Raw genomic sequence first — 123400 nt, forward strand, 5'->3', positions numbered from 1 at the left:
GCTGTCAAATAAGAGAAGGATAGAATTTGGCTGCTGAAGAATCAGCAGCACCCCCTGCTGATCACCAATCACGGCTGGACACGTGTCCAAGTTGTGATTAAAAAATCAACAACTTGGACATGTGTCCAGCCGTGATTGGTGATCAGTAGGGGGTGCTGCTGATTCTTCAGCAGCCAAGTCCCGTTCATAAGAGAAACAGAAGATGGAGCTGTTCCTGTGGGGACTATTGGTCTATTGGTCAGCCCTTGGTTTTCTTTCTGTAAGGACGCAGAAGTTCTGTTGGTTTTGCAAATGTTTGTTGTAACATAATCGCGGTGAGTGATGATGCGAACCGGTTTGGTGTTACTTTTAGGAGACATGGGGAAATTTGAGTTTAGATGGTAGTGAGAGGTGAGTTAGGGGCAAGGAACGTGATGAGAGAGATACTAACGAGAGAATACATCCCCCGGTGATTTGCCTAGCTAGGGTCATCGCCACTGCCACCGCCATCGTCATTGTCATCGTCATCATGGAACCTGTTGCAGGCGTGGTATTGCAAACTTTAATATAGCCGTAAGCATGGCATGGATTTGGCTTGATCTTTGACTTCAGTAGGCTAGAGCTTGACATGGACTTTGGAATGCTTTGGTTTTTGTATGCAATCATAATAGAATTATATTATTTTTTGCTATGCTTCTTGAACTTCACTTTAATCTCACTTTGATCCAAGAACTCATTTTTCGTTTCACTTTGCCTAATTCTGTTAATTCCGTCAAAAAAAAAAATTGTTGCCTGCTGACATGGCATAAGTGAGGCCCATTTATTGCCGTTTTGATGTTGTATCATTGCCATGTGTAAAAAAAAAATATTTACAAGAACGTAAAAACTTAAGATAAAAAAAAAATAAAAAAAAGGGAAACCAAACTCAGGGTGAATATGTGGCACACATTTATCAAAGTAAGTGGGCTTCACTAATGCCATGTAAGAAATTTAACATTTTTATTGGCGGAACTAACAGAAATAATTAAAGTGAGGCGAAAATTGAGTTCTTGAACGCAAATTAAGTTTTCGGAGTCAAATGAGATTAAAGTGAAGTTTCAGCAGGGAGTATAGCAAAAGAGGCTTAAGAGTATGTAATCCAACTTATTACTTAATTGTTCATAAGAAACTTGTAGCTTAACCGCTTAAGAGGCTTGAGAATATTTAGTTGGGGTGTGCTATCTACACACATTTTTTTACTTCTCCCACATCCCTTGTTAATTTATGTCCTTTGATCTTCTTTAATTCATCCAATCCGACGGCTGAAAATTAAAAGGGTGTGAGAGAAGTAAAAAAGGGTATGTGGATATCACACCCCTATTTAGTTATGCACTCAAGATTTTATTTTTGAACACCCCGCCCCTGGTACGTCAATATACTTAGGATGAATTGAAGAAGATCAATGGCAAGAAATTAAGAAGATCAATGGCAAGATTTTACTTCTCACACACCCTTTTAAATTTTCAGCCGTCGGATCGGATGAATTGAAGAAGATCAATGGCAAGAAATTAAGAAGTGATGTGTGAGAAGTAAAAAAATGTGTGTGAATAGCACATCCCTATACTTATGTCTTATGAAATGCGGGGTCTAATTTAGTTTGACTGTTTTATTAGGGCTTGGTTCGTAAGATCAAACTTGCAATATAATCAGATTGGGGTTTCGAAAATGAGCTTGCCCAATTTAAGGATTGCAATATAATCATTATTTTTTATCTTTATTTAAAAAAAAACATTCGATTTAGAGTTGTTTAGTTATTCATATGAGTTAAAGAAATTGTCGGTATATCGTGAAATGTTATTGTTATTACAACAGTTAATTTGCTTGGCACATATGCATGTCTAAACAATTTCAAAATCAAATGATTTTTTCTCAGTTTATGTAGGATGAGGAAAACTTGTCCATCTTATTCTAGTCTTAGGGAATTTTGCGCATAAGGTCATCTTCAATCAAGTGCTATGTATCACTTTTAGTTCGAGTTGAAGAAAACTCGACTGACATGTGCATCTCAAGTCAAAATAGAGAAATTAGCCCGATATGATTTGAAATGAAATTTTTTAGCCCTACCGTTTTTTTTTAAATATTAGTTTTTGTAAAGGTAAAACATAACTAAAAGCTTCGATTAGCCTTTTATAACTAAAGATACCTAAAAACTGCTATAAAGTGACCCACTGGTCCTCCACCACCTCCACCTCCACCTTCACCTTCACCTTCACCTTCATCTTCCACCGATATGAGCAATTGTAGTCTACGCGCTGCCCACGGTCCAATCGGTCATGAAATTGGGAACTCCACTTCCAGCTCAGCTGCTTTACGACTGGATAATGCCACAATGGCGACTCTACAACGCATACCACGCAAACCCAAATTCCATGCACCTTCCAAAGTCAACAACGATTTTTTATTTTAAATTTTGTATTCATAAGGATATAACGCGATTTGATCATTTCAGACGCACCATGTTATATTCAATGTCAACATTCAATTAACACAACTAATTTTGTATTAATCAAATTATAACTAGATAGATACGCGATACGAATCAAATACATAAATTCAAAGACAACTTATTACCTATAATACAGGTGAGCGGATACCATATTTTCGCTTTTAAAACAACAAGAAACATTGTTCCAAAAATAAAAAAATAAAACAAGAAACAATAATTATACTTTTTTGAATTAAAAGCTTGGATATATAGGACAAGCAAAGCCGCCCACGAACCAATCTGACTTTCCCTCCATTTGCCCACAAGAGTTTGGGACCTTGACGTTTTCCTTTATGCCTAGATCATGCCCAAAAAAAATTATTATTTTTTATATGGGAAATGTTAAGGAGACTCTCAGTTAAAAAAATGACGGAAAATCTATGAAAAGTTCAATTTTTAAACAAGTCTCTTTAGCATTTCTCTTTTTATAAATACAAACAATATCTTTCAATAATTTACGTTAAACTTGGTAATTTCTTGTATGACTTGTTAACCCGATATGAAACAACACAAAAATAATAGATTTCGGATCAACTTGTTAACGAGTTAAGTCTTTATCGGATCAACTGTTAAAAATTCATTAACGTTTCGGGTCATTATTTAGTCACACATTAAGAATCCGTTAAAATAATGAGTATGACACGTAAAAAACACGAACATGACCCGTTTGCCAAGTCTAGACATTAAGCATAACAATTTTTTGCAAACCCATTAACCCAACACGAAACAACCCTCTAACAAGTCGGTTCGTTATAGGGTCACATGTTAGGAACTCCTAAAGATAACGAGTATGACATGAAAGCAACATGAATACAACAAACATAACTCGTTTTGCCAAGTCTAATTTACACTAAAAGAAAAATAAAGTTTGAATTTAGACGCAATAAATTAAAAAAAAATATCTCATGCCTTAACCACGAGAGTAGTCCATCACTTATAAAAAAAATAGCTAAATGCATTCTCTCGCTCATTGGATTAAACTAAAATTGACAGTCTAAGTATTGTCCTAGATAGAACCTTTGGTTAATCATATTCTGATGTGCATGTGATGTACGTAGCCTTCACTGTAGAATTTCCAACAGCGTTTTGACTAATCCCGGCATCTGAATTGTTTTGACATGTTAATCTAAAGAATTTGAGAGAAAGTCCTCTCACCATTAATTCTATGCCAAACGTAAAAAACAAAACAAAATGTATTTAATATGTTTTTATATATTAGTGTCTTCATTTGCTCAATTTCCTAGGTGTTATCACTCTCAAACTTTCAAGCAATAGGCTACATCCCAAACGAGCTTTTAATTTTATGATGGTGCTATTCATGCACATTTTCATACTTTTTACATGCTCACCTTAATTTCTGACCGTCAGATCGATTGACTTGAAAAAAATCAAATGACATAAATTAATAAAAAATATGTGGAAAGTAAAAATAAATGTGTGGAAAGTAAAAATAAATATGTGGATAGCACTTATCTGATTTTATTATGTATATCCTATTTTGTTAAGCCATCATATTCATTATTTACCGTCACTTTTTATTTGGTTTAGTCTAACGACCGTTTGATAAATATCGTTTTTAGTTTTCATTTTCACTGGTTTTCAACTTAAAATCATTAAACATTGTTATTATAGTCTAAAGATCAATGACAAATCCATACTTATAACGGAACACGTCTAGATCCCAATCTTATAGCCAGACCACAATTAATTTTTGTGATAGCTAATTAACCACATAATTTTCATATTTGCTACCCCAATGCTTACATAATTACAAAAATATTTAAAAAAAATGTTGCAGTCCGTTGACATCAAATAAAAGAAAAGAATAGGAAAACTAATGAAAATGGCTTGAAAACTTTGAGTTTTAACGATAAGGACAAAATAAAGGGTAAAGTGAATAGTACCAGGTTTGACTTTTTAGTATAAAAATGTGGTTTTTCGTTAAAGTGAACAGTACTGCGGGCTTTTTATTAAAACTCCCAAGAATAGGAAAACTAATGAAAAGGTGCGTAACAAAAAATAAGAAATACAATTAGCCATAAAAGAATATATATTGTTTTTTTTTTTTAAATGAATCAACTGGTGGCTTTGTCGCGACATTCCATCTTTTTGTGAGTCGGTTAAGACTTAAGACTCACGAAGGCATTTCAGTCTCCCATAATTATTATCGTGTGATTCATTGGCAACACGGATTGAACCCAGGAAATGCTATTTTTTAACATAGCAAAAACTTCTGGTATATTCTCGTGCATGCATGCAATTGCAAGACATGGAGAATAAATCCACTTTTGAACATAGCAAAAAGGAACATTCTCATTTCCAAATATTTCCAAAATTAAAGGAAAAAATTTGGGATCAAAACAAATTAGTTAACTTAATTAAAAAGAGAAAAATAGAATAATTGAGATGAAGAAATTAATTGCTCAAACTTTGGGTACGTGCATGCATGCATGGACCATATGGTTCATATACACCTCGTGCTAACTTGATATGATTTAACATTTGCATGCAACAAAACCACGAAAAATAAGGACTAGGATTTTCTCTCATTCTCTTTCCATCTTCTTCCATTCTCTCTCCTCACATTTTCTATTTGGTCTTTCTTTTTCTATAAAAAATTAATATAAGATGTTGACATGTTTTAACCATGATCGTTCAAACTAGAGGGGATGGAATGGGAGGGAAAAAAAGAGAGGAGATAATCCTACTTCAAAAATAAAGCTGAACTTGTGATAGAAAAATGGGTTAGTAAATTATGTGATGTAAAAATTAAACGAGTTTATATTTTCAACAAATTGTAGAGGTCGAGAAGCTCCCGCATGATCCCTGGAAATTAGGGCATTTGGAATAGGACAAAAGCAAAAAGGTTCACTCTTTATCTATATCCAATGACTTTAGTTTTGCTGTCTGATCAACAGCCTTCTCTTTTCGTCACCCTAATGTGGATATAAAAAGAAGAATAATAATATATAAAGCTTAACGAAATTGGCTGTAGATTCAAGGGTTACAGCTTGAGAAAATAGACTCCAGCCTCCAGCTAATCATTTTCTCATGAACCAAAAGAACCTTTGAAAGGGTACAATGTGCGAAGTCATTGTCATTTTGATCAAACAATAAGAGAGAGAGAGAAAATAACTTTGTTGCAGTTTTAATTATGGAGTAATTAGGTTTTCATCCTTATTTTTACTACTCTATTGATTAAAACCTTATTACTTTTCAATTTTTGATCAAGGTCCTTTGTATTAATAATATCATTAATTATTTCAATAATAAAATATTTTTTATTTCTAAATATATTCATTTAATATTAAAAATGTTACAATTAGTATATTTATATTTATGGCTAAATTTTTTATCATGTATTTTTATTTTTAGTTTGTACCCATTTTTAATTTGCAACCCTTTTTTAATTTGTACCAATTTTCCTTTCAATTTTAATTTGTACCCATATATTAATTTCTTTTTGTGCCCATATTTTTTACAGTTTTATTTGTATTGTACCCATATTTTTTTATTTATTTGTACCCATTTTTATTTTTGCTAAATGTACCCATTTTGAAGAATGTACCCATGTTTTGATACAATCATTTTTTGGTTATTTTTTATGAATGTACCCATGTTTACACACACACACAATAGTATATTTATATTTTAATATTTTTAATCCCACAAATTATGTTTTTTATTTAAAATCTCATTACTATAAACAACTATAAATTTTAATTTTTAATTTAAAAAATATAGTAACGTACATAGAAATAAATTATCAATTAATTTTAGGGACTTGGATCAAAAATTGAAAACCAACAAAGTTTCAGTCAAAGATTGTTCATAACTAGGGACCGCATCCAAAGTCTCCCTTTAATTATTTAGTAAAGTTGGTACATATCCAGAAACATAGATGTCTGCCTAATTTTTTTTTTTTTTAAATACAACCACGTTTTACTGATTTTTGTGTTATAAGACGAGTGAATGATGATCTTTAAAAAATATTTAATCATACCGGACACTTAAAGGCATAAAAAACACTAAGAAATAAACCAAAAGAAAACTACTCACATCATAACATTTAAAGCAAGACCCAAAACCAAACCCATATATATACCTACAATAACAAAAACCCTAATTTAACCCACAACCCTATACCTAATTGAAGCCGTGCCGCCATCGATTTCTTTGCTTATCGCCATAAAGAACTCAAACTTGGTCTGGAATGATCTAGTTACACATAAAGCCAAACAATAGTCTTCATTCACTCGTATTATATAACACATAAATCAATAAAACGTAGTCACATTTAAGAAAAAGAAAATTTGGCATGCATGACATCTATATATCTACACGAGTAGATCGCAGCAAAGTTGTTCAAATCCCATGATGCATCGCAGTTTAGTAAAAAAAAGATATTAGAGAGAGGATAACATGAGTGGACTTAGCATGAAGACGAAAAAGTCGTCATGGGAAATTCAGATATGGGAATAGCTCAGACCAAATCAGTACACAAGAGGATATTATTCACCCGAGTAAAGACATAAAGAAAAGGAAAAAAAATAAAATTAGATGGATGGGAGGGGAGAAAGAATAGGCACTCTACCTCCTCTCCTTAATGGCTAGGGTTTTTTTTTTTACCAGATCGAGAAGGAGAAGAATGATCAAAAGTGAATGATGATCTTATATATAAAAGAATAGTGTTAATTTATAACATGTACGAATTAGTAAAAACACATTCCAGAAAATGACGTCAAAAAATAACTTATCAGGATGTGGATTTGAACTTGAGATTTTAAGTGGAAGAGCAGCGGTTGTTTGTAAGTTTGATACTTCGATATTTAGTTGTGACACATTGTGGCTTGTTTGTGAAAAAATAAAAACAAAAACTTCACTAACAGTCTAATATTAGTGTTATGTGTGGAAAACCCCTACATTACGTAGCTGGGATCCGTTTTCACTCATCCCACGTACATTGAAATATTAATTGAATCCTTCTAATTTGTACGGCCCTTGTAAAAATTGGTCTGTGTTATGATATTCTGAGTGCATATTATGTGAGAGAATATGAAGGTAAAAGAATCTTGTTGATGCACAAAACTGGAGGTTTTGGAACAACGTAAATCCGACCGTGAATCTGCAAGAAATGTAAATAACACAAGATGTATCGTGGTTCATCCCAAGGTTTGGGCTACGTCCACACTGATTATGTATTTATATGAGAGGTGAGGGAGAGAACCTCTGAATATGAGAGGGGATGTGAGAGGGGTGAGGCTTAAGAAATGGCATCTCCTAATTGTGAGGGTGAGGGGTCATTTTATAGAATAAGGACTCCTCACTTATTACATATTTGCCCATTCATTTATCACATAATTACATTTAAGTTCCCCGAACATTTGTACGAGATCTAAATACGAGACCCTAAATATGGTATAAACAAATCTCACATCTATGAAATAAGGGAAAAATCTTGCGAGGGTTTATAAGAGATTGAGTTACTTCTCATATTACCAATTGATTTTATAGTGGAACCTTAACTTTCTTTAAGAGTAAGTTGGTGCACGTTTGAAGCTCAACGGCCACGTGTGTTCCATGTCCGCCCCAATTTGTGTTGTCCAATGTGTGGTATCAGAGTAGGTTGGCACACGTGTGAATCCCAACAACCACACATATTCTACGTCATCCAATTTATGTTGTCCACTTGTAAACTTGAAAACTCGTCACACATAAAAAGACGTATGAGGACGTGAAGATATAAAAATCTTACATCATTAAAAGAAGAAACCATGTACTCTTCCATTGTTCTCGGGGCCATGCTCAAAGCTTGTTATTTTTAATAGAGGAGCTAACAAATCACTTGGGTTTGTTTATTTTCGAGCTATGAGCTTTGAATTTAACTGGTCAACTACGTTTTCAAGATATAATATTACAAAGGTTGTACTTTGTTAATTACCTTTGAAGATTTATTCTTAATTTATATTGGGAAAAAATTCATACATTACTTTATTCTTTTCCAAATATTGTGACACTTACAATACGTAGCCTAGCTAGCCTTGTGCTCTTTGCTGTAAGACTCATAAATCTGAATATAAAAGTGAATTTTGTTCAACTAAATTTGATTTATTTGTTATTTTCCATTGTAGAGGGCATGCGTATATACGTGTGTGCGTGCGCGCATTTATGTATATGTATAGTTTATATATAATATATGTACTATTAACACATATATAATGGAGATTGGTTTATAATTGAATGGTGGAGATTGTCTAGTTGATGAAAACTACCAAAAGAATTGTTAAAGATTGTATAGTTAGTTTTTTTTTATAGGAAAATATAAATTGTAAACCCTCTCTCATTTCTATAATCTGTTCAACTTAAAAGATATCAATTCAAGCTTCCATTTCTTTTTAAGACCTCCAACTTTTTCTTCTCTGTTTCACTGTGAGTTGGATAGTTTTCATATCTTTTTCAATGTAGTTAATAACTTGAATTTTATATGGGATTATGTATCTATCAATATATATATATAGAAGTTACTAAATATAATAATTCAAGGAAATAATTCAATTTATCTTCAAGCACAACAAAAAGCCAAAAAAATAAAATAAAAATCTATGTGTTCAACATACTAGGGCTCATTCCTCCCTAAAATATAGCAAGCTTTATTGTCATATGGCCCGCAAATACAATATCTCCCTCCAAAAAACATGAGGTTGTTGAAGAATTAGGGTTGTGAATAAAAGATATGATAAAAAAAAAAGAACAAAGATGATGTCACATCTTCGCCTGGACCCCCACCACATCCCGGGCTCAACTCCGCCGTAGCACGATATTATCCGCTTTGGACCCCGACCACGCCCTCACGATTTTGTTTATGGGAACTCACACGATAACTTCCCAGTGGTCACCCATCATGGGATTGCTTTTGCGCGAACTCGTTACAGGATCCACTCCCCTGGGCGATGTGGGATGTTATAATCCACCCCCTTAGTGGCCCGACGTCCTTGTCAGCACACTTCCGACTAGGGATTGGCTCTGATACCAAATTGTCACATCCCCGCCCAGACCCCCACCACATCTCCCCTAGGCGATGTGGGATGTTATAATCCACCCCCTTAGGGGCTCGACGTCCTTGTCAGCACACTTCCGACTAGGGATTGGCTCTGATACCAAATTGTCACATCCCGGCCCAGACCCCCACCACATCCCCGGCTCGACTCCGCTATAGCACAATATTGTCCGCTTTGGGCCCTGACCACGCCCTCACGGTTTTGTTTCTAGGAACTCACTCGAGAACTTCTCAATGGTCATCCATAATGAGATTGCTCTTGTGCGAACTCGCTTAACTTTGGAGTTCTGATGGAACCCGAAGCCAGTGAGCTCTCAAAAGGCCTCGTGCTAGGTAGAGATGAGAATATACATATAAGGCTTACATGATCCACTCCCCTGGACGATGTGAGATGTTATAGATGAGGTTGCGGGTTGAATTTCGTAAGATAATTATTTAGAGAAAATATTTTATGGGAGAAAAAAAATACACGAAATAATTTCGAACACTGAAAAAATTCAGTTGAACAAGTAGCACAATGGAATTTCCACAACAACAAAACAAAATATCAAATGAGAGCTCATTATGTGAAATTTACATATTTTTTGTTTTTATACGTATCTGAAACTATAAATACAACATGAACAAAAGCCCGCATGTTTATTAATTTGTAATTAGAATTAAAAATTAAGAAGTTATATTCGTTTATTTACATGCTTACTAGGACAAGTGATACCTTTACAAAAATAAGAAATTCAAATTTTCTTTTAAGTTTATACAAGCAATATTAAGGGAGAGGAATCGAATTTGGTACCTTGTGGTGCAAAGGTGAATCATTTAACTCTTAATTTTGAAGGAATTAGAATCTTTAGGAGAGATATTATTAGAATATGGATAATACTTGTATCCCCTTGTGCAGGGATGCACATATCTCTCATTTACGAATACTCTTGACCGGATAAAATCAACGATCATAACCGTTCAACTTATTTCCGATTGAAATGATTTTTTGTAGAGGTGATCTTCAAATAAAAATTAAGAAATAAAACGGTTCCAATTTTAAAATTTGTACGATCAAGATACATTCTCAATGGGAATGTGCTCATCCCCCTAAGGAGGGAATGCAAGGATAGAGTTCATTATTTTGTAGGAAATTATTTTTGCACACTCATTTTCTCCTTGTGCACATCGTCTTTGTTTTTTTCCCTTAGTTCTCCTTTAATTTATGCAACAAAAAATAAACATGCACGGGATAAAAAATGATGTGAAAAAATCACTTCAATTTTTTGCTTATTATGCATCAACTTTATTTCTCAAATTTCAATTAGCATATAAAATAATTTATCAAGAACAACGTCATTTTAGTAATCAAATTGATTTTCATTTTGATTGAAGTGAATTAGTAAATAACTTATAGTATAATGTTAGAGAAACTAAATTTGCAAAGCAAATGATGTGTCATTAATAGGAAATAAACACGTTAATCAATATTTAAGTAATAATCCAATCATCAACATCTACATCATTTGATTCACAAAATTTGGTTTCCCTAGTTTTTGATAAAATCAAGGGAATTATTATTGATACTTCAAAATTCTCATTTTTTTTAAGTGCTAATAACAGTTATCATAATCAATTTGATACTTTCTAATATGCATGAAGAGAGATCCATTCCATCCGACGTGGCAATGCTAATGTTTATTCGAGCCAAATTAGTATGCAATTTCAAAGAGAATTTGGTGAACTCAATCTCCTAAATTAAAATTATACAAACATGTCATTTAATAATGTTTATCCCCAAGTCTGCAGTTAGGAACTTGGGAGTTGGGAGTGGATTTTTCTTACTTGCGGTTCAAGTGAGTTTTGTCCTTTAGCTCCAAAAGTGACGTTTAATCATAACGGACAGGACCTTTATTTTGCTCGGAATAGCAAATACTTAGAACTTGTCCAAACTTTTTCTCACTTACAGTTTAACTTTTTTATGTATTTATTATTATTATTTTTTTATCATACTTGAAGTTTAACTTTACCATACATCTTCCAACTCATGCCAATTCATTTCCCACCACCACCCCTTAGATTTTTGGTACTTCCAATTTCCCAACAGAATGACTGAATAAGTGAACCAGTTTATACACAAATATATGTATATATAGAGAGAGAAAGAGGAGAAAGAGGAGAGAGAGGAGAGAGCAACTGGATGTGTTTGTGTTTCCCACCAATTTAACCTTTTTATTTTATGCGACTGAATAATCCTTGAAAAGCTTCTTCCTCTCTTTCTCTTTCTCTATCTCTTACTTTCTCTCCCCTCTCCTCTCCTCTCCTCAATTGGGTCATTCTCTTCGAGGTCTTACTCTCCCACTTGCTGGTCTTTGCTGTCTTCTGCCTCTGCTACCTGCTCCCCTTTCTTTCTCTTTTATTTTTCTTTCTCTCCCCTCTCCTCTCCATACCAATACCAATACCAATACCAATACCAATACCCTGCTCTCCCTTCTCTATGCTTTTTTTTTTTCCGTTTCTGAATACAGAAGAAGAAGATCCATTTCTCCCAGCTGGGAGTTTCTGCTTTCTGAAAAGTTTTGCTTCTTGGAGGAGGTAACATGGATGGATCAAAGTTTTGATATTTGATTGATACAATCCTGTTGTGTTTTGCTGTTTTGGGTATTTGTTTCTGGGGTGAACTTGGTATCCAATACTGGGGTTTTGTTTCTCTGAGGAAAAGCACTTTCAATTGGAAAGCACTTTCAATCTAGGCATCTGGGGTTTTCCTGATATTGGTAAAGGTTGAAACTTTACTGGGTATTGCTTGGAATGGCGGTTTCTGGATTTTAGATATGATTGGGGGGGTTTTGACCCTTTGAAGGGCTCTGTTAAGTGCTTCTGCAAAAAGAGCTTTTTGGATTGCTTTTCGGCTTGTGGTGATTTAGTGCTTAGGATTTCATGCTTGGTCCAAGACAATGGAGATGCTTATGGCCAGATTTTTATTTCTTTGGCATTCGATTTTGTTGTGACTTATGAAAACAATATGAAGAACCTTATTAAGAAACTGCATAACATGTCCAACCAATCAAAAGATTCAGAAGGGTCTGCAGCTTCATCAAGGGGCAGTAAGTCCATTAGCAAGTCGTCCTCTGAAAAGGAAAGGCTTTTGCACTCAAGGTCCCATCAGGGTTCTGAGCATAAACCCTTTTCGGGGATTTCGGGTTGGTTGAATTCAGTTGGCAATAGGCATACCCCTAGTCCCCCATCATCTTCAAATGTCAATAGGGCCGAGAGAATGGAGCAGCCACCTGATGCAGCTGTTAGTGGGAGTGGTTTAGATGTTGTTTCCGATACAGGTAAGCGCGACTCGGGGTCTAGTACCTCAAGGGATGCTGATATAACAGAAGAGTATCAGATTCAATTGGCTTTGGAGTTGAGTGCTAGGGAAGATCCAGAGGCAGTTCAGATTGAGGCTGTTAAGCAGATTAGCTTGGGGTCTAGTGCTCCTGATAATACTCCAGCTGAAGTTATAGCATACCGCTATTGGGTACGTTTCTTTTCGTGTACTTTCTGATTGAATTTCGGTTGACTTACTGTTCGTTATCTTCAAATACAATCAAACTAGACCGAACGGTGATCAACATCCTTTCATTTAATTTAAACTTGGAATTTGTTTGCTTTGTCAACTTTCCGCTTATAGTATGTTAATGATATGGCAGCTTGAAACTAAACGAAAGTTAAGTTGTCTTATGTACTTAGATGATAGTATTCTAAGTACTAGGCTTTAGTTATCTTCGTTGCCAAAAGTGTAAAAAAAAAAATTTTGCGGAAAGATATTGGTGACAACATTATTGCTCCTGTGATCCTTGCCTCATCAATACCTGTGATGAATGAGACACCGGACACCTTTTATTGATAAGCTGCTGGCAGTTTAAACAATGTTGTTGAAAGTCATCATCAACGGTGCTGTGTATCATCTGCAACTACTTGTGTCAAAGCACGAGTAGTGAATATACAAAATCTATACCTGCACAAAAATTGGGAAGGGAAGTTGGTGAAGGGTGGGTGGGACTTCTACATTTTGAGAAGGAATAAATAGTTTCCTAGCGTCAGGAACAACCGCCAAAAACTGGAGTATTTCTGTCCTGCTGCTCATCAACATGGCTATGAAAATTTAACCCTTCAACCTAGAAGCTCACGTCTGTGTTCTATGTTATGTTTTCACTAGCAGCATGTAGTGATTCTTAAATTTAATTTGTCTCTTCAGTTTTTTAAAGTTTAATTTTTTTCTTTTTCTAACCTGTCTCATATCGTTGATTTATCCCTTCTCACAGAATTACAATGCTCTTAGCTATGATGACAAGGTCGTGGATGGGTTCTATGATCTGTATGGAATATTGACGGAGTCAACCTCAGAAAGAATGCCTTCCCTTGTTGATCTGCAAGGAGCACCCTTGTCAGATAGTGTCACCTGGGAAGCAATTTTGGTCAATCGAGCTGCCGATGCAAATTTGTTGAAACTTGAACAGGTGGCCCTAGAAATGGCTGTAAAGTCAAGTTCAGATCCTCGGGTTTTTCTAAACAGCAATCTGGTGCAAAAACTTGCTCTTTTAGTTGCTGACTACATGGGTGGACCAGTTGTGAATCCTGAAAACATGTTGAGAGAATGGCAAAATCTTAGTTACATTTTGAAAGCAAACAATGGTAGCATGGTTTTGCCACTGGGTTCTCTGAGGATTGGATTAGCTCGACATCGTGCATTGTTGTTCAAGGTACTTGCTCTCTACAGTGGCATGTATGCTTTGTTCCATCATATTATTTATACCATGGTCTTCCATTACTGGTTGCTTATCACTCACCTTTTATGTTGGTAACTAGGTTTTGGCTGATAGTGTGAGCATCCCATGCCGGTTGGTGAAAGGACAACAATACACGGGGTCCAGTGATGTTGCAATGAACTTTGTAAAAATTTATGATAGGTAACTCTTTCTTACAAGTTTTTTACCTTTAATGAAGAGACTTGATTACATGGTGTTTTTGCTTTTTGTTTTCCATGCCTTAAGCAATGATTCTACACGCATATATAAGGTATTTTGGACGTGTTAATTGTCAAATATTGCCGCAAATGCTCTCAGGCCATTAAAGTGTGTATCTTTATGTTTTTCTCATTTGAAGTTCCACAATCGTATTCTGTTTTTAAGATATGTACAATGTGAATTTCAGGGAGTATATTGTTGATCTGATGGCAGACCCCGGCACACTTATTCCATCTGATGCAGCTGGATCACATATAGAATATGACGAATCTTACTTTTCCGCCAATCCTTTTTCTAGAGACATTGATTCCTCTCATGTTGCTTCTTCCAGTAGTGGAGTTGGGAGTTCGTATGAAGAACATTCGGACTTTGGAAAATTAGAGAAGAAATCCAGGTTAAGAAATTTTGCTTCTTCCACAAGGGATTCCGAAGAGAGAGAAAAACCAATATCTCATGCAAATTTACCCAGACCAACTGAATGCGAGGAACAACCCAAGATGCCTTCAGATGAATTTAGATATGCCTCTGACGTAGAAAAGATGCTGGTGCAGGAACTTCCAGGAAAGCCAAATTATCCTTTTGCGCATGCAAGATCCCCTTCATGGACTGAAGGTGTTAGCTCTCCAGCCGTTCATAAAAAGAAGGTTAAGGACGTTTCCAAATACATGATTGTGGCTGCCAAGGAGAATCCAAATCTAGCTCAAAAGCTTCATGATGTTTTACTTGAAAGTGGAGTTGTTGCTCCCCCGAACCTGTTTAGGGAAATATATCCAGAGGAGTTAGATGTGTCAACAGTTGAGACCAAGCGCCAGGCAGAAGATAAGAGCGAACATAAAGAAAGGTTTGGAACACAAAAAGCTAAAAGTCAAGATGATAAAAGGCCAGCTCACTCTCTGCCTCCTTTGCCTCAGCAAAGGGTGAATCTTAAAACTAGTACTTCTTGTCAACCGGAGATTCTTAAGCCTGTGGAAGGTTTAGGGGTCAGCCTTCCACTTGATACGAGGGAAGTAACTGGCCAGAATATCTCATCACAGTCTGAAGCATCTCCAGTTAAACATACAAAGAATGTCCCTGTTGCTGCAGCAGCAGCGGCCGCAGCAGCTGTTGTTGCATCGTCTATGGTAGTAGCTGCAGCAAAGTCAAGTACCGACCCAACTCTTGAACTTCCTGTGGCAGCTGCTGCCACTGCTACTGCTGCAGCTGTGGTTGCAACAACTGCAGCTGTCAATAAGCAATGCGATCAGGGTATGAGAAGTGATGGAGATGCAGAAAGTGGTGGTTTTGAACCAAGGGGCAGTGGTGGCCGTGAACATGATGCTTTGGGAGTTAGTTCAGAAGGCGAGCGAACATCAGATCGATCAGCAGGTAATGAAAGCACTAGATCTGACGTCACAATTGATGATGTTGCAGACTGCGAGATTCCTTTTGAGGATATCACCTTGGGTGAACGTATTGGACTTGGTACTGACCTCTGCATTATGCTATAAATGTTCTACCTCTCATATCTAAAAAAAACTAGTCTAAATGGTGTTGCGTCTCAATACTCAAATTCTAATTTCACATGTTCATACACCCTGTATACTGCAGGATCGTATGGGGAGGTCTATCATGGAGACTGGCATGGGACTGTAAGTTTTAAGATGCTATTCCTAAAAGTTGAGCCATTGTATTGTCTGCACGCATTGTGGCATTTTGAGTATTTTTCGTTATTTGGTTTTACAGGAGGTTGCTGTGAAGAGGTTTCTAGACCAAAACTTTTTGGGCGAATCACTTGATGAATTCAGAAGTGAGGTACAAGCTTCGACCTTCACCCATTTCATGAACTTTTTCATGTTCAATCATTTTATGGCATGAATGCATGCTATCTCCTTACTAGCTGGGGAGGACGGGAAGTATTCTGCCAAGGGGGTGGCATTGAAGGAAAAACATTGTTTGAGAGGGCGAGGGGCGAGTACACTACTAAACCTAAGAATTATTTGCACCATTTATATAAATGTAGTTAAAACTTTGCAGGGACCACCATGGTTCAGTTCGCTTTAGGTTTTCTAGATTCGTGTAGTTACAGTGAATGAAGTAAGGAGTTCTCTCTCTCCCTAGAGTAACATTGTATCCTTCTATGTACTTAGGCAGCGTTTGGTTGCTGGAGTAAACATTAGAACGGAATGGGAATGGAATCGATGTTTAGGAAGTTAGAGGGTAAAGTAGAAATATTTTCCATGTTTAATGTGCTTTCCAGAATATTTCCTTCAAATATTGAAGTTAATCTTTTATTCGTAAAATTTGAAGGTTCGGATAATGAAAAGACTCAGGCATCCTAATGTTGTTCTCTTCATGGGTGCAATAACTCGCCCTCCAAATCTTTCCATTGTTACAGAATTTCTTCCAAGGTATTCCAGAAATTTCATTCTCTTTTTATGAAGCAGTTACTTTCGAGTGTCTTTTATGGAATTCAACTTGTTTCATAGATATTGTCGTAACTAATAGTTCTTGATTCTTAATTCTACACAAGTACAAGGAGCTTCTTTGCCTTAAGAACACAACCATTTTGTCTCCTTCAAAACGCAAGTACCATTCACAAGGATTGGATTTTATTGTACTTTATTTTTAACTATTACCCTCAGTTTCTTAGAAATAGATAATATTGATCTTCATTTGGCGTCGTAGTCTGGCTGAAACAAAACACAGCACTGATTTTGTGTTTTTTGAATTATCGAATTTCGTTGTTTTGACCTTGGTCTATATATTTATGTAGATAAGAAGTTAAGAACTGCATTGTGTTGATTTGGTTAATTATATTCATGCGTTATTAATATGTCATATTTTGCAGAGGTAGTTTATACAGGTTATTACACCGGCCTAACAATCAATTAGATGAGCGAAGGCGCTTGAGGATGGCTCTTGATGCGGTAATATTCTCTCTTTCTTTCCATTATTCCAGTATGAGCCAACAATCATGTATTGTAATTGATATCTTCATCTAGCTTAACTTTGTTTTTTCAATGATCAAATCTTCAGGCTCGGGGAATGAATTACTTGCATAACTGCACTCCAGTAATTGTACACCGTGATTTGAAGTCTCCAAATCTTCTTGTCGACAAGAATTGGGTTGTGAAGGTGTGTTTCTCATCTCTTTGGCGATATTCCTGTACACATATAATGGACGGGTAGGATGTGAAGTTTTCTGCTTGTTATTAGGTCTGCGATTTTGGGTTATCACGAATGAAGAACAGCACATTTCTCTCATCAAGGTCGACTGCAGGGACGGTAAAGCCCTACTTGATAACTTCTCTTTCTCAAATGCTGCATATATTTGATTTATTAAATCTTGAAAGCTATATCTTCAGGCTGAATGGATGGCTCCGGAAGTGCTACGAAATGAACCTTCCGATGAAAAGTATGTGTACTCCCCACCAAATGTTGTATTATATGTAACTTTTGTTTCCGTGGTTGGAGTTTTACTGATATATAAAATTTGGTTGACTGTGCAGATGCGATGTTTATAGCTACGGGGTCATATTATGGGAGCTCTCTACGATGCAACAGCCATGGGGGGGAATGAACCCAATGCAAGTTGTTGGTGCAGTTGGATTTCAACATCGCCGTCTTGATATTCCAGATAATATAGATCCTGCAGTTGCAGATCTCATTAGAAAATGCTGGCAAACGTAAGTATGCTTTCGTTATCTATTTTTCTTGTTTTATTTTCGTAATTACAGTCTTATCATTTGTATATCAATTCAAATGTGTATTTAGGCAGATGAACAAACCTTACATTTGACCTAATTAACATTGCAGAGATCCAAAATTGAGACCATCTTTTGCTGAGATCATGGCTACTCTGAAACCGTTGCAGAAGCCGATGAGCAGAAGTGCACAGACCTAGTGCACAAGTAGGCAGTGGCCATCGGAAGGTTCAGCCATCCTGCGCTGGAGAATCCCCAGCTGGCTGGCTGAAACAGTGAATATCGGCTTGTTTGACAGCCAAAATATGGATGAAGGCAAGTTGTACATTTGATTGGAACAACTTCTGAGAAAGAGATTGAAGATCATGACCTAACATATACTCCAATTTGAAAATTTTCATTTTCCTTTATTATTTTTCGGTTTCCTCCTCATTTCTGTTTTCCCAACAGTGCGGCCATTTGCAAGGTTGTGTATTTGTTTGTAAAGAATTCATTGGCAATTGTTGTAATCGATGTTTTGATTTCCGGTGTCCGTTGGTCGGAAGAGTATCATGTTGCTTGAACCTTAAGGTGAAAAGGCAATAGTTCTTAATGCAAATGGAGTACTATTGACAGTTTGACATACAGAATCCGATATACAAAATAATAATGTCATTTCTACTACATTTAGCGGCCACGTTGCTTATTCCTCTTTAATAAAGATGAACCGCACTTGTGTTTATAGGATTCACCTGTATTATAGAGGCGGTCAACAATGTCAAGGACCCAAAAAAGGGTAGGCTTGTGGGCCAATAGAAGGAAGAGCAACCCACCATTTTAATTTTCCATCATATACATGGATAAGGTAGGACCTACTTAAAGGAAGAAAGTTTCTGGTTCCCCATTTTTCACTTGGCAGCTCAATCAACATTTTTATCTTCTTAGAAATGGCCTCCTTCTCTGGTTCTTCACCATTTATCTCCCACTCTCTAACAAGACCAAACCACTTCTCTGCTTCTTCATCACAAACGCCGCCACCTCCGCCCCAAAATCTGCCTTCACAACCGCCTCATTCTCCGACACCAATTCAGCAGCTCAGCACAAGTTCATCCGAGCAGCCGCCGACGCCGGTAAAAGCGGAGCAGCAAAAGCCTTCCAAGACCAAAACCAAGGCAGACTCCACAGACTGGATAGCTTCCACCTTGACAAGGAGGTTTGGGATTGGTGCTGGCCTTGCTTGGGCTGCCTTTCTCACGGTTGGTGTTGTCTCTGAGCAAATTAAGACCCGCCTTGAGGTCTCCCAACAAGAGTCAAACACAAGGTTGTAAATATATGTATATACATATATTATACATAATAGTCCAAATTATATAATTTCATGTTGTGTTTTTGCAGAAATGTTGAGAAAGAAGAAGAGGTGGTGTTACCTAATGGGATAAGGTACATTTCTCTCTCCCTACATAAATACTGTAGCTATCACAGCGACTGACATGCACGTAATCACATCAGAACTTATATCTAGGTGAGAACGGTACTGGCCGAGTAGGGTGGGTAACGTCCTCGGATGTACTCATGTTACCTTTCCTTTTTGAAGAGCCAAAAACGATTACGACAATGTTTGGCAGAAATATTCAAAAGCTTTCATTCATTCAGGAATCACTTTTCAAGTGTTTTTTCAAGAAGTACTCAGTTTAACAAAGTGTTTCCAATACACACTGTTAGAATGACTTATGAGCATAAATTCGTTTTACGTGAGTAATTTCAAACGAACCCTAATTAAACACATGCATTTTTAAGTGCAGATACTGCGAGTTAAGAGTCGGCGGCGGGGCTACACCGAGGCCGGGGGACTTGGTGGTGATCGACCTCAAGGGCAAAGTAGAAGGCAGCGGACTGGTGTTTGTGGACACATATGAGAGGGAGAAGAAGCCGTTGGCTCTGGTGGTGGGGTCAAAGCAGCCTTACAGCAAGGGAGTGTGTGAAGGGATAGAATATGTGATGAGATCCATGAAGGCAGGAGGCAAAAGGAGAGTGGTGGTTCCTCCAAGCTTGGGGTTTGGAGAAAATGGTGCAGATTTAGGCCCTGGTCTGCAAATTCCTCCTTTTGCAACCCTAGATTATATTATTGAGGTTGACAGAGTCTCAATTGCACCCGCATGAGGATCATTCATTCTTTGTCTTTGTTAATTGTATATTTTTGATATTGATAAAAGAATGTGGAATAAATCATTTGCGTGTGGAATAAATCATTTGCGTTTGGTTACATATAGGGTGTAACTTAGATAGGAAAAATCGATTCCGACCAACTCCGAATTGAGAATTTCTAATTTTGACGCATCCGAATTCGAAAAATTGAATAGGTATCGGATAGTAATTACTTTAATGCCTACTTAGTTACAAGGTTACGCTACCAAAGTCAACAATTAAGGCCATTTCCAACTAAAGGAGGGCCAAAGGGATCCTTTTAGCCCTATATAGCCCTGCAGGAAATTATATTTTAATGAATCCGAAAAATTGAATAGGTATCGGATGATAATCACTTTAATGCCTACTTAGTTACAAGGTTACGTTATCAAAGTTAACATAAGGCCATCTCCAACTAAAGGAGGGCTAAATGGATCCTTTTAGCCCTATATAGCCTTGCAGGAAATTATATTTTAATGAGCTGGAGGGCTGACAAAATGTCAAGCTTGACATTCTGGCACTGGAGGGCTGAAAATGACCAACCCGTTGGCCCGATTTGGGGTATTGGCCTTGTGGGGCCCACAAACTCTTTGGACTAACCCTCGGTTGGCAAATGGTTTTTATGTCATTTCAAATTATTTTTAACCTTATGACCCTTTAACCGGATCCATTAGAGATGACCTAAAATACTTAATGTAAACCCTTTTAAATTTTATCAATTTTATAATAGGTCTCCGATGTGGGACAACATGATGACTCTATTGTCGAGTTGTGCTTGTTTGCTAAAAAAGGGGATGCTATCCACACACCTTATTTTACTCTTCTCACATCCTTTGATAATTTCTGTCTGTTGATCTTCTTCAATTCATTCGATTCGACAGCTGAAAATTAAAAAAGTATGTGAGAAGTAAAATGAGATGTGTGGATAACATTTCCCGCTTTGAGAGAGAGAGAGAGAGAGAGAGAGAGAGAGAGAGAGAGAGAGAGAGAGAGAGCAATGGTGTTAAAACTGCAGCCAGAGACTTTTTCCTATTGTTTTGAATTTTCGAAGAGCTTCCTTTCCACTTTTTGATATCTCAGCAGCTGCAAGCAAAAGCATAGAGCTTTTTATTCAGGAGCAAAAACCCAGAACAATTTCCATGGGAAGAGTCTTGGATTCCAATTTCTTAGCTCTCACTGCCATTGTCACTGTAACCTCTCTCTCTCTCTCTCTCTCTAAAAGCTTTCTGCTTTCTGTTTTGTATATCTTTTTTCCTATTGGGTTGAATTTTCTCTCTAGAATATCTGCAATATGGTTTTTTTGTTGATTAAGGTGGGGTATCAGTTGTTGTTCTTCATAGTCACTGCTCTTCTCAAGTTCGACAAAGTCACTGACTTTGCTGGTAATTCTTCTCTCTGAACTGAATTTATTTCCTGAGAATTTGATAGTTAATTAACTTAATTTCCTGCTTATCAATACTAATTAGAAACTGATTGGGTTGTTTGGTTGCCAAGAAAATGCTCAGATTTGTTTTTGATATAATTATGACATGTTTTTTGTCTGTGATTAAATTTATTTTCACAGGAAGTACCAATTTTGTTATACTTGCTATTCTGACTTTGGTTGTCAAAGGTTCATGGCATTTTAGACAGGTATTGTATTATTATCTCCCGAAAGGTGTTTAATTTGCTCGCAGTTCGTGTTGATAACGGATAAAGCAAATCTTCGGGGTTTTTTTTTTTTTTCTTCAGGTAGTGTTGAGTTTGCTTGTGATAATATGGGGTCTTCGCCTCGGGTTTTTTCTACTGATGAGGTATTTTGATGCTTTTGTGTCATTCTATTAATCTGGCATACTTGCAGCATTGTCGAGTATCGAGTACAACATTACCTATATCGAAATCCAATCACAATTTTAATTCTCAAAACGTTTCCTCATCAGGATTTTGCAATGGGGAGAGGATCGGCGTTTTGATGAAATACGTGGTAATCTAGGGAAGTTAGCAGTTTTCTGGATATTTCAGGTTCTCTTGCTTTCCCTGTTTTTGGTTTTATCATTGCGTTGTGCTTGTTCTCTGAAGGATAAAGTTGATATGATTCTTAGAAGCAACCTGATTTTTCTGCAGGCTATGTGGGTATGGACTGTGAGTTTACCTGTAACAGTTGCTAATGCAAGCAACAGAATGCCATTGATCCAAGCTGCAGACATAATTGGATGGATTATGTGGTTTGTCGGTTTTTCAGTTGAAGCTGCAGCTGATCAGCAAAAGTTAACTTTCAAAAGTTCTCCACAAAATAGAGGAAAATGGTGCAATGTCGGACTATGGAAATACACTCGTCATCCAAACTATTTTGGTGAGGTTAGTATCTTCACATGCTTGCATTGTTTGCCTCACATACTTACAAGTAATAACGTAACGAGACTCACAGATAAGTGGAAATATCATTCATCCAAGAAATTTCGACATGTTAGTATCTTTGCGTTAATTCTATCAAATTCAAATGGAACTTTTATAAATGTTGTTGCTCAGATATTCCTTTGGTGGGGAGTATTTGTGGCATCCACACCCGTATTGGAAGGTGCAGAGTGGCTGGTGATTCTTGGACCAATCTTTCTCACGCTGTTGCTTCTTTTCATCAGTGGCATCCCGTTGCTTGAGGTTTTGCTTCTTTCCCTTTCTTATTGCCAAAATTCGTCGCACTTGAAAAGTTGCTAATGATTTGTGGTTGGACAATAACAGAAATCTGCAGATAAGAAGTTTGGAAACATAGACGAATATAGGCTGTATAAAAGATCGACTAGGTAAACTTCAGCTTTTCTTTTGGCACAAGTTTCATTCGAGTATGAATTGCAGTATCTGTGACCAACCTCTATTCATTCTTTTGCAGCCCTCTGATACCGCTACCTCCAGTTATATACAAGAACTTGCCGTTGTGGTTCAAAACAACTTTTCTCTTTGAGTTTCCTCTCTACAGCCGTAATCTTCCTCGAGAAAAGCCAAACTGGTAAGGCTACAATCTGTTCGAAATTATATTTTTTCCTCCTGAAGGCATAACTCTCAACTTATCATGTGCTGCTGTTGAGTTCATATATGTGCGTATCTGCAATAATAAGATGAGTCTTCCACACATGGAAAACGCTTAAACAAGAAGCAATTTAAACACACAATCAGTGCGTGCGCATATTCTGAGTGCGAAAGAAGTCTGGAAATCGACAGTCTAGGGTATCCATAGGAAGAAACATTTTGAAAAATCAGGGGTTTAAACTGTAAACTAGATCTCCAAGGTAAAGTAGGAGCATCCGGAATTAGGAATTGCCGTAATGAGAGAAAAACGGTTTAGGTGGTTTGGGCATGTGAACCGAAAACCTATAGGTGCTAGAATATGTGATTATGAGATAGAGGAACACCTAGGAAGACTTGGAAAGAGACTAAGAAAAGACATGGAGTACTTGGAGCTAACGGAAGACTTGGTGCAAAAACAAGCGTAGTAGCGTTCTAGGATTCATACAGCTAACCTCGCTTAGTAGGATAAGGCTTCTTCTTGTTAAAACTGTAAACTTAGGAGGTTCTGGTTCGATCATTCAATAGTGCATATATTTCATTTGCTAGGTTTATGTTTTGACATGCCGAACTGTTTGTTCAAACTTGTAAGACGTTGCCATCTGTGGAAGGTGTAGAACAAGCTGGGTAGAACGAAGAAGCGACGGATTGAAGATCGGCTAGCTTCCGATTCTTTTGTAATACTTCGAATTTTAACGATTGTATGCATTTATTCGTTCCTCAACGAAGTATAATACTACAGTTGAATGAAATGTGGACTTGTTTCTCTTCTTTGCAAGAAGGAATATCCTAATCTTTATTTTTGATAAAACGGTATATTTTGTTAGATTAGATGTTAGATTAGCCATCAACGGAGTTCGAATTCACACCGTCATGCAAGAGTTCAGCTCCTTTCCACTATTGTGTTAAATGGCCACTTGCAGGAGTTTGAACTCACGCCGTCATGCAATGGCTCAACTCATTTCTATTATTATGGTAAAGGGTCACTTGCAGCAATATCCTAATTTTATCTAAACTAATTTGATAGAATTCAAACTCGGCTATAGAGGTGCACTCGTTATCCTAGCCAAACTTTTTTTTTTAATTTTTTTGGGTGAGTTCCTGCCCTAACCAAACTTGAGTACCCCTATATTCATGGAAAACAACTGTGATCGAATGAGAGCGAGCATTGAATTCAGGCTGAAGCTTGAAAACACTTAATATCATGTTTATAATATTCATGTAATTGTCGATATTTTCGTCAAAATATTCGAAAAATCAATGATCAACATGGAAAGGGGCGGTGAAATATAAATTTCATCCGATATCAACGAGATACAAGAAAATCAATGAATATCAACGACATTTATTGATATTTTGCCAGAACCTACTACGGATTTTGAACTTTTAATATTTTTGTAAGAAATTTTCTCTTATTTCAACTAAATTTAAATGAATTGATACACTCACCCTGTTGCAAATTTTCTTAATTTCTATTCAAGCAACCAATTTTGACATCAACATATCCTTTGATATTTCTATAAATTTGCATACCAACATTTCCACTTATATTGATATTTTATACACTGCAAAGTATCAAGCTGTGTACTGATTTATATTTATTAATTCCGAAATAACAATACATCCCTACCGTTCAGATAATTCACTGCTTTATTAGTCATTTGGGGAAAACTGCACAAATTACACCCCTACTAATTGACGGAGGTGGATGTATGCCCTCCCATTTCCATACTCTTCCCATCCCCTCATGTTTGTGTGGTCACGGTTAAGCCGCGTCAACTTTTATATTGATTTGTTTATAAAAATAATAAAACAAAAAGTAATAGGAATATAAAATATCGACGTGACTTAACCGCACACAAAACAGGAGGAGATGGGAAGAGTGTGGAAATGGGAGGGCAGACAATCCACCTCCCTAATTGAGACCTCCTAAAAATTGAGGAATAAACAAAAAAAAAAAAAAAAACAAAGAAATTATAGTAAACTATACACCAGCAGTGTTGTTAATGTTTTCCAAGGATATGACAGCCCCGGATTTCATCTCATTTGAAGCCTGAGAACGGGACATTAGAATGTAAATAACCCACAAATGAAGGCACACGAAGTACATCGCGGCCCATATTTTCGCAGTCGGATTCCTCCTCAAAAACACTACTCCGGCCAAGAATATAGACTCCAATTGCTGAAGTGCTGAACCCAGGTGCTTCCTGCCTGACCGGATTCTGTCCTCGAATAAAGGTCTGCCCGATTCTATGTCCCTTGACGAGGCAGCGGAAAATTCAGTCAATGACTTGCTTTCGTCTAGTGACCTCGAGACAGCCTGCATGATGCATAAATTTAGTACTGTCCCTCGGATAGATCATCTTGCGCATTAAAGTTTCGTCACAAAAGAGTTATCTGTATAATCAACATACCTCAATTCTGAACAGAAGAGTTGCCTTCTCGGAGGAGAGAGCTTCAACCTGGTTCAAGTGGAATCATAAAAAATAGCCTTTCAAAAAGAAAAAAAAACCACATCTAATATTTGAGAATCTAGGCTACACGAATTCCGTAATTAGTACGTAAGGGGTTAAAGGAAGCATCGATCCTGTTGTTCTTAAATATGAATGCAGAGTCGATTGTCAAAAGAAATTTTTTTTTTAAAATGTGCATCTTAGTTACTTTCACTTAACGGATCTCATCTCTATTGAAGCTTAAAGGTGTCTCAGCAGTATAAAACTTGACCATCAAGTGGAATATCATTCTATTCAGAAAATGTTCAAAGCTTTTAGTTCCATTTTGTTGTTCGTTTTTCAAGTCTGGTGCATCTCTGAGTTATTTGCTACGTTCCTTTCTTAATTATATTCTGTTTATTTTTTCAATAAACATACAAGTCGGTGATAAAGGCACACCCAGATGTTTTTTAATGGTCTTATTTAGGTAACCAGACAAATCCTCTCACTTGAATGACCAAGGGAATTAAGAACGGTGTTGGAATGACAAACCTGGGCTTGTTTATGAATCAAATGGTCAGTCATCTGAGCAAGCCTTCGCTTGAGCTCAATTTCTACTTCTGTTGGATCCTCTATCTCTTTCCTTGTCATTTCAATGTTTGCTTCCAGCTTCTGTGCCTGAAATGTAACACGTAATTTTTCTTGTAAATGATTACGGAATATCACAAAATGTGAGCAATGCATGAATCATCGCACAGTTCTATCAGGAAACACCATTTAATCAATGCTGTCAAAAGCTTCAGTTTTAGTGTTCATAGTCTTGATGAAATGTTGATTACTTTGTGGCCTAACATCCTTCAATGGATCTATTCACTTCCAAAAACGGAAAGATGACAGTCAGATGAATCTAGCTTCGAGGGTGTCACTTAGAGAGATTGTTTGATCTGATCATAGAAGTGAACGTATTCAAGAGATGGAAATCCACAATTCCTGGAGGCGTTGCACTAAAAACCTGACAAATAAAACCCAAGCTATTCACAACTTTTAACAGCACTGGACCAGTTTCTTTAGCCGTATGCAAACCACATGAATTCACCATCAAGCTTTAACTTTTCACAATATTCTATAAAGTAGTTTCCCATGCCCAAGTAAAATATTAACACAAAAAGAGAGAAAGGGAGGAAAGACATTAATGGATCAGCAGTTAAAAACTCTCACAGCTTTTGAATATTATAATGAAATCCTCTAACCTTATCTTGCAATCGCACAAATTTATCGGTAACAAAGGCATACTCTGCCTCCAAAATTTCTCGTTCAAGTTCAATTCCTTTTGACGCTGCTACTTTCTTTAGAGATAATTTTGTTTGATGAGTGTCGGAGATCTTCCTCCTGAGCTCTACAAGAAGAAAAAGAGTTCCAAGGGATGATACACCAAACATGATATTGATTTCAACATAACATTGAAAATTTCCTTGCATTGTGAAATTATTCACTGCTTTACAATATAAAGTCAATATGAGGCCAAAAAAAAGTCAGTCTCTATTCTCAATCTACTATAATCAGAACTTTTGTTTATACTCAAATCCTTTAGCCCTCGAGAGGAAATTTATATTTCAAAATGAAAATAAAAAATAAATAAAGAGGACTTTTCTAGTTTCCACACCCAATTCATTAGTTTACGATTCTAAAGAACTTACCTTCCTGGTTCACTTCTTTTAACTCAATTTGCTGTCGGAGTTCTGCTACCTGATTAGCCTGGACTCCCGAAAGAGTAAAAGAAGAAAAAGGGAAACATGTCAGCAGGAGTAAAAAAACAAAAACAATAGTATTGATAATGCAAAGCAACCAAAACACATGAGAAGCGTTTCGAATCCCCAATAATTGAAATGATAGACAAGAAGGAATGACTTTAAGCAAAGGAATGAATTTTAAAGTATTATTTCTCCACCATAATTGAACCACCAAAACAATTTAACCAACTGGACAATTATCTATTGCTCAGAACATCAATTCAGAAGATTATAAAATGTCCATTGGACCACATCAATCATCTGAATCAGGATATAATCGTACCTCTACTTGTAGATTCCATTGCACATTGGCTAGGGATTTTGCAAGATCTGCATTTGAAGTCTGCAACCAATTTTAACCTTTAGTAATAACAAAATTCCTAAATATGAGCACGGACTAAAAAGTTCGACAAAAGGGGAAATTCATACTTCTAGACATAACTCAGAATGAAACAGAATTGTTTTTCTAATACACATAAGAAACAGATTGGAAAAGGTTGTAGTACCTCCAGTTTAGCCAACCGTGCAAAGGCTTCCATTCTAGTGTTATTATGTTTCTGCTTTTCTAAATCAGCCGCTTCCATGGTTTCCATCATAGTCATTTGCAGCTTTGAAGCCTGAAGTGTGAACAAAGGTAAATTCAAGTAATAACGTTTTACGCAAGATGATAAAGACATTCAATTTCATTAGATAAAACAAAAAATGGACAAAGAGGATTAATGCAGCCAACCTAGGAAGAATGATAAGAACAACAAAATCCTAATAATCTTATTGTTACCTCTTGTGCTTGTTGCTTCACTTGCTCTTCAAGTATTTTTTCCAAGCTCTGCTTCTCACCCTCCAATCTGGCAACCATATTTTCCCTCTCTTTGATGGCCTCCACAGCTTTAGCTGCTGCTTTCTCTGCCAGAATCCTCTCCCTCTTCTTTCTCCTTTCCTCCTTCTCACGCTCACTCTCAGAATCAGAACTTGAACCTGTGTCTGTGTCCGACTCAGAGCTCCCATCACTTACCGAAGTAAAACCTCTCTTTAAATCCTCAGAGGTAGAACTTCTGGACGCTTCAATAGACTCATGCTTCCTCAACCGATCACCCACATTCTCCCCTCCTAACTTCTTATTAGAACCCACATCGTCCTTCTTCACCGACTGTAAAGAAACCTCAGCAGAAAGTTCCTTAGAATCAAAACGCCCACCATTTTCTTCATTTCCCTTATCTTTTGTTTCCTCCAAAGTGTTCAATCCCACATCTCTATAATCCAACTCTCGTCCTTCCAAAATCTTACCATCACTCTTCAACTCAACACTTGAAGCCCTCTCCGGTGAATTTGAAACCGAATAGCCAGACTCCCCCCCATCACTCACTTTCCCATTCAACTTACTTCCTTCCCCAACACTTGCCCTCCGCGCCGACTTCACAACATTATTACCGCCACTCTTTTGATTCTTCTTAGCCTCCAAAACCGACAAACCCGAAGTGGAACTGGCACTCCCCGGCCTCCTACCATCCTTCCTCAAACCCCGAACCCCGGGGAAACCATTGCCGCGATTCGCAGCAGAAGTAGCTCCCCGATTCGGTGTGCTACTAAGGAGTTGAGTCCAGTCACCGTCAGTAAGAGTCTTCCTAGGTTTCAGAACTCCACCAATATCTCTCTCCCTATTACTATTATTACCATCATCATTAACGTTAATGTTATTACTAACGATGTTTAAGCTCGGATCACTGGTTAATTTTCCGCGATAATCACTAATTTGATTTTCTAGGGTTTTCTTCTTCAACTGATCCTTCAAAGGCACACTGCCCCCCGCTCTCGTCGGCGTGTCCAAGCTCAATTCGTCGGCGATCTGCTTCTCGTTCTTCCGCAGCGACTCCGCAGCTTGCTGATCGATCTGAACCGTCCATTTCACAATCACACGGATTTTACATTACTACTCCAAACAGATCGAACTCAAAAATCAAAAAATTAAAAATTGCAGATTGACTAGTTAATTCAATTAAGATTAATTCTAATTAAATTTTTGTTTAATTTTATAGTTTTCTGGATTGGGAGGAGATGGAGGAGAAGAATTGAACCTGTTGGAGGATAGTTTCGGCGGCTCTGAGCTTGGAGGAGATCCAGTTCGCCATGGTCGCGCTAGTTCAGCGAAACGCAACGTTTAGTATTTCTGGAGAGAATCGAAGTGCATTGTTGGCGAAACACAGCGTTTAGTACTTGCAGAGGATGAAGGAAGAGGCGGAGGAGGAGGAAGAAGAAGCTTGGGGATATGGGTTGTAATGATGTGAATGGGGAGGGAGGTGGGTGAAAATGCTCCAGTGACGGGCGGGTGACGGTGTGAGTAATTCGGCCGTTAGATTTCGGGTGACCGTTTTGTGGTTGGTTTGATTTATGTCATTTTTAGACGTGGATGCCTAGGGCTTTTATCACAAATAGTTCCTGAAATTAATATACCCAATTAAGATGGTCTTTAAAATTGAAAATCAATTAATGTAGTCCCCGAATATTATTGCTGAAAATCAATGTGGTTATTCTTTTAAATTTCCATCAAAACTTCTGTTAATGGTTGATATGGCACATGTGGGACCCAATATAATTAAACATTCCCAGCTACTCTAGTTGGTTCTCGCCGAACCACGTCCACCATTGCGAGGTCTGATTCCTCCCTTCGTCTGCAGTGCAGCTGCTGCCATGTCCACGACATCGAGCCCAGTTGTGGTGTTGTTAGGGTCGCGCCAAGATTGAGTGAGCACCCTACTCTACTGCACCCTTCCTTCCTCCTTGCAAATCCAAATTCCTGCACCCTTCCTCCCTCCCTGCAAATCCAAACCACCACCATCCAAATTCCTACAAATCCAAACAACCACCATCTTTTAAATAAATTTGAAAATGAAAAAAAGAACAAAGGAGATCGAACGATCTGCTTCCCCCTCTGACCCAATCCGGTAATCCCTTCCACACACCACCTTGCTCTCCTGATTACTCCCTCTGATTACTCCTACGTTTTTTTGTCTTTGGAAGAACCAAAACATGTAAGAAACCATCCCATGATTTCGACCTCTCTCTCTTTCCCTCCTCTTAGTCTCTCAAAGATTGTGTGTTTTTGCAAAATATGGTGGGGAAGATGGTGGCTTGGTGCTTGGGTTAGGTGCTCACAGGTCAGAGCCTCTTGGGTGCTCACATGGCAGCAGCTGCGCTGCAGATGGAGGGAGGAATCAGACCTCGCAATGGTGGACGTGGTTCGACGAGAATCAACTGGAGTAGTTGAGAATATTTAATTATATTGGGTCCCACATGTGCCATGTATGTCATTAATAGAAGTTTTGATGGAAATTTAACTGAATGAACACATTAATTTTCAGCAATAATATTCAGAGACTACATTGATCGATTTTCAATTTTAAATACCATCTTGATTGGGTGTGTCAATTTCAGGGACTATTTGTGATAAAAACGCTTGATTATATTTTAGTTTTTTAAAAGTTTTTATTTTGGAAATTGTTATTAACACTCCAAAAATCTCATTCTGCACTTCAAATTTTCTATATTTGGAAAGAAAAATACACTTGTGAAGAGTGTAGAATGAGATTTTTTGAAGTGCCAATAACATTTCCCATTTATTTTATCATTTAGTACTACGGTTTAGTGATATTTTTTTTTATTTGTAAAAAAATAGATATTATATTCGATTATTGCCAAATGCGAATTTGAACCACATTATTGCTAGCCGATTATAAAGCTAAACTCACTCCATCTCCCTTAATATAGATAATATCGATTATTTAAAAAAAATTATTTTAAAATTTAACTAGTATATACTATGCGGGACTATATTTTATTTCTTTTTATATTTTAGGGCTAAATATAATCTATTGAGGCTACATGTTGCATGACGTGGGCCAAACTTAATTGACCATTTTAGCCAGATTTCCTTTTAGCTTTTGGTTGGAGACTAATTTTGTCAATTTTAGAGTCTAAGGGGACGTTTGTTTGACCGGATTAAGGGGGACAAGACTAGACTAGACTATAGTCCCTTGTTTGGTCTGGACAAGGATTAAGTTTAATGGGACTAAAGGGGACTCGCCCCGACTGAACGGTTCGCTAAACGTTCTTAAGGAGACCCCTCAATTTCAAGCGGACTGGTAGTCCCGTTCTCTCCCCCGCCGCTGATCCCTCATCGTCTCCCTTCGCCTTCGCCCTCTCCCTTCTGATTCGCACATTCGCCCACTCCATTGGGCCTTTACTATCCCACCCAAACGCCTACACCCAGAAAAACAATCCACTGATTCCCTTCATTTCTTCTTCGTTCAATTCACTCTCTTTCTCAGCAAAATCGTCATGGTTGCAACCACCAGACGACCATCACCAGAACCTCGCCGTCGATCTCCGCGTTCGTGCGCGACCCAGATGCAAGTCGGGACTGAAAGCGTACCAAATGCCCAAGTACCAGTTGGGGTTTTCGTTTATGGTGGGGAAGAAGCTGAGAAACTTGTGAAATTTAGTAGAAATTTGTGAAATTTGGTATTTGAATTTTGTGATCTGTGAGAAACTTGTAAAATTTGGGCCTTATGTTTTGTGATTCATGAGAAGCAGAGGTGGGGTTTGACGGGAAAAGAGGTAGATGGAGAAGGAAGAGAGGTTTGACGGGATGGAGAAGTGGGGTGAAAAATGGTTACAGACATTGTAGAAGTAAGAAGAAGAGAATTCTAAAAAAAAATTGGAAAAAGATAAAGTAATAGTAATATATAATAAAATTTTAATTATATATATATATATATATATTAATTTAATATAAAATAATATAATATTGCAGTCCTGCTTCTTAGTCCGACGCTGCACCAAACACTTCACTAAATCAGTCCAGCTTAGTCTAGGCTAAGCCAGTCTATCTTAGTCCCTGCAGCTAGTGCAGTCCAAGACAGTTCGGTGCAACAAACGCACCCTAAGTGTGGCCTGTATCCCTTGGCCGAAGAAAAGCGAGATGAAGACTTAACGCGCTATTTGCAAAAATGCTCTTTAAGATATATATATATATATATATTTTTTTTTTTTTAATTTTAAATCGATATTATCTACACTAAATAATAGTGGGGTGAATTTAGTCTCACTTTGGACTAGCAATAATGTGGTTCAAATTCACCTTTAGTGAGAATTGAATTTAAGACATCTCACTTACAAATGAAAAGAAATATTACTAGACCGTAATATTAAGTGGTGCTCTTTAAGATATTAGAATTAGAATGACCTAAACAAACGTATGTCTGGGGCCATATCATCCATTACATATCATTCATTCATTAATTAAAAGTGTTTAATTTCACTTTTGCTTAATTTTCTTCACGTTTTATTCATCATTGTCTCATCAGTTCCAGCATTTGGTTTCATCATTTTTCCTTGATCTTGACTTCTAAAATCTTTAGGTTATGCCTTGTCGTATGAGCATGTTCGTTGCCATCGTACTTGTCGTCATCATCACCTTATTTTTATTTATCATCGTCTCTTCATATTTATGTGAATTGGATGACAGCGAACCCTAAGTTTCTTCCTCCAATCTTCGATGCAAAGGTGTATTTGGTTTCATCATTTTCCCTTGCTTTTAGACTTTAAGATCTCAAGTTGTTTCTGCGATCTCTTTTTTCTTTTGGTTCAAAGGAGATGGTGAATCACGATTATCCACTATTTTCAAATTCGGAAGAACCTAGTTAGGAATTGCACCATATCTAAGGCCATGATAAGCAGATTCACAGTTTATAAAATACCGAACTCATGACTTCTAAATGCTTTTAAGTTTATTTGAATAGGAATTTTTTTTAAAATTTTGTTTCAACAATTAAATCCCATTATTTAAAAAAAAAAATCAGTTACTCTTTCTGGGACCAGAAAGACTCAAAAAGCATTTTCAATCTCTCTTGATCACCACATCTTGTGATTCACAATGCGAGGAGTCAAACCTATGACGTGTTCTATGAAATACTGACTTGGAATTCGTCCCTAATTATTAGCCAACCCGTGGTGGCTACAGTGAAATCCCATTTTGAATAAATATTTGTTGTCTCTATAAATGCATATTCAAACATATATTTGACGTTGGCACACAAAAAGTTACACCAGCTAATTTGAGCAACAATAACTAGATTGCTTAGTAGCCGTAACTTCATGATCATCACCACCAATATGGATGGTTTCCTTCGCACCACCGAGACTTTTACTCGCAACACTCGTTTCTTCCACTTTTGCTTCCAAACTTCTCTGCCTCGTAATGTCATGAATCTTAGAAATCATAACCAAAAATACTTGCTCCACGTTCACATTCTCTAACGCAGAAGTTTCCATGAAGCACAACCCTTCTGCCTCTGCAAAACTTTTGCCTTCTTCCTCGTCGACCTCTCGAGACTGGCTCAAATCCGACTTGTTTCCGACGAGGACAATGACCATGTCCAAATTACCAAACTCGCGAAGCTCCCGCAACCAGTTTCTCACGTTTTCGAAGGATTGTCTCCGGGAAATGTCGTACACCAGAATGGCGCCAAGCGCCCCACGGTAGTATGAGCTCGTGATTGCTCTAAATCTGCATTAATAAACCAAAGTATAATTAACCACCACTACTCAATACGCATAAGCATAAATATATTTTTCTAAATTAGTACTTCCAACAAAAACGTTAACCATCGCAAAAATGTCTCTGTGTAGGAAATAATTCTGTTTATAAGTGCTTTTATAAGAAGTGATTTCATTACAGACACTCCAAATGCTTCTTAAAAATGCATCATGAAGAAGCACCTAATAGATGCTTGTCCAAAAAATATTCTTGTAGTCCATAAACACTTACAAGTTTTTCAATGTAGTCAAATTGGCATATTTCTTTTACGAGCATTATTAGTGGAAGGCAAATCGAATCAAGGATTTCATGTGTAAAAGATAAATATTCTTAATCACTTGAACTACAAATCCGTTACTACAAAAAATGTTTTTAACCCTTAAAAAACAGTCTCAAAACAAATCCTGAATTCCACTAAATCACGGAGTGTGGATCACACTCATGATGTCTTGTATAATAACTTTACTTTTTTTCTTTTCTGAACAATAATCACATTACATATTAAATAGTTGTTGTGCGATGAAAGGAACTTTTCTCTACCACCTCAAGAATCCAAGATTAAGAAAGTTCACTGAAGAAGGTGAAAAGCAGAAAACTAGGGCAAAAATCACTTCACCTTAATTAGCGGCCACCTAATGGTTAGTCACTTACGCTCACCAGTAGCAACAACGATAAAGACAAAAGAAATTCAGAAAAGCAAATAAAAGGAACTCCAAACTTTGAGCTCTATCCTAGTGCTACTTTAAAAAAAAATGCAAAGTGGAATAGCGAGGAGATTCTCTTAACATATAATTTTTATGATTAATTTATGTTTTTGGTATATATTTTATAATGCTGATACAAAAGTTAATGTTAAACTAGTAGGTGACAAAGAGTCTATGAAGACTCTCACAAAGTCAGATTCTTCATAAGAGAAATGCTAAAAAAGCTCTCTCAAAGTGAGACTGTCCATCACCTTATGTTTTTTGCACAATGTTTTATAATGGTACGAGAATTGTGCAAAAAACATGAGGCGGTGACAAGTTCATGAAGAATCTCATTTTTAAAAAAGTCTCCTTAATATTTCTTCGTAGACTTTCTCCTTTAACGTCAATTTCCGCTAACATTATAAAACATTTTATCAAAACCATGAGCCGGTATAAAAGTCTACTTTGGAGAGTTTCTTTTTAACATTTATCAATATAAATTTTAGGTTAAAGGGCCCCACCAGCGCGGATTATTAAACTAGGGGTATAATTACAACTTTTGACGTTAATAGGACCAAATCATGAAGGGGAAGGCACGGTTGAACAGTTGTGTTCATATCCATAATTCAGTTGCTTCAAAAGATCGGCAAACGTAAAAGCATCCTTAAACCAAAAGGAAAAAAAATAAGAGAAAAGCTAGGGCAATTTTGGGAAAACTGATCGCATTGAAAAATAACATTCAACTTACATAAATATTCTACGTAATCAGCGCAAAGGATGTCGTTTGATCTATAACACAAGAAAAATAAAACATGGTAACAGACAAAGGGGAGAATGACTAACGTATGCATTCAGAATGACGCATACGTTCTAAACTAATAATACAACACGGGCTTGTTTTGCAGTATTTTCAAAATGGCTGAAGAAAAATTCTTAATTAAAATACAAGTAAATTATGGAAAAAAAACACTCTGAAGTGTTTTTATAACTCAAAATATATTTTCTAAAAGTTCTTTCAATTATCTTAGAAGTACTTTCAAACGAACCGTAGAATTGCCCAGTAAGAGGAGGTGGGTTTTCTAGTTATTCAGTTATAAGCATATGCATGTTCTTCAAATATATTCCAAAGACTGATCAAGTGAAACAAAATCAAAATTAAGAAGATGAAGTGAGGGAGGGAGGCGTACCTTTCTTGGCCGGCAGTGTCCCAAATTTGAGCCTTGACGATCCTATCGGCAACCTTGATATTCCGGTAAGCGAACTCGACGCCGATGGTGGGCTTGGAATCCAACCGGAATTCGTCTTTGGAAAACCTGGATAGCAAATTCGATTTGCCAACTCCGGAGTCTCCGATCAAAACTGCCTTAAACAAGTAATCACACTCTTCATCAATCGAATCACCCATCAACATGTATGGTAATTACTTGATGATCCAATTAATTACAACTCTTAAAACACTAATTAATCATAAACATAAAGACAAGCTAAGAAAACTTGAAGCAATTTGGGAAGAGGCAGAGCAAATGAAAGGTGGAGGAAGAGACCAATATGTTGGACATATATATATATATATATATAATGTGTGTGAACAAGTCCAAATCAGTAGAGCATGAGGAAATGAATTGAAATTGTTCATTTGCTTTTGGAGGGTAGTGAGTCCTTTACATGTGATAACATTGAAAAAGACATGATGACTGCTCCCTTTAGCACAAATTAAGCAAACTTTATTTAAGACGTACACTGGGTGGAGGTCAACCTCACAATGAATTAGCCATAAAAATTTATTTCGTATTCGCATTTGGCAAGGTGAGAATCGAACCTAAATCGTCTCACTTATAAACTAATCAAACGTAATCTCGAATTCACCTCAATTCTTTTCTTTTGCACAAATGAATTTAGTCCTCACGACAACTTATAATTGATAATGTTAGCGAGATACAAAAATCTCATTTACATTGAAATAAGTGTTTGACTAGTATAAAAAATTTATGTTTTTAATGAAGAGTCGTTTGTTGTCACTCCCGATTTATTGAAAGTGTCTTGTAAATTCAAGATTTGGACAGTAGATAGAATAAACCGAACTCATCCAGCGATAAACAAAGGACGGTGAGCATGACCACTGTTTAAAGTGGTGAGCTAATATAACTCCAAATTTGAATGCTGAGAGCATCATGTGACAGTCTTTTTGTGTGACATGACACGTGATTAGATTTGGATATAATTGGTACTGGACTTCATATTTCCCGTGAAACAACAGTGTCCAGCCACATTGACCAGGCCTGTCCTTACCGCAGAAACAGATTGGGCCTTATGATGAAGCCCATTCAGTTTTTTGGGCTTCAAAACTTATCTGAATTGTTTACTTTTCTCATCCGCAACTACCCAAAACAAATTATTCGGACGTACGAACTAACATATTTTTTTCTTTTCAAAACCTCACCTACATGTAATCCTAACACATCTCTAATTAAAAAAAACTTCCCACACTTTATATGTGTGCTCATATGCTAATTATATTAGAGAGTATCAACGAGTGCGTCAGATACTAAATAATCGGTTAACAGATGAGTGAGGTTTGCGTCTGAAATAGCATCAGCGGTTACTTATTTAATTAAATCAAACAATGGCAGCCTGGCAGGTGTCGTGATGTCCAAAACTTTGTGGAGGCACATCCAAATTTATGACCACGTTAGCCTCAATCCTATTCATATTTAAACCAGTGATGGTATGAGTCCGAGAGACAATTTGGTAGTATTATCTTGTTATCTTCTCGGAAGAAATAAATTGTAGATGCTAAAAATACTTTTTTCTAGAGAAAGAGGACCACATTCATTCACAATGGTCCTCCTGTTATTTTGTTCAAAGATGGTTTAGGGTTACTCAATTTTTTCTTTTCAAAAATAATTTCTTAAAAAAGTTGGGACTTCTATTGTAATTGATAAGTTAAATCTAGGGAACTTTAACAAAAACTCGTGGTACTGTTTACTTTAACAAAAAATCATATTTTTACACTAAAAATTCAACTTTGGTACTATTCATTATACCCTTTATTTTATTCTTATCATTAAAACTCAAAGTTTTCTAGCATTTTTCATTAGCTTCCTTTAAAACTAAACTAAGGAAAACTAATGAAAAGGGCTTGGAAACTTTGAGTTTTAATGATAAGGACAAAATAAAGGGTAAAGTGAATAGTACCAGGATTGACATTTTAGTGTAAAAATGTGGTTTTTCGTTAAAGTGAACAGTACCGGGTGCTTTTCGTTAAAGTTCCCTACTAAAACTATTGGTCCAAAACAACTCTACACATGCTTCTCAAAAAGTACTTTTATCATTGGAAGTAGGTGAACAATACCAATGAATGAAACTTTCATATTGACAGTCAACCCAATCATTTGTTTTTTTTTTTTTTGACACTATAGTTTGACCAAATACTTACTCTTTTTTTACAACTGCTTATTTTCATATCATAACATAAGCAATTTCAAAGGAAAAAATAATAACCCCAAATTAACAATTAAATGAATCACAAGCTGGTAATCCAGTGATAAATGATGAATTATGAGACTTCCTTAAAATTAAAAAGTGGAGGTCTCGGGTTCGAAACCCGCTGCTGTCGTGGAAGCCAGACTTGTGGCTAGAAGGAGTGCCTTATGTCTTCCCGAGCTTCAAAATAGATGGATAACTGTGACTTGCCATCAGTTGTCTCCCTTTCAAAATTCCGCCTCTTCAACTCGACCTTCCCCATTCTCTCTCTTTCTAAAATGGGTTCGAGCAGCAGTCAACTGGGCTCGCGCCCATCTCGACCCCGAGTCAATCGCACCGCCGGTAGTTCCAAACTCCCCTATTTCGTCTGCCATGGCTCCTCTGCACCTGCTACTCACGAGTAAACCTGGCATTTTGGACCCGACCCGTTAACCCGACCCAACCTAACCCTGACCCTTTAATATTAGTATTTGGGTGGATACTTAACAGGTCGGATCGTTAACGGGTGAACCCGTTAACAACCCGTTAAATAACGGGTCACTTTAGGTCAACCCTTTAACACCCGTTAGTTGATGATGTTTTAGTAATTTTAATAAAGTCTTGACAACAAAACATAAACTCTATGAAAATAATAATAATAATAATAATAATTGTTAACGTGTGTTAACTCGTTAGCTTAACGGGTCAGATTCAGATGACCCGTTAGCTTAACGGGTTAGGTTCGGATGACCCGTTAACTTAACGGGTCGGATTGAACCCAATGCAAACCCAATAAATCCGACTCGTTTACAAGTCTACTCATGAGATACCCTCCCTTTTCTTCTTCTTCATCACCAACCGTCAATAAGCACTAATCTAACTGCCAAGAATAATCTAACGGCCAAGAATCCTGATGTACCCTATAATTCAATCCGTGCTATACAAACCTAAAAGAGCAGTTTCCTAATTCCTAAAGTTTCGGCAACCTCGCAGCCCAACCATGTTTGGACTTTATTGACCGCGTGTCGCACGGTTGCACCCACCACCAATCACCATCAGATCTCTGATGGTTGACCCGTCAACGCGCCTTCTCATTGCGCCCATTAACGCCTTCTCCTCCCCCACCACCAGGCCCACCACTATTACACATGCTCCGCCGCCGCTTTTCACCTCCTTCCGCCGCCAATAACTAACTTATTTCTTACCATAGTTTTTACGAAAATATTCTCAAAAAGCAAATTAAAAGGAAAATTAATATCGCAATAACATTCATTAAGCCAAAGTGACCAAGGGGGATAGAGAATTTTCTCGAGAAACAAACAGAAAATAGAGGGAAATGCGATGCGATTTCGAGCAACTTCACCCAAATATAATCACAAATACTATACTTATTGAAGTGGAGGACGTGATCAGATCCTATTTTTTCCACGTACACATCCATTTGATGATCTAATAGTATATAATTTCCCTAAATTTCAAAAGTTAAACCCTAACAGATGGAGATTCGGATCTAAATTCAGCACCTGGATTGAGATAGATGACTACCGTGTGCGGCACTAGGCGGCAGGGTTGGCGGCATTGGTGCCGTCGGAGGAGGCTTTGTGTCCCATCATCTTCTTGAACTCCTCGAAATTCACATTCCCGTCGCCGTCGGCATCGACGGTCTTGATCATCCGATGGCAGTCCTCGATCGTGCAGGCCATGTTGAGGCGGTTGAGCACCAGGTGGAGCTCGTTGGCGGAGATGAGGCCGTTCCGATCCTGGTCGTAGAGATCGAAGGCGTCTTTGAGCTCGGTGACGCCGCCGTCCTTGGGGCCGGCGACCCAGAAGGCGTTGAACTCGTCGAGGCAAATGAAGCCGTCGTTGTCGGTGTCGAGATCGACCATGAAGCGCTTGAGCTCGTCTTCGGAGACGGTGGAGCCGAGGGCCGTGAGGACGTTGCCGAGCTCGTTGACGGAGATCTTCCCATCGCCGTTGGAGTCGAAGCTTTTGAAGACCTTCCGGACCTCGTCGGTGACGGCGGGTTTGGGGTCGGTGGAGGCTGGAGCACAGTTGGTTGCCATGGTGGTTGTGGTTTTTTGGTAAATTGGTATTCCCAGAGTCTGCAGATTTGAAGAGGGAAAGGGGGAAGTCTTTGGGTATTTATACAGAAATGGGGAAGTCAGGAGGGAAGGAGGATTTTTGGGGCCACCAAGAAAAGCGGGGAAAATTATAGAGAGAAAAAGAAAGCAGGACAAAAATTAGAAATTAAAATTGGAAATTTTATTATTGACCCTTGAATTATAGCCGTGTTCCACTTTAGTCCTTTGAACTTTCAATTTGATTTTGAGCTCATTGGAAATAACATTCAGTTAAGCGCTTTTAGTAAAAGTATATTGAAAATTTTAAGAAAAATACAAGTTATTTCTGAATGAAGCATCTGACACGTATTTATTACATAAAGTACTTATTTTGTCACATACAGTCAAAAACGTTTTTTGAGTTATATTAAAAGAACTTCAAAATGTTTTCTTGTAACTCAACTACCATAATTCCAAGCATTTGTTAGTTTTTCTTTCATATACAATATTTTGCTGACTTAGATATTCTTAAAGGTGGTCATGTATATTGCACGTGATGAAATTGAAAAAAGATTGTGATGGAATCTGAAATTTAGAGAGCTCAAAACCAAATGCGAAGGTAAACTAAGCAATGGAATCTGATTCCTTTGGATAATTGTTGGTGCGTGGGATCAAATTTCAAAGCGATAACGCGGTGTGGGAGCTTTCCTATTCCACTTTCGAGTTTGGGGAAGATGGAAGCTCGGAAGAAAGCGGGGATTGGAATGGGATGGGATTGATGGCGATTCAATACTCTCACCTTCCTTCATTTCCCAAATACCTTATGTAGGCTAGACATACAAATTCATTTTCGATCCATTGCACACCTTAAATTATCGCTTTGAATAAAGTAGATTTTGTATCAAACTCGTTATTCAAAAAATTAAATTAAGGACCTCTCCATGTTAGCAAAACATATTATACTGTTTTTAAATTGTAATACCAGTAACGACACACGACGTAGTCAAATGCATGGATAACTCAATACTCGAATTATAGTTTTATTTCAAGGTTTTTTTACATATAATTGTCCCCTTAAAATTGCCATTTAGTCTCATTTTTACCTCCTAAAACAAAATTTGTCCAACTTTGTACTCTAAAACTCCCAAAATTGAGTCATTTTCATCCTATTTTCATAAATTATGTCTCGTGGTCGTTAAACGAAAGAGCAATATGAACATTTCATATCATGCCGATAGAGATGAGCTGTTAATTATTTTGGTTGGTGAAGCCTTAAACCTCTAAAACTGCCAAATCTCAGCCAGCGTGGACGAAAACGGGGTTAAATGGCTCGATTCTGACAATCGAGGGTGCAAAACGAAAACAAAACTTTTATGAGGCAAATTAAAAAAATAACCCTAGAAATATTTTTAAATTTGCGATCGAGACTAAAACTTTTGGTGTAGAAACAAAAGAATAAATAAAGACGTGACACGTAATCTTAAAAAAATAAAAAATAAAAAATAAAAGAAGAATCTCAAAGTTGAAGTGTTGAGTGTCACGTCACATGTCACATGGGAAGATCGTTTAGCTCACTCACTCCAGTAGGTATATTATTTTCCCGCGTCTACGCCACCGCGTGGACGTCGCAGCGGCAGCCACACTCGGTTTGCACACGGTTTCAGTCCTACAATATCTATACTAATATTAAAAGAACCTTTCTTGTCAAAATTTTGCTTCCTTTTTTTCTATTTTACTTTCACTTTTGATATACAAGAGGGTAAAATAGTAATTTTGTATCTTTGAAAAGTAACAATCCTATCCATATTTTCTTATTTTACTCTCATTTTTTATCCACAATATTTACATAAAGAGGGCAAAATAGTAATTATGTAATATTAAGATAAAATATGCACTTATTAAGAGAAATTGTCCCACTATTATTTTTTCATACTCTTTTTATAACTTTAAAAACTAATGAAACTCCTTAAGAAAAAAACAAAAAATAAAATGAAATTGTTCACACACACATAATGTGTGCTCATCGGTTAGTGCAAAAAGAAAATAGGATCCAATCGTCAGGGCAATCAACACGTAGTGTTTTCTTTTATGGACAATGATTGTCTGTCCTTCCACTTTTGATGCCCTTTCTTGCCCTTTGTTTGTGTGGTCACGGTTAAATTAAATCAACATTTTATATTACTATTTATTTTTATCTTATTATCTTTATAAAAAAATAATATAAAATATTGACGTGACTTAACAGTGATCACACAAAATAAGAAAGCATGGGAGAGCATCAGAAGTGAGAGAACAGACAATCCTTGTCCTTCTTTTATAGCTTTCGGCCTTCGAAATGGGCCCCAATGTACATTGTTGATGTTGATAGAGAAATCATTTGGTACGAAAAGTGGTAAATGTTGTTGTTTGTTTGTTTGTTAGTTTTTTTTTTAATTTTTTTTAATTGTAGCAATAATTGCTTAATTTTAATTCAATTGGAGTAATGGTTTATCAACTAAAAAATTCATGATCATTAGTCCCTTAACCCATCAATTGTCATTTTCATTAACTCCGTCAAAATAAGTTATGTTAGAATGACCATTGCTGCAATTAGACTAGAGTTGAGGGACTGTTGCTACAATTGGGTTAAAGTTGTGGACTATTTCTTCAGTTGGGTTAAAGCTGATTGACTATTACTACAATTTTGAGAGACCATTGCTACAATTTTTCTCATTTGATTTTCCATATTTGCCCCTCGATTCGGTCTCATGTGTCTGACACGTGACTCGTTTTAGTGGAAGTACAAATGGAATTGAAGAAAATGATCATAGCTGCACGTTTTAAGGAGTTAAGGAATCAATAGTTATAAATTTTTAGTTGAGGACATTGCTACAATTTCTTCTTTTTTTTTTTCCTTTTTTTTTTTGTCGAAAGTAGATGTTGGTCCTTAAAGGAAAAGTGTTGGTGCTTTGAGTGGAGTGGCAGTTGTTTTGGAGTGCACTGCACTGCACGTATTGAAGATAGACGGGAGGAGTGGGACTCAAGATTTTCTTTTTCTTTCCTTTTTCGGGTTCAAGCGAAACATACCTCCTCCTGGTCTGGCCATTTTTTCTTACAATATGACTATTTTTGCAGTGGTGGTGCTTAATAAAGTTGAAGAATCAAGCCTAACCTGGAGCACTTTCATGAGGAGCGAACGATGGCGGCCTTAGGTTCCCCGGTTTTGAGCTCCTGTACTCGTAAATATACACGATTGCACCCTCATTTACAAGAGCAGAATCCAAAAACATGATCATGCTGACTGCGAGATACCTGTGTGAATTCGGAGTTTGTAATTCGATTACACTCTTGTATGAATCTCTGTACACCGTTCAATCAATCAGAACTCATATCCATCGCTCTAATTTGTATACATACATGATACATGTGCTTTACGAAGACTAACCTCCACGTTAAATTCCTTCATCGAATTGGAAACTTCGGAGTTTATTGCAACATGATTTTTATGTCAATCCTTCAGACTAAGATACTTTGTCAATAAACAAGTATGCGCCAATTTACCTTATCCATTGGGCAATCGACCATCCTTTCTCTCTTTCAACTCTGTTTGGAGTTCAGTTATTGTCTCTTCTTTGTCCATGCTCTCTTGTTTCCGATTCGCTCCACTCAAACACACATTTTCTTGCTCATCTACCCCTGTGGCCCATTTATTGATTGAAAATTCGAAACCTCATCACAAGATTGTTTTCTGCCACCCTGCAACTTGTCAAGAATCCTCCATGTTACAGAATCTGGAGCCAGTCCGTTTCTTTTCATCTCTCTTACAACTTCATACGCTTCCTTCCTCAATCCTGATTTGCAAGCAGCGTCAATCACAATGTTATAACTGTATATATTCGGAGAGACCCCAGCATCTACTAGTTCATAAAGGAAATGGCACGCTTCTTCAAACCTCCCAGAACGACAAATCCCTTTGATAAGGGCAGCATACACAAAATTATCGTGGATCTTTGATGGCCAAATAACCTCATCCCAAAACTTCTTAGCTTCTTCTATTTGATCTGATTCGCATAACCCGTCAATTATTATAGTATAAGTAGTACTGTCAGCAGCCACGCCATCGTTTGCCATGCCATTGAACAAATCCATTGCTTCTCTTGCTTGCCTATGCTTGAATAAACCACGAAGTACAGCATTGTACGTCACAACATTAGCTCTGAAACCTTTCTCGGGCATTACATGGTGCAACATAACAAGAGCTTCTTGAGTTCTTCCCACATTTATTAAACCACTGATGATCGTTGTGAAGGTCACCACGTCTGGTGCACAAAACTTGCCACTCATCATGTCATCAAGTACCTTTAGCGCTTCCTCGATTCTTTCCATCTTGCAGAACCCATTAAGAACTGTGTTTAGGGTGATCACATCAGGCTGACACTGGCTCTGGAGCATCGAAACAAGTCCATTCAAAAGCTCAGTCATGTTATTCACAAGACACAACGCTCTCAAATATATGTTATAAATCCTAGTTCTGTCCACTCCTTCCTTCTTTAGCATATATTCAAGAACCTCCCTTGCCTTCTTGACGTCCGATTCTAGGCACAGACCTTCCAATAGGACCTTGTAAGTGTACTCCGACGGAAAGTAACCAAAGTTCACTCCTTCCTCCAGCAACTGATAAGCCCTCATGCAACCTCCCTCTCCCTCCTTGCTCAGTCCATGTAAAATGGAATTATATGACGTTAGCTTTGGAACAAACCCTTGACTCCTCATAATATAAACAATCCTGGATGCCCCATGATGCCTTCTGGCTTTACAAAGCGAATCTATCATTTGTCCATAAGCAAAATCCTCTGTCACAGTCTTCCCCTGTGGCATATCTTCCGCAATGTCAAACACTTCATTAAAAAACCCTTCTCTACACATAGAATCAACGAGATTCCCAAAAGCCGCACTCTTTACAGTCTCATCGTCTTCACCTTTCATGATCTCCCAGAGCTTTCCCATCAATTCTTTTGCACGCCCAAAATCCCTCTGCCGAAGAACACCACGAATCATCACGCTATGCGTCAGGGAATTTGGCGCCACTCCCCTTTCACTCATTTCATCGAACACCTTCTGGGCATCACCCAACGCACCAATCAAACAATACCCATTTATCAATGTAGTGTAAGAAACAGCATTCGGACAATGCCCTCTACTAATCATATCAAACAACACTCTATGACCGTCACTGGGTCGTAAGATCGAGCAAAATTGGTCGATCAAACGGTTGTAATTAACCAAAGACGCCACGAAATCGGGCTTAAAATTTGTCAAACAGCGCAGAACACGCAATGTGGCATGTGGGGTTTTTGAATCCAGCAACCGGGCAACAATAACATTGCAAGTGCGCTCGTCGGGGGCGCAGTCGGAAGCTACATAGTGGCCAAAGCGGTGGTGGGCTTCATCGAAGCGGTTGGAGTCGCAGAGAGCGTGGACGATGCTGCTGAGGTTGAGGGAGTCGGGACGGTAGCCTTGAAGGCGGAGGCGGTCGAGGAGGCGGAGGGCTTCGTCGACATCGCGGTGGGTGGCGCAGAGGGTGTGGATTTTTTTGGTGAAGTATGATCTGTTGTCTTCTATGCTGATTGCTTGGTCTTGGTGGAGGTGTTGCGGTGGTTGTTGATCGGAAGGTGGTGAGGTTGTGGAGAGGAATGCGAGAGGTAGGGTTAGGGTTTTTGGGGTGATGAGGGTTTTAGACGATGGAATGCTTGTGAGGAACATGGTGCGTTTGCATGCTTGTGCAATCATATGTTGTTGAGATCTTCTCGGTTGGAAAGCATGCAAGAAGGGGGACAATAAGAATACAAATTGCTGGGTGACCCGCTCATCTCATCGTATTTAAGTGATTTGGGCCAAAGGAACTGTGGATTGTTTCTCTTGGAAAATAAAGTCCGAAGCCTCTAGACATTGGGTTTGTACTAGATTTTGTTAACCACCTATCTAATACACGAGAGGGTCTTCTATACGACACTCGGAATTCGGTGTTTGGAAGAAGTGAATGTTTTTGTGTCTGCGGCCGCACTGACACGTGCTTCGGTTATTGGATCCCAAAATTTCTCGTAATGCAATGAGTCTCACCTATGTAAATGGAGTCCGCCTCCTCTATTAGAGAAGTGGTTAGTAAATGTAATCCACATAACATTATTCTTTTCTAGATCAAAGCATAACATACACAATAATCCTTAGCCGTTGTAATTTAACTATTGAATCTTTAACCGCACTTTCAATCTTTAATTTACCTATTTCGTATTATGAGTAGGTCTACTTTAGAATTTGGAAAAGAAAGAGGAGATGTGTGTCTGTTTGTGTGGTGGAATCCATCCATGCTTGGAGCACTGTAAGTAGTCTGGATGATTGAGTCCAATGTGATTTGTTTTATAGGACGGTTCGTGTCAGTATTTTAAAACTATTGTTCTCGGAACTTTGCAGGAATCGGGATATAATGTTTTGTTTGATAATTATAAGCTCCCAATTTAAAAGAAAACACTGCTTTGTCAAAAATGTCAGAATGCAAGTATTTAAAAAAAAAAATTGCATCTAATTTGAAGACAAAAATGCAACTTTTACCACATATTTATATTATCATTTGTAGATTTTAGATTCTTTGGATCTTAGTGTTTGGAACTTAAGGGCCAAGAAATCCAAACTCTTAGTTTGTGCAAAAGAAAAACTGAAGTTTTTGGTTTGTGTAAAGTGATTCTACAAAATAAGTTAATAAGAACTATCGGATTTAATTAATTTGAATGTTCAAAACTACCTTGTTCTTGAGCTCCGGAATCCGGACGGTAAAATTTAAAGTAAATCTCTGTCCCATTAGTTGCTAGCCAATCGTTTATTTAATAAGTAATACAATTTTTTTGAGACATGACAAATAAATATTAAACGGCAACCCTACTAAAACGGATAAGAAAGTTTCTACCCCAAATGTTCTTACGTCTGCAGATGTTACCATAATTTGACGATCTACAATTAATTATGTTCGAGCAACCACGTGAAATTATGGAAGATGGAACAGTTCATGAATGAAGGAATCAATGGGGAACATGGGACCAGGAAGAGTAAACACGAACAGTAGTAGTAAAAAGCAAGATTGATAGATTGATGGCCCCAAAGCTCAAAGGGAAGACCAATAATGCCGAATCTCTTCCATCAAAATTATTGGATTAAGTAATTCGGATTTTTAAAATTTCATCAAACCGGTCCATCCGGTTCATCGGTTTTGATTTTTTAAAAGATCGGGATCATTTGATTCGATGGTCTTAGTGAAAGAGATTCGGAGAGAATGCTGGTGCACGAACAGTAGTAACGAGGGCAGACAAATGCTCCTGAATTAGGGAGGGCAAACAAACGGTCCGGAATTTTTTACACTAAAATCTAGATCTGCCATTGGATTGGGTGTGTGGATCGGAGGTGATTGAGAAAATCTGTAACCGTCTGCAGACAATTGGACCGGCACACACTTTTCAGTTCACAGTCATAGAGAACTGAGATTACTCATTTTATGAAAATACCCCTCACTTTCCATTTAATCACATCCATACATTACAATATAGCAGAAATACAGATACCCCTAGACCCTGCAACTAAACCACAACCATAAACTGAAGGTTAACAGAACATTAACTCAGTATTACGGTATTAATTAACCCATAATTTAACCTGCTATGGATTAACTTGATTCACTGCTAGGTAATAATAATTAATTAAGGTGGAAGAGATGAGATCAACGGTGGTGAGGGCAGAAGGTGACCAAGTAGTTTCCGCGAGTGCAGGTGGCGATGCTGGTGGGGTCGTCGTAAGCGTACGAGTAAGCCTTGGGGCACGCTGCCTTGAAGATCTTGGAGTACGCCGTCGGCTTGCACGACTGAGGGCTGCCGAAGCTGCCGGTGCAGCAGTACCTCGGCGAGTTGAAAGCGGAGCAAGCGCTCTTGCACGCCACCACTCTGCGGTTGTCGTGGGAGCGGACTTGGAGGCCTACAGGGCACATCATGTTCAAGTCGCTGACGCAGCCGGCGTAGCTGCACTTTCCGGAGCCCTTAAAGGGGGTGATGGAGATGGCGAGGTTGTAGCCGTCGACGAGGCTTACGTCGTAGAAGTCTTGGTCGTTTCCGAGGGTGATTTCGGCTAGGGTGGCGGGTGGGGTGCCGCCGAGGCCGCTGCAGAAGAGGTTTCCGCCGCAGTCTCCGGTGGCGCAACGGCCTCGGCCGGAGGCGTCGAAGGCGCAGCCGTGGCGGCCCCAGAAGCGTCCGGACCAGAGTCGAGGGAGGTGGAGGGTGTAGGCTTTGTTGGGTGGGAGGGTGAAGCCGCCCCGAGCGAGGAGGGGCTGGCCGGCGCTCGGCTGGATGCCTGGCCACACTGGGTGGTTGCACTTGTTGTGCATTGTCAGTGTTGTGGCGGAGGAGACCGATACTGCATTTAGGTCACACAGGAAAGATCATCAAGCTAGAAGATTAACTTGGTCTATGCAAAAATCAAATGTAAAAGAAACGAAGCCACATTTTGTTTCAGAGAGAGAATATATAGAATATAGTATGATTTCCGCACGCACATTTTCTCAACGACGAGTAACAAATAAGAGTGTGCAGAGAGATGAGTGTGTGCGGAAATTATTTTCCTAAACCATACACTCCGTATACATAGATGGATTTGTATGCATACCAAGAACGTGGAGAAATAGGAGGGTGGAGAGCATGATGGGGAGGCTAGTCTTCAGCAATGCGGCCATAGCTGAGGCTTGAGAGATTAGGACAGAAGAAAACAGGGTTGCTCTGCTTATGCAAAGCAATCTCTGTAAATGGATGGAGATAGGGAGGGGTTTTATAGAGAGAAAAGAAAAGGGGTAAAAGTCAAGAAAAGCAGAAAGGAAATGGTAGGGTAACTAGTAATTACAAGAGTGAATGGTGGTGGGTAACTTTATTTTGAAATGTGGAACAAATGAAGATGGTGGAAATGTCTGTACCAAAATAAATAAATAAATGGTTGGAATGTGGGCCTATACTTTGATGAGTAGGGAAATTTAGAAGGAGCATACTACCCACCCTTCTTTTTATTTTCTATACATTTTTTTTTAATTTTCGATCATCAAATTAAATGAATTGAAGAAGGTTAAAAGACAAAAATTAATAAGAGATATGTAGAAAGTAAAAATGGATATGTGGATAGCACCGACAAGTTAGAAAAGACTTGTTTTGGGAAAACGGGAAGAGGAGAGAGAGATGAATGGGTAATGCAATGCAATGCAAAAGAAATTTTGTGATGTAATTGAAGAAACGAATCGTTACATCATGTGTCAGTGTTACAATTTAAGTAGAGTGATGCTCAAAAATATTTATCTTCACTTATATTATAACATATATTATATTGGCTTTGAGCGAATTTAGATCATTTGAGGATCAGGAAATACGAGCCCTTAGTTTGTGTGAAAGAGAAATCGGAGCTCTTGATTTGTGTAAGATGAGCTAGCGAAATGAGTTAAAATAGACCGTTGAATTCAATTTAAATAGTCTACATGGTCTTTAGATTCCGAACAATAAGATCTGAAGTCGATCTCTGTAAGCCCCAAGCATATAGAAAAAAATATGGCAATGCAGAATGCAATTGAGATGATTCTCTTTTCTCTTCTAATCTCTCTCATTCCCTTCTCCCCTATCTGAACGGCTGCGACAAACAACAAACAACAAAGTATGAGAGGAATGGAAGATAGAGAGAAACCGAGTCTGAGTGCAATTGCGAGGTGAGTGAGTGGTGACTGACAAACTACTCAAATTTGAAGAATATTGTCAGAGGGTAAGTGGGGGAGGGTTTGTCTGTGACACAGAAAAAAAAAAAAAGCCTAAATAGTGCGGCACTTTTACACATTCACATGGGAGTAGGAGAATCAAAGTGGTACTCTATGTGGCTTTTGGAAGCAGAAAAAGATAAGTGGTGGTACTATTGGTACAAACAATGCCACCCAATGACTATATAGTATATACCTGATGTAGCGTAAGTTATAAAGAGATTAAAAACGGTCATCTTTGAATGAGTTTTCGGAACGCCAGAAGTTTGTTTTGCAACTAATGATACCAAAAGATGGTTAAATTATAACCCTAGAAGTTGTTTACATGGTCTTCAATCGTAGTTGCAAGGGAAAAATAAAATACGAAATTAACAAATTTTCTAAACAAAACTTCAAAACCTAAAGTTGTATTTGATCTTCTAAACATCATTAAAACACTACAATTTATATATCTTATATCATGGAAAACTTTGACACGTAACAGAGTATAACTAGCTTCAAATATTACGACAGTATCATGAAATGGTTCGAACTTGGACGAATGATTTTACTGCGTTCGCCAATTGACCTACTCAAGTTTGCAAGTTTGCAAAATGTTATGGCGTTTTTGTGGTTGGTACTCATTATTAAAGACGTCACGTGGATCTCATATCTTTGTTCAAGCCTGCAACAAAATTAAAGGAAAGTAGATATTATTGAGTGCAGGGCAGATGTTCATTGGGACTAAGGGCGGATGTCCATTCGACATGTGTTTGATATCAGTTGTCATATGCACATGAAAGACGAGTATAAATCCATCAAGCGTTTGAAGAAATGCCTCAGTAAAAACATTGAATTTTTCTTGAATTTTTAAAACTGATACTCTAAAATTCAAATCCTGAATGCGTCATTGATTGAATGTGTGTGTATATATATAGAAAGCATTGGCTCCAGGTGCTGGTCTACATAATTTTGTGTCCCTCGTCAACTCATACCTCCATGGGCATTTGAAAATATCAACGGCTGAAATGTGTATCAGCTGCATGGCATCCTTGGTGGTCCTGCACAAACGCAGGTTTTTATTTTTATTTATATATATTAACACCAAATAAAAATAAGAAAATAAAAAGGTGTAAAGCCAAACCCAATCCTAGGCTAAATGCTATTTTTTAGGTTTTATTCATTCTCCAAACCCAACCCAACTCATGCTAAATGTATGAGCTAAAAGCTAAAAGCCAGGATTTAGCCTAGAAAATGGTGTGGGCACCACCAGCAGGATCCCACCCACATGGGCAAGTCTTTTAGGATTTATTGAATTCAACGGCTAAGATAGAATATAATCAAATCAACGGTAAAAAAAAATCTAACGGCCCAAATTTAAATCCAACAGCTAAAATAATTAAAAAAATAATTTAACTCAAAATTCACCCAAATTTAGTGATTTTTCAATATTTATCGGAATTTAAATATTTTTAAGTTAAAATGTTCATAAAATTAAATTATGATAGTGTACATAATTTTTTTTAAATTACTTTAAAAAAAAAAGTAGCCTAAATTTATTCTTTAATAATCTCAGGCTAAAAAATTTAGGCCATAAGGGTTGAAGCAAAAAAATTGTTTCTGGTCTAAAACCTAAATTTTTGTACTAAAATTTTTAGGGCATGTTTGGTATCCTACCCAAAAATTTTGGTTGTTCCTAAAAATAATTTTTAAATAACATCACTTAAAAACAATATTCTTTTAAGTCTCAAAATTTTAAAAATCTGTTTGGTTGAATTTTTAAAAATAATATTTTTAGTTTGAATTCAAACTTCCTTGAACAAAAATTGGAGGAGAGAAAGAATTGGGAAAGAGAAAGGAGAAAGGAAATAGTTGGTGAGGAGAGAGAGACAGGGAGAGGACGAGGAGGATAGGGAGAGCAAAAAATTACAGTGAGAAGGTGAGAAATGAGAATAAAAAGAGTGTAATGAGAGAGAGACAAGACAAAGGGTGAGGAGAGAGAAAAGACAAGGTGTGACGTGAGGAGAGAAGAAAGAGAGGGTTGCGAGAGAAAAAAGAGAGGGTTACAAAGGAGCAAAAGAAGATGTTGAGGAGAGAGTAGAAAAACTCTAAAAACTTACTTTTAGTTAAGAAATAGCTTATGTTTTTAAGTTAGTTTTGAAACCAATTTTTAAAAAGAGTTCTACCAAACAAGAATTCAAAATCTAAAACTCAAAAAGTGTTTTTGAGTTAAAAAAGTTGAACTCAAATAAGATACCAAATAAGCCCTTATATTTTAGCCCAGAAGTTGGAAATTGTCTAAGCCTCTGAGACCACACCACCTCAAAGCTCTCATCGGCCAAATAGATTCTGTTAGAATTGTTGTCGTTTAATGAACTCTGTAGAGATTTAATCTAGGTTGATTACTGTACATTTTTTACACGATTAATTAATTAATCTTCTCTAATTACCTTTTATTATTATTATTTTTTAACATAAAAAGTATCCTACCACACATCAATACACAAATTAGTCTCCTTCCTCGTACAGTGCTAGCATCACATGAGACCAGTAACATACTTTTGGTCTTCAGATCAAACGGTATGCTGAGGCAAAGTCAGCAAAGTCGGTAACGTGTTCACGTAAACGTAATTTTGCATTTTAGTCCATGAAAACGTGCTCAGATTCAATCATGTGATTCCGGGCCCAGTCTTTGTGATGGATCCACCAAATAACTGACTTGTTATGGAAATGGGCCCAAAACTGTGAACTAGATATGTTGGGTGGGTTAGGTCTGTTCTGTGGGCTTGGTCTATACCAGGCCTGGAGGGCTGATCTAGGGTAGCATTTCCGTTGCATGGCAAAATTTTGGGTAAGATCGACTTGACCAGCTAGCTAGTCCGACCATTATGAGTTAACATAACCAGATAGTGTAACTTAAATTTTCTCACATTTTAGAATTGATTTGAGATACGAAGTTGACAAGGGTTAACCTAATTCAATATTTATAAGCTCAAGTTTGAGCACTAACATGCGATTGTAAATATGTTTATACGTAATAGATAAATTCTTTCACACTTACGGAGAATCAAATAAGGTAAAAACTTCATTTTCGGAAAAGAATCACATGAAAAAATATATTTAACCAAAGGAGGTAAAGACTTCTGGTCTCACTGTCCCTCCCACACACACACACACACTCTAGGTATTGTCAATATCTCCTCTTGCAGCTACCTAGCCTTCTTGCTGATTTCTTACCAATAATTACCAGCCTCAGTCAATTCTCTGCTTCCTCATCTTTACCTGGCTACCTACATTTTATTCTTTTTTCTTCAACCTCCACATGGTAAATATTTATACAACAAGATGCTAGCTTTATCTCTCATTCTTTGATGGGAGAAGGGGGAGTAATATCTATTAAGGATAAAAATGTAATTACACCTTCAAGGGATAATACTTAGAGGCTAAGGAATGTTTAGTTTGTTAGTTTAGTTATTCTTTTTTGTTAGTTGTGATGACAACTGTGATGGTTGTAATAGCTTTGTATAAATACTCAAAGTGTAAAAGTTATGCATTGAATTAATGAGAATATTTCTCCTAATATGGTATCACTCGCCCTTTGTCTCACGACGTCTCTTTTTCGATCCTCTTTTCCTGCTTCTCTTTGCACCGCTTCATCTTCTTCGATCCATTGATCGTGTTCTTGATCTTGATCGTGATTTGTTGTTCTCGATCATGCTTTGTTCTCTTCGATCGTGATTTCTCTCTCGATCCAGCTATGGTGACTGCTACATCTTCTTCCTTTGAGTCCACCGATCCACCTCCTAACCCTAATTCTGCGATTTCTTCCTCCATTACAATCCAAAATATTGGTTCTCTGGTTCCGATCAAGCTTACAACCACAAATTACCTGACCTGGAGTGCCTTATTTGCTCCAATTCTTCGTCGCTACAATCTTACTGGTCTTATTGATGGAACCACGGTGGCGCCGCCTTGATATCTTCTTGATTCGTCTGGCAATCGCACAGCGACTCTCAATCCTGCTTATGTTACTTGGTTTGAGAATGATCAAAACATTCTCATCTGGATCAATTCCACTCTGTCTGAATTTTTTATTCCTTACATAGTTGGCGTAACTTCTGCTCGCGAACTTTAGGCGAAATTGGAATTGCGTCTCGCCACTGCTTCTCAGTCTCACATCCATGAGCTTCGCTCTCGTCTTCGCAGTCTTGTTAAGGGTGAATTGACTGCTGCTCAATATCTCCAGCAAATTGAAGAAATTGCAGATGCCCTCGCAAGTGCTGGTGCTCCTGTTGAAGATTCAGATCTCATCTCAGTCACACTTCATGGCTTGCCTCCTGAATTTGACTCTTTTGTGGATGCTATTAAGTTTCGTCTTGGTTCCACGACTATTGATGAATTACACGGCTTACTTCTCAGTAAGGAGATTCAACTCAACAATCGGAAGAAATCTGTCTCAACTGCACCATTTCAGGCTTATAATTCCTCCGCTGGTATTCTTCCCTTGCCTGCTAACTCTACCCCTCAAGCATTTGCTGCCCAGCATCTTTCTCAGTTTTCCAATCAAGGCCGAAATGTGGACAGTAATTCTCCAGGACCAAATCGGGGCAACTTTCAGAATCGTGGAAATTCCAGATTCAACAATGGCAGAAATAACTACTCTCGTCATAATCAAAGATTCAATCGTGGATCTCGCAATACCTACTCTTCCAATCGAAAGTTTTTCTGTCAGATTTGTCGACAACTAGACCATGAGGCTTGTGATTGTCCTCATCGCATGGATCAAAACTACAATGGCAAATCTTCTCATTCTGCAATGGTTGCTGGTACCTCCACTTCTAATCCTACCTGGATTGTTGACTCTGGTGCTAGTTCCCATATGACAAACTCGTATGCCAATATTCAGAATCCAGAAGCCTACACTGGTCCTGAGCAAGTGTATATTGGAGTTGGCAAAGGTTTGCCTATTCTCCATTCTGGCTCATCCTCTTTACATACTTCTACTGAATCTTTTGCTTTGAAGCATGTCTTACATGTTCCTAATTTAAAGCACAATCTTCTCTCTGCTAATCAATTTCTCATTGACAATTCTTGTTCTATGCATCTTTATCCTTTTCACTTCACTGTGAAGGATCTTTCTTCGGGGAGAATGCTTTTTAAAGGACCAGTTCAACATGGATTCTATCATTTTCCCTCATCATTCTCTCCTGCTCATTCTCATCAAGCTTTCGCTGCCTCTGTCAAAGCTCCAAAACATCTTTGGCATCAAAGATTGGGCCACCCTTCTGTAAAGATCATGAATAAGTTGGCCTCTCAATCATGTATTTCTGTTCTTGATGCTTCAAATAAAGCTTTTTGCTCAACTTGTGCACTAGGAAAATGTTCTAAACTTCATTTTTCTAGTACTACTTGTACAACCAGAAAGCCTTTAGAACTTATCCATACGGATGTTTGGGGACCCTCACCCATACTGTCTCATCATGGTTTTCGGTATTATGTCATTTTCATAGATGACTATACCAGATATTGTTGGTTCTATCATTTAAAGTGTAAATCTGATGTCCTCTCCACCTTTATGAAATGGAAATTACTTGTTGAGAATTCTCTGTGTACAAAAGTTATTACATTACGTTCTAATTCTGGTGGTGAATTTGTTAGCACTGCATTCTCTCAGTTCTTAGCTAGCCATGGCATTCATCATCAGCTCACTTGTCCTCATACCCCCGAGCAAAATGGGTGTGCCGAACGTAAGCATCGGCATATTGTCGAGACCTCTCGAACTCTCTTGGCAGCATCTAAAGTGCCTCATGCTTATTGGGTTGAGGCTTTTGCAACCTCTGTCTATCTCATAAACAGGTTACCCACTATATCTCGATCCTCTCCTTGGCAGTCTATTTTCCAGAAAGAACCTGACTATAAATCTCTCAAGGTTTTTGGTTGTAGCTGTTTCCCTTGGTTGAAACCATACACATCCTCAAAACTAGATCCTAAAAGCACGCCCTGTGTCTTCTTGGGATATAGCTTAAATCACAAGGGCTATCTGTGTCTACATCCATCTACTCACCGGTTGTATATTTCACGGCATGTCCTCTTTGATGAGTCCACTTTTCCATTTCATACCTTCCAATCTTCTCCATCCCGACCTGTCTCCTCCTCTCCCTTATACCTATCATCTATTCCCTCATCGCTCACATTTCACTCTATCTCTACACCACATACCATCTCTCCCAATCCAACCTCCCACCATACACCCTCTGCCACTTCTCCAAACCAGATTCCCACCTTTGCAGCTTCTTCAAACCAGCTCCAACCCTCTGTAGCTTCCCCCAATTCCCGTTCCCAGCCTATATTACCCATCAACACCCACCAAATGCAAACTCGATCCAAATCTGGCATATTCAAACCCAAAGCACTAGCTGCAACCAAGCATCCTATTCTTTCCCATCTTGTAGTTGAATATGTTCCTACAACCTACCTCCAAGCTTCTAAACACTCTCATTGGCGCACGGCTATGCAAGAGGAGTTCAATGCACTTGTAACAACTGGTACATGGTCCCTTGTACCACCTTCTTCATCTCATAATCTTGTGGGATGTAAGTGGGTGTTTCGGATCAAAAGGAAACCCGATGGTTCTATTCACAGGTACAAAGCCCGCTTGGTTGCTAAAGGATTCCACCAACAAGAGGGTCTTGACTACACTGAAACCTTTAGTCCCGTGGCCAAACCAGTGACTATTCGTCTCATTCTCACTCTTGCTGCTCAATTTGATTGGTTCCTCAATCAATTAGATGTCAGTAATGCATTTCTCCATGGCACCCTTACTGAATCAGTGTTTATGCAACAGCCACCTGGCTTTGAAGATCCAACCAAACCGCATCATGTTTGTCATCTTCACATATCACTTTATGGTTTGAAACAGGCTTCTCGTGCTTGGTATGACAAGCTTCATAATCCTCTGCATTCTCTTGGTTTTCAAGGCTCTCAAAGTGATCATTCTCTGTTTATCAAGAGTTCTCCTACTCCGGTATTCATTCTAGTCTATGTCGATGACATCTTAGTCACCGGACCCTCATCTGCAGCCTGTCAACAAGTCATCACTCAACTCAGTGCTCTTTTTCCCATCAAGGATCTTGGTGCTCTTCATTACTTTCTTGGTATTGAAGTTAAAAGATCATCTTCTGGTCTTTTCATCTCTCAAACCAAGTATATTTTGGATCTATTGGCAAAAGCAAAAATGGAAGGTGCCAAGCCCTGCAGCACCCCTCTCAGTACTTAACCTGGACTCGCCCTGATCTTAGTTTTGCTGTTAATTTGGTATGTTAGTTTATGCATAGTCCAAGACTTTCGCATCTGCAAGCAGTAAAATGTATTCTCCGATATCTTAAAGGTTCTCTTGATCTTGGATTATGGTTCTCCAAGTCCTCTCCAGTTCCTTCTATTCAAGCCTTTTCAGATGCCGATTGGGCGGGTTGTTCTTTGGACAGAAGATCCACAGGCGGCTATTGTGTATATTTTGGCAACTCTCTCATTAGTTGGAGTGCCAAGAAGCAACCTACTGTTGCTCGTTCCTCCACTGAAGCTGAGTATCGGTCTCTTGCAAATACAGCTGTCGAAATCACATGGATCTGTAAACTGCTTGCTGACATTTCTTATTCTCTGCCTCGTTCTCCCAAGATCTGGTGTGACAATCTCTCTGCCATTTCCTTAGCTAAAAACCCTATTTTTCATGCTCGAACAAAGCATGTCGAGATTGATTACCATTATATTCGTGAAAAGGTTCTAGCCAATCAAGTTTCTGTGCAGTTTATCTGTACACAGGATCAGGTGGCAGATATATGCACCAAATCTCTGTCACAACCTCGGTTCATCCTTCTTGGTGACAAACTCCAACTGAGAATACCCCAGTCTCATTTGCGGGGGGATATTAAGGATAAAAATGTAATTACACCTTCAAGGGATAATACTTAGAGGCTAAGGAATGTTTAGTTTGTTAGTTTAGTTATTCTTTTTTGTTAGTTGTGATGACAACTGTGATGGTTGTAATAGCTTTGTATAAATACTCAAAGTGTAAAAGTTATGCATTGAATTAATGAGAATATTTCTCCTAATAATATCTTGCTTAACCAACTAATCATATATTACAACGTATTATTAGTCTGAAATAGGAGAAAAACTTGTGTAGTGATATTTGGACCACATCATTCTTAGGAGATCTTTTATAAGAACATGAAATCTTTTTGTGTTTTGGTTATGCCCAAGTTAATTTGGTTGTAAATTATTTGTGAACGAGATGACCTAATCAGGCAGCACTACCGAGTATCTAATTTTACTCTCTCAAATGAGATACTAAGTGGAATGACACACGCACAAAAACGTACATATATGATTGTGACTTAATATGGATGGTGAGAATATGTATTTACGCGCATACCCTACACCCGTGTGAATATATAGGGGACCATTTAGCTAGGGCAAAGCTTTGCCTGCATATAATGCCAAACATCAAGGACAATCTTTTGTGTCGATAGCTACGAATGCATTTGGTGGCGAATTGTGCAGGGAAAGGTCCGGAAGGAGAGTTAACCTCAAACAGTTTGGTGTCGGCACAATATGTACTGACAAAGAGCCTTCTATAATACACACACACACATATATTATACATTGTCTTATATATTCGATGAATGCACCTCGTGTATAGGTTTGTCCTACTGTATGTACGTCTAGGTAAAATTGAGTAAATGAATGGTGTACATGTTTTTTTTTTCAAAAAGGGATTAGCCGGTGGCGGCCACGACAGTCCATCTTTCTAAATTTTTTTGGGGGTCAAGAAGACTCATAGAGGTATTTTAGCCTCTATGGTCACTAGTGCCACGAGTTGAACCCGAGATGTACAGTGTGGAATACGAGTCTAGAATTTGTCCCCAACCTCTTACCCATCCCTTAGTGGTTGAATCTTGGACATGTTTGGTCCATATATATGCAGTATAATACAAACAAACAAAATGTCACTACAAGATTACGTGCTAAACGAACTAGTCATAATTAGGTATAGACGTTTTAACTTAGTAGAGACTATATATATATAATTTCTAACATATATCTTGAATTTCTAAGTTTATTAATTATATTAAAACTATAGATTGGTTTTCTTATAAGAGTTTCTCTCTCTTTCTCTCTGGATAGAGACATATTTAAGAGAGAGAGGGAGAGTACTACTGTAACTGGCGGATGACCTATACTGCACATAAAATTGACCGACTTTTTAGACAATGTTAAGCTGCATTTGCGTTTGGCTAACACTGAACTGTGAAAACTGAAAAGGGGCATCATTATATACTCCTAATTTCAAGGTATGAGAGAAAAAGGAAGCAGATCATTGCATGCACGAAAGAGAGAACCTGAAATGCATGTAAATATATGTGTGAGAAATCTCATTTCTCTGCAAATGGTTAAGCGATGAGACGCAGAGACTGGAAAGTACCAACACAGGTTGTCAAATATATTTACAAGGGAGCTAAATGGTGATCAAGAAATAAAACAAAAAGGACGACGCTTATTGCCGAGGAGTAACCATAGTTACCATAGTTTATTAGTATATATGTTCAGCAGTGCATATGTAGGTATATCTCCTATCTCATCCATCTTTCAAATATTCTTTTTGACATTAATTTCAATATTAATATAAAATATTGGTAAGCCCTACCTTGGAGACTATGACGGCAATCTGATAATATTTTTACATATATTAATGAAACAAAATATCACGATTTTGTTATAAATGGACAAAAATGAGAGAGATAATATTTGCTATAGATAGAAGTGGAAATGGTACAATGTATCATACTGTTTATTTTTGTAAATGTATAACATAAAGGATGCAAGTAAAAAGAGGGGATGGTATTGTTATTATTACTTCTCTCTTGATCTTGTGTGTTGTAATGGTATAAAATATCGATGATATCGGAAATATCGGTAGTCCAAAAACATGGAAATTTAGATGGAAATATTGGGATATTATTGATATCAATAAAAATTGAATAAAAATCACGGAAATTGTAAGAAAAACTTGGAAATTTTTATTGAAACTTTGAAGAATGTTTATTTAGTCAATTATCTATTAGTTTATAAAAAAAATAGAAGGAAATGCATTACATGATGGATTTAACTGATTTAAGTTGATTATACAGCGAGCTGGCAAACATTGTGAGTGTAGAAAATATGTAGTAATTAATGAAAAAAAGATTAAACACACCATAATCATTTATATATAATGATTTACTACAATATTTTACACTTTATACATTGCATGGTAAGATACATGAGTGATTTAGTACCACATAAAGTTCCTATGAGGTTCAAAATTTTCACTATCTTCATCATCTCTATGTGTAGAATAAGTTTATTGTGAAGAGTATTCATCAAATGATAAATCCCCAAAATAGTTTTGCATGTAATTGTTAACATGCCACTCATATAAATATAAATATTTTAGCATATAGTCACTAAAACATAAGTGATATATGGTGGTTACGGTGTTGGAGGAGTAAAATGGGAGGGGTTCAAATCGCCTTTGTGTTTTTTTTCCTCCCTTTTTTCCCTTTTTTTTCTTTTTTTCTTTCCCTTCCTTTACATCGATATTTTAGCAATATTACACCGATATTTTGACAAAATATTGCTGAAGTGTGAGTGAAATTACCAACATCGATATTTTTCGATATTATCGTCGATATTGTCGATATTTGTATGATATGTACATGAATATGTTCCGAAATATCCGTGATTCGAAAAAACCGAAATATCCTCGATATTTCGTCGATATTATCGATATTTCAGACTATGGTTATAATAAGGTTACAAACATATCTCTATATACAAAAGGTTTTGATGCGACACAACCTTACATGCGTGAAGAATTTTTTTACCTCCTTAAGACTTTTTCACCTAAGACTTGTAAATGTTGCTACCAAAATCTATTTTAATTTGCTTCCTCATATAATCACATGTGTGGTATCCACACTAAATTTCACAACAAATTTCAACATAGATAAATCCTTCTCCCCAGAATATATGCATGCCATTCTCTTTGTCAAGCAAAAGCATACCGATGAGATATACGTACTACGTACTACTACTGCTATAGACTACTACACCCGTTCAAAATTTCTAATTTCTAAAGCTAACAAGTCGCGGTTTTGTCCCCTCTTTTTCTTTTTTTCTCTCTTCTGCACCTCTCTCTCTAGATCTCTACGCTTTCTTGTCATAAGATACCAACAAAACTCAAAAGGTACGTACCATATAATTGGATCCCTCCATACAGAATACGAGCCTAGCTCACCCCTTAATACTCTTTGTCCCTCTTAGTTAAATAATTAATTATATTTAATTAGATGATCTTTCTCTAATTTTAGTTATGATGATTAATTATCTTGCCAGAGTTTGGAGGTGCTGACTGCTGAGTAATGGTCTATTAAAAGAAGAATGCAGTTTTTTATTTTATTTTTCAAATAAAAAAACTTTCAATCGTTTAATTTAGACACTGAAAACGGGTCCAAATAGTACAATATACCACCTATATACACAAGCAAATTGATAGCAACTTCCATCTCTATCTATGAATTACTCAGTCAAAAAATTTCATTGTTGGTCAAATATTATTGGAAAAGTTGGGTTGTAATTTGGTTTAATTTACGATTAGTGGATATTTATTTATTTATTTTTACATATTACAGGTTTTTTAGTCCTATTGGTATAAAGATTAGAATTAACCACCACGGGATGACCAGTGGTTGGAGACAGATTCTAGATCCGTATTTCACATGGCACGTCATGGTTCGATTTTTTATGCTCGTGAATCACACGATGGTGGCCGTGGGGAGGCTGAAATGCCTCTGTGGATCTTCTCGACCCCTGAAAGGGTGGACTGCCGTGATGAAACTACTAGTTAGTTCATTTAAAAAAGAATATAAGGATTATACTTGTTTGTTGCATATTTATGTTAACTTGAAGGTAGGTTGTGAATGTTACATTAAATCCAGATAGAAGGCAACATTTTAGCCAAACAATTATTTCCACTTGATTTAAGCTGTGAAGGTTAATTTCTCACAGTCACACATTAATACAAAGCACTTGGAGTTTTTAACCTGCTTTGGATTTTTCAATGGATTCCCTCAGCTGCTACTGTTTTTTCTTTTGGGTTTTTGGGGTGGAGGAGGGCAGAGTAAAGAACTGCACCGCCGCAGCTGCTGTTGTTGGTCGTCGCAAATGCTTGAAAGCCGTGATTGATTAAGTTGACACGTCCTTTTTCGAAAGTTGCTCGATGTTTACCCCCATCCCCAGGACGTAAGCTTTTACAGTTTTATTTAGGGTTTTTTCACGACCACACAGTACGTACGTCCGTTGACCATGAACGAGCAAATCTCAATGGTTGATCTCTATATTTTATGTTAATCTAAATTTTTGAACCTACACAAGCCCCGAGAGAGAACCAATAATACAACACTACGTTTACATACATGTTTCTGCCCTCATTAGGTTGGAGCTGGAGGGAACAACATTCCCAAAATCTCCATGATCATCAGAAGAAACCTGACCTCTTGAGTCCTTAGACCTATCGGGGTAAGTTTTTATGTTCCATATATACGTAGATAACTGAAAAGAAAATCCCATCCATCCATCTATCATGATGATAGATGAAACAAACCATAACTAACAGACTTTGTTTTTAAAATGAAAGCATGAAAATTTAAGTTTAGTCAAGTTAGCCAAAGTAATTTAATTAATTTTTGTTGCACACTTTACGCTTGAGTTTAAATTTGTATTCCCTTAATTTAATTGAATTTATGTCTTTTTTGGAAAAAGAAAGAAAGCATATGGCTCTAAACAGTGACTTAGTGAGTTTGGTTATACAACTTTACCAAATATATATATATCAGTTGCTATTACACCATATTTTTGCATTCCATTAGGAGGCCAATAATGAAAGCAGACTCTTAACTGGTAAATTGCACCCTCAATTCCACTTAAAACCAAACAATCAATCAAACAAGTAGGCACATTAATTGTTTAAGATTGTTTTATATACGTCTGCTCGTAATAATTTCTCTAGACGGTTTCATAAAAAAAAATTAGTGGGGAACAACACTCGGAGACTGACTAGTGAGTACTCACTAAGTACTCTATATATTTTTATTTTGACTCAATGATATTTTAACATATATTTATTGTTTTAAAAAACAATAGACATGTTAATTTTTTATTTTTTTTGGACTTTAAAAGACAAGGAACACTTTGACATCTTTTAATTGGGTCAAATCAGAAAATGAGTACATAAAATATTTACTAGTGAGTATCTAAGTATTATCCATTAGTGGGAAGAAAATTAAAACAAACATTACTTTCTAAAGATTCAGAATTTTGACCACTTTATTTCATTCAAACTAGCATTTCCCTACACACTTTGTGTGTATGAACACATTTTTATAGAAAATGAGAAGGAGAGGGAGAGAGAGAGAGAGTGTGGGGGAGTGGGAGATTTTTGTTTTTGGTTTTTTTATTTTTTTATTTTTTGGTTTTTTTATAAATATTGGAGGTATTTTAACATCACATGTAAGTGAGGCTTCAATAAAAAACAGTAAAATTTGGACATGTGAAATTACATTATTGCCCATCATTTTTTTTTGTGTGATAGGAGACTAATTTGTTTTTTCACCCTCTTTTGGTTGACAAAGAAGATTTTATTAATTAGTAGAGATACTAGCTTAGCTATATGAGGGATTATGAACACTCTTTTGTTTGCAATACTCTTCCAAATTAAATCCATTTACTATTTATCTCTTAATTATTTCATGCGTGATTTGTTTGCTTTTTATATATATATGGACTCATTGTTATGAATAAATTAGACAGAAAAAAAAATGAATAAATTGTGTTTGTAAACTTTGAAGGTTTTGGTTTGAAAAGCAATTGGGTTTTTCTTCTAACATTTTGTTTGTTCTTTTTCTTTTCTAAAAAAAGTTTTATTTACTTTTGGTCTGGGGATTTAAAATGCTGGATTCGTTTTCAATATAGTGGGCAAGTATTAATTGTATGGAATGTGGATCACATCATTACCATATCATTTGCTAAATTTGTAACAAAAGAACAAAACTACTCCCCAACCTATATTCTTGGTCACTTCAACATCAAGCTCTTTTACTCTCATCTAAAATTAATTAATTCCATCTCTGATTCCTCATATCAACGTCAAACTCTCTCCCATGCATCCATCATCCAATTTTTTTTAATCCCTTCAGTTGAGGACCCATCTCTCTCTCTCTCTTAATGCATATACAATCACATGTAAATATTCATCGCATGACACTAATACACATTTAGTACAACGTATCGTGCTAATGATAAAACATTTGAAAAAAAGTTTACATGTAATATTATTAATAATACATGATGCCCCGATACCGATACATTCACAATACCAAAGCATCCCTAGAATGTAAGTCATTCTCAATCACATGACGCATCCACAGTCATTACTTAAACAAGGCCTGTGTGTGGATGGACATTAAACCTCTGTAATGTGCTTTAATGCTAATTTGCATTGATTCAACCAACATGGTCCAACCTTCTTCGATATCCACATACATTCATACAATGGCGCATTACACAACTCCCATGAAATGTAACATCAACAACAACAGCTTCTTAATTACTAAATTAACAGTCCTCCATTTTCCAACTAAATAACAAAATCTAAACACCTCCCAATAACGGTACCATCATTTTACATCATATATAGCAAATAATTAAGTGGTTATTACATAATAATTAGTTCTTTAATGGAAGGAACTCAAAAAAGGGGTAAGGATGAGCACTGAAGCTAGCGGATAGCTCCGTATGATCCTTATCGTTAACGCTTAACTCGTTGGCATTGGCACTGGCCTTGACATGACCGCTTCTAAGAGGAAAGAGTTGAAGGGTTTGAGATTCCTCACATCCATGATCTTGCTCAGTGTTGAAACCAGTTTCTGATGTGTAGGGTGCTATGAAGATGCTGAGATCATGAGACTTAAAGAGCCTTTGGTCCGTTCTTCTTACTGTAGCTGCTGCCCTAGATCTGGCTGTCGTACTATCACAAGTCGGAGGGGTGTTTATGAGGTGGGTGGGAGGGTGAGGGTGAGGGTGAGAAGGACAAGACAACTGCATCATCTGCCACGTGGCATTCCTTTCTACAAAGTTTCTTCTTTGCTCCAATTCTTCTTCGTCGAATTGGATCCATCCATCCGTCCTGCACTCTGCTGCCGCTGCTTTTGCTGTCCTTTGTATTGAAACAGATTCCTGTTGATCAATAGATAAACCCATTTTAAAATTATATTTATTAATATAGACATTAAAGGCATAGCATGCATGAAAACTCATGTTCTGAAACCCCCATTGAAACCAAAATAAAAGCAAGTCAATGTTGATGTCCTTAGTTTCGAAAATTCCACAATTTCATACATCCGTATATTGGACAGACTGCAGTTGCATAGTTGAATTTTAATAACTTTCATCTAGCCGTTCAAACACCGATGTGGTTACGATTTATTCTATCTTTGGCCAAATAATTTGAGATAGGGTTATCATTGTCATTTTAGAACCAGCTTGGTGCTCATTTAGTCATTTCCATAGAATCAGTGTGCTCTGTGACCAAATGAAATGAATAAGCAAAGCACAAGGCCCAAAACCCTAGCTAATTAAGTTTCATAACAGCAGCCCCGACAGAAAGGAAGGAATGCAGCTTTTAGACCCTTTTATTTTCCCAATAAACAAAGCTTTTGGTATTACTAGCTTGCTTGCTTGCTTCCTTACGATAATTTACACATATATTTTTCTTATTTGTTAGTACCATGATATACGCATATTGCTTTGAAATAATCATGAATATTCCATAAATAATCATTATGCAATAGTTCTGCCCTAATTGCATATTAGTAATTAATCATTATAAGACTACTTTTTAGAGGCTTTTGATTTGAGGAATCCTAACTAGTAGATAAAGGAGACCATATATATAGCTACCTAGCTAGTTTAACCTAAATATAGATTGATAAAAGCAAGTTATGAAGATTGTGAGAGCAAAGAGGAATTGAAATAGACCTCAACAAATGTAGCAGTACTGCAATTTGTAGAGGGTGCCCAGTTTTTGGTCTCTGCGACTTCAAAGCCTGTCCTACTTGCCCCTATAATATGTAGACATAAAGAAAAACAAAAAGAATACGACTTTACAACCTGCATCGATACATATCTTTCAATTCTGAAACCACAAACAAAGTGGAATATTACATATATATATATATATATATATATATATTGGCAATAAATTAATTGAAAAAGAACATCCCTAGTAAACAAAAAGTTAAGAACAAACTGGACTGACTGTTATTTTCACTCCCATGCTGTCATTTGCACTCCTTTCTAATGGAAAAAATTAACGAAGAGATGAATGCAAATGACTATTTTAGAGTGCTAATAGCAATTGAATTAAGTGGAAAGGCCAAGCAAAACTTTTCAAAGTTTAAACGAACATATATCTCTAACTAATTAATTACTTTCTTTCTCAAAAAAGAAACAAAACAAGAACATTAATAAAGGGATAGAGTAGTGAATTAACAGTAGTATTATTTTATGTAAGTTGGGTTCATGATTGATGATGAGTACCTAATAATTCTTCTTTCTTTTGATTATCTGTAGACGTCATTGATATTTGCAGTTGCTGGTCGTGTTCTGCAGAGAGGGCAGATGATTCCATTTGACGGCGACGTTTCTGCCTTTCTCTGGCCTTGTGGTTTTGGAACCAATAGAAGACATTCTTCCCTTCTATCTTTCCATATTTTCGAAGCTGTGCCGTGATGTGCTGAATCTGCTCTGCCGACGGCGTTCGAGTCCCTCGTCTGTATAATTCTTCAAGAGCCCTCAGCTGCTCCGGCGTAGGGTTCCATCTTGAGCTCACCACAACCTGTGGCGTGTTGAGAAATTCCGATCTCTTGTTTCGTTCAGCCATAGCTGTATGTACACAAAAACACACGATAAATGGAAATTAAAAGACAGATAGATCAAAAAGAAAGATAAGATAGCAAGGTAGCTAGTATTTTTATATGTAAATAGAAGATAATTATGTAAGTTTAGCTCCTCAATAACCGTCAATGTTGACTACTACTTCCGGTAGCAAGGTAGCTAGTTTATATATAATACCGGCGAGTTGGTGATACTGCGTAAGGAAATCGTGAGAGCCATAAATTGCTGATCGGTTTAGACAAGGAGGAGTTGTGATGGTCGAAGAAGTGTTGTTTACAGAGGGAAGCGACCTCGGAATGAGAGTGCGGAGCTTCCGTCCATTGAAAGAATCCGGCATGTTGAAATCGCCATGGCCACCGTCATTATAACCCATCGTCCACATTTTGATCAAGCTAGGGTTTCTGTGTGACTATCCCTCTTTCTCTCACTAGCCCAAGGTAATGGCCTAAAGGTTTGCAATAATTACAAAAACAAGAACAAGAGGAGTAGTATTTGTAAGAAGTGAATTTTTGCCATTTGAGGTAATGTGAGTTGTGGAATATGATGGTGGTAGTGGACTTGGAAAAATGGGAATGTAGTGGAAGAGCATGCAAGGGAGATTGGAATGGTGAAAGTAGTGTTGGGGGGCATGGAGGAGATGGGGGTTAAGATAGGGTGCTGCCTAGCTACCTCATATAGGTAGAGTAGAACGGGTTTTCTTTAGTATATGGTGAAAGCTCTATATTAGAGAGAGAGAGAGAGAGAGAGAGAGTTTTGTAGCAAATGGGTTACTTGAGCTGAAATAGTAGTGATGTAATATTTGAGTTTCAGACATTCAGTGATGGGGATTGATCACTAGCTATATATCACACTATTGTATGGAATTCAAAAAGGAAGAGAGAGAGAGAGAGAGAGGGAGAGAGAGAGAGAGAGAGAGAATAGTATTATAGTGTTGGTTGAACACAGAGCAAGAAAGTGAGGCAAGGCATGAGGTTGACTAGGCGCCCTTTGCACAATACATTATTGGTATTTTAATTTAGAATGACAGAAAGAATATTGAAGGAAAACAACTTATATATATCGAATGAGTTCACTTTACATTGTAATGTTTTGATCTAATACCAAAGTATTATGTGAAGAAAAACTTACACATAAAATTTTATTATTAAACTGAAATATTACACAATAATAAATTCGTTTGAAGACTTGTACGTCTTGTAGGTATGAGGAAAGAGAGTCCCGTGGAGAAGGAAGGGGACAAAGGAAAAAAGAAAACAAAAGCAGAGAGAGAGAAGAGAGAGAGAAGAGAGGGAGCAGGAGGGCAGTAGTGTGGAAGGAAGAAGAGGGAAAGGGAAGCGTGGAATTCTGGGAGGGACATCGGGAGTAGGAAATGAAAAACGACGTGACGATCATGAGGGTTATCATAAGCCTCATCACCCTTCTTTCTTTACCCTCTCTCTCTCTCTCTCTCTCTCTCATTTACTGTTCTCTTCACGACTCGTGCCTTTCACACTTATTCTCAATCCGAACTGCCTGCCTGCCTGCCTGCCTTGCCTGCCCCCTCTCTCTGCCTGCCCCTTAATTAATCTTACCCCTTTCTCTTGTCTATATTACATATTATAAGGTAAAATGTATACAATGAATTTGAACTTATTTTATTACTATTATATCAGGATATTTTCAGATAAAACTCTAACTTGATGTGCCAATAACTGGTTAAATGCAAGTTAAGAATAGGAAAAATTAGTATCCGGTCCCTAGTTCTTACTGTTTATTAACTAAGACCTTATTAGTTATCAAATTTTGATTCAAGTTCCTAGCATTAATGTGATAATGAATTTACATGTTTATTATAAAAAATTTTAATATAAAAATTAGTAATTAATTTAGGGTTTAATACTCACACCTCTATTAAACTTCTAATTAATTTTCAATTCAAACATTTCCAAAATAATAAAAAATTAAATTAAATTAAATTTGTACCTATTAGTTTTTTTATATATATAAAAAGATTCTTAATTAGTATGATTACTAGTAGTAAGTTGTTGGTTTGTCTTTCTGAAATCTCGACATGAGATCAAAGCATGCTGAAATTGTGACACATCCAGACTTCCACACTACATCATGTTGAATAATATAAGAATTTTACGTTGAAAGCTTGACAAAATAAAATATATATACGAAGAAATATTTACTACTAATTGTATCAAAATATTTTGAGGCAAAACCCTAACCTGATGTGCTAATAAGCGGTTAAATGTTAGTTGAAAACAATATTTGATTAGTCATAGTGTGTCACTCTTTTGTCACTTTAAAATCTCAACAATAAAATCAAATCTTGCTTAAATAGTATGTTGACACATCCATGCTTCCACCCACACCCATACTGCATGCAACACCATTCCGCATGCCATGCCACGCTTAGATATATTCTTTACTTACCAGTTACCACAAATACAAACAACATATTGCATGTCTCTCTCCCTTCTGCAGAATTAATGTACGGATGTTTAAATCTTGCATTCTTGTTTTTTAACCTAATGTTTCACTTGCCCGCCCAACAGATTTGACCCAATCTGCATCTACTCTCCACTGTCCAATCATCTTGCAAAATTTTCATTCTGTTCTATGTGATGTGATATTCATGCATACATATTCCATATATAACCAAATATGTGTGTTTGAATAATTTGTCCTTTTAGACTGTCTGCGATATAATATTTGTAAATATATATACAAAATATATTATGGTATACAGAATGAGATTTGCACCTTGACATGTTACCAAAGTTACTGTATGTCTCTCATTTGTCATCTTCCTTCCATTCAGTTTTTCCTGGGTCCATTTCTGCTGCCATTGGAAAAAAAGAATGCATGCAGGTGCGCAGCAGAGTTTCTCTCTCCCTGTATTTATCTTCAAGATATATGCCACAGCCCTACAGCCCTCCCTGAAACCTCATTATTATGATGGAATGACTCAATTCTCGAGTGCACGTCCTAATGTCCCAGATATACATACGGCACCTCTTTCAGCCCCTTCTGCGTTGATCAAACTCATAATTGTTTCATTATTATTCTTTTTTATCTTTTTGTTCGTTTCAAACCTACGGCCTTCCTTCTCTAATTCTGTATATATATATACATGCTACATGCTACATGCTACATGCATAGGATTATAAAATCAAAATTGTATGCTTTAACATGCTAAATTCTTCTGTACTAAAACTCAGCTAAAATACTGTTCATTAACAGTATTTGAACTGAAATGCCCCTCAGCTGCAACTTATTCTCAGCTCTGTTTTTTTGTTGCACAGTAAATTTAAAATTTTATCCCTGATATACGCGTGTCGATCATCGTAGAAGGGGAAGGGGACGGGTGGCATTCTTCTTTCTTCTTCTTCTCAAGCTTTCTTTCTGAAAAACTAAAACAACACCACTCCCAAGTCAAAAGTTTTAAATTTTACCCCTGGTATACGCGTGTCGGTCATCGTAGAAAGGGAAGGGGACGGGTGGCATTCTTCTTTCTTCTTCTTCTTCTCAAGCTTTCTTTTTCAAAAACTAAAACAACGCCGCTCCCAAGTCAAAAGAGCTTATTGATCATGTCTCTGAAGAGGGTGAATACTCTTTTGCGAATCGATATTTTGGATACAGTTAGTAGTAATAATACCTTGATTAATGTGGCACTGATATATAATTTGTACACCTATTTGGGTGAAAATTTTCAGGTATGACTTTTGAATAAGAACCTATGCAAAAAATGAAGTGGTCGGATCATGAGGTTCCATTATTGTAGAGTAGAAGACGATTAGGGATTAATAACATGACTCGAAGAACTTTGGAGTTTCTAATGGATGTTTTGGGGCATTTTAATTCCTCAGTATTATTTTGAGCATGTTTACCAACAAAAATAAAAAGGAACATGTTGACAATTCGTGGTTAGGGCAAATGGTTAAGCCAAGTTAATTGCCTACGTACAAGCTCAAATTATTTGGTAAATCTCATAACTTGAACCGTTCACTTTAGAGTTCTTACTAGAATCCATGCAAATTTGGCTCAAGTCGGAAATCTTTTATACATTTGATTGTGGTTGTGAATATATGCATTGTTTATCGTAAATGTTGCGTTCAATTGGTTATTTGATGATAAAAAATAGACGTTTGGATCTTGAGATACATTATTAAGTGGTCATAAACGAGTTATTTGGGCAAGTTAGATAGAGCAAGAGTTAGCGTTTGAGCTCTAATTTATTTATATATCACTCTAGCATGTATCTCCAAGTGCAATTTCTTCTTTCTTTTTTCAAAGGGAGAAGTACAATGTAATTTTTCTGAACTTTTCGCAGAACAAAATTTTTAAAAAAGAGATGAAGGACAAGGAGCCTAGCCCTACTACAATGGATTTGACCAAAATATGTTGTAGGAGGCCCATTTGGTCACATGCGATAAAGCCCAAACCCTAGTGCTGATTAAGTCAAAGTCAAAGTCAACGTCAAAGGTGCTTATGAACATGAAACAACAGCAACGCAATTCTAGGTGACAATGTGATGGAAATTATGAACAATTATCCACAAAGAAAAGCATAAAATTTGTCGTCCTAAAATAAGAAAAATTAGATCAATCGATAGTGGTACATATTTTCACTTAGTTAGAGAAGAATTGAATACATGAATAGCAAAGCATAGAAAAATTATATGCATTTATAATGAGTTTAATTATTTAGGATGATTAGATTGTTATGACGTAATTTTTCTGATATTTGTAAATGTATTGTAAAATATTTTGTAAAAATTAGAAAAATGATGTATAAATAAAAACAAATATTGCATGGCTGTTGAAAGAAGAGTAGCAAGTCTCGTTAAAAAACAAACTAAAAATAAACATATGTCCATTTATAATTAGAAACATGTAAATTTCAACAAGACTTGCCGCTCTTCTTTCTTCGGCCAAACATTATTCAATAAAAACATGGCCCTGTTAAGCCGGCGATACTGATTGAATCACCCACACATGGCAACTATTCACGTCCCATAAATAACCACCCACCCCCACTACCTCTCATCGGACGGACACTCTCAACCGTCCATATCAGACTGCCAACTCTTCATCACCCATCTCCCCACCGCTAGATCATCTTCCCTCCCTCCGTATAAATACCCCCTACCCTTCCCTCCAAAATAATAGCCCTTCCTTTCAAGAAAACAGTTACCGGCAGTTTTATACATATATATTTTTACGGATCTTCACCGTTTTAACCCCACAGATTGGCGGAAATGAGAGAGATTCTGCACATCCAGGGAGGGCAATGTGGGAACCAAATAGGAGCAAAGTTCTGGGAGGTTGTGTGCGACGAGCACGGCATAGACCCCACCGGGCAGTACACCGGTAACACCGACATTCAGTTGGAGAGGGTGAATGTTTATTACAACGAGGCCAGCGGCGGCCGTTACGTGCCTCGCGCGGTGCTCATGGACCTCGAGCCAGGCACTATGGACAGCATCCGCGCAGGGCCTTACGGCCAGATTTTCCGACCGGATAACTTTGTTTTTGGCCAGTCCGGGGCCGGAAACAATTGGGCTAAAGGGCATTACACGGAAGGCGCTGAGCTCATTGATTCGGTGCTCGATGTTGTTAGGAAAGAGGCTGAGAATTGTGATTGCTTGCAAGGTAAGAATGTGTAGTTTTTATTTATTTATCTAATTTTCTTTCATCATCACAAAATAAAATTGGTATGATTTGATTGTGTTCTTATTATTAATAATTTCTACACATTGTATTATACATCCCAATGGACATCAGATTGTCGATATGCCATCTATAATGTGTAAATATCATTATTGTCAGTACATTTTCAATAATATTAACTACACGTATATTCAATCATGCATATAGAATTTGTGTTGTATAACCTAAATAATATTTAGGGTTGGGGATGAATTCCAGGGTCGTATTCCATATGACACGTCTTGAGTTTGATTCTTGACGCTTGTGAATCATACGACGAATGCCAAGAAGAGGCTGAAATGCCTTTGTGAGGCTTTCTGACCTTCAAAAGAGTGGAAGGCTATGACGAAACTATCAGTTGGTTCTCTTTTTATAAATAAAAAATAGTAATTGATATCACAACAAAAAATTTGTAATATTTTACATTACACAAACATCTCATTTTGCAGGGCTAGATTTAAAAATTTTGGCCACACATAACATGTACAAATTCAAAGACAATCTTTTTCATAAATCATAGATATACTATCAGAGATTGGACAAAATTTTCAGATGCTACAACTTCATGTCATTAATATTTTAGACCTTAATTTGATTCAGGATTTCAAGTATGTCACTCACTTGGAGGCGGAACCGGTTCTGGAATGGGAACTCTCCTCATTTCAAAGGTAAGAGAAGAATTTCCGGACCGGATGATGCTCACCTTCTCTGTCTTTCCATCTCCGAAGGTTTCAGACACCGTCGTGGAGCCTTACAATGCCACACTTTCCGTTCACCAACTGGTTGAGAATGGAGATGAATGTATGGTCCTCGACAACGAAGCCCTCTACGATATATGCTTCAGGACTCTTAAGCTCACCACCCCAAGCTGTGAGTTGAATCCACATTTTGAAACTCCAATATGCAAATCATCCTTAATTCTAAAGCGTAAAATGTTGATTGACTTTATCTTGATAAATATTATGGCATCACACAAAATATTTACTTTTGTGTTTTCCAGTTGGGGATTTGAATCATCTGATTTCGGGAACTATGAGCGGAGTTACTTGTTGTTTACGCTTCCCTGGACAATTGAACTCGGATCTGCGAAAGCTAGCCGTGAATTTAATCCCATTCCCTCGACTACACTTCTTCATGGTGGGATTTGCACCTCTGACATCTCGAGGTTCGCAGCAGTACTGCGCATTATCCGTCCCCGAACTGACACAACAAATGTGGGATGCAAAGAATATGATGTGCGCAGCTGATCCGCGCCATGGACGTTACCTCACAGCATCAGCGATGTTTCGAGGCAAAATGAGCACGAAAGAAGTTGACGAACAGATGATGAATGTGCAGAACAAGAACTCCTCCTACTTCGTTGAGTGGATTCCAAACAATGTCAAGTCCAGCGTTTGTGACATTCCACCGCAAGGTCTTATAATGTCTTCGACATTTATTGGAAATTCGACTTCTATACAAGAGATGTTTCGTAGAGTGAGCGAGCAGTTCACGGCAATGTTTAGGAGGAAGGCCTTTTTGCACTGGTATACCGGAGAGGGAATGGATGAGATGGAGTTTACGGAAGCGGAGAGTAACATGAACGATCTTGTTGCGGAATACCAACAGTACCAAGATGCCACGGTTGACGAAGATGGCGATTACGCCGAAGAGGAAGAAGGGATGGGAGGTGGGGAAGAACTCTGAAGGTGTTTGATTTGACGAGTTTGCTGTTTCGTGTGATGCAAGCAATAATTAAGGTGTTCATTTTTGCAAACTATTATCTACGAGTACTGCGATATTGTGTTTGTATGGGAATTTAGTAAATTCAGTTTTCCTTCATAAGTTAAGCCCTTGCTTGTAATAAGCTATTTGCTTCTAGGATAAAATTATACATATGCATCACCTTGAATATTTATATCATGCAGATATGTATTACTTGGTATAAAACCGAGCGCAGTGGCATTTTAGGATTTATACAGCCGACTTCATTTGGTGGGATAAAACTTTGTTGTTGTTGTTTGTAGATGTGTTTATGATTACATGCACCAAGCATTCTTTTTTGAGCCATCTTTTCGAGACTTCTTACGACATTGAGAAGAGAAATATTACTAATCAGAAGTAAATTGTATTATCTAGCCTGATTCTTAGTATGTAATTTTGCTATTTCACAGAAAAATGAATTCGAACTCAAATACAAAAAGGCATACATACTGATGTAGCCGACCGACCTTATGTTTTCCCTTTTGAAATGAATTATTGCAAAGCAAAAATAATAATTTGGTTTCACAAACATGAAGACTTAATATGGACCACCCTCCACCACAAGTCAAAATCCCATGTACCACACGTTTGGAAATTTCCTCATTGGTAGAAACATCGTTCTTTGAAAAGTCACTTAAATTATAAATTCTCTGAAAACTTAATTTCAAGATACTTATATTATAAATTCTCTGAAAACTTAATTTCAAGCTACAAAACAGATGAAAAAAACTGAATACTTGAATTCTTTTAAGCCAGAAAAAAGGAGAGAGAAAAATAGAAAGAGAGTGAGGGATTGGGTTTTAGTTGAGTACTCATACATGGCATGCCAATCATCAACAATATGGGGAACAAAAACTGAATCTGCTTCCAAAATTTCAAGCTGCTTTAACAACAGCTCCTCCGTGCTCCTCTTCTCCTCCGCCATTCGCAACAAAAGCCGCCGTTTCCTCACTTGTTCATTAGACCCCATCTCCACTTCATCAACAACATCTTCTTCTTCAGCCTCACAGAAAACTACTTGCAAGAACATAACAAACAGAAAGTCTCTTGAAGTACAAAGAACCAAGGATGGGGCTTCCTCGGTTTTGCATGGCGATGAGCGTAGACAATCCGATAAGAAGATTAAGAAGAGCAAGAAGGATGAAACTAAGAATGGCGAGATTATGGGATTGAAATCTGGATCAAGAAAGCGGCCATCGTCGTGGCAGAAGGTTTTCTTTTCATCCAAGAAGTTTAGGAGTATTATGCTGCTCAATTTCATCACAATTGTATATGGTATGTCTTTTTTCCCTTAAGCAATTTGCCTTGCCTTACTACAAGACATGGAAAGCAACTTTACCTACTAATTTGTTAGCCAATCCGAGACTAAAAACCTAAATTTCAAGCTCCAAATGATGATTCTACACCATAAAACAATTGACGATGAATAAATTTGATCGAAGTTGAAAAAATAAGTAGAAGTGTGATTTTCTCAAAGCGTTGGATCTTTAAAAAAAAGAAAGAAATGAAGTCCTGCGCAGAGAAAGACTGATTATTTGTCACATTTGGTTTGTTTCTGAAGTCACAAATTTCTAAGATGTGTGCTGATTCAAACTGCAGCAAGTGACATTCCAGTTATTAAAGAAGTTGAAGCTTTCATGGATCCAGCAGCCTTCTCAGCAGTACGATTTGTCATGTCCGCCATCCCATTTCTTCCATTTGTGTTTCGATCGCGAGGTGATGTCCAGACTCGCAATTCAGGCATGGAGTTGGGGTTCTGGATCAGCCTAGGATACCTTCTTGAGGCACTTGGTTTACTTACATCTGATGCTGGTCGTGCATCATTTATTTCTCTGTTCACAGTAGGTTAAAAAATTTCATGAACTTTCTATTAGCTACGGTTTTTCTGTCATTAATACCATTGTACCTCGGCAAAAGCCACAAATAGTATCTGTCTTTGGGAGCATCAGAACGTTTTTGTAAAATCCTGCTATGTCGAACAGGTTATCACGGTACCTTTGCTTGATGGCATGCTTGGAGCAACCATACCTACTCGTACCTGGTTCGGAGTCCTCATGTCTGCTCTCGGGATTGCTATGCTCGAATGCAGCGGATCACCTCCGAATGTAAGCGTGACACGGTTAAGTTCTTGATGCTTTAGTGTTCGTAATGTTGTAGAAAAGCGCTGTGATGGTGTAACACATTATTCACAGTTCCTACTTGCCTTTTCTCAGGTTGGAGATCTTTTGAACTTCTTGAGTGCAATATTTTTCGGAATTCACATGCTTCGAACTGAACATATTTCTAGAAGCACAAAGAAAGAAAACTTCTTAGCAATTCTTGGATTTGAGGTTTGTGTTGTTGCTATGTTATCAACAATTTGGGTTTTCATCGGAGGGTGGTTTGATGGTACCAACTATTCCAACCAATCCCCATGGACATGGACAGAGCTATGGGACTGGCTTGTTGTATTTCCATGGATACCAGCAATTTATACCGGTGCATTTTCAACCGGATTATGCTTATGGATTGAGGTAGGGTTCCTTGGGTCACACTCTACTCGTTCCACAAACTGAATTTAAGCACTTAATTAGGAAGCTGTGGTGTCCTTTCTTGTATCACCAATTGCTCAATACTTTCTAGGGGTTGTTTTACAATAGTTCCTTATAAAAATATTGTTCATCACCGCAGATTGCAGCGATGTGTGATGTTTCAGCAACAGAAACAGCCATAATTTACGGGATGGAACCACTCTGGGGTGCTGGTTTTGCTTGGTTTCTGCTTGGTGAAAGATGGGGCATGCTTGGATGGTTAGGCGCTGCTCTTGTTCTTGGTAAGTACTTTCTTCGTTGTGCTGTTGTGATTTGTTACGTTTATACACCTTATACTTCTTATCCACTTGATCAAAACAAACAGGGAGCACAATAGACCTACGGAATTGATTCAGCTTCATGTTATTTCAGGTGGAAGCTTACTGGTGCAGATTTTCGGGTCCTCATCCCCCAAAGAATTTACGGTGGCTAAGGATGGTAATGAGAAAGGCGATCTTGATCTCCAACGAGTTCCAGTCGAGCATAAATTACAAAACGGACTCTCTACTTCACCGGTTGTCGTCAGATCTGAAAAGAATGTCACAGATTTCTTCAAGTGATCTCCTTCTTTCTCCGTATGTATATACGTACAAGTTTGAAAGTAGCGAACAGAAACTTATCAACGATTCTTATTATAACAACTGAAGAAATACAAACTCCAATTCCATTACATAGCGAAAACATCACGCCACACTTTTATTATATTGAAATACATACTAAATCACGAGCAATGTTCATCCAAAATACGTCACACCAACGACAACAGAAAATACTAATGTTCATCCAAAATACGTAGTCTAATAAAACTCTGGATATGAAGAGATTATTAGAAGGATCAATTCTTCTTGGCAATGAACAGGCCCCACTTCTGCTCGCCGGAATCAACCCTGATCAGCTTTGCCTTCCATCCACCAACGATGTCATCATAATCCTCCTGTTTATTTTGTCAATAAAAAAGAATCAGAAGAATGAGTGGATACAGTATTCAATATATCAACGCGAAAAACATAGATACGAGGAAGAAACGCACTTGAGAAAAGTCCTGGACGAATGAATCCTTATCCTTCTCAACCGCAGCCAGTTCCCGCTCCAAAACAGCTTTGAACTGATCAGTACGATCCTCAGCAATGACCTCATCAAAGCCAGCATCCTTGAGCATCTGAGATCGGTATGAATATACAGGTATAATTTTATGTCAAGGAAATACGAATAAATGATTTTGAAAGACGAGCTGGTAAAAGCAATCAGATGTAAAATTGCAAGCATACCTGACCATAAGCTTTTACATCATGGAGATCATATCCTCTTTGCTTAATATAGTCAGCAAAGTTTTCTGATGGAGTTCCAGCACACCTACAGTAATCACTGATGAGAACTTTACCGCCTGGCTTCAACCACTTGTAGAAGGATCGGAACAATGCAGGCTTGTCCTGTAAATAAAAGTTTCATGAAACATGAAAAATTAGTATAAAGTTGCTGAAAGAGCATGATTCCCATAGAGAAATGACGAGGGGCGCACTTACTTGAATGTGTAAAATGGTGTCGCGACTGTATATCACATCAAAGGTATTGTCAGGATAAGTCTTTTTTGTGCAATCAGCAACTTCAAACTCAACAGCGCATTTGAGTCCAATAGCTTGTTCGAGAGCAAAGGAAATCATATTCACGGAGAGGTCAATTCCAATAACCTCAACATCAAAGTTTGAGGCCATATAAAAGTCACCTCCCCCGATGCCACAGCATACATCGAGAACTTTCTGGCCAGGCTTCAGATCCAACTTTGCCACAAATTCTTTAGTAGTTTCTGCTCAAAAGAGAAGGGTTCACTCACATCAGACATGTTAGGACAATCAATCAGAGAACAGAAGATAAATAAGCAGCCAACAACAGTTATTACCGATCCCTCCTGTGCTCACGAAACCTCGCCCAAACACACGCTCATATCGTAGTATGCCAGTATTTTTATACTGAACATTATCTAAGAACTGCTGGAACCCTCTATCATTTTCTGAAGGGACTTTCTGCCATAACCAGCAGATCTGTAGTAACCAATAATGTTGTAAGTCAGCTAGTTGAACAATAAGAAAGGAAAACTACTGAATAAACTTCTACTAGTTTTATACCTGATTTTGATTCCTTTTGTTCCGAACATAAGCTCCAATACATTTGCAACTAACAAGAGAGAGTTCAAAGAAATTCCCGGAATCATCACGCATGTGGCAGTCTTTGAAAACCTGCAGTACAATGTAAATGTCTGCTGAATTATTCACACAAGCACAAAAATGGAAGAACCATATACTTTCTATACAATGACATTGGTCATGGGAAACTTCAGTCAAGAGAAACCACTGGCAAGTATTTATATTCTATTTTTTTCAAACTTTTAACTCCTACATCGTAACAGTTTTCAGGTTCTAATTAGAATGCAGGCATGCGACTCCAAACAAGTAAACCTCTGTCAACCATTGATTTCTATCACAATTTACTTTATTGAAAAAAGCCAGAATTAGAACATTCCTCTTAACGCGAATGCAAATATATTATTGCACAAATTGATTAATTTCGAGAAACTACAATGAACTGAGACTAATGGCAATCTCTTCATGATTTAGTCAACCAAATGGAGCACCTCCATGGAATATCTTAAACAAAGTAGTTAAGAAGGCAAACCTTGGTATAAAATCTTGGTTCCCTGTAATGGGTTGGGTTGGATTTTCGTTTGGAGTCTCCAGATTGGTGAAAACAAGATTCTCTGAAAAAGATATATCCACCGACCTTCAACCATCCCATCATCCTTTCCACCAAATTCTCTACCTGCAGTGTCGAAAAATTTCGATTAGATTTCAGAACAAAATGACAAACAAGTAACCTCTACCACAATCCTTAAACCACGTAGAACAGAATCAGTGCAAATTACCTCCTTATCTGACAGATACATAAGAAGCCAATTTGAGAATACCAAATCCACCGAGTTTTCAGAAATCTTCAGATCAGGTGATGTCACATCAGCGCACATGAACTTGACGTTCTTATGGTGTCCATTAATGCTTTCATTCTGAAAATAGTGTATCAAAGATTTAAAATTTAAAAAAAACAGATAGAAGTCCCACGTTCATTGTGTAATGCGGACCAAAAAATTGAGCATGGCGTTACCTTCTTTATCACACTGTCAATGAAATCCAATGCGAAAAGCTGACCGGCCTTTTCAGCTAATTCTCCAGTGAAACGACCAATCCCAGCTCCGAGTTCTACAACCGATTTGCCCTCATAGGGAGGGAGCAACGAAAGCACCTAATAAGATCCAGTTAAATCAAGCCCCGAATACGCAATAGTGACTATGTTGAAAACATTATGTCAAACACACCAAAAAAAAAACACAAATTATTGACAAAGGAAGGTCTTTTATCAGCTTCACATCAAAAAAGCGAAAAACTGAGAGTGCATATAACCCATCAAAACATCGATGCTGCCTAAACAACATGAAAGCTGAAACATCAAACAAAAATGCTCCTAATGTCAATATGCATTCTCAAAAGCTCAGTTCTTGCTTACAAAGAAAAATGTGGGTGTCAAGTGAATTGAAGATCATTTAGCGTCTGCATTGTAGCAATGGGAACTGATCCAGTCGAAATTTCGTTAACGTTTCATGCCTCGAATAATCAGGGTCTGTTAGATTCATCAAAGAGTTCTTTCTCAAATCGGTCTTTCGGTCCAAAAATCAGCTCCGATTTCACCTTAAAGTTTTGATTTTTCCAATAGTTCCACAGTCCAAACAGGTTTTTGTAAAGGTCAATACCTCACAAATTGAGCAGCATTGTCATTTTTAATATACATTACAGATTTACAGCTATACATACATATATAGATATAGATATACCTCAGGTCGTTCTTCCTTGTCGAGATCTGAGGCCTTGGAGTCGAGCATCATGGCCTCAACGGTCAAATCGGCGGAGTGCTCCACCCAGTAGTTCTTCTGCACCTCCCGCTCTTCCCCTGCAATCACAATTCAAAATCTCAGAGATCCGAATCCAACACATAAGAATTAATCAAAAACAACAAAAATGCCACCATCAGAGATTCATACCATTAGCAAAAGCAGCCATTGTTGACAGAAATGGCGATCGAGAGAACTGAGAATTCGAATTCGAACGAGAGCGAGTGAGATGAGGAGAGGAAGAAGACCGGGGCTAAGCTCCCTCAACTGCAATGCGTGATCTCGAAAAGCTCCTGGATCTTCGGTTGTTCGCTCTGCCTCGTTGCTGCATATATGTATGTGCGTATATCTAGAGAATTCGAATTCGAACGAGAGCGAGTGAGATGAGGAGAGGAAGAAGACCGGGGCTAAGATCCCTCAACTGCAATGCGTGATCTCGAAAAGCTCCTGGATCTTCGGTTGTTCGCTCTGCCTCGCTGCTGCATATATATATATGTATATATATGTGTGTGTGCGTATATCTAGAGAGAGAAAGAGGGGAGAGAGAAAGAGAGATGAGAAGGAGTCGGGAGTGTGAGTTTGTTTCAGTTGAACCTGGAGACGGAGGCATTTTATAGCGAAAACATGGAGCGTGGGCATTTTGGTAATTTAATATCAGCTCGATTTTGCCACTCGAAGAAGGGCATGCGTCAGCCGTTCGTTTTCAGCGGGGTCCGCAATGAATCAGTGACTCTCCACGGGGAAGTTGCCACCGGGCCGGTGGCCAAACCTATTTTGAACATCTTTTCGACGTCACGTGTCCAATCGCATGGCGCCACGTGGATCTTGACGTTTTCTCTATAGGCTAAATTTAGTTAGTTTTCTAGTGTTGTGGTTCAAGAATGATGGTTTAATTTTGTTAACTTTTAAAAAATGTAACGATAAATTGGACTTTTAGGTGGCGTGAATTAGAATGTCAAGTCTTTATAAGAAAAAACGATTGTCCTTGAGTGCAACAATGACAAAACTACAATAATCAAATTGCTTTGTTTAGAATTATAAAGACCAAAATGGAACTTTGTCGTTTACTAATATCCCACATTTTCATTTTCTTGCATGAGCTTCTTCTTTTACCCCTATTCGAACTAAATTCAGGTGGACAAAATAAAAACACATCCACACCCCCTATTCAACATGTCGGCAGCCAACCATCATAGAAAATCTGGGCCAAAAAACCAACACCATACCCTCTCTATCTCTCTCTTTCTCTCTCTGACGGGATGGGCGAGTTAGGGAGTTGGACGACAGACTTCCGCGCCAGAGACGGGTTGAATTGTGTATAAATTAAAAATAAATGGAAAGTAAAAATAAGCACTATCCTTTCTTTATGTATAGAAGAATTGTCGGATTTGCAGCTTCCATGTGGGTGAACTTTTGATTAGTGATTTGAATCATTTGAGGGTCCACTGGTATCAACAAGTAGATTCTTATTTGACGCCGGATCCCTTTCCATTTAATTCATCTAGTCTGGGATTCGGACTATTAAAATTTGATCAAACGATTACCGTTATTATCACTTTTAAAAAGACGACCTGTTTGTAACCGTTAGATCAAATTTCATACGTTCGGATCCGCTTCCTTATTTGACAATTATTTATCTGTCCTAGTCGATAACACGTGGTTGTGGGGTTGGTAAGGTTGCCTTATTGCATAAGAAATTAAAAGGGACTTGGATTCTCTGCCCTCCCAATTCGGTGCCCTCCTTGTGCCCTCCTGTTTGTGTGGTCACGGTTAAGCCACGTCAATATTTTATATTACTATTTTTTTTGTCTTATTATTTTTATAAAAAACAATATAAAATATTAGCATGGATTAACCGTGACCACACAAAACAGGAGGGCACGGGGAGAGCACCGAAATGGGAGGGCAGAGAATCCAAGTCCAATTAAAAGAGCGCATTTTTTTTCATCATTACGTGCTCTATACATGTCGGCTTGACAATTTGCACAATCCCTTAATCCTGCTTGAAATGATGCAAAAATAACAAGTTTCAAGTCAACATGTTAATGAGTTGGGCGTCATACGTTAATAATCTGATAATATATCATTTGTCAAATTTAGACATTAGGCATCACAGTTTCTTGCATGACCATTAACTTGACATGAAACAATACAATCTGTTAATAAATTGAATTGTTATAGGATTCATCCATTATGATAATGAATTTGACACGACACAGTCCATTAAGACGATGGATTTGGCATGAAAACAATAAAAACACGATAAACACGATCCATTTGTCAAGATTACTACATGTCTTCTATGTCTCACACTAAATTTTTATCGTCATAAAATCTCATGTCTGTATGTGTGTGTATAAACTAATATATAATGGCCAAGTGAAGGATGAGTCTGCATAAATATTATGAATAAAAGGAAATTATAGTTGTTTAAAAAAAAGAAAAAAAAGGGGGGGGGAAATGATAGATCCAAGGTATGTTTTATACTCTTTTTTAGGGTTCACTATCCAATATCGCATCATATTATAAATATGTCTTGGGAGAGGAGATCTGAACACAAAAACGTCAACCATCCTATCATATGCATTGCTATCGATCACTCATATCCTTTATGAATCTAATATGGCAGTTGACACATATGTTGAAATGATCATCATAATTTTATTTGGTTCTCACAGTTTTGTAGTGATGTTAAAAGGTAAATGAACTATGATTATGTGATTGTAAAGGTCTTAGACGATGATCGTTGTAATTGTAGCTTGTTAAAATAAAGATATAAATATGTTTTGCGCAAGGACGGCTTAAACGTAGAAGGTTCTGTAGACATCGAAATTTCGGTAAATAAATGTTGACCGATAAATCAAAGTGTCAACGCTCATGTATTACATAAATTTTACACGTAGCGTGTGACTCAACGAAAATTCAAATGAGTTGGAAAAGTCATCAAATAGGACACGTGTCAACACCTGGCAGAAACGACTTATTTCATCTGGAATATTATATTCAAAAATAGGCCTTGGAAAATTCTATAAATACAAGCCCATTTCATTCATTTGAGGGGGGAACCAAAATCATTAGGCAAAATTCTTGAAGCTCTGAAACTCTGAAGCTCTCAAGCATCCAGGTTCCCGAAGAATCAAGAAAGCGTTCTTCGTTCTTCGTTCATCGTTTTTCCAAGATCAAGCCCCGACGGCCCTTGGATTAACAATCACCAATTCAAGATCAAACCCCGACGGCCTTTGAAGAAAGTGTTCTTCGTTCCTCGTTCATCGTTCTTCCAAGATCAAGCCCCGACGGCCCTTGGATTAACAATCACCAATTCAAGATCAAACCCCGACGGCCTTTGAAGAAAGTGTTCTTCGTTCCTCGTTCATCGTTCTTCCAAGATCAAGCCCCGACGGCCCTTGGATTAACCATCCACCAATTCAAGATCAAGCCCCAAAGGCCCTTGAAGAACTTCCGTTCAATTCAAGATCAAGCCCCGACGGCCCTTGAAGAAAGCACAATCGTTCATCATCCGTTCATCTTAAGATCAAGCCCCAACGACCCTTTGGATCAACAACGTTGACAAATCCACACATCCAACCGTTCTTCAAGATTAAGCCCAAAAGCCCTTGAAGATCCGTTCATCACTGTTCTTCAAGATCAAGCCCAAAAGCCCTTGAAGATCCGTTCATCACCGTTATTCAAGATCAAGCCTTAAAGCCCTTGAAGATCCGTTCATCACCGTTATTCAAGATTAAGCCTTAACGGCCCTTGAAGAAACACTCATCCTCAAGATCAAGCCCCAACGGCTCTTTGAAGATCCGCTCAAATCTACCTTCAAAGATCAAGCCCACGGCCCCTTGAAGAAACTTCCAACAGTTCATCCAAGATCAAGCCTCGACGGCCCTTGGATCAACGAAACATCCACAAATCAACACCTTACGGAGATCGAATCAGAGGATCAAAATAGAGAGAGATTGTAACCCAAAATCATCAAATACAAATATTTGTTTGTGCACGTTGTTCTTGTCTCTTTCGTTTCAGGAATTTTCCGTGTTCACACGCTCAACCAACATTATGATGAGTAATACCATACTTAACCAATATTTTATGTAAGTATACTTAAATAATTGAGAAAATTAAAGTAATGATCTCTTAACTTGTTATATTGCGGAATAATAATTTTTTTTTCTAACTCTGTTAGAACTTTCATCCAAAACGAAGGGGTTTAAAGAGGCAAAAAATAGATGAATGTTCTAACAAAGTTAGCTAAAAGGACAACTGTTACACATTATAGCAAATTCACGGACCAACATTCACGGAATTTTAATTTAAAAGTCAGAACTCTAATTCAGCTAAAGTTGAGAAACTACTGTTTTGATTAGTAAATAATTTAAGGTGGTAACTCGGTAACTTACGTAGATATTTGATTCCGATTGATACTACACTATGTGGTATGTATGCAGTCGACATAGGTGGAAGGTGATGGTATTTTTGATTCAGTTGTCACGTGCTTCGTCAACAATTGACAGGTCATCATAAAGACATATATACCCTCAGCTAACTAAGTACGCTGCATAGTGGAAGGGTCATAACAGACTTTACATTGCATGGGGTTACACCGCCGACCAATTTCACGGGATCGTTTATCTTAGGGTAAATCGTCAAAATGGTCCATGAGATTTGCATAACTCATCACTTTGGTTCCTAAGATTCCAAATCGATAAATGTGGTCCCTGAGATTGTCCACCATCCATCATTTTGGTCATTTCGTTAAAAACTTCGTTAAGTGTCCCGGAGCTCCTAGGCGGAAGTTTGGGCAATTTTTAAAGCATCGTAGCTCAATCGTTTCTTAATCAAATTCGACCCACAATATATCAAAATGAAGATAGAAAAATGTAGAATAAGATTATACCTATTTCGAAGCCCAATGGTTGCCGAAGATGGCCGGAAAAAAAAGCTTCAAAGTTGACTGGTCCGAGTGAAAACTGGAAAACTCGCCGTAAACTTTAAACGTTCATAACTTCTTCAATACTCAACGAAATCAAGTGATTCAAAAATGAAAATCATACTTCTCGACGAGACAAAGAGAATGATACCTTTTTCGACTGCTAGATCACCGTGGTTTGGCCGGAAAAGGCTCGAAAGTGGCTAACTCGAGACCAAGACAACCACTTTCAAGCCATTTTCCGGCCAAACCACGACGCTTTAGGCATTTAAAAGGTACCATTCTCTTTGTCTCGTCGAGAAGTATGATTTTCGTTTTTGAATCACTTAATTTCGTTAAGTATTGAAGAAGTTATGAATGTTTAAAGTTTACCTAGTTTCCGGCGAGTTTTCAAGTTTTCACTCGGACCAGTCAACTTTGAGGCTATTTTCCAGCCATCTCCGGCAACCATTGGGCTTTGAAATAGGATAATATTATTCTACACTTTCCTATCTTCATTTTGATATATTATGGGTCAATTTTGGTTAAAAAACGATTAAGTTACGAAGTTTTGAAAATTGCTCAAACTTCCGGCCAATAGCTCCGGGACACTTAATGAAGTTTTTAACGGAATGACCAAAATGATGGATGGTGAACAATCTCAGGGACCACTTTTATCGATTTGGAATCTCAGGGACCAAAATAATGAGTTATGTAAATTTTAGAGACCATTGTAACGATTTAGCCTTTTATCTTATTTCTTATCGAAAAGTACAAGGGCACACCAAACAATGGCACTTTGTCGTCTTGCGTACAGTGGTATGATCTTTGCACGTGCAGTTTAGTCATTTGGATCTGGGAGATGCAGAAATTGTCATTGGGAATGCATGCATGGGGTCAGCTACAAGCCTCCAATGCTGTATGTTTAGCTGGATCAGTGCTTAGTGAGAGATGAAGCTTAATAAGGGTGATTACAATGTCCTAATAAGAATGGACCAAGTGATGAGGGAAGACGGATGTTGAACTTGAGCTTGTTTGAGATTGCTTCGGTATAAAACATTGATGCTAGAAGTGTTTCATTAGAAACATGTTCAAGTTGCTTTTTGAATAAGCGCACGATAGGACAGGTGCTTCTCTAGAAAATGTTTCTGACCCATAACCATTTTTGGATAAGCATATGATGTCATATAATAGGATAGGTGCATGACTAGGTGTTGCTTTTTGGATAAGCATATGATAAGCATTCTGAGCCCTTAGTTTATGTGAAAGAGATATCAAAGTTCTTCGTTTGTGTGCCAACAAAATGAATTAGTGGGGACCGTTATATTTAATTTTAATGGTTAGAATTACCTAATCCGTTGGCTTTATACAGTGAGATTCAAAGAGAATCTATGTCCCATAGTAATGATTTGTACTCTTTCAATCTTTTTTCCACCAAAAATAAAACTCCTCCAATTCTATAATTTCATACCTTTTCTTTGTATTTTATATGCTAGTTTTTTACAACCGAAATTATCTAATGAATGTATTATGTAGCTTTTGTCATCCAAACGCAAAAGACAGAAAAATCCTGAAAGTTGATAGTTCAACAACAAAGTTTAAGATATGTTTTAGCCCTGAGGACTGAGGCTTCTCAACTGAACCTAACTAGGACTTTCAACCCAAGCCCAAATATGAAGCAAAGACCGGGCCGAACAACCCAGGAATGTGAATATTGGGTTTGCAATCTGTACACCTAATGCCATGAAATGAATGCCTCCCTGATGTCCAAAACAGGAGTATGAACAAAAGGACCCCCTAGTGGGATTTTGGAATAGTTGGTTTTTTGGGTAAAGAGGAGAAACTCTAATCTTAATAATCTGTGAGAGTTGTCACTTAGTACTACAATTTAGTGATATTTCTCTTTACTTATAATTGAAATGTCTTATGTTCGATTATAGTCAAAGCTGAACGCAAACTACATTATTGCTAGCCCATTGTGAAGCTTAGCCCACTCCCCCACCCCTTAGTGTAGAAAAAAAAAAAAATTTGTGAGAGTTTGGCCCCTTTGGGGTTCTCGGGTAAAAAATACAATAGTATACTGATGATGGCAATATCTGTGGCGGAAAAGATTTGAGTCTGAGTAATGTTAAGGAGACCAACTTTTTTAGATTAAATTTTGTAAACCTATGACATAGTTGTTGATGATTTAATTATTACTCAATCATTTATTAACGTGTTTATTTTCTATTGGTGACACATCATATAATTTACAAATTTGTCTAAAAAATTGGTCTACCTATAGCATTACTCTTTGAGTCTTGACTAGTCATAATCATACCACCATATTTTTATCTTTAAAATATTTCCCGTAGCATTTTCACACATTTAGAATTGAGGGAGACTAAGGAATCATCGAGTCTTATTAACCAGTGTACAAATTAAAGAAAGTTGAGGTTCCACTAATATTAACTGACAACATATAGAATAATTCAACTACTTATGAGTACATGCAAAGTCCCCTCTTAATTTCCCCAATGTGGGATTCATACACTTATACAAACGTCGCAATATTACTACTGATTCATGCCATTGGAAAAATTGGGTCGCGTATATTCTTCATTTGGTGGCCAACATTAATTGAGAAACTCTCATTTCACTAGCACATCTTGTTTCTCTTATTAATCAACCCACTAAAGCATGCCTAATCATGGTAAATGAGGTCAGTCAATGCATGCTAACTATTGGATTAATTTGCAACTTCCAAATCAAGTGTTTGCCTTTTCAAGTGTGATATATTCCAAATCAATCAAGAAGATGGAGTGTCGTTTTGTGACGAAGGGACTTGTTAATCTTGCATTTAATAGGACGACCAGATAATTGTTAATTTCCTAATGGATATAATGGTTGTCGCGATATGTTTGTGAATATCATACATCAATAATGCTAGGTAGATCACTTTTTCTGATTAAATTTATAAACTATGTGATGTGTTTCCAATAAGAAATAAGTACGTTAATCAACATTTAAATAATAATTCAATCATCAACAACCACATCATATGGTTTAAATAAATGGTCTTCCTAGTATCACCTGTCATATACTATGCCACCTTGTAGATGCTACAAAGATCTTGGTGAGATTTGCATGGTCTAATAGTGGTACTCAACCAATCCAACTACTGCAGAATTATATGATTAAGATTTTCCGTACGATTTACAACCCTAATTTCTCCATGTAATTTTGTTTCAAGCTTGCTTTAGCTAATTCATAGGTTAGTGAGTGGATGAATATTGATTTCATCTAGCATGCCTAGCCAAAATCTCAAGCCTCCTAATATACGAGGCAAAAATAGTACCATTTGTTTTATTTAAGAAATGATTTTTGTGCACTTCTATCACTTCTTGCACATTCCTTTTAATGTAAATTAGATGATTAAGTCAAATTGAAATGCGCAAATCCGATATGAAAATTCAAGCCTTACAAATTTGAACTCCGTTGTTTGATATGGGCCATGAACCCCTGGTCCAACTCACAACTTTGTATTACATTATCGTCATTTTAAGATTTTAGGATATTTTTTGTATTTGTTATTTCTCTATTTCGTTTTCTATGTGTACTACTCCTCATAGACTAGGGCTATTTGAGGTATTGTATAATTAAGAAACACTTAGAGCGCTAGGGCTGGTTATCTTTCATACTATTCAATCAATAAATTAAGAAACATTTAGAACGCTAAGGCTGGTTATCTTTCATGCTATTCAATCAATAAACTTAGAGGTTTTCTCATATTCTCTAGTGAATTTTAATTTTTTTTATATACTTTATAATGTTATCAGTGGATACAATCTCGTTGTCTTGCCGTGTTAGTTGGTTTTTCTTGGAAAAATTAGTATGCGGTCCCTAGTTTTTAGTGTTTATTGACTAAGACCTTATTAGTTCTCAAATTTTGATTCAAGTCTCTAGCATTAATGTGATAATGAATTTACATGTTTATTATATAATTTTTTAATATAAAAATTAGTACTTAATTTAGGGTTTAATACTCACACCTCTATTAAACTTCTAATTAATTTTAAATTCAAACATTTCCAAAATAATAAAAAATTAAATTAAATTAAGTTTGTACCTATTAGTTTTTTTTTATATATATAAAAAGATTCTCAATTTTTTAATCTTAAATGTACCCATGTTCAAATATATCAATTTGTTATATGTAAAAATGTACCCTTTTTTTAATATAAAATCCATTCAAAATTTTTAATCCATGTTTAAACTTATATGGGTACATTCTTTTTCGTTGATTTGAGAATGTATCCATGTTTTGGTACAATAACTTTTTTTGTTAATTTTGGTTAATGTACCCATACATATATGTACACACACACACACACACACACACACACACAAAATATAATAGAGAGTATAATTTATATTTTATTATTTTTAATCCCATAAATTATGGGTTTTATTTAAAATCTTATTAATATAAACAATTACAAATTTCAATTTTTAATTTTTGATTAAAAAATATAGTAACTTACATTATTACATTAATGTCAGGGACCTCAATCAAAAACTAAAAACTAACAAGGTTTCAATCAAAAAATATTGATAGCTAGTGACCGCATCCAAAGGGTCCCGTTTTTCTTTTGCTAACCATTAGATTCAACAAATTAAAACAAAACAAAAGGAAGAATGGGTGAGCAAAGAGTGAAAAGGATGTGCATAAATCACTCCCTTTTTTTTTTGCTAAGCAACAGTACTGCTATTATGTAGTAGTAATTAGTCGAAGTTATAATATGTGTATATACAACAATATAACTTGCTGCTTGCGAAACAAGAAAGCCCCAATACTTTGACCATTAACTACGTATCATTAGGTTTAAAATAGTGTAGCATCCTTTTTCCTTAGTGATTTAGAAATTAATTGATACCTACGTGGTGTTATTCAACATTTCTTTCAAATCAATTTATCAATATTTTCCTTGTATTTTCTGTGATTATTGCTGAAGAAAGAATCCAAGAGCATAAGAGAAGGGATTCATTTTTTCACGTGCAGTAGGCCATGCATGATCATATTTTAAGCGAGACAGAGTCGAGAGAGCATATACAATTGATAAGTATGGTGAAGGAACAATACAAAAGTAAGACCTAAATTAATCATGCAGAATGAAAAGACTGCATTCAATGGATTACTGTCTATGCATATCTTCAAATCCCTTTCAAATTCAGCGTTTGAGAGACGAATGAGAAGAGAGGATGCCAATCTTTTCAGAAGGGAGGAACAAAAACAAGCACAAACGTACGAACATGCACATATACATATATATATATATATATATATATATATATATTGGATGTCTCGTGTGCCTCTAACTAGGAGTAAGATTCTCTCCCCTCTTCAACTGAGGGATCAATCTAGAAACTCTCCCATGCAAAAGTCAGGCATTTTTCAGTTTCGCTACAAGAAAGACAAATATGGTGACAACAACGAATCATTGACCAGGTCCTCAAAGAGTTCCCAATCGATCAATCTTTGACTCTTCCAACATAGTCACTCTCAAAGATTTCTTCATCCTCTTCCCTCCAAGGAAGTTAAAATTATCCTCTTCAAAAGAAAAGTCAGTTGCAGAACTTATGGATTTAGCACACCAGCTTCTTGCCTAAGCAGCCCAGTTAGTTCTGAAAATGAAGATGATTTGTCTTCAGAATCTTCATATGCTTCCTCCCAGAAGCTGGCAACTACAATTAAAACTAAACCAATAAAAGAAAAGCAGAAGTTCAGATGGGCAGATTGTTAAAACAGCCAGGACCCTTATGAGTCAATCAACCAAAAGTAAAAATTAATTTTGGCGACCCACTATTCATCCATGATAGAAATCGAAACAGTAACTTGACAAAACACTATTCATCAACAGTGTAGCCGTTATGCTAATGATTAGAGTTAGACAAACGAGCCTGGACCTGCGAGTCGGGGTGGTTAGGGGCGGGTACAGGGCAGGTTCGGGGCAGGGCCTTATATTTGATACACAAAACGAGGCGAGACAGGTCCAATTTCTGATTACACGGGCCCCGGCCCGGACCATATGCACATGCATTCAATTATTCTTTCACACTCACAGGGGTTTCTCTGCAAATTCCTTTCTCAGTTTCTCCTTAGTTTGTCTTTGTCTAATCTCGATCGTCTTCGTTGATTCTTAAACTCAAAGACTTTCCTCATTCTCAATCCATCTCTTCCAGATCGTCTTCATCGATTATTAAACTCGGGGACTCTCCTCCCTCTCAATCTCTCTCTACTAGACTGATTGACTCTGGCTCTCTCAGACCGACCAAATTCTCAATAGCTGAGCTCCCTTCTCAGCTCGTCTCAACTCCGACCATTACCTGACGACCCATCTTGAAATTTTTAGTGTGTAATACCTGCTGTTGTATGAAGCTCGCTCATATCAAAATCATTTTTTTTATTTGGGTTGAAGATTGCTTTATTATGTATGTGTTTTTTTGAGTTCTTGCTAATTTCATAGCTAATTGGATATATGGTTGGTGTTATTTGCAAGAATTTGAGCTAAAACATGCAGGCAGGTCGCTAGAAATTTGAAATTTCCTGAAACTTCATAGCTTCATTTGTTCGTTGTTTGTTACAGGTCAAGAGAAGCACAACAGGTAGATATGACTCGGGGACCCGTAAGAAAAACGGGCCGGGTTAGGTCCAATTCCCACTTTCATTTTTCTGTTTTCCGGCTTGACCCATGTTGTTTTATTTTCCACTGGGTCCAGTCTGGTTCCTTCAATTTTGGGCCTGGCCCAGCCCGTGCCCAACCCTACTAATAATCATTCCGTATGCAAGCTTAACAGTAAATCACCAAGACACAATTCATCCATAGTACCGTTGTACCGATAATTACTCCATGTGGAAGCAATAGTGAAAATATTAATCATTCAAACAAACCACTATTCACACATTCACCAACAATCATCCATTCCGTGGTCTCACAATTACTCCGTGCTCTGATAGTCAATTGTGCTATCATTCATGCCTCATTCTCCAGTAAAAGAGATCCGAAACCTAAGTCAGCAAGTTAGTTCAAACTTTATTTTTTTCAGTTTCAAAACTATTCATGCATAAACCAATAGTCATCCAGCTCGTGCTCTTACAACCACTCCATGCTCCTATAGTCAATTGTGCTATCGTTCATGCTATTCGTGGCTAGAATTTCCATTAGGGATGTTTCTTAGCCGACGAGCACACAACTCCCTGAGAGGTTGGTGCCGGTCAATGCTTTCTGTTGGGCTTCTGCTTTACTGGCGGGCTTGTCGGGCAAAGCTTGTCGGGCAAGGCTGAAAGAGAAGGACATAATTAACTTTGAAATGTGCCTTTGTGGGGTCTTAGGTATAGGCCTTGAGGCTCACAATCAAGATTAACTTTTAAGTGCTCAGGCGTGCCACTGCCATCTTCAGCATGACAGATGTAAAGCGGATGTTGAGTTTTAGTTGTATATATATCCGAGAGGCTGTTTTAGTTATGAAATGTGCCTTTGTAGGGCCTTAGGTGTAGGCCTTGAGGCTTCCAATCAGGAACTAACCCAGTAGTCGAATATATAATGTTTGTTTCATTGCTTACAGAAGTATTATGACTATTATACTTCTGATTACCCGAGCCCGAAAAGAAGAAGGAATCCAAATATGTGCCTTTGTAGGGCCTTAGGTGTAGGCCTTAAGGCTTCCCATCAGAATTCCTTCTATGCTCAAACGTTCTACGATAATCATAATATAATAGAAATAACACAATGGGATAGGTCGATTACTTACACCCCAAGTAACTTCGGACTTCTTGTTTATTAAAGACTGTCGTGGATGGGTTAAGTCCACATAAGGTTCTTTTTTATGCCTTAAGACCATGGACTTTTAAATGATCAATCTTACATGCCCGAGGGCTTAGAACTTAGATCTGATTTAATCTGTGAAGACATATTTAAATCAGATTCAAGAACTGAGGAGCCTTTTTAATCATCAACTTGCCAGAAATGACTTGGATACAACTAGAAGTATACAACATATTACTTGACTACTGAATGAAAAGACAAAAACAAAGAGGGTCGGGCAAGGTTGATTGTCTTGCAACTTCCTATCTTTGTGGTTTATCAAGGGGTTTGAGAGCTTAGAAAGAGGGGTAAGGAGATGGGTTTACAAAAGGAAATCGATACTACATCATGTTGTAGACAAGGTAGCAGAGCTATTACAAAGGCTTTGGGTGAGGGTTGATCCCGAAAAGGGATAAAGATTTGGGCTGACTACAGCTTTGTTGAAGGCAAATCTGGTTTGAGCAGAGTTTGTGCTTGTATTTGTTTGTTTGATTGAGTGTCTTTATCTCTGATTTCTCTTTCTTCTTTTATAGACACTTCGGCTTGGCCTCCTGTAGCAATAACCATGCCCGAATGCAACTTAAAGGGCAATGACTCATCAACTTTTTACTTGTACTGCCACTGTAAAGTGCTTTTGGGCTGATTAGCTGGCTGGTCTATACCACTTGACCTCTAAGTAGGTGAGCAAGTGGTTCAAATGGTCTACACCTAGTCAGAAAATGGCATCTCCTGCTTTATGGGCTTTGGCTGGGCTTCGAGCTTTTCTCCTTCTTGAGCCCAAAGTTCAAGTTTTAACCCAAACAGTGCCCCCTTCAATTAATATTCAAACTGGAACTCCAGGCGCCAATATTAATTGAATAACCGCCTTTATACCCACGCATTTCTTTCGGGATTTGCACACTTTTTAAAGATACTCATCACTTTCCTGCGATCATTCCACTAACCCACGAGTCCTCCGCATTTGAAAATTTCCTAACTTCCCAGACGTTTTACTTCTTTAAATCTTTCAGACTCTCTTTTTCTTTTTGCCCGATACCTTTTACCTTTCTCGTCGCCTTTGCCGTTCCCCTTCCAAACTTCATCAAATGGCTTCAGGATCCAGCCAAACCCAATTATCCTATGAATCTGGCGAAGGTATCGCCACTTTGCGCCATCTACTCAACGGACTGCATCGCCCTCGGGCAGGTTTTTTTTCTGAGCTTTTCTTTGAAGTGCACGGGGCACAATCATTGGGTCCCGTATGGATTTCCCGGGTCCCTGCAGTGATAGAGAACAATATGCCCAGGGATAACTGGTTTTCCCCAAATCCCTTTTTGGCTAAGTCGGGCATTTCTTCATCCAAATGGTCGTCATATCGTCGAGGCTTTCCTTTGATGAACGATCCGGCTTGGGCTCAGTGGATTGATGAACTAGAGCCAACTTTTAAGAAGTAATGGATGAATAACAGCATTTATGAATTGATAATGCTCTAAAAAACTGCCATTATTCCTAAGCCCGAACTGCTTGCTTATTCTCTTCTTCTCTGGAATTCGGGCACAAACACTTTTGACTTCCGTATGGGTCCCATGTCTCCGACTGTCCTTGACATGGCCCAGGTCTTCGGGCAGAATAGTGGACGTTACTCAAGACTGGGCTCCCCCTTCAATTGCTGAAAGCTCAGGTTCATCCGTCTTTTTCCTTTCCTTGGAATATAATTCTGCAACCTTCAAAAGTTACGGGACCTCCTTCAAGGGATTCATCCCTTTTGTAAAGGAGAATTTTGGAGCAGATTCTTTTCATGCCAATAGAGATCAGGAACATATGTACTTCCTGTTATATTGGCTCAACAAACATGTCTTCCCCAATAAGTCTAAATGAGTGAAAGTTGAATGGATCCCCTTGGTAGAAGCTCTTCATAATTTTGATAATGTAGCCACGGGTCTGTTCCTTCTTTCTCATCTTTACCATCTTCTTTTTTAAATGACTCAGGGCGAGCCATTTGAAACCAACCTGAATGGACCCATATGGATGATCCAAACATGGCTTCAATGGTACTTCTCAGAGTTTCAGGCTGCTAACTTAGAGTTCCCAGAAAGTGTAGCCCCCGCCCGAATCCTAGCTGAAGCTGCTCCTACAGACCATTCTACCTTTGCATGCTTTTATTTTTTCAAGGTTTGTAGGACTCGGTCATATTTGGAATGGGGCACGTCAGTTTTGAGGAGATATCCTTGGTTCTCCGATCAAACCTTCCAAAATGCTTCCGGGGAAGATGCCACCTCCTTTTGCAGGGAGAAATTCATTAGTTGTATTCAACCGAGAGACATGGCCTGGGGAGTTCGAGGTAACCGATATGATCGAGGGTTGGAGGTGTATCACCCTAACTTCTGCAGCAGGCAGTTAGGCTTTAGGCAAGCCATTCCCATTCCATTCTTCGACTCTGTCCATTGTGGCACTTCCTTCCGATTATCATCTCCTTCGGAGACGACCTTTCGAGCTGCCCGACGTAGTCTTGAAGTTATGAATCAGGCTGCCCAAAAGTCTATAATTCTTAATTTTGAATGCATTTCGCTCTTTTCTTCTTGGTGGGAAGACAAATGGACCAAGAAATATGGAGGAGATTTGCGAGAGACTCATGATCGCCTTTTCAGTCAACTTTCCCTCAAATCATATCCTAGTTCGAGCGAGCTTGAAAACTGGAAAGAGATGATCCAACAGAAGAATCGGTCACTTTTGATATGTACTTCTCTTCTTAACTCGATTCTGTCTTCTTCCAAAGTTCTTTAGATCTTACTTTGCTTGATCATGCAGCTTAAGTAGATGAAACATCACCTATTGAATCCGAGAATGACTCAGCTGATGCAGCAGTTCTTCATGGAGCCGCAGTAGAGGTTAAAAGACGAGAAGCTGGAGAAGGCGGAGATGCTTCATAATCATTTGGAGATTCAGAGACTGAAGAAGCGTCTGAAGCCACCACCAAAGCGTCTAAGCGAAGGAAAGCAGTTGTAATCGAGACCTCAGATTCTGATCTTGCATCTCCACTCAAGACTAGATGACCAATTCCTACTAGAAAGAGTAAAAGAACAAGAACCGTCCAAACTCCAAAGTCTTCAACCTCATTTGCTCCAGTCTCTGAGGCAGGCAGAAAGAAACAAAAGTCTTCAAGTAAATTTTTGTTCTTCTTTATCAGATTGCCACCCTTCTTCTTTATCTAATTGCCCTTGTTTTCCTTGAAAACAGGACCTCAAGCATCTAAGAAACAAACCATTGCTTCTAAGGAGGATCCACTCGAAGCTGAAATGTATCGAAAGGCTGAGGAGTTATGAAATATCACCCTAAACAAACTTGAGGTATGGTTTATGTTTTTATCTGCATAATCTTTCTTGCTTTCACAAAACTCTGAATATGATTACTTGAGTCAGACCGCAAAAAAAGAAAAACTCATTCCGCCCGAGGCCTCTTCTCCACTTGCCCGAGAAACAAGGATCTCTCATCCCCAGATTAATCCTTCAGAGGTGCATCTCCTTCATCCTCAAATCTTGGGTAACTTTATAGCTCATGGAACTAATACCTGAACTTTCCTCTTCCTCTTTCTTCATCCAGGCTAGGGTATCTACCCCCTTGCTTAGTCAAGGTTCTCCTTCGAAGTCTTCGATTTCTCCTTCTGCCCTGGAGGCAATTCCATCTTCCCAATTTAATCTATCCACAGGAGTCATGTTGCACTTTGTGGATGAGGATAGTAATTCGGTGAGCAACTGTCCTTACATTGAGTTTCTGTGTACTGTTTCTATATTGACTTATGTTTACATCTTTTTCAGCCTTCTCCAATACACAAACCACAACAACCGTTAGTGGCAATATGTGACGAGCCCATAGTCCTTGAGATTCCTGTGACTTCAGAGGCCACTATTTCGCAGGTGCTTGCTCGCCCAATAGTTACCACTGATGAACCTTCTTCTTCTCCTTAGGGTCAAACTCAGGTGTGGAAATATTTTCTTTCTATTTTCCCCTTATAACATGTTTACTGATAATTGCTACAATCTCTGAATACTTCTAGGGCACTGGTGAAGCTTCAGGCGTATCTCTTTCTTCCCCTGTTGGTGGTTCTTCTCCTCAACTAGGAGTAGATGTTCTTCCTTTTAAAGCTCCAGAGCTTAGTCAGGCATATTTTTTCTTCCCAAAACTTCTTTTTTTCTTCAAACTACATTTCTTGCCTTAACCTGGTCTTATTTGGTTCTTGCAGCAGGCTCTGAAAGAAGCTTCAGGCAAATCCCCCGCGTTTGGTGCGTAAGACGGAGCTCCCTCGACCTCCTTCGTCTTTTGGAGGTACAAGGATTACCCTCTCTGAGCTTGAGAAGACCAAAATTGCCTCATTAGCGGTTACTGCTTCATTAGAAGAAACTGAAATGCAAACCCCTCCCGCTTCTTCTTCATTTTCAACGACTGCCATCTTGCCCGAACTTTTGGAAGAATTCGGGCAACTTGAGACAAGGCTGAAATCTTCAAAGCATTCTGCCATATCTTCCGGTCTTCGAGAGCAACAATGAGCTTTCCAAGAATGGACCAGGAAGGACTTCTCAGCTTCGTTCAGCTTCAAGGCTCTTCATGATATAGAGAAGGTTACAATGGAGCTTTTCAAAGCCAGTCAGCTATCCAAAACTCAACATGATTCATTTCTCTCTTTCTTTGAGAACCTGAAGGCTATCCGGGATCAACATCAGAGAGCTGAGAGACAAGCTAATCGTGTAAGATGCTTCAAGGAGAAAGAATCAAGTACTTCTGCTCAGGTTGAAAGGTTGATGGATGAGGGCTTGCTGACAAAAGAAAGGATCGGAGTGGTGACTTCTGAAATCCAGAAGCTAGAGGAACAACTGGTTGTTCTTAAAGCTGAGCAAGCAACTCTTCTTGGCACCCTCAAAAACCAAATCGAAGAAGTGAAGAAGTCAAACTCGGAGTTAGAGTATACTAGGTCTCAACTTGCAAATAGCCATACGGTTTTGGCCGAACCTAGTAGGATTTTTGCAATCATGCAGATATATCATTCTCGAATAATCAGCCTGAGTGAAGATGTAAAATTATTAGATTAGACTCATTTGTAACCCTTCTTTTAGCAGAATGAACATGTATTTTGTCTTTGCTTGCTTTGTTTCTGGCTCTTATCTGAACTTATTTCGGGGCAACTCTTTGCCCCCTTGTTTATTTTCTTCTTTCTTCTGCTTCCCTCACTAATACCAATTTTGGGACCTGATCATGATCCCTTGGTCCCCCTTATGGTACCTTTATTTAAACGGGGGTGTTAGGACAACCTAGGATCCATCTATCTCTTCTGTCATAGCAACTGATGACCATGGCTTCTCTTCCCAAATCAAGTTGATCATATTGATAAGGGCTTCCGGGAACGGGTTTGTGTCAACTATCATACTGGTTTGGGGTTTGTTCAGCAATAGCTTTCCCTTCACTATAAGGTCTTGTATCCAATCTCTGAACTGGACACAATTGGCTATAAAATGATTGAAGGTATAATGTAGCTTGCAATATTTCTTCCGTCTTAGCTCTTCTGGCTTGGGCATCTTTTTAGTACTGTCGGGCAAAATGACTCTTACCCGCACCAGCTCTTCATATATCTCAGGTGCTTTGGCCAAATCAAACGAACAACTTTGGTACTTGGGGGGTTTCATAGGGATGAAGCCTCTATCATTCATCACGATCTTCTGATCTTTGATGGGTTGAACCAACCCTTTCACCATTAACGGCTTGAAAGGTGTGGTCATTTTAGCAGCACAAACATCAATTTCTTCTCTATCATAGCCATCTTCATGCTCTGGCCGTGTTTCTTCTACCTCCACACGATGAATCGCAGCTTTGTTTTTGTAAAAATGAGAAGCCTTGGAAGTATGCTTCACTTGTTGCTCTTCTAGCAGCAGCCTTTCATACTTTGTTGCGGCATTTACCAATTCTTGCAACTCATTGAATTGCGTATCATAGAACCTCTTCCTCAAAGGTAACCTCAAAGCCCTTTGGGCGATTGATATGAGCTGAGCTTGGTTGACGGGGAATTGGCATCTCATCATTGTTTTCCTGAACCTCATCATGAAATCCTCTGTGGACTCATGTTCGTATTGTTTGACTTCAACCAGATCATTAATAGTCATTTCTGGCTCTATTATGTAAAACTGTTCATGGAATGCCATCTTCATTTGCCCCCAATTGGCAATAGAGTTAGGGGGTAATAGAGAATACCACTGAGATGCTAGTCCCGCCAATGAATTTCCAAACAACCTTAACTTGTAGTTCGGGTTGTCTTCATATTCCACACAATGATTGGAGAATTTGAAAATGTGGTCTCTGGATAAGACACTACCATCTTCACCAGTAAATGTTGGGAATGCAGGCATTTTGAAGTTGAGATGAAACGGGTTTTGCTCATCAATGTATTCAGGATAAGGCTTTTGATAGGTAACCCTGAATACTGGACGAGCTTGTGGTTGAGCATTATGAGCCATCGTCCTCCTTAATTCAGCTAACTCCTCCCTCAGTTGTTGAGTAGTTATATTATTATTCTGGAAGAGGAGGGTAGATTCGTTCTTCGGGCTTCGGTCATTGCCCGCACCTGCTTCTTTCTTTGACTCGGGCTTCCTCCAGTTGGCTCCTCCTCCCTTATTAGCCAACGAGGGTGGCTTATAAGGAGGAGGTTTGGTTGAAGTTATGAAGCTTTCCTTTCCGCTGGACTCTCCTGTTGTTATGGGCATCTCATACTTGGTTCTTTCTTGTTTTCTCTGCTTCATATTATTAAATGATAATAATGGGAAGCTAGGGAATTCTTTCTCTAGAACTGGTTCTATCACGGGTTGAACTGGTTCACTTCCTTCAAGAACTACCTTCTTCTTTCCCCTATCCTTTTCTTCTTCTAATAGTGGAAATAGGAGAATAATTGGCTCACTTCTGATGGTAACCTGGCTCATCCCACTTCCTTGAGCACCTTTTGGAGTGGAAAACTCCAGATCTAGTCTTCTTTATAGATTCCCTGTTAAGGTACACAGTCTACTTACTTCCCTCTTAGTTTTCAAAGAAATTTTTTTCATGCTCCTTAATACTTGTATCATAGTAACCTGTAATTCTTCATTAATTCCTTTTCCTTCAGACTTTCCAGATGAAGTTGGACTTTCCAAGACTACCTGTCCTGATGGGGAAGAAGGATTTCCTGATTGATCTGTCATTTGTAGCAAATGTGGAGATGATCCGTGCTTCGCACTCTTCATGCAAGGTTTATAGCTTCTCTTTTTTTACATGCAAAACTGAAAAGCAGATCTCACCGGGCGTGCCAAAACTATGTTTGTGGCTAGAATTTCTGTTGGGGATGTTTCTTAGCTGACGAGCACACAACTCCCCGAGAGGTTGGCGCCGGTCAATGCTTTCTGTCGGGCTTCTGCTTCACTGGCGTGCTTATCGAGCAAAGCTTGTCAAGCAAGGCTGAAAGAGAAAGACAGAGTTAACTTTGAAAGGTGCCTTTGTGGGGCCTTAGGTATAGGCCTTGAGGCTCACAATCAAGATTAACTTTTAAGTGCTCAGGCATGCCACTGCCATCTTCAGCATGGCAGATGTAAAACGGATGTTGAATTTTAGTTGTATATATACCCGAGAGGATGTTTTAGTTATGAAATGTGCCTTTGTGGGGCCTTAGGTGTAGGCCTTGAGACTTCCAATCAGGAACTAACCCAGTAGTCGAATATATAATGTTTGTTTCATTGCTTACAGAAGTATTATGACTATTATACTTCTGATTACCCGAGCCCGAAAAGCAGAAGGAATCCAAATAGGTGCCTTTGTAGGGTCTTAGGTGTAGGCCTTGAGGCTTCCCATCAGAATTCCTTCTATGCTCAAACGTTCTACGATAATCATAATATAATAGAAATAACACTAAGGGATAGGTCGATTACTTGCGCCCTAAGTAACTTCGGACTTCTTGTTTGTCAAAGACTGTCGTGGATGGGTTAAGTCCACATAAGGTTCTTTTTTATGCCTTGAGACCAAGGACTTTTAAATGATCAATCTTACATGCCCAAGGGCTTATAACTTAGATCTGATTTAATCTGTGAAGACATATTTAAATCGGATTCAAGAACTGATGAGCCTTATTAATCATCAACTTGCCAGAAATGACTTGGATACAACTGGAAGTATACAACATATTGCTAGACTACTGAATGAAAAGACAAAAACAAAGAGGGTCGGGCAAGGTTGATCGTCTTGCAACTTCCTATCTTTGTGGTTTATCAAGGGGTTTGAGAGCTTAGAAAGAGGGGTAAGGAGATGAGTTTACAAAAGGAAATTGATACTACAACATGTTCTAGACAAGGTAGCAGAGCTATTACAAAGGTTTTGGGTGAGGGTTGATCCCGAAAGGGATGAAGATTTGGGCTGACTACAACTTCGTTGAAGGCAAATCTGGTTTGAGCAGAGTTTGTGCTTGTATTTGTTTGTTTGATTGAGTGTCTTTATCTCTGATTTCTCTTTCTTCTTTTATAGACACTTCGGCTTGGCCTCCTGTAGCAATAACCTTGCCCGAATGCAACTTGAAGGGCAATGACTCATCAGCTTTTTACTTGTACTGCCACTGTAAAGTGCTTTTGGGCTGATTAGATGGCTGGTCTATACCACTTGACATCTAAGTAGGTAAGCAAGTGGTTCAAATGGTCTGCACCTAGTCAAAAAATGGCCTCTCCTGCTTTCTGGGCTTTTCTCATTCTTGAGCCCAAAGTTCAAGTTTTAACTCAAACACATGCCTCATTCTCCAGTATAAAAAAAAGCTCCGAAGCCTAAGTCAGCAAGTTAATTCAAAAATTTTTTTTTTTTTCAGTTTCAAAACTTCTTTGAGCCCCTCTTGCATTCAAAGAAAATTGTAAACATTTTTAATTTCTGTGATAGAGACATGTCTGTTTACATCAATTTCTTATTTCAGTAATATGAACCCCAATCATTTGTAAGTTTTTAAACTTATAAAGTAATTTTAAAACTCTATTTTCAGTAATTGTTTTGCATCCTTATTTTGAATTCATTATTTTGATTATATATATTTCCAAAGCCTTTAAGGGAAGGGATCTTCATTTTTTTTTCAAACAATGGGAATTAGTTGTGGGGCCCACACCACATCAAACTTCAACGAACTGAACTGTCTATTTTTCAAGTTGCACCTCATAGATTATCCTTACAAAATATTAGTCAAACTGGAAATATTTAAGGCATCTAAATTGAAATAAAAAAAATTAACAAACACTATATTTTAAGAAATGTTGAAATTTGCTCACCACTCTCAAGTAGTGGTAATGCTTATTACCCTATTTATAACCGTTAAATGAGTTTGAATTTTGAAATTTGTGTCTATCCACTAAACAAATATCGAAATTCAAACTCATCTAATAGTGATAAATATAATGATAATCATACATCCTAATTTGTAGATGTGAGCATACATCCTAGTTTATAATGGTGATGAAAAATGCTCCCAACAAAGAAAGAAAAGGATTTGGATCCTCTCCTGAGTCAATGAAGTGGATCCTCCTAACTAACCATTGTGGGCCGTTGAATTTTTATCCAACGACTAGAAACAAAACGGCCCACAATTATTGATCAGGAGGATTCTCTACGTTAGCAATCCGAAAGAAAAAGGAAGTACAGCAGCTAAAATACTGACGTGACAAACTCACAAAGCATTGTCTTGGGAACGGCCGACCCAACATTAGTTAGTGGGAGACAATCGAAACGTTAGCTTCAAAGCAAATTTACTGTGCACTCTCTCTATCTCTCTGTATATATCACTCGCTCTGTGGGTTTGGAAATATGGAGCTAGTTAATAAACCAACTTGACAAAGACGAGACTGACGTTTGCTGGCCTTTTGCAGTGCTTTGTTTTACATACTGTCGACTCTACCTATATCAACGAGGAGAAAAACTTTAATTTGAGTGTTCGATCGTTTTATTTGTAAGATATTTTTTATAAAATCGTGTGATTTTATGTATTCTGGTTTTATTCGATTTTATGCTGATCGTGTTAGATCATGTTATTCATAAAGCATTTCTAAAAAAAAAAAAGACTTTATCTTGTTTCATGTTGATCTAGTCAAGTCTAAGAGGTGCTTTATTCATACAACCCTACGAAAGTTCTCTCTTCTTCTTTGGATTTGACGGTCAAGAGAGGTTTAACACATTTAATTTTTAAGAATGACTCGTTCCAAATTGTGTCAGCTTTAAAGGAGGCCTCTCCCAATTTGTTTTCCGTTGGACCTAATGAGGAAGACATCAAATCGTTGATGACTACAGTCACTAGAGTTCATCTATCTTATGCGCACCACCAATTCAAATGCATGGCTCATCGTCCAGCTCCCTGTGGCATTGATAATGGATTTTGTTCTTGGTTTTAGGATCCACCTGACCTCATAGCTGACGTATTACAAGAGGATTGTCGTAAGTCTTGTGGCCTCCAAATGTGCAGTGCTTTGTGATGTAATTCCCTCTTGTTCTGTATAAAATAAAAAAAAAACAAAGATTCTTCTTTGTATCTATATATATACGCGCACACACGCAATAAGTAATTAGGCATCTCCCACGCACTAAAAGACTAAAAATCAAAAGAGAAGAAGAAAGGAGCAATTTGCAATTCTCACCCTTTCCCATACAAGTGCGGGCACATATTATATTCTCCACGGACCCGGAGCATAAATACTAGGGAATTAAGTGTTCAAACTTTACCTGAGAAATGCTGAGAATTCTATCAAAAGTGAGAATTCTCATAAATTCTGTCATTTTATATTTTTTATATTGACACAAAATTAATATTAAATTATAAGGTAACAGAGAAATAAAAAGTCTCATTTTTAAAAGAATTTTTCTAATATATATATATATATATATATATATATATATGAGATCTCTATATATATGGCAAATGCATGGACGGCCCTCGATATCCCACTCTTTAGCTACTTGTATATTCATTTGTTTCTTTATAAAACCTAATTTTGTTCTTTTCATTCTTCGACTCTTGTCAATTAATAGTTAACATTCAGGGGGCCTTCTTAATTGGTTGATTAATTCAGATTTGCTTTGGCAAATATATTGTATATGGTCGTGATATCTCGTATGAATCAAATCAAACTCACTTGCATCTCACAATGATGCTAATTTACGAGGCCAACTAGGGTTTCATAAGAGAACCAAAGATAAAGAGCAAGAGAAACAAGTACACAACTGATTCATTCCAACTAATTAGATCATTGTTTACAAACTGAAAGTTTAGCTTAAGCTTATATAGTTGCGAACTAATCACAGTAGTTAGTAGCTGTCCTAACTGATCACAAAAGCTTGGGCTAACTAAAACAGCTCGCCACTTCAACGCTGATGTGACATAAGGCTAGCGATAATACAAGTAACATGAGAGGACGTGTTGATCATGCATATGCTTATAAGCTGTTTTGTTACTCACATATATTACAAATTGATTTATGATGGAATTAACCTCAACTTCTGAGGTCAATCATAATTTCTAATTAAGTAATTCTTCATTAAACCTAATCAGTGGAAAGTACCAAAGAAAAATGGAAAATCCGCATAAGTGCTCTTCCAATTCCTTTTCCAGTTTCCATGGTTAATATCATTGTGAATTTTCTGTGAACATACACTTTTAATAAACAAAACCCTTTTAATCATATTAATTCGAAAAGCATGTGGAAAACTATTTGTAGTTATGATCTTAACTATTAATACGAAAACTTGTCACACGTCCACATATATAGGGATAGGATCAAGAGACAAACATTTTGACAAATATTTTTACACTTCTTTTAAACCTTGAGATTACAAAACACTCAAAGATCCATATTCATTCATTAAATGACATGGATGCTTAAGTGGATTTTAACTAATATTAAACATAAAAATAAAATTCAAAAAACATAAAATATGGAAGGTAATTAAAAATAAAATTAAAAAGGAAGGAACCCTAGTTTTAAATGACGTAGAACTCCATTGATTCGAAGTACTATAATCTCCATCTCCCTCTTTGCCGATGAGGTCTGCAACTTTCATATCATTGATATGAAATTTTGATGCCTTCTACAACGAATCAAGCTATTAGTCTCTTGAATCTTCATTACGTAAGAAAAACGTACAAAACCCTAAATCGTATATTATTGTTCATATATGTAAGGTGATTAAATTAGGTTTTGCAAAATCTTTTTAGTTTTGTCGATTTAGGTCATTGATGATTTTTCTACTTTTTTTTTAGTTTTTCGAATCAAACAAACAACTTGATTTCATTGGTATGCGCTTTCAATTTTTTTTTATTATTGCAGTTTCGTTTCCGCTGAGTATTAATCCTATCCCTGCTATCACCTTTTCTTTTTTTTTTTAAATCATTCCTTTTTTGTTATTTATTAGGGTTCTTTTTTTTTTTTAAATGAAAGAGGAGAATTCATCCAAGGCATTGCAGGGAGGGAGATGAAGGTTAAAGTATTTTTCATGTTTTTGTTTTTCTTATTTTTTGATTTTTTACGCTATGTTCAAAGTTTGATTATTGGTTTTTTCAATTTTATCCTATTAGATATTAATTTTTAATTTAGATTAGTGTTTTCTTTATTAGTTATAATCCACATCATCATTCAAGTCATTTAATTTTAAAACTCTCCACATCACTATTAATCTAGACCGTTGAATGTTCTAAAATCTAAAGGCTACAAGGAAGTGTAACAATATTTGTCAAAATATTTGTCCTTTGATCCTACCTTATATATATATATATATATATATATATATATATATATATATATATATATATATATAGGATTAGGTGTGCGGCCCACTCTACATCGAATTTCAACGATCTGAACCGTCTATTTTGTAAGTCTCAATTTATAGATCATCCTTACAAAAATTCAATTCAATCCGTGAAACCGTTTGCCTATTTAATTATCAAGATAAAATTTAATTATTTCTTAGATAACAAAGTATTCGTTTATTTCTTTAAACCCAATTAGATGTATTACACATTTCAGATTTGGCTAATATTTTGCAAGGATGATCTATGAGGTGCAACTTGAAAAATAGATGTTCAGATCGTTAAAGTTCGATGTAGTGTGGACCCCACAACTAATCCTCATTTAAAAAAAAAATAGGGATCCCTTCCCTTAAAGATTTCCTATATATATATATATATATATATATATATATATAATATCACTACTACAAAAAACACTTTGCACGACGAAATTTTTGTCGCGAAAGCTCGTGAAGATAGGGTTTGTGCGACGAAAATTAACCTTCGTCGCGCAAAGTTTTTTGGTTTTTAATTTTTTAATTTAATTAAATTATATTTTGGGCGATGAAATATTTTGTTACGCAGGTTTTTGACTTTTTGTTTTATTATTTCTCTTATTTTAATTTAATTATATTAATTATTTGGGCGACAATATATTTGGCATTGCAAGATTTTTCGAATTTTTAACCTTTTTAATTTAATTTAATTGTATGACTAATTTTTAATTACTTTAATTTAAATTGACATATTCAAAATAAAATTACATATGAAATATTAATATTCGTCACACAAAGTTTAAAAAAAAATAAAAAAGAAAATAATTTTATTTTACAATTTAAAATAAATTAAAATAAATAGGTTTAGGCCACAAAATGTTGATTTGTCGCATAAAGAAAATAATTTAGTTTAACAATATAAAATAAAAAGTAAGTAAATAGGGTTTAGACGACGAAATATTAACATTCGTCGCGCAAAGTTTTTAAAAAATAATAAAAACTATGAAAATAACTATACTTTAAAATTTATAATATAAATTGGTTTAGGCGACGGAATATTTGAATTTTGTAGCGCAAAGGTTTTAATTTTTTTTTTAAAGACTTTATGCGACGATATGTGTTTCATCACACGAAGGGTTTTTTAAGTATTCATTTTTTTCACTTTAAACGACATGTACACTCTACTCATAATATATTGCTAGCTCGTAGACTAATTTGAAAAAATTTCCCTAATCCAATCCAACAAATTATTTGTATCTGCATCTGTTTGTCAATAAAAACATTAACTTCCTAGTTATAATACACGATTAAACAATCTGAGGGCCACTCGAGGGCCATTAAGTAGAGAAATTTATGAATGTGACCGTAACATAGATGAACAATGACATGTAGATAGCTAGATATATAATTACCTAACTATTCAGCTTTAATTAATGTTCAGAAATTTGAATTTCTTCCAAATTATTTTCAGCGCACCATTGTGTAGTGCTACGTCTACATAGGGCAAAAAAGTACGAGGCTGTGAAAAAGTATGTTGTTTGGATCGACCGACATCCATTTGACAATATCCCGGTTTTTTAAAAGCACGTAATTTCTTTAATTACCAAGATGTTCCAGTATGTTGTTTGGTAGAAGTCAAAAGCACCAAGATGTTCCTGTATACTTCTTAATTTTCTTTAATTTCTCTTTTCTTGGAACCATGTGAACGTAACTTCTGCTGCCTTTTGCAACAATGTGGAAATTCAGTGAGAAGAAAGATCCACTTTCTAGAACATGGTTGGTAAGTTGGAAGTGACATCTTGAAGGAAATGGTTTTCTTTTTTCTTTCTTTTTTTCTTTCAATTTTTTAGGGATTTAACTGAGAAATACGATATAAATAAGTTGTAAGCTTTTGAACTTTCTGAACATCAATGGAGGAGCATCTTGACCCTTTATGCATGCCCATTTTTTGGTGCAGGCAGGCCATGGATGATGGCAAACTCTGCTGAGGAGCAAAGTAAATTGCCTCAATAATGTACTGACAATATTGTGGAATCATGTAAACTTTTATTCAAGAAAAATAAGATTGCCTCAATAAATGGGCGGGCTTCTCAGATACTCCCACATCCAGCTCACATCCTGAAGGTTCCAGCAGCTGAATACAACTACCAACAGCTCACCTGCCATTGGCAAGGAAATGTCAAAGCATTAAAGATAAAGATTAATTATCCAAATCCTATCTTTAATACATTCCCAATTGAATATTGACTCTAATCAAGTAAGTAATCCCAATTCAAATAAATTAGGGATAATTACATTATTATCTCAAGATATTATTTCTTATTTAATATCTTGAGAATATTTCTCCATAAACATCTGGCCAATAGGATGCCACCCTGTGTAGGGTAAAACCCTAACACTATGGCCTACCCGATCCCTATAAATACCCCATATTCTACCAAATTTTTAGAGCTTTTGCTACCTCTAAAAAGCCCTAAACACTTTACTCTATCAGAGAAACTGATTTAGGCATCGGAGATCGATTGGCCTAACCTCTCCCCCCCACCTCGTGGGCGCATGAGGCTTAGGTCTTTGCTCAAAGGTGTTGATTGTTTTGTAGGTGCATTTTCGTCAAGACTAAAGACGATAGAAATTTGCATCAACAAATTGGTGCTTTCATTGAGAGTTGATTCAAATACTCGAAGAAGCCTCTTGCATTTGTTTCTTGAATTTTATGTTACGTTGAATTTCTCACACGTCGTATCAATTAATTTTTCTTATAAAAGTTTCTTAAAGAAAGGATACAATGGTAGGAAATTCAGAAACTATGACGAACGGAACCATGTACGTACAAGGATTTGGACCGGAGAATGGAGACGAGGATGTAGTCTGCTGGCTGGCTGGAAATGGCTAGCCTGCTGGCCTGATTTGGGGTTTGGGCTCGGTGGGGCCCACAAGCCATTTGACCTAGCCTTCGGTTGGAGACGGTTTTCGTGTCATTCCAAGCTATTTTTAGCCCTATGGCCCTTTGGCCAGGTCGGTTGGAGATGGCCTAACTTGACCGATGGGGGACTTTTGGCCGGTATCCCACTAGTGCCAAGGTTGTTCACGATCGTTTGTTCTTTTACAGGTTGTTAAGTTTGTGCATCTCTTCTGCACACGATAGTGTACAAATTTAATTCTAACACATACCATTCAGTACTTGTAACATTTAATACTAAATAGTATGGAAGTGAAACCCGATCAAATGAAAATGAAGGGTGTCAAGAAAAGGTAATGTGTGTAACGAAAAGACTATGAGGATGAAGGAGTGAGGGAAAAGGAGGGGAAACATTGGATTATGACTTTTGTCTCCCAATATTCCATAGAGGTCCCCATCAAAATCAAACCCCCATCTTGTAGTGGAGGGCCCTTCTTGCACCATCTTCATGCATATAAGCTCCTACATATTTAGTTGATTAACTATAATCAGAAAAAGAATAATTTCTATATATTTGTGTTATTTCTTACTATATTAGTACTCCACCCAACAAAAAAAAGAATTCACCCCTATGTATTAATCTCTCATCTTACCGCCTATTTTTTTGCATAAATAATCTTTAAATAATGATTAATAAAATTAAAAATGATTAAAACATTTGTGCAATTTAAATAATAAACGACATGAAATTACGTCAATCACAACTAAGTGCACGTTTAGTTACCATGAGAATAAACGTGGATGTGACAGAATATGTATGAGATAAACAACCACACTTTAATAATTACATACCTTAAGTTTCCAAGTATGAGAAGGTACGAGATACGCAAATTCACTTATTATTTTCATTTTTTGATTGGACATTCTGTGCAAATTATTGATTATTAGTAAACACATGAATGAGAATACTACACAATTTTTATTATTAGTAAACACATGAAAAAGAACGATATTCATTTCCTATAAATTTGTTCCTTACAAAAAAAAAATGCCCTAAATGCATAAGAATGGACACCCCTTGGATGGACGCAATTTTTGTTTTTTTTAATTGATGTTTCTTCCGTTTTTCAAGAACAATTTTAAAATAAAAAAAAATTATAAAACAAAGTTAAAGTTTTAATAAAAAATAAAATCATGTATGCCACTACTATTGTCGTCATTGCCACCACCTCCTCATTCTCCACAATCTCAACATCATAACCATCATGGCCACCATCTTTGATACTACCACCTCCCACCACCATTGTCACCACTGTATCCTCCACCTCTATCACCCTTGCCACATAGCCATCACCACCTCCATTGTCTGACAATCGCCACATCGATATTACAGCCACCATTTCACCATGACCACCACCACCACCTAAACCTCCACCACCATTGTCATCACCACTTCATTGTCTCACTGTTGCGGCTACCACCACTGCCACCGCCACCATCACAACCACCACCTTCCGCCATCATCGCCACCACCACCATTGCTACTCCACCTCATAACCCTCACCATCACTACCACCACCATTTTCACAACCATCAACATTACCCTCTACCCCTAGTGAGAACCATCAACATTACCCTCTACCCCTAGTGAGAACCTGTATCCCACGACTACTAATACCCCTAGTGTTGTCACAACTACTACCATTACTCCAATCACCATTGCTACCAACAACACTTTCGTCTCAACCATCATCCCACCACCACCGCCACCATTACTTCCAAATACAAATTTATATTTTTTTAGAACTTTAGTACTAGATACGTTTTTAGTGTTTTCATTCTCAAAATCATTTTCAGATTAAAATACCAGATGTATTTTCAAATCATTAAAATGCAAAATCTTATTTGTCATTCTCGTTTTACAAAAGAGTTTTTCAAAAAATCTTTTTGAATAATGTTAACGAACAGGCCCTAAGATTCCCTAAGATTCCATACCTTTTCATGTGTAGACAAGACATAGAAAAACTTGGGAATCTTGTAAAGATAAAACCGAGGGTATAGAACTGGAATAATACTGAATTATAACACTGGTGTAACATAACAAGTTATCATCACATCAACTTTCCCTTTCACTTTTTTCTTCCCCTTTTTCTACCTTAATTATAATTTTCAAAATATAATTTAAAGAAAATTATAACTAATAAATAAACTACAGAAAGCGTTCTTTTTATAACTTAAATTCACTACAAACTCATTTTACAAATTTTACTAAGAAAAAAGACGATTAATCAAAATAAAAAAGATTTCATTCATTCATTTCTTCCCCTGCAATGTTCTATCTTCTCTCAATCTTTCTTTCCCATCATCTTTGCGTTTATGAGCTTCTTGCTTTCTGCTTGCATGAAACGCAAAAGCCAAAAGCCACTGTTGTTTGTTGGTCTCCACTCCTCTCAAAAGCATCTTCATAGCCCCAACAAAATGTAGTAAACAAGCGTTATGGGCAACGCAATCAACATTCCAAATATAACCCTGAAATTAATTATTTGAATCATTAATTAATTAGTGTCTAATTGGTAAAGAAAATAGTAAATAAAACTTACTTTAAAATAATTTATAATATTTACTTACCCCGTGCTGAGAATATCAGGGTGTACATTGTATTCCTTGGCAAAGACAAAGGGAACAATTCCTTGGGGTAGGGCTGCCTGTTATATTTTGTTTGGCAAAACAAAAACAAAAAAAAAAAACATGTTAAAAATGGCACAGATGTTTGTTGTGCAGTGTACATAAATTATACAGGTCCAAACAAGTCATTGTGTAATTACATAAATCATTTTTTTTTAATCATATACTGGGTTGGAGTTTGATTTTGTTTTTTTAGCTCAGAGTCTTTTGGCAGTGGAATTTCTCAGCCCATGTTCCTGAAAAGCAGTGTGATGCCATGATGATTTTATTTGAAAATAATTCACAAAACAAAAAAATTCAAATGAAAAATAATAAAAAAGATTATCTTTAAGCAAACAAAATAATTATAAAAGGAAAGCTTTTGGAGCATAGGTTAAGCTATGTGGGATTGCTTTGGTTGTGTCAGAAGGAGGCAGAAGAGGAAAAATATGGGGAGAGAAAGAGAGAGAAAGGGGGAGGGAGGGAGAGGGAGGTGACCTGTACAATGGCAACATGTAAGAGAGTGCCTCTTAAGCCAACAGCAATGGAAGCAGCTGCCATGACAGCTGGACCTGTAAGGAATCTCACAGCCATGGCAAAAGCTGCAACGGAGTTTCCACATGCTATGATCTTTGGCTGCAAAGCCATAAACAAACCTGCAAAAAATATATCACATCAAAAAGCAGATTAGCAAAACAGCAGGCGGCAGCAGCAGCAACATAGCATCACAGACACCATGATCACCACCACCACCACTCGTCTGTCAGTCACAGTCCGTCATGTTTGAAAGGCAGAAAAGAGTGATGGACTTTTCATCATCACTAACACCAACCGATGACATCAAATCAAAAACCCTAGACAAACTCCTTGCTTGCTTTGCTTTTTTAAAAACATTAATAATTAAAGATGCTTATTAATAAATAAAGGAATAAAAGGACACTGAAGAGTATAACACATATATAAAAATAACCCTTATAATTACCAAGTACGATTTTTATGCAAGCATAATAAATTGTGATTGGAAAAAATGCATGAAAGGTAAAAACAAAAGGAACTTCTAATACTGACCGAGGCTGAACATGGCCATGCCAAGTCCTGCATCAGATAGTATGGCGATGGACTTCGCTACAATGGCTGGCATTTGAACGTGCCACCTGCAAAAGAAATATAATTATTAAGAAAGAAAGAACAGAATCCCACTTCAACCAAATAGAAGATTGGATTGGACCGGACTAGACTGGACGGGATTACCTGAATGAGACTAGAGACCAAGTGAGGCCGATCAAGCTGGAGTAAGTGTTTGGGTTTCTAATGAGTTTTCTCCAAACCATGATGAGAATTAGCCTTGTCATCACACTTGTTGGAGGCATCACTTTGGCTTTTCCAATCCCATCCCCTCCTTTCTCAGCCTCATTGTTCATGTTCATCTGATCTCTGTTTCCAAATCTGAAATCTTCTCTCTCCAAATACTCTTCCTGATTCTCTCTCCTCCCCTCCACTGAATTAAAATCCAAAAAATTCCCACCGTTAATCAGTCAAATTAAACAAAAACCCATGTCACCAAAATAAGAAAAAATAACAGGAAAAATTCAAACTTTTTTTTTAGAAATATTTGAAGTTTGTACCTTTTCCTGGAGACACAGCCAATTTTACTTCTTTGTGATCATGGGCAGCACCACCGTATTCATTGCTTCCAAACACATCTGAAACAGGAGAAGCACTTGAGCTCCAAACAAACATATGAAGATCCTTCCCGCCATTGGTGTCCTCTGTTTTCTGAGCTTGCCCATTAGCTCTCTTTGCATTCATGGCATTGCTATTAGCATTAGCGGTGACGGTTCTGGACGCCGTCGGAGAAAACATCCCTGGGTTTGGGGCCGGGTAATGCGCCACTGCATTATTCTGTCCGCCGTGGTAAAACCGTGGCTTATTTCCAGTAGCGGAGCTGACAGCGCCGCCGCCACCGTCTTCCTCGAAATTTGATGGCCGTGGAGTCGGCCCTCTGGACGCAGACATCCCATAAACATCGTTAGCTCCGAAATTCGAGTTCCTTCCGGCAGCCATCATGGAGTAGAAGTCCGTGTGGTTGAAACTTGACCCTCTCGGCGTCGGATTTCTCGAAGACTGCAGGGAGTAAATCTCCGCATTAGTGAGATTCGACGGCCGCGGGGTGGTGGACGACAGCCCCTGAGATCGCCGCGATAAAATATCCGAGCGCGAAGCGTTTGATTTTCTGACAGTGACGTGGAGTTTGCCGTCCTCCTTGATCTCCGCTTCAGTCTCGAGGGGCTGTCTTCCGTCGAGCGACATAATATCGGAGTCGACGTGGATGGAGACAATGGATCCCGCAGTGTCGGGAAACTGCTCCGAGATGAGGAGTCTTGCTCCTCGGTATTCGAACATGAAAAGCATCAAAGTGTACCAGATAATGCACTGGAGGACGACGATCTGCACCATCAAACTCCCGGAAAAATCGCCGTACATTCCCTTGAGCAATGGGATTCCCATGACCAGAGTGTTGGGCAGAGTGGAGACGGAGAAGAGAGTGATCGTCCATTCCAGGCAGCCCCTTTTGCTGACTTTGGTCCAGATGCCGAGGACGGTGAGGACGATCAGCTTCTGGAGGGTGTCGGCGGCAATGAAGCGGGTGTTCATGTTGTAAGGGTCGTTGGTGGAGATGAAGTGGAAGGAGAGGAGGGGGACGGCGAAGAGGGCGACGAAGCGGTTGATGCCGGAGCACTGGTCGGGGGTGAAGATCTTCCACCACTTCACGGAGCCGTAGGCCAAGATCATGGCCACGTAGAGCGGCACCACCGCCGTCATGACGTGGTAGAAGTCGGATAATGTAATCATCTTGGTGATTGGTGAAAACCGAAATCAGGAGAGTTAATTCTTATTGCTCTGTTTCTGGGGAGGTGAGGATTTGTGGAGGAAAGTAGTGGTGGAAGAAGGAGGAGGAAGGCGGTGGAGGTGGGGTTGATGATGAAAAGGGGAAGAGGAGGAGGAGAGCATGTGTGTTTTGGGATTATGGGGTGGTGTGTGTGGGCGGGTAATAAGCAGAAAGAATAGAGCTTTGAGAGTTGCGAGAGCAAGCTTGCACTTGCAGTCCCCAACACACACACTCAGCTTTTCAGGTCTCAGAAAGTATTTTGCTTTTTTATAATTTCAGTTTGTTTTTTTACTTTTTTTTTTTTTTTGTGGCGGGGAAAAAAGAAGAAGTGTAATTTGGGTTTAGGGTTAAGAAGGGATGGTATCTGATTACATATATGTAGAGTTGAGTTTCCTTGTAAGTTGGTGTGTGGCTCTATCTTGAACGGGTCTACTGGTTGCATAAAGTGGAGAAAAAGCATTTTGGCTAGAGGTGGCTGTGTCTCTAACTAGTTGTTTCTTTGTTTGGGGACCCTTTTAATCTATCAAAAGACCCTCTGCATCTTTCCTTATCCTCTCTTGTGGATGATCGATAAGAGCATTTCCAGCAGACTAGTTAATTTGTTTTCGAGTAAAAAACCGATCAATCTTTTATTTCACCTCGCAACATTTATTAGCTAAACTCCATTTTTATTAAGAAGCCTGTCTATCTTTTGCTCGGGTTAAGAGCATTTCTAGCAAACTAACTAAACTTCCTTTTGAGTTAGGAATCAATCGATCTTTGGCTCAAGTTAAGAATATTTTTAACAAACTAGTTAAACTCTCTTTTGAGTCAGGAATCGATCGATCTTTGACTCATGTCAAGAGTATTTTTAACACACTAGCTAAACTCTCTTTTGAGTGAGAAATCAATCGATCTTTGACTCATGTCAAGAGTATATCTAACAAACTAGTTAAAATTCATTATAAATAAACAATCATTCACTCTGAAAGTTTACTCAGAACGTCTCCATAAAACTAACTAAACTTACTTGGAAGTCAAAACACTCCTTCCATAAACTAGCTGTCAATGGACTTAAAATAACTGAAATTAGTTAAATCAAATTTATGAAATTAAATTAAAGGTACACAGAGTGTGTCATCAAATAGGAATACCACCATATTTCGTTTCATTACTTTTTTTTTTCTTTCTATTTTTGGTGGTTAACAATTAAGAAGATTGTGGCAAGTAAAAGTGCATTCGAATATAAAGTTGAGAAATGTAAAGGGAACTATTTTAAAAGTAAGATTCTTTATGAACTTTCTGTCATCTCATGTTTAAAACATAAGGTTTTACAATATTAACACATAATTAACATTAAACTGTAAAATATCATATAGTCCGTAAAGAGCCATATTTTTAAGAGTTCTGTTAGCATTCCTCGTATAAGGTTTGCATGTCTTAATCCATCAGTTTTGACATTGCACGCCAAAGCCCACGAATTATCTTCATGGGAAGAAGCGAGGATAATAGTGTTGATCACATGGATCCTAAATTGTCCACTCCTAAGCCATACCACATATTTGGCACGTCCAAACGCTTGCATGTCAATTGTTAGGTGGGATTAGACGCCAATCACAACTTAGAGGAAGACTACAATCCTAGCTATGCCATATGCCGTGCTATTTCATTTTGGACTTGTATATTTGTGTCCATGGAACAACATTATACACTCCACTCTCGTGTCTTCAGACTACCATAATATTTCTTCGCAATAATTCTATTTGGACATCCGATCACGTTTAATAATGGTTAGCTATATTATTGTAGATAAGAGCTACGCATGTTATTTTCTTGTGGTTAAATAGTACTACTCTTGTTAAACGACAATGAAGATCGGACAATACTTTCCTCTTTCCCAGTAAGGAGGTAAGATCTCCTTCCTCCTAACACGATATCATTTCATTACTGATGTCATAACCAGAACGGTTTATTATCTCTATTATACTTTAAAGATCATTTCCAGAAAAATTCATTTAATTTGAAGATTGTTTACTCATTCATCTTAATCAAAGAAATTGAATTCAGATTCTTTGCTACTGTCAAAACAGGACTAGTATTTTAGGATTTTTTGATATTTTATTATTTGTTTAATTCCTTTCCAATTTCAATTCTTAAGGTTTCCAGGGTTAAGTTACATAATAAATATGTCATATTGGCCTTAGGTTTGTATTCATTCATAATATTATCAATTAGAATTAGAGATATCTCTATTTTCTGGTGGATTCTGGATTGTTAATAGACTTCAGTTTATTCGCTAGTAAATTATAGCATGAAATTTTGTAACATCCCACATCACACATGGAAGTGGATCTTGTAAGCCTTATATGTATATTCTCATATCTACCTAGCACGAGGTCTTTTGGGAGCTCACTGGCTTCGGGTTCCATCGGAACTCCAAAGTTAAGCGAGTTCGCGCGAGAGCAATCCTTGGATTTGTGACCCACTGAGAAGTTCTCATATGAGTTCCCAGAAACAAAACTGTGAGGGTGTGGTCGAGGCCCAAAGCGGACAATATCGTGATACGGTGGAGTCGAGCCCGGGATATGGTGTGGTCCGTGCCAGGATGTGACAAATTTCGTTCAATTTCTCTTGTTATATATCTAGTTGCGTCAGTTCAACACGAGGATGCTACTTATTAAATCGATTTGTTTTACACATATGAATGGTCATATGAACTCTAATTCAAATTAATTTGTAAGGAATGAGTATTAGAAGATGGTAAAGGAAATCAACAATTTCAATGATGATGTTTACACGATAAAGCGATGACGCGATAGAAAAATGAGGAAAGTATTGTTCGTGAAAATATTATGCACACACATATGGAAGTTGTTAATCCTATATTATATTATTTGTAACACAAACGAATTGAACTACACTTTCATACTTGCGAAGATTAGTTGGAGAAATATTGTTGAGGTTATCAAAAGAAGTGCTTTGAGGCTTTTGGAATATACTGGCATTGAGTTTTACCTTTCTGCTGTTTACGCCTAGCTAAAAGTAGAAAAGCACTCTCTCTTTTTCTTTCTACGATGCTAACCAAACGCTGTCTAATTATTCTCTCTTAAAAAATAAGGAGAAATGCTTAGGAAACTTTTTTAGAGCAAGATTCTTTGTGGATTCTCTGACTTTAACATCAATTTCATATCAATATTATAAAACATAATACTAAAAACATAGGGGGTGTAGATTCAATAAAGAGTCTAGAGTCTCTTTACCATTTCTCAAAGAAATGGTTTTCATGCCAGACAGGTAGTATAGTAAAGTTTTGATGATACAGAGAACATTTTAATCCATGGGATAATATTGTTTAAAATAGTTCATTATGTGAATACCTTTAAAGGTAACAGATTAATTTATGTTAAATACTGACGTTCTAACATATGATTGGCTTTGAAATTAACTTGGGAGATGAAATCAAATTAATTAAATAAATAATATAATGGAAAATTAAACCCTGGAAGTGATGAAATCTCAGAAGCATGCTTTGAAGTTAATGATGAGGACCATGGGGGCTTGGGGTTCACAAAGGAATGAAAGCAAAGGGGGACAGAGATCGACGTGATAATCTCACAACTCTCTTTGAAATCCAAAACTCCAAACACCATGCCTTCACTGCACGCACTGCAATGGAGATTTTTTGTTTTCTAAGTGCAAGAAGCTCTTGTATTTACCATCAGTTTTAACTCTTTCTCCATGCATTTGCTTTCGCCTTATCTCTCACAAGAAGCAAACAACAACCCCCCATTTTTCTTGAACTTGAATCACATAAATTTCTTAAATTCATCATTTCTTCACTCCCCAAATTGCGTTCTCTATTCGATAAATTAGCAATTGGTGTCACAAAGACAAAAAATGGATTAATCCTAAATATCGAAACTAGCTTCGGACAAGCTCACGAAGAAAAAAATAGCTGACTTCTATTAGTCAAGTTAACTGGAGCAGTATTCTTTCTCTTTGTATCTAAATTCGAATTTCCTACAAATAATTTGGGGTAAGTTATAATTTTGTGTTTGTCAAGAGAGAATAAAAATAATAGAGAAACGAAAGAATTGGTTTTCTCCTTTGGCATGGTGTTTTTGTTGTTCTATTCGACTATTTTTCGTTTTATAGATGATTTTGATGTAATGTTGAAGTTTACCAAAATTTATTTATTTTTATTAAAAAAATGAAAGAATTGACCAAACTCTGTATTTTTTGGCAGATTGAGTAATGTTTTTGGCTTCCTATGCAAATCTCGTCTTGGTTCCAAATCTTTGTGTGATCAAACCAAGAAATATATGAGATTGGAAGTACCACTCAGCGTAGAGGGACAACGGAGTTTGTGAAAGATCATGCATGTTTCTCTCCTTTTGAGTCATGGACCTTTTTTTCTTCTTTTCATCAAAGAAATAATGAGTAGTAATGGATAAAGCTGTTTGATAACCATTTTGTTTTCAGTTTTCATTTTTTTGAAGAGGATTAGTAATGCTATGAATACTAAATTTGTAGGTAAAATTTTATAAACTAAATGATATGGAAGTTAATGATTGGATTATGACTTAATTGTTGATGAACGTGACTATAATAGGACACATCCTTTGATTTGCAAATTTTGTCTTCCTAACGTTACTGTTTTAAAAAAATGAAAACGGCGTACTTTCTTTAGATTCAAAATTTTAGCCTTTGAGTTTTCACTTTTCACTTTTTTGAAAACTGAAAGTAGTTAACAAACTAGATGTTAAATACTTTTAGTTTTCAAAAAAGTGAAAATGAAATGGTTATCAAACGGCACCTAAATTAATTTTTTTTCACAAGCCACATAAGAATTAGATTAGTTGGTCAAATAGTATGCTGTTTTGTTAATCCAAAGTTTGAATCAGCTTCCTTGTAGATAAAAGTAGAATATCCCTTCGTCAAAACGATCTTTTTTCACAAGAGTAAATCAAGGAATAGATTAAGGAGACTGGTTTAGAATTCGCCATCCAAATGGTGAATGAAATAATGAGGTAAACAGTCATCAAAACATGAATAGTGAATAAACGTTAATGCAGATGACATACTGATTAGTAAGCAGAAGGAGCGGTCTGATTAGGATGGCGCATGTTAATTAGTTGGAAACTTGGGAAAGATGGCAGACAGAAGCACAAGGCTAAAGCCTTAATTAAGTGCATAAACAAATGTGATTAAGTGCAATGTTTGAATTGGAGTCCTCGTGAGAGTTTAAGAAAACCTTTTTTGTGAGTGAAAGGCAATATTTAAGAGATAAAGTCTGATAATAAAGCTCCTTTGGTGCAAGGCTGCAATGCCAAAGAAGAAAATATTTAAAGTAAATTGGTATGGATCCTTATCGATGGTGGACACTTCCATTTTACCAAAGAGAAGAAAGATGGTGGATACATTTCTAATTAAGTGGCTTTAATTTGTTGGAAATTGGGACATATATGTCATGTGGATTCACGTTGAACTTGTGGACGGCAAAATTTGACTTTGGCTTAAGCTTTTAGGGTACTTATAGGGAGACTAGGGAGATTAATTTAGGTAAATGCATACGTCGCTCATCATTACATAAAAATAATTTTATTTTAATGGATGAAAAAGCCTTAAAACACAGGCATGTGTTTCACAAAAAGTCTCTGAAAAAAAAGCCATTTGTCCATCAATTATTTGCAAAAAAGAAACAATTTTACAAAATTGAAAGGGTATGAAATTAGTTTTTTCAGTGATAGATTACATAGATATGTGTTTGGTATTTGTATAAATTAAAGCCTCATAATTAGGGAAAGCAGGCATATATCTCTTATCTTTTGGACTAGTGGATAAACAAATCAACTAACACAGTGTTTTGCACTTTAATTAGGGTTTGTCTAGGGCACCTACTATTGCGTGATCGCACCATTAAGTGGAAAAAAAATTCATTGTGGAGGAACATAGCCTAATATACTAAGTATCACAATACAAATGATTGGAATTGTTTTTATTCGAGTATCAAATTATTTGTATTATAATATTTAAATATATTAAATTATGTTCTCAGCACATTAAAAATCTCTCTATCAAGCAGGGTTTGATAAGTAGTTAACTAAAAACCTGTAGAATAGAGGATGCTTCGCTGGTACATATCCATTGGGCCACAAAACTGAAGATTGGTCCATGTGTTTAGCCACCCAAAGGCCTCTGTGTAGAGGCTCGAGGCAAAGCGGCAAACCAACCTTGGAACCCATTTTTCACCAAGGAAATGATTTATGCACTATCGTTTCTTTTCTTTGCATTTTTTCTTTTGTTTTTGTCCTTCAAATCAAGTGTCTTTTGATATATTCAATCTAACAATTTTTGAACAAACTGAATCTAACAGTTATAATAAGAAAAGGGTGACGTGCGAGAAAAAGAAGGTGCATAAACCGTTTTCATTTCCATTTACGTATCTATTTAGGAATTAATTATTAAACCCTAAACTCTAACTCATGATTATGTCTTGCAGTAGGGAGGACCTCTGCTCGTATATATTTCCAGATCTGTTCCTCACCCTGATAATACGATTATAATAGCCACACTTATACAAGAGGCCATCACATTCATACCAAATAAACACGAAAACATGCACGCATGCAATTCATCACTTTGCAATAACCATTCCCAAAAAAAACAGAAACAGTAACTCTCTAACCCTGCTTAATTAAAAACCCTGCTAGACAAACGTACACAATGTAGAAACTCAGATAGTTTAATGGGACATCAACATGGCATAACTTGCAGGTATACTGTCACTAGTACGTAATGGCCAATGCCATAATTCCGTAAAATTCATCCCTCGAAATCTTCAGGGTGGCCTTTCGGTCCTTCTGTCTTATTTCTAGGTTTCACCTATATATAACCAAATTCAGAATTAAACCAGAGCTAGTACTGTCGATTAATTATTGACTCTCTTATTTCTACGTTCACCTTTTGTTTAATTACTTTTAAATATTTGTTGGTCAAATTGGATTAAAATTGATCGAATTATACCAGAAGTGTGGTGGGTGCAAGTTCAACTGGATGGGATGCTGTTAGCTCCTTGAGTTGCAGCTGCATCTTACTCATGAAATCCATCGACTTTTCCTAAGTTTCCTCCGTTGCTTCTTTCAGTTTCACATGTGCCGAGCAATATACTTCCTGGAGAGGCATATTAATCCTATCTCGTAGTTATGCTGCTTTAGCTATGGCGGTGGTCTCCTGTGGTAAACGGCGGCGGTTCCTCATGGCACGTATGAGGGTTAGGGTTTGTCCTTATGCTGTTTGGTTGGACCATTAATGAAGCATTTCATTTCCTGTTCCGACCAAAGATATGAAAAGATATGTCTGCAATTATTTTGTTCATTGCTATACATGCAGTGTGTAGCCATTAATTAATGGGGTAAATGAATTTTAATCCTTGTATTAGATTAATTTTTCATTAAAACCTAGCGTAGGATTAGACATCTGATCTTAGTCCTCCATGTCATCATGATTATTATAACTCATATTTTGTTATTTTTAAACTCTTTAATGGTTCTTTTTGTTCCCATTGTACCCCTGTAATTAATTATTCGACCTTCTTGGTATGTTCCAAATTATTAGGAACTAATTTTGACTTTGATTGATTTATGCTTGATTTCTTCCATGATTATGGTGCCTAAAAAGATTTTTCATATCATCATGCCTAAATTACAAGATGAAAAAAGTTAAGGTATCACATGTATAATACATCAAAAAAGTGTATGTATCTAAATATTAGTACCTAATTAAACACACCTAAATTTTAGTACCTAGTTGAAAACACCTAATCATAGTACCTAGTTGAATGCACCTAAATCATGGTACCTAATTGAACGCACCTAAATCATAGTACCTAATCGAATGCATCTACATTATAGTACCTAATTAAATGTGTCTAACTTATCGTACCTAATTGAGTATATATGCAATAGATCAAACCCAACTCCAAACTCAACAATTCATACACTGACAAAATGATCAAAACCCGACAATAAAATCAACCAACACAAAAAAACAACAAAAACTAATAAAATAAGAAATATCACAAGCACAATGCCACAAAAAAGTTACTGAACCCATTCTCTTCGTTGCAAATCGTTGGAATCCACATAGATACACAAGCCGTATACCATTCAAAACCAACAGAAAGAAAATAGAGA

The 123400-nt window shown here is 37.3% G+C and overlaps 13 protein-coding genes across 19 annotated transcripts; 5 read left to right on the plus strand and 8 right to left on the minus strand.

Annotated features, from left to right (window-relative positions):
* The first annotated feature begins 11586 nt into the window (after positions 1-11586).
* On the plus strand, positions 11587-18772 carry LOC103409789 (probable serine/threonine-protein kinase SIS8). Of its 2 annotated transcripts, none has more exons than XM_008348580.4 (13): positions 11587-13068; positions 13856-14293; positions 14400-14500; positions 14745-16018; positions 16145-16185; positions 16280-16348; positions 16844-16944; positions 17385-17463; positions 17573-17671; positions 17753-17821; positions 17902-17951; positions 18046-18222; positions 18353-18772. In XM_008348580.4, exons 1-13 carry the CDS (start codon positions 12565-12567, stop codon positions 18438-18440), a joined length of 3090 nt encoding a protein of 1029 aa, XP_008346802.3. In that variant the 5' UTR covers positions 11587-12564; the 3' UTR covers positions 18441-18772. The 2 variants fall into 2 exon arrangements, with proteins under 2 accessions (XP_008346802.3, XP_017180889.3); XM_017325400.3 differs by having other exon boundaries at positions 11592-13068; positions 14745-15922.
* A 62-nt stretch (positions 18773-18834) lies between these two features.
* On the plus strand, positions 18835-20459 carry LOC103438076 (peptidyl-prolyl cis-trans isomerase FKBP17-2, chloroplastic-like). The gene is made up of 3 exons (XM_008376618.4): positions 18835-19540; positions 19615-19659; positions 20022-20459. The coding sequence occupies exons 1-3, from the start codon at positions 19167-19169 to the stop codon at positions 20377-20379; spliced, it is 777 nt and encodes a 258-aa protein (XP_008374840.1). The 5' UTR covers positions 18835-19166; the 3' UTR covers positions 20380-20459.
* Positions 20460-21340: 881 nt separating this feature from the next.
* LOC103438075 (uncharacterized) lies at positions 21341-24253 on the plus strand. Of its 4 annotated transcripts, none has more exons than XM_008376614.4 (10): positions 21341-21593; positions 21716-21785; positions 21968-22035; positions 22135-22196; positions 22323-22404; positions 22507-22740; positions 22912-23040; positions 23122-23183; positions 23270-23386; positions 24054-24253. In XM_008376614.4, exons 1-10 carry the CDS (start codon positions 21543-21545, stop codon positions 24103-24105), a joined length of 927 nt encoding a protein of 308 aa, XP_008374836.3. In that variant the 5' UTR covers positions 21341-21542; the 3' UTR covers positions 24106-24253. The 4 variants fall into 4 exon arrangements, with proteins under 4 accessions (XP_008374836.3, XP_008374837.3, XP_008374838.3 ...); XM_008376615.4 differs by having other exon boundaries at positions 21343-21593; positions 23992-24253; XM_008376616.4 differs by having other exon boundaries at positions 21343-21593; positions 24035-24253.
* Positions 24254-25015: 762 nt separating this feature from the next.
* Positions 25016-30054, minus strand: LOC103438078 (golgin candidate 2-like). 2 transcript variants are annotated; one of them, XR_011582451.1, is made up of 10 exons: positions 29737-30054; positions 28443-29552; positions 28171-28281; positions 27948-28007; positions 27572-27629; positions 27125-27270; positions 26427-26552; positions 25857-25904; positions 25354-25762; positions 25016-25130 (listed from the first exon to the last, which is right to left on the minus strand). XR_011582451.1 is itself a non-coding variant. In XM_008376620.4 (9 exons), exons 1-9 carry the CDS (start codon positions 29788-29790, stop codon positions 25427-25429), a joined length of 2049 nt encoding a protein of 682 aa, XP_008374842.4. In that variant the 5' UTR covers positions 29791-30054; the 3' UTR covers positions 25016-25426. The 2 variants fall into 2 exon arrangements, 1 of the variants encoding a protein (XP_008374842.4); XM_008376620.4 differs by having other exon boundaries at positions 25016-25762.
* A 3621-nt stretch (positions 30055-33675) lies between these two features.
* On the minus strand, positions 33676-36630 carry LOC103409790 (ras-related protein RABA6a-like). Its single transcript, XM_008348581.4, has 2 exons — positions 36130-36630; positions 33676-34226 (listed from the first exon to the last, which is right to left on the minus strand). The coding sequence occupies exons 1-2, from the start codon at positions 36351-36353 to the stop codon at positions 33770-33772; spliced, it is 681 nt and encodes a 226-aa protein (XP_008346803.1). The 5' UTR covers positions 36354-36630; the 3' UTR covers positions 33676-33769.
* Positions 36631-39643: 3013 nt separating this feature from the next.
* LOC103438080 (probable calcium-binding protein CML27) lies at positions 39644-40592 on the minus strand. The gene has a single exon (XM_008376621.4). It carries the CDS (start codon positions 40465-40467, stop codon positions 39961-39963), a length of 507 nt encoding a protein of 168 aa, XP_008374843.3. The 5' UTR covers positions 40468-40592; the 3' UTR covers positions 39644-39960.
* Positions 40593-43477: 2885 nt separating this feature from the next.
* On the minus strand, positions 43478-46367 carry LOC103428323 (pentatricopeptide repeat-containing protein At3g18020). 2 transcript variants are annotated; one of them, XM_070824219.1, is made up of 2 exons: positions 43889-46367; positions 43478-43755 (listed from the first exon to the last, which is right to left on the minus strand). In XM_070824219.1, exon 1 carries the CDS (start codon positions 46231-46233, stop codon positions 44134-44136), a length of 2100 nt encoding a protein of 699 aa, XP_070680320.1. In that variant the 5' UTR covers positions 46234-46367; the 3' UTR covers positions 43478-43755; positions 43889-44133. The 2 variants fall into 2 exon arrangements, 1 of the variants encoding a protein (XP_070680320.1); XR_011582452.1 differs by lacking the exon at positions 43478-43755 and adding an exon at positions 43757-43803 and having other exon boundaries at positions 43889-44097.
* Positions 46368-47982: 1615 nt separating this feature from the next.
* LOC103438081 (thaumatin-like protein) lies at positions 47983-49304 on the minus strand. Its single transcript, XM_008376622.4, has 2 exons — positions 49144-49304; positions 47983-48894 (listed from the first exon to the last, which is right to left on the minus strand). Exons 1-2 carry the CDS (start codon positions 49208-49210, stop codon positions 48209-48211), a joined length of 753 nt encoding a protein of 250 aa, XP_008374844.3. The 5' UTR covers positions 49211-49304; the 3' UTR covers positions 47983-48208.
* Positions 49305-64815: 15511 nt separating this feature from the next.
* Positions 64816-68103, minus strand: LOC103428361 (WUSCHEL-related homeobox 1). The gene is made up of 4 exons (XM_008366467.4): positions 67469-68103; positions 66935-67279; positions 66374-66456; positions 64816-65572 (listed from the first exon to the last, which is right to left on the minus strand). The coding sequence occupies exons 1-4, from the start codon at positions 67671-67673 to the stop codon at positions 65063-65065; spliced, it is 1143 nt and encodes a 380-aa protein (XP_008364689.3). The 5' UTR covers positions 67674-68103; the 3' UTR covers positions 64816-65062.
* A 4308-nt stretch (positions 68104-72411) lies between these two features.
* Positions 72412-74995, plus strand: LOC103428326 (tubulin beta-4 chain-like). Its single transcript, XM_008366433.4, has 3 exons — positions 72412-72933; positions 73591-73860; positions 73991-74995. Exons 1-3 carry the CDS (start codon positions 72540-72542, stop codon positions 74674-74676), a joined length of 1350 nt encoding a protein of 449 aa, XP_008364655.1. The 5' UTR covers positions 72412-72539; the 3' UTR covers positions 74677-74995.
* Positions 74996-75365: 370 nt separating this feature from the next.
* Positions 75366-77973, plus strand: LOC103428325 (uncharacterized). Its single transcript, XM_008366432.4, has 6 exons — positions 75366-76008; positions 76333-76574; positions 76716-76838; positions 76947-77246; positions 77404-77545; positions 77676-77973. Exons 1-6 carry the CDS (start codon positions 75453-75455, stop codon positions 77861-77863), a joined length of 1551 nt encoding a protein of 516 aa, XP_008364654.3. The 5' UTR covers positions 75366-75452; the 3' UTR covers positions 77864-77973.
* On the minus strand, positions 77906-81825 carry LOC103428324 (phosphoethanolamine N-methyltransferase 1). Its single transcript, XM_008366431.4, has 11 exons — positions 81388-81825; positions 81181-81296; positions 80457-80594; positions 80221-80358; positions 79974-80117; positions 79427-79537; positions 79201-79342; positions 78827-79107; positions 78572-78733; positions 78334-78462; positions 77906-78237 (listed from the first exon to the last, which is right to left on the minus strand). The coding sequence occupies exons 1-11, from the start codon at positions 81404-81406 to the stop codon at positions 78139-78141; spliced, it is 1479 nt and encodes a 492-aa protein (XP_008364653.3). The 5' UTR covers positions 81407-81825; the 3' UTR covers positions 77906-78138.
* Positions 81826-111882: 30057 nt separating this feature from the next.
* On the minus strand, positions 111883-115556 carry PIN10 (probable auxin efflux carrier component 1c). Its single transcript, XM_008376623.4, has 6 exons — positions 113962-115556; positions 113588-113834; positions 113405-113490; positions 112835-112992; positions 112301-112377; positions 111883-112201 (listed from the first exon to the last, which is right to left on the minus strand). Exons 1-6 carry the CDS (start codon positions 115187-115189, stop codon positions 112135-112137), a joined length of 1863 nt encoding a protein of 620 aa, XP_008374845.3. The 5' UTR covers positions 115190-115556; the 3' UTR covers positions 111883-112134.
* Positions 115557-123400: the final 7844 nt, after the last annotated feature.

The sequence above is a fragment of the Malus domestica genome, chromosome 06, assembly GCF_042453785.1.
Source record: "Malus domestica chromosome 06, GDT2T_hap1".
NCBI lineage: Eukaryota > Viridiplantae > Streptophyta > Magnoliopsida > Rosales > Rosaceae > Malus > Malus domestica.

Bases quoted from the DNA above. Each gene is read 5' to 3' on its own strand.
- LOC103409789 (XM_008348580.4), top strand. From the start codon at position 12,565: ATGAAGAACCTTATTAAGAAACTGCATAACATGTCCAACCAATCAAAA. The intron at 16,945-17,384 runs GTATTCCAGAAA...CATATTTTGCAG, and splicing joins GTTACAGAATTTCTTCCAAG to AGGTAGTTTATACAGGTTAT. The intron at 17,822-17,901 runs GTAAAGCCCTAC...CTATATCTTCAG, and splicing joins CAAGGTCGACTGCAGGGACG to GCTGAATGGATGGCTCCGGA.
- LOC103438076 (XM_008376618.4), top strand. From the start codon at position 19,167: ATGGCCTCCTTCTCTGGTTCTTCACCATTTATCTCCCACTCTCTAACA. The intron at 19,541-19,614 runs GTTGTAAATATA...GTGTTTTTGCAG, and splicing joins CAACAAGAGTCAAACACAAG to AAATGTTGAGAAAGAAGAAG. The intron at 19,660-20,021 runs GTACATTTCTCT...TTTTAAGTGCAG, and splicing joins GTGTTACCTAATGGGATAAG to ATACTGCGAGTTAAGAGTCG.
- LOC103438075 (XM_008376614.4), top strand. From the start codon at position 21,543: ATGGGAAGAGTCTTGGATTCCAATTTCTTAGCTCTCACTGCCATTGTC. The intron at 22,741-22,911 runs GTTAGTATCTTC...GTTGTTGCTCAG, and splicing joins ATCCAAACTATTTTGGTGAG to ATATTCCTTTGGTGGGGAGT. The intron at 23,184-23,269 runs GTAAACTTCAGC...ATTCTTTTGCAG, and splicing joins CTGTATAAAAGATCGACTAG to CCCTCTGATACCGCTACCTC.
- LOC103438078 (XM_008376620.4), bottom strand. From the start codon at position 29,790: ATGGCGAACTGGATCTCCTCCAAGCTCAGAGCCGCCGAAACTATCCTC. The intron at 27,630-27,947 runs GTACGATTATAT...TCGGGAGTCCAG, and splicing joins AATGGAATCTACAAGTAGAG to GCTAATCAGGTAGCAGAACT. The intron at 25,905-26,426 runs GTTTGTCATTCC...CACTTGAACCAG, and splicing joins TGATTCATAAACAAGCCCAG to GTTGAAGCTCTCTCCTCCGA.
- LOC103409790 (XM_008348581.4), bottom strand. From the start codon at position 36,353: ATGTTGATGGGTGATTCGATTGATGAAGAGTGTGATTACTTGTTTAAG. The intron at 34,227-36,129 runs GTACGCCTCCCT...TTATTAATGCAG, and splicing joins GACACTGCCGGCCAAGAAAG to ATTTAGAGCAATCACGAGCT.
- LOC103438080 (XM_008376621.4), bottom strand. From the start codon at position 40,467: ATGGCAACCAACTGTGCTCCAGCCTCCACCGACCCCAAACCCGCCGTC.
- LOC103428323 (XM_070824219.1), bottom strand. From the start codon at position 46,233: ATGATTGCACAAGCATGCAAACGCACCATGTTCCTCACAAGCATTCCA.
- LOC103438081 (XM_008376622.4), bottom strand. From the start codon at position 49,210: ATGGCCGCATTGCTGAAGACTAGCCTCCCCATCATGCTCTCCACCCTC. The intron at 48,895-49,143 runs GTATGCATACAA...ACCTAAATGCAG, and splicing joins CCTATTTCTCCACGTTCTTG to TATCGGTCTCCTCCGCCACA.
- LOC103428361 (XM_008366467.4), bottom strand. From the start codon at position 67,673: ATGTGGACGATGGGTTATAATGACGGTGGCCATGGCGATTTCAACATG. The intron at 67,280-67,468 runs GTATTATATATA...GTGTACATACAG, and splicing joins GCAGTATCACCAACTCGCCG to CTATGGCTGAACGAAACAAG. The intron at 66,457-66,934 runs GTACTCATCATC...TACATATTATAG, and splicing joins AAAGAAAGAAGAATTATTAG to GGGCAAGTAGGACAGGCTTT.
- LOC103428326 (XM_008366433.4), top strand. From the start codon at position 72,540: ATGAGAGAGATTCTGCACATCCAGGGAGGGCAATGTGGGAACCAAATA. The intron at 72,934-73,590 runs GTAAGAATGTGT...AATTTGATTCAG, and splicing joins GAATTGTGATTGCTTGCAAG to GATTTCAAGTATGTCACTCA. The intron at 73,861-73,990 runs GTGAGTTGAATC...TGTGTTTTCCAG, and splicing joins TAAGCTCACCACCCCAAGCT to TTGGGGATTTGAATCATCTG.
- LOC103428325 (XM_008366432.4), top strand. From the start codon at position 75,453: ATGAAAAAAACTGAATACTTGAATTCTTTTAAGCCAGAAAAAAGGAGA. The intron at 76,575-76,715 runs GTAGGTTAAAAA...TATGTCGAACAG, and splicing joins CATTTATTTCTCTGTTCACA to GTTATCACGGTACCTTTGCT. The intron at 77,247-77,403 runs GTAGGGTTCCTT...TCATCACCGCAG, and splicing joins GATTATGCTTATGGATTGAG to ATTGCAGCGATGTGTGATGT.
- LOC103428324 (XM_008366431.4), bottom strand. The intron at 79,343-79,426 runs GTATAAAACTAG...TGGTTACTACAG, and splicing joins ACAAAAGGAATCAAAATCAG to ATCTGCTGGTTATGGCAGAA. The intron at 79,108-79,200 runs GTAATAACTGTT...TCTTTTGAGCAG, and splicing joins CGTGAGCACAGGAGGGATCG to AAACTACTAAAGAATTTGTG.
- PIN10 (XM_008376623.4), bottom strand. From the start codon at position 115,189: ATGATTACATTATCCGACTTCTACCACGTCATGACGGCGGTGGTGCCG. The intron at 113,491-113,587 runs GTAATCCCGTCC...TTTCTTTTGCAG, and splicing joins TGGTCTCTAGTCTCATTCAG to GTGGCACGTTCAAATGCCAG. The intron at 112,202-112,300 runs GTAAGTAAATAT...AATTAATTTCAG, and splicing joins CCTGATATTCTCAGCACGGG to GGTTATATTTGGAATGTTGA.